Here is a 120,391-nt window from a genome sequence, read left to right as displayed (position 1 = left end):
GCCTTGCACGATCCAAAGGTAAGCCTGGGCCAGAAGCCATTCTTTGGAAGCAGCTGCAGTGCATCATCCTTCTTCTTTGGTGTAAGAGATCATGTATGAGGGAACACAAGACTCAAGGACTGGACTCAAGGCCAAAGAGTGATCCCTGATGGAGATTAATACAACTGGGATCTGTTGAGAAAGAAGCTACACGCAGGTCTCCAAAGTGCTGGGTCATCATGTTGGAACGCCTCAGGCTGTCCCACGGGTGAGCACACCTGCGTGATTCAGGCAGCTGAGCTCTCCAAGGAAATGTGGAGTGCTTGTTTCAAATAATTACCTGTGTGATATGGGATTATGTGCTACTGACCCTGTCCTTGGTTGGTATTTAGCTTGGCTGCAGTGAGTTGTGTTTCCTGCTGCCATGTAGGATGCCCTTAGTCCTGCAATAGGTCTTAGAAACCACAGGAGTGGAAACCTGAATGAGCCAAATAGTTCTATTTTCATCCATGAAATTCAAGCAGAAACTTTTCTTCAGGCTTGGTTGCACAGAACAGACTACACCTCCAGAAGCCACACGCTGCAGGTATGTGCGGAAGCAGCATTTAAACCCCATCTTGTGTTTATCATTCTGGAATTAGTCAATTAATCATTTAAGATTCCTGCTATTATACTAATTTATTATTTTATGTTAGAAGAACAGCAACATTAAACCTAGGAAAAATGCTGGCCCCCTTGAGAAACTGACTCATGAGGTATATTAGCTTCTATTGTCATGAAAAGATCTATTATACAATAATTAAAAAATCCTCAGTTGACCTCTTAGACATGAGGTCTTCCTCAGGGTAGGAACTTTACGTACCAAGTCATCTTCCTCTTTACATGTATGAAAAACATCTCTTTGTGCAGTAGCCAAATAGAAATGACTACTTGAGTAGTATTTTATTTATTTCTGAACAAGCCTAGCTCTACAGTATCAAAACATTCTTAATCCCAGATTTCATGTTTTTCTCTGAACATCCTTTGTCAGATCACAACTTATTACTTCTAAAACAAAGCTATTCCAGAGTAAAATAGGAATTGAAAATTGTACAAAGGTGTAATTCATAGAATCATAGAATGGCTTGGGTTGGAAGAGACCTTAAAGATCATCCACTTCCAAGCCACGTGCTGTGGGCAGGGACACCTTCCACTAGACCAGGTTGCTTCAAGCTCCATCCAAACTGGCCTTGAGCACTTCTAGGGATGGGGCATCCAAAATTGCCAATAAATAGTTTTATGATAAAATTTTATTATAAAGGGCTGTTTCTCTTGGTTCCTTTGCAAGAGCAGTATGAGATTATAAGAAATTAATCGCATTTGCTACGTTTTGATTATTCTTGATGTCAAGGGCATGGATGATCAACTTTATGGTAAAAAGGCTATTTTTAACCTGTTTGCTCCTCATTTTCCCCCTTGGCAAAATAAAGTCTTTGGAAGAGTCTGCACTTCTCAAGAATTCACTTTTGCAAAGTTAAATTACCTAACAACTGTAAAATATGCTGAGATGCTGCTGCAGAAGATGCCATGCCAAGGATGCTACAAAGTGGTATTACAACTGTGGGGAAGATGAATGGGACCAGAAGAGTTTGGGTGACAGGTTATCTGCAAACAGAATGTGAGGCAGAAGGACATCTTTGGGGAGTAATTAAATTCTCTCTCTGAAAATTTATATCTGCTGGGGATGTCAGCTGAATGTTTGTTCCACCCAACAACTTGAGATGTTCAGCTTGAAGGTCTGTATGATGATTTTTAAAACCTTTTTCACATCATTATTTCAGATGGAGACAGGATTTCATTAATGCTGTAGTAGGATGAGAATAAGCAGTTGGAATATGCCAGTGTAGGGAAATTCTGCCATTTTTGTGACAAGCATATTACTGTGGTATCATTGATAATGTTTGTCACCATAATGTGATTTTTATGTGTGAACCTCAGTATCTGAAACCAGCTGTTGTGTGCCAGAGCAGCTATGGAAGACAACAACCCCAATCAGAAGATGTCCTGACAATGCTGCTCCTTGGGGGTTAATGTGTCTGGGAAGAGCTACATTCTTACATTAACTGTCAGGTTTTCACCATCATTCCAATGGTTCTGAAACAATTTTCCAAGTTATCATAATGGTCTGGTGATAACACATTAGAAAAGGATTTTTTTCTCCTCCTATGACACATTTTTCTCCAGCTGTTGGTAACAAGGTAAGGTTGAAGACACAAACCTGGTGTGTCCTTCGTTAAACACATTTCATGCCATGCGTTTCATGGCATGAAATGCTCTCTGGTGGAATCAGGTGCAGAAAAAGTTTCTTCTTATTTATATGAACTCTCTAAAAATGTCTTTAGTGACATTTCACTTGCTGAGCTTAGTTTTCTTTGGAACATCCTGACTTTCTCATAGCAGGAATTTGTGGAACCGAACTTATTATCTGACACTGATCACTGTGGTGATAATCTCAGGAGAGAGGTAGATACCAGTCCCAAATATAAATACTGAATGACAATCTTCAGAAAAAAACATTTTGAATATTACGTAAAAGTGATAGACATAGTTCTGAATCCATTGATTAAAATATCCTGTATTGCATCAAATTCAGGACAGATTTCATATTGCTAAATATTTTTTAATATTTCATTTGTATAGATATTTTAAATCCCTCTCAAATTCTAAGAAAATTCTAAATTAACACCAATGACAAAGATACTGGTTAGTAATTTCTTAAAGTCGTGGAAGAACCTAATTGCCAAAGTGTATTTGGGAATATTTTATGACTCGGATGTCTCTAGGATAGACTATGCCACAAGAACTGGCATAGCACTGAGTTCCTCTGTAATGGAATCTCACTTGCTGACCTTCTGTAGTTATTATTTGAATCCATGTGATTTTTCAAAAGACAATACAATGCAACTATCGTACAGAATTAGAATATAGCCTAGATAAGACACAAAGCCTTAAATTCAATGGCAATTTAATGCCTGTGCCATTGTTTTCTTTTCATCTGCTCTGATTTTTTGAGGCAGGCCTCTCCCAGAAATGTTGATGCATATATATGAAATAAATAAAATTCACATTTTGCAAAGCCAAGTGTGACATCCTTATGCTACTCAGAAATCTGAAATTTCTGAAGATGCTGATTGGTCTTATGAAGAGTAATATAAAAAGACTGTGTTGATAAATACACACCATTCAAAGGTGGTGAAGTAACCTGAGATGCATGGTCAGGGGTAAGACTGGACTGGGCTAAATGGACACACACCTTGTCCCAGTCTTTCAGCTGAGGATATGAGTGCAGAGGAGAGTTTGGCATTCAATTTAAAACTGTCCTTCCTCAGAGCTGAAATCTGATTCAAATCCCACACAGTTAAAGGTCAGGATACTGCTAATAAGTGACACTGATGTGTGATGCATATGGCACCAAAATCACTAAAAATCATAGTTAGATTTAACTGTATGACTTTTCAGAAACCACAAAACCAAGTCATTTCATTACATTTATGTATGACAATTCTGTTTCAACTCCAGCCTGTTTGGTGAAGTTGATGTCTTGTATTTCTGTGGTACCAAGTTGGGGTTTCTCAGTCTTTGTATGATTTATGATCCCATTTTCTAACCAGTATTTTCATATTTAACTATCGTTAGCCTAAATCCCTCAATAGATGTGGAGGACTTAATCAGAGCACATGAAATATTTGATTCAAGTGATGAATTCTAAAGTCTGTTTTTAATGCACACCATTTCAGTGGACCACATCTTTTATGACCCAGAGTACTATTTATATACTTATTTTTGTGGGTTGTGCCAGAGACCATGATTATATTGTATCATGTGTTTTTAAAAGTACAGAATAGGTGGAGAAGTCATTGGAGGTGAGACTCACCTCAACCTCCTTTAGGTAGGTACGATGCAAATTCCTCTTCTCTTCTGGAATCAGGTAAGTCGGAAATCCTAAACCCCACGAGGGACAGGGCCAACTGCCCTAAAGTGACTGGGAGAGTCCGGGCTAGAGCAGTCCCTTCCCCAGCTGTAAATCCCCACGTTTTCTCACATCAGCCTTGACACTTTGGCTCCGCCAAATCCCCCTGGCTCTGCCTCAGTCTCGAGCCCTAGCCCAGAGGGTGCCACTGGATGCCGACTGTCCCGGCGGGGCTGGGGACAGCACGGCTCCTGCCCGTGTCGCCGGTGCGGGGGGAGGGAGAGCGGGGCTCCTGACGGCAGCCCCGGGCTTGCGGGGCGCACCGGGCCGGTGGCTCGGCTCGGCGGGGTGGCCGCGGCGGGGCCGGGGCTCGGATATCCGTCCGTGCCCCCCGTGCCCGCGGGGTGTCCCCGGGGCCGCGGGCAGCGCTGGGATGCGGGACCGGCCCGCGCCCGGCGCCGAGCGCTCGCCGCCGCCGTGAGCGCCGCCGAACATGTTCCTGGCAGGCGAGGCCAGGGGAGATGCAGTGAGGCGCGGGGCACTTTTCCAACAGCTCCTCCGCCGGGAGAGCCAGTGGCACGGCGCGGCGCCGCAGCCCGCCGCTCTCCCCGGCTCCCTGGAGGAGAAGCAGCCCGGGCGCCATGCAGCGAGGCAGGGTAAGGGGCTGCGGGCCGGGGGCTGCGGGGCGCGGGCGGTGGCGGGCGGGCGCGGTGTCCCCGCTGTCCCCATCCCCGCTGACGGCGGCGTCGTTGCAGGTGCGGGCGGCGCTGGCGGCGCTGCTGGCGCTGCTCTGCGCGGCGCTGCTCCCGCTCCGCCCGGAGGCCGCCAGGGCGCCCAAGCAGCGGCCGCCGCGGACCCGGAGCTGCGGCGAGCGGCCCGAGGAGCTGCTGGAGCAGCTGTACGGGCGGCTGGCGGCGGGCATGCTCAGCGCCTTCCACCACACGCTGCAGCCCGAGCCGCCGGGCCGCCAGAACAACGCCAGCTGCCCCGCCGGGGCACGGCCGCCCGCGGACAAGAGGGTCCGGCTCCCCGTCAACCTGCGCAGCGCATCGCCCTGGGCATACAGGTGACTCCGGGCGCCGGGGGAAGGGAAGGGAGGTGCGGCCGCCTCAGGGGGCCCGGCGGGCTGAAGGGAGCCGAGGCGGGGTCCCCGTGCGGGACTGGCAGCGCCGGGCTCCGCCAGCCTTGCCGCGCCGTGCCCGGGGCCGCGAGGGAGGCGAGGGGTGGCCGCGGCACCGGGCAGCAGCCAGGAAAGGTGCTAAAGCACACGTCTAAGTAGGCGATATAAGGTAATCATGTAAAAACAGCTTGTGTGAGAAATATGTCTAATGGGCAAAAAGAGAAATGAATGAGGTGGAGCAAGCTGTGAGATAGAGCTCACACCCACATCCACACCCACCCGGGAGCACAGACCATCCTCAAAAAGTTACTTGGGCAAATTGTCATATGTGGCAATCAGAGGACCCTCAGCCAAGGACCACCACCAAAGAAGCACCTCTTGACTCTGCAGCAGCCACAGAGGGGCCCAGATGCTTTCCCAAAAATGTGACTCCAGACGCTCTGCTGTTTCTAAAATACTTCAGTCTGTGTTCTGGTCACCCACCAACAGAGCCATATCCTCACCTACCAAACAGTCCCAAGGGCTCGATGTCCCCTTTGCTGTAAGACCGTAGGCAAGGAATGAGTAGAGCAGCATTCTACACCTGTGTTTTCAACCTGTGCTTTGCAAACCTCCTTCCTCTGAGGTGGGAACAGGGACTGACAGACTATTTTTAGGGAGCATAAAAACAACTAAGTAAAGTAAATTGTTTGTGAGGCTAGTTAATACACAAAACAAGGGCCTGCACTTCTATGGGAAGCTCTGGAAAAGCTTGGAAACCACTGATCTAGTACACTAAACCCAGTGTGTGATCACATTCTCAGAAGACTATGAAGTCTTCTGGTGGTTTGAATAAGACTGAGTTCTGTTTACAGTTTTCTGTAAAGGACTGCAGACAACAGGAAGCTAAAACGTGCATACTTAAAAGGAACTGACTTTCTTGCTACTTTTTATACATTATCCCTGGTATATACTTTGATGCAGTTCCTGTGTATTCAGCAAACAGTTATCTCCTTGTTAGGCTCTCCAATAAATATTTATTTTATGGCATGGGTTTTGCTCGCTTTTAGTGTAAGAAGTAATCCTGCTGAGAGAAAGATGGTTTATTTGCTCAGTAAGCCTTTCATAAGCAAAATATTTTTAGCAATACATTTTCCTCTAAGAAAACTGGGCTTTTTAAGCTACCTAAGAGTGCACAAAGCAAATACCATCAGCAAAACACCTACGGTGGGGCTCAGGTATTTTTTATAGTGGTTTTACAAAATACTAGTGCTATCAGAAAATTGTTCCTCTGGTTTGAAAACAGTGCCTTCGTCCTTACGTCTTGTTGGGCAGGTATTTATTTTCAGTTGGAGCTCTGTATAGGCTTACTTTTTAACAGAGAACCAGCTGCTCTTTGGGGCTTGGCTTACAAAAGTAAATCCACTGTACTTTTCATCCAAGTGTTTTCAGACAGACCACTAACCATTCACATACAAGTAACTTGATGACATCTCCAAGCTAGGAATTTTTCAAGATAGTGGGGAAGAAGTATTACACCATTAAAAGCAAAATCTAAAATTATATTCAGAGAGGAAAATATTTCTCTAGGGTAAAGAGGCCTGAGCACTCTGTCTAGTAACAGATCTCATTTACATCTTTATTTTTTTGACTTCATTTTTAGTGTATCATTGGCATGCAATGAGACAGCAACAGATATCTCAGGATGTGTAACAAAAGTGTAAAATATAAGGCTGCTAAAGTGCATTAGGTGCTATCTCATAGACTTTGAAGCTAGATATAATATTTGTTTTGTTCTGTGGTCTTCAGCTGGGTACCCTGGAAGCTCCTTAATCCTATTAGAGTTACTCCATATCTTTGAGAGGGACACACATCTCTCCATTAAAGACTGCGAGTAATGTCCCATTTGGCTTTGTCAATGGTTAATCAATTTCACTTACACAATCCCAACAATTTCTTCTCCATGGCTGGAGTGTTAATCTGAAAAACTGCACACAGCTCTCTTCCATACAGCATTTTCTTGACAAGCTTACTTGCATTTAATTCTTTTCCCTTGTAAATTGCTCCCCTTCATAGATTCACTGCTGTCTCCTCAACTGCCTTCTGAATCACCAAAGTTGTTCTAGTGGTGCATGCTCATAAATAGATTCACTGTAGGCAGACCCCTCTTGTATGTCCTGATAGGAAACTGCTCAAAGGCTGAATTTGGCTACTTGAAATTTGCATCAAGGTGCCTGTCCCGTTCCAGCGTCTCACAGACATCCTGCTCTTTTCTGCACCTAAAGACTTGCAGTGCAGTTCATTTCTGCTCTGTGCATAAAGGCTCTTTTTTCTTTTTGACATGCATTTTAATGCCTGAGATACCTCATGCTGTTTCTCTGTCTTCATTGGCGTTGTAGCATTTCCCATTGTTACCATCTGCAGATTTCATTAACATACTGTTTATACTCCCTATTCCAGGTCATTAATAATAAAGATATTAAGTCTGGCTCTACTTACCTTCCCCTGAATATCTCCCCAGGCACCTGCTCCCAGCTGCTTAATGCTGCTGCTTGTAATTCTTCTGTTCACATGACTGTTCAGTCCAAGTCAACTGGAATTTTTTCATATCAGCATTTATGAGAAAGAATCAAATATATTACGTGGAGAACTATGTGTAATGTTGACTCTACTGCATCATCTGTATCCCAAGCCTGTCATTCTGTTTAAGTGTGGAAGAATTAGGTTTGACTGGCTCAAAGCTCAGATAGTCCTTGTGTGGCTTCTTTGCTTATCTTTGCTCTGTGCTTACTGTTTATTTTCCATTACTTGGTCTTTTAATTTGGTTATACAAAAATCAAGACTTATATCACTTTTGGCTTGCTGCAAACCAGAGATACAGGAGCTGTACATGGATTGCACCTCAGATCCATCTGGTCCCCGACCCTGATGCTAGCAGCAACCAACAGGTGGTATTTAAGGCAAAAGTTAGGGGAAAAATACTTGTTCATGTGTCTGATACTGAAATTCCATCCTGGTGGCCACAGGAGATCAGTATATAACTCAGGGCACAGAGTTTAATCACGTGAATCACTCTTTGCTCTGCAGAGCTATAAAGAGACAGCAGAGTTCCCTGAAGTCAGTTGAGCACACTGGATTTGCTCAGCAGCTCAGGAAGTTGGGCTACAAATTACCCAGCTTTTTTTAAAGAAAGAGAGCCAGCAACAGGAGTTGTGCCCTGAAATCATCCTTCCATGAAATCATCAGGCTGTGTGCCAGCTTGTGACATCTATCCAGGGGTTGCTAGTCCATTTTAGCAGTATTACATGGACAGTCAATGAAATCCAGAAAGCCTGCTTGTACAAGGAGGTTCTGGCATGGGCCACTTGGCTACTGCTATGGGTCAGAGCTGCTTAACAAGAATTAATGGTATGGGTGGACCTGCAAACTCTGCTGACAGCACAGGATGGGTGCTCTTGTTAACATTTACAGCAGCCACAATCATGGAGAATCATTAGCAGTGCAAGCACAGCTCCAGACATGCAAAGAAAAGTTGCTCATGAACAAGAGCCATTATAAAAAGGATTAATTTTAAATGTCTGCCTAAACATTTGTGGGGGTCTGATCATAAAGTTCAGAGCAAACCTTGAACAATCTGATCCTGCTGAAGTCAGCAGCACTTTTACAGGTAGTGCTAATTTGTGATTCAATTCATGGTGCTGCAGAGCACAGATGATATTCATTAGCCAGCTGTGTATATCAGCTCTGTTTTTATTTTCTGATGTCTTAAGGCTACAATAACAATCATAACTAATTTGCAAACACACTTCTACGTGAGTTTAGCAAAATTTCTTTATGTGTATTCAAGAAGTCATCCATGTTTCTGAATTTCCAAATCCTGTTGTTTTTGTTTCTGCCTCTGGGATCTAATCCTGCATATACTAATGATTAACTTACAAAGATTTAACTTTTATTGTCAGTATTGCTCCGATGATGTTAGCCAAGTTAGCCAGTCCCTCTCTCAAACATTGCCCAGCTTGTTTTTTTCTGTTTTTCAAAAATCAGTTTAAAAGGATCCTTGGTTTAGTGCTCATTTACATAAATTCTTAATACAAGTAATACAGGCAAGTCATTTTTCACTGGTAAAAGCCAAGCTTGTCTGCAGTGTGTTTGAACAAAGTCATACAGGAGGGCTTTCCTTCAAATAATACTCCAGTGATTTTCTAGAAGCTTATCCAAGGCATTTTCCAGGATTTAACATTACCACATGGCATGGTGTGCCTGTCCCAGAGATGCAGCCGAGGGAAAGAATACAAGGGGGTGCAGAGCTGCCATCCTTTTTAGTTGAGCACATTTGTACAACTCTTCAGAAGATCAGTTAGCACTGGGCTATTTCTGTGCAAGCATTGAGCTACCTACAGCAGTAATACCTATGTTGCTGCCTGTATATAAAATAAAGCATTACATGAACAAAAGAACACCTGCCATAGGGAAATAAATGTCTTGGCAAGGGGGAAAAAAAGCTGTAAGCTCTTAATCCTGTAAGTATTTCAGAGTGTGAAGGAAGGGGATGATGATCTGCTTATTAGACTTTTGATAACATCCAGCTGTTAGCCCAGTGCTAACAGTGATTTTCTGAAGAGTCGGCTCCCTGCCCCAGCACAGCATCTGACCCTGTGGAATCAGAAGCTTGGAAATTACGAAGTGACAATATTATTAAAAATACGACATATAAAAGTAGCAGTACAGGAGAAGGCAGATTAAGTCTCTGCAAGAGTTTTACTTCTTACAGAAAATTTTCTCTTGAGTTTCCAGGCTTAGTACGTAAATGGCAGGAAGTTTGTTTTTCACTGGGAGCTCTCAAAGCGCTCGTAGGGTCATAAGGAAAAGCAGCCGAGTCACACTTCATTAGCAGTTCCAGTTCAGCACAAACCTGCTTCTTGTTCCAGCAGACGGGAACAGAGCAGCCCAGCACAGCTCACTGCTGCTGTCACTTGGGAACCAGCAGCGCTGGCAGGGCAGATTCGGCCTTCCACAGTGGGGACCTGAGTTCACAGGACACGGGCAATCCCCATCAAAGTGTCTGGGCTGTGTTTGCAGCAGTGGCCACAGCAAGTGACACAAGGCTGCAGGGGACATTTCAGTACCAGGGAAAAGTTGCACTTCTGTGGTTCTCCACCATTCCTCCCAGCTCCATCCATCTCTTGGGTGTAAGGAAAGACATATCAGGAACTTGGAGCATGCATTTTTACCTGGTTAATTAATCCAACAAAAAATGTTTACCCTCTTCCAGGAGATGTTAAAACATGACTTATAGTAGTTGGTGTTTTTTAGTGGCTCCAACCCAAGCAGGTCTGGGTTGCCTAGAGAGACACAAATGAGGTTTTATTTATACAGCTTTTCTGAACAGCTTTGAGCTGAAGATGCAGAACCTTGTATATGGCTCCAAATTTTAGTGACATTTGAGTTCTGGTATTAATTTCAGGAGGCATTACTTAGAGGCTTCAGCCTTGAAGTTCTGGTCTGGATGCAAAACCAGATCTATATTTTGAATTTATCACTAAATTTGGATTCTCTCTGATTCCTTCCAGTCCTCTCATGATGTATTAACATCGAACTCAGTAATATAAGAGATTTTTTCCCTTGGAAAGTAGAAAACCATGCCACAACCACACCATCTTTCAAAAAACCCACCTCATTAATACCTGACTTTTTCCACATGGGAATCTGGAGGAGAAAGGTGGTTGTAGACCTTGATTCCAATGACAGTATTACCAGTGAAACCTCTCATGTTTGCATGCAGAAGCATGGTCATGCTTTCCAGTAACATCATAAACCAGGTGCTAGAGATAATACAGCAGAGGAAATACCACTAACTCAACACATGGTGTGTTTAACAATCCACCACTGAAATTACTCACACTTGAGTTTGAAATGGGAATGTATCACAGTAGAAAGGCCTGTGTTCCCCTTTCTTCCCTTCTACCTGGTCTACCAGACCTTTTATTTCACACTGGTATGAGATCCTGTAACATGAAAGTATTTCCTGGGGAAAGTAAGCAAGTATAAATGGGACAGAGAAGCATTGCAAAAAATATCTGCAACATCACAGGTGTCTGGCTATTAGAGAACTGGTCAGATTTGTTTTGTGAGGAAAACAAATTATTTTAATATATATAAATTAAAAAGTCTATTTTCCCCGATGACAGGATAATCCAATTTGTGTTTGGCAAAAGCTATGATTCCAGATTTCCTTTGACCAGATAAACTGGCAATACTTCTGAAAAGGGCAGCTCCCTTCTGTCCCTTCCTAAGCTGCTTGTTCACTCTGGCTTGTTGGTGCAGAGCTCTGTGTATATGTGTGGCAAGACAGCTGACAGACCAAAACCCAGCTTCTGATGGAGTTACTCCTCAGCTGAATGAGTTCCTTGATCAATCCTGTGACCAGAAAAACACCAGTGTCAACTCAGAGGGGGGTGTGACGGGGAGAGCCAGGCTGCCTGTTCTCACAATCACAGATTTTGTTGACTAACAATGACTGCAGTCACAGCCTGAGGCAGACTTAGGGTTCTGTCTCTTCCAAACCTGAAACTTCCTCTCATCTCAGAGACAGCCTGAAGAGATAAAAGGTGAACACTCTGATACCCAAGGAAGTGCTGCCAACCCTGGGAAACACAATTTAGAAATTGCTTTAAATCTATTAAGATTTAAGATCACTGTAAGATCTGTTAAGAGATCCCACCTGGAGGACTGCATCCAGCTCTGGGATCACAACACAAGAAAGACGAGGACCTGTTAGAGTGAGTCCAGAGAGGGCTATGAAAACACTCAAAGAGATGCAGAACCTCTCCTATAAAGAAAGGCTGAGCCTTCAGTATCTAAAGGGGGCCTACAAGAGAGCTGGAGAAGGACGTGGAGTGATAGGACAAGGCATAATGGCTTTAAACTGGAAGACAGCAGGTTTAGATCAGATACTGGTAAGAATTAAGAGGTGAGGGTGGTGAGACACTGGCACGGTTTGCCCAGAGAAGCTGTGTATGCCTCATCCCAGGAAGTTGCAGTTTATCTCAGTGTGGGCATGAAAATGTTTCTCCTCTGTGATTAGAGGAAGATACAGTAGGCATAAATTAGAAAAGCAATAGAGAGTTCTCCTTTCAAGGAGAAGGCACATTTATGATCCCAAACATACTAGGGAGAAAAACCTACAGTACAATTAAATTCTATTTAAATTACTAAATTTTAAAACATCATGTTGTGGCTTTAACAATAATAATGTTAACAAAGATTTGTACCAATTTTTGAAGAACTCAAGGCAGATAAAAAGTTTAGAAATGCCCAAGTATCCTTTTTATTGGTCTGTTTACCCATTTGGCCCAAAATGCAAAACTCACTCTGTTTAAACCCTTGAATCTCACAATTCAGAAAGCCAGACACTTCATACTTCCATGTGCACTAGGACCTAATTTATTCTGTAACCTGTTCATGTTTTTTTCTTTACATCTTACGAATTAGAACACAGACAGCAACAGGTACAGCTGTTTTTCCTGGCAAAGACAACAAAAACATGATATAATCATTATAATAATCTATAAGATTATATAATTCCAGATGAATATACCTGGTTTTAGAGGTACTAATGAATCTGTATTTGCTTCCTCTAGGATCTCCTATGATCCCACGAGGTACCCTAAATACATTCCCGAAGCCTACTGCCTGTGCAAAGGCTGCCTGATGGGCATCTTTGGCGAGGAGAGCTTGCACTTCCGCAGCACGCCGGTGTTCATGCCCACCGTCATCCTGCGCCGCACGCCCGCCTGCGCCGGGGGCCGCTACGTCTACACCGAGGATTACATCACCATCCCCGTGGGCTGCACCTGCGTCCCCGAGCAGGAAAAGGAAGCAGAGAGCGTCAATTCCAGCATAGATAAGCAAGAAGTGAAGTTGCTGGTGGGCCAGAACAAGCCCTCGTCAGAATGAAGAATGTATTAAAAGTCATGTTTCAGTACTGGCCTCACAGCATCACCTCACCACCTCAGGAAACTGCACCGCAGCAGCAAACACACTCACCCTCTTTTTCTGTTTATGGTTATTTCAGATATAAGTCCAGTCACTCAGATCATTAGAGATGCCAATTAGTTCTATTTCTTTAGGTCATGTAAACTTGTTTAGTTCATTATTGCAAACTCCAAAGTAGCCTTTTTTTGTTTTTCCTTAGAGCAGAACATTTTATCTTTGCTTATTCACTGTAAATTTTAGAAGATTATGCAACCGTAAGACATGGTAGCTATTACTATAGCAGGCTACTGGTTGTAGATATTTTTGAGGAATCTCTTATATTCTACTTTTAAGTACACTTGTATAAAAATCACACAGCTGCTGTACATGTGACAAATCAGCAGTTAAAAGGACAATTTCTCAGGCTGGGAGAGCCTCCCTTTATACTGCATAGGCTCCAAGCTTTGCCTCTGAGCTGTTACCTCTTTGGCTGATTTATACACTACAACAAGGAAACCTTTGCGGAATTGGAGTCATTAATGAAGCAATATTCTATGTGCTTGCTATTTTTAAACTTGCCAAATTGCTAAGGATTCAAAGGTGTTGAGAAAAAACATGCTAGAATATTGTAAAAATGCAGCAGACTTTCTTGATGTGGACTATGTCTAATTACACAGAAAATATCAATTAGCAAAAACACAGTTTGGGTCCTAAGAATTCTGTATTTGACCTCATCCATCACTGACTGCTTAACTTCCTTGTGATGAAACTGTGTTCCATGCAGCTGAAAGGCCAAAACCTTTCTCATTTTAGGAGAGGAGATTCCCCATTAAAAAGTAAGTACCAAGGATTGGCTTCAGCTCAGGTGTGCTGCAGGTGAGTAAGCAGACTAGGTCTTAACTTACAGATCCTACAAGAGGTCCTTGAGTTGAGTCCCAGCCAATCCAAACTTGTTAAATCCAGCTGATTTTTACAATTGCTGTTACTCATTTCTCCTTATGCTACATGTAATAGACGATCATCACGAGCAAAAGCTGACACTGCAGATGGGCAGCCTTCCATCTGTGCAGCCTACTGCTGATGGAACTTGATGGCAGGCCCTCAGCAGAAACCCTGCATACACAAAAACTTGCATTTCCAGAACAAGAGACTTAAGTTGACTCAGCTTAGTGAATGAGAATCAGGAACGACCAGGCATGCCTTGCACAAACATAATTCCTGAGAGGGCCACACTCGCCAAAACAGATAAACCTCTGAATGCACAGCAGAGAATCTCTTTTACAGATGAAGGATTATGACTGCAATATCTTTACAGAATAAACATCATATGCAGCAATGTATCTGCTACATCATGAATCTTGAAATTGGCCTTAATTCATAGCAGAGAAAGCCCCTACACTACATAAACACACTCTTCTTTGGAGTGTTGTTGGATGAAGAATGGAAAGACTATGAGCTAATCACAATTAACAAGTTGAAGACAGAATGAAAGTCATATGACAACTCCATGTCTTGGTGCATCCTTATTGATTGTGCTCTCTCAGACTCAGTCTAGCGTAACAGTATTTTTACAGTGCAATCTGTGAAACCTCTTACAAAGCCTAAAATAACTTTAAGAACTCCAGAAATGAATAAAGATTCCCATCACAATGTCAGATTGAAGGTTGTAGCTGTGGTTTTTGTGCAGATGCTTTTTCTCAATTCTCCTTGTCTTTAGATCTGTGTTTCCTCTGATTGTGATGCCTCTATCTCAAGGGGATTCTCAAAGGTGAGTTCAGAGATGGTCATAAAATGTTTATACTACTCAGAGAACAGCTAATTGCCTGGCTGCTGCCAGCAATTATAGGTAGTTACCTTTTCCCCAGAGAATGAAAATACTTGCAGCAGTTACAACCTCTTTTCCTTCCTCCTAATGTGGAGGAACTTCTCACCCTCTGAGCAGAGGGAAATGGTAATCAGAGGGTCTCAAAAGGGAGGCTGACCCACAAAACTGGAGAAACACTGCACTAGGTGATGTTTCAGTAGCTTGATCCCTTCCAGTTTCACCATTAGATTGTGAGGTTTTTTTCCACATGTACACTTAAGGCAGCATGAAGTTGAACCTTCAGACTCCACGGCATAGAAAGCAAAGTCTTCACCCTAACAGGCAATAATATGACCCAAACAATAACAGCAAAATGTCGAACCATGCAGTACTTAACATTTAGTAGATACCCAGAGGGGCTACCAGCTAAGTCTGGCCAAATACTGCCCTCCAGCAGAACTCATTGTCTGCCCATACACTTTTGTTATACAAATTTGTCTGCAACAAATTAGTTATTAGAGCACATGGGTATATATTTGCATGATGTGGAGAAAAAAAAAAAATCTTTTTTTAATTGCAACTGTCTTGGTCTCCAGACATAAATTATGGAGTCATTTTGAGGTTTTCAAATAACTAGAGCATGTTCAGGGAATTCCTGGGAGGTGCAAGCTAAAATCAGGTAAATAAACATAATCAGTTTCTCCACTCCAGAAAAATAGATGCTTTAGCTTATAGAGAGCTTCAGAAAGTGGATGATTGAAAGTACTTGAGAACTGCAAAACCTCCATGGATCAATAGAGCGCTTGTGTTGGTGACCTCCTTCTCATCACACTGAAATAAGTGCAGCAAGCTTCCCATGGTTCAGGCATCTTTATGCTATTTTGTTCAGAAGCCCATTTTTCCATCTTAATCCTCCTTTTCCTCTGTGACAGACTTTTTAGCTGAGCCAATTGGCTTCCTGATTCAGCTTTCCAGTTAGGTGTCTCTTAAAAGCTGTTTATGTTTTAGCACGAGCAACTGTTTGATATTTTGTCAGTGAGCAACTGTTTGTTAATACTTAACATCAAGAGCTATTAGCTAAACAAACACTTTCTGGCCTTCAAAATATCCTTCCATATATCCTTTCTCTCCACATTACTCATGTGGGAAAGGTTGAGTGGTAAATGTAGTTTGCATTTGTTTGGAATTGTTTTTTTTTAACGAGGTCATCACATCATGGATTTATATCAGTTTCACTTCAAATGTGGTGTGACATTTTCCAGCTTCCAGCCCTCTAGTTACAGCTGCCGCAGACTTGCCTTTAATTTGCATGGGGGAGGGAGTGTTCATTGGAGTTGCTTCAAGGCTTCACAAACTGTTGACAGAAGGAAGACATGAAATGCCTCACTGAACCAACTCCAGGCCCAATAAATGCAAACAATTCAAAGCTAGAACTATCTGGCAGCTGCAGCTGATTTGAGAAAATTTTTTGTTGTGCCAGGAAAATCTTTTCCTTCAACAAGGTTGTCCCTGGAATACATTAGGAGACACAAAACACAGAACAATATCCTTGGTAATGAGATTATTTTCTTGTCTGTAGTATCGCTTAAGGTAGTTTGGAAAATTCCTATCATTCAGGAAGGCTGAGGAAAACCTGAGATGCTAGTTTGGGTTTACTTGCTGGTCATCACCTAAAGGTGTCTGTCTGAATAAGTGAAAATCTACAGCTACACATAAACATGGAATTGCATGGGGGAACATGAGTATGAAAGCAGCAGGAGGAAAAGGGAAAAAGGCTGTGATGTGCTCAGAAAGTATAAACACCCATTAATCCTGCTGGGATGAGGGAACAGCCATAACTGCCTGGACTAGGGTAGTTTAAAGAGGCTGTAGCTGCGCAGTCATAAATGCCACTGGAAAAGGAGCACGGTGCTGACACTTCAACACAGTCTGTTCCAACAGTAAGTCCACCCATGAGACACCCCCAGTAGTCAGTCACTACTTGACACTGACATTTTTATTCACAATCCTGTTACAGAAGAAAAGAGGGTTTTGCTGTCACATACTATTTCTTAAAGTTACTATGCTGGCACAAAACACAAATTCACTATGGATTTTTGTGACTTGTACCCTTCTCAGAAACAGCTACTTCCTTGGAATCAAGTAAGACAAAAATAGTTTACCTCCCATCACTGATGAAGGCTGTAAATGCCACTAGTCAGGCTCTGCTTGGACAGCTGCCTGCACTCCCCAGGCCTTTAAGAGGGAGGCTGGTGGACAACGGGCTGCTCTGTTGGGTGCATCTGCACAGATTTTCATGTACCCTCAGTTCCATAACTATGCATCTTCACAGTGCCCCTTTTCAAAGCAGTCTGACCTACATGTGAGAAGCAGCAGTGATTTTCTTGGAAGTGAACTTCTTGGTACAACTGAATGGTGCACTTTCATCTTTTTAAGAAATATCTCTGATGAAGTTAGCAAAGTTGACTTTTAACTCTGCTATGGAGAGCTCAATAAAACACCTTTACCAAAATGAAGCCAACAAAGCAGCAAAATTGGTGAGGCTTCGATTTGAACAGCACATTCTAATTTAGCTGGGTGGCAGGGGAGCAGTTATCATCCTTTCTGGCAATCATACCTGTCCCCCTTGAAGCCTCAATGCAGTTGAAAACAAAGTTTCATGAGTTACTTCATTGTCTCCATCTGCTTGGTGTGCAAGACGCTGAGGTAATGAACCAGTTTAAAGTACAGGTTAGTGCCAACAGCTATGCAGTTACCATTCTGGTTTGCTTTATTTTCAAACTGGCCACATGAAAGTGATGATGTAGCCTCCCAGAAAACAACTAAAGCCAGGTGTATTTCACCTGTGGACAGTCATTTTCAGGGGAATTCTGGCTCAGCAGCAAGGATGGCATCTGGTTTGAAAGGCAAGACTGTATGAGCCCTGGACTCACACAGCAGAGAGGAGAGGCCGGTGCCTGTTCTCCCTGCGAGCGCTTCCTCTGCTGCACTTCTCTTGTTTTAACAACCTGTGACCAGCCTGACAGAAACAAAGGTGTGTGCAAGAGGAAGAAAACTGTTACCACAGAACCCAGGAACACTGCATGCAGGGAGGAGGCGACAGGTATAAAATGTGAGGAGGGAAAAGCCTTAGGAAGCAAACAGATCTCTTGGAAAATGGGGAGGAGAGCTAGAGTGGCTTGGTGGGTATTTATGAACCACTGTTGTGTTCAGCTCAGACAACACCATTCTCTGAGCACTGAGAGAGGATTAGAATCCATCTGTATTATTCCTGCTCAGCTGTTTACTCCATCAGAGGGGAAAATCTGCATCCAAACAGCAGAAATATGAGTATGATCACTGCCTTATAAAAAGTCTTGTCTCACAAGCTAAATTAGGCTTATTCCCACCACAAAATAAATTTAGTACTTGATTTTATGTGATTTGTCCTGTAGATGCAGTATTTCTGTTAACTTTTACACAGTATAACATACAAAGACAAGTGCTTGTGTTTTGTAGAGTGTTTTTAGAGATTATAAAAGTGTTGAGTGCCTTGAAATTTATGAACTAACTTTCACCCAAAAATACTTCAGTAATGTAGTCAAAAGGTTAGTGAAAACTGGCTTTAAAATTCCCAGTTATCAAAAATCTCTACTTATGCAAAGCACAGCTTTCCAATGTATTATCTATTTTGACTGAAATACAGTCTAAACCTTAAATATAAAATCTAACATTTTTCTATTTGAAACAGTGGGAGTTTATCAACATATTATTCCTCAGTGGCCCTGTAAGATTCAATGATTTTTAAGACGCTTCTATTCTACTGCTCTGCTGCTGTCTCTGGAACCGGAAAAAAAAATAAAACCAGGCAGCTGGAAAAAAATCATAACCATTCTTGTAACTTGACATACCTGTAGATCCTCTTTAGTTTGATATTGAAATTATTAAAAAGCAGGCATTATGGTTAATCAGAGCCATTATGATTCAAGATTTAAGGGACATGTGTGGGTCACATTACTACAGAAGTATCACATTCTTTGGCAATGACGATTCTGATGCCTGCAAGGCAAACACCTATGTGTTGTTATAAGCTAAAATCACTTCAAAGAGGTCACTGATGTGTCCTCAAATGGTAAAAGTTACCAGCTAAAATGAAACTCTAACAAAGAAGTTCCCATTATCCAGCACCTGCATTGCTTGGTCTGCATTTACCTAATACGAAACACAGTAGCTGCAAATGCTTACTCATTTAAAAGAGAGAGGCTATCACACCGTGTTGATTCCAGCTATCCCAGAAAACAGTACTCAGAGCTGACTATGTCAGCCCTGAAAAATGTGGCATAACTGACAGTAAACAGAAAGAAGCTTGACTGAAAAAGTTGTAGATATGTAGATGATCTTAGAAGAATCAGTCCAGTCCAGAAGCATAGTTCACATAGCATCGAAATTCATTGGCTAAATTTCGTGAGTGTTTTGGAATAAACGTGCACATCTTCACACCAAGATGATTTGCTGCCTGTTCCTCCATGACTGCACCTGCAGCAAAAAATAACTGGTATTCAATAAAAAAAAATAGTAACAGAATGTTTGAACTTTTTTAATAGCTCCTCCCAAACACATAGAGAGTCTGTTTTTTTTTAAGGAAGACAGGCTTAAAGCAACCACACTCTCGGACTTCCTTTACAACAGACTATGTTGTAAAGGAATCTGGGAAACTTAAAGTAAATCTATAAGAATGGAAGACATCCCAAGGAAATTAATGTCCAAGAAATTTCACAAAAATAAGTAGACGGTATGAGTGCCATTTTTACAGAAACCAAACTTGAACTCAGTCTTCTTGCTACATTCCAAGGAAGTTAAATGGTAGGGAGCTGTGGGAAATGCAAACAGATTACATCTACTCTTTCACTTACATAAACCATGGAGTGATATTTGCAGCTACACGCTGAGAAATCACTGCTTTGAGCAGTAAACTGAAGGACCACCTATCCATTCTAGGGAAAAACTTCTGAGAACCACCCTTGCGTGTCACTGCCATGTGCACTTAAACCAAGGAGCAGGCTTTCCATGGTCACATTATTTTAATTTTTCTTTATTTTGCCTGCTTGGGTGCCTTCCCTCAAATTGTACATACAGAGGGGCTTTTACCTTTGCTTTTTGGAAAGGTTTCCTGGATGTCTTGAGATAACAATACAGTAATAACAATACTTTTTTATTAACAATACAGTTTAAGAAAAGCCATGACTTGGGTAGACACACATCACTTCCCAAAAGAGCAAGTGCACCTTCCTAAAGAAGGACCCACTAGTACAGATATCTAGTTATCTGGTTTCTGCTTTTATCACTGCTTTTTTAATTCCTCCTGCTTTATTTCAGTGCCTAAGACATAACAATAACTTGCCATATGTTTGTCATTCCAGATTTCAATCACTGCAATTATAGAGAATGGCCTTTCTACAAGAAAAATTGTTTTTTTGGAATTTTGCTGGATGATTGTATAATTCCTCAAAAATTTAGTAAAATTCATAATGCCATAGGAAAAAAGTACTGACTTGAACTATTAAAACCCATTGCTGTTTAAAATAAAGGTTGAACTCAAGTACTCAAATAAAAAGCTTAGGATACATATTCCTCCTTAAATTGATGATAATTCAGCATTATTGAGTTAGTATTTGTCTCATGTAAGTTTGTCATTAGAAAGAGAGAAAAAAGCTACTTAAGGGGACCTAATATTTTTGTTAGTTTATACCTGTGCAAAGCAGAATCTTTCCTTTTGTTAGGTATTTGATGGTCTCTGCAGTCTTTTGAAGACATTCCTCAGACAGATAGGGTGGATCTGCTATTACAATGTCAAAACTGTGTGGCATGAGATTTTCAGGTAAGTCCAAAGGGTGGTTGTAATCATAAAAGATAAACTCTTCTCCATACACAGAAAACCTTCTGTCATACTCCAGTATACACACAGAAAAATCCTCACCATCCTGTTCTTTCAGTTTCTGGTACACACTCGGTGCACTAATGCACGCTATCCTGAAAAAACACACAATAACTTAAAATTGCAATTTTCAAAGGCAAACAACAGCAACAAAACTCTACAACAGTCTTCACAGAAGCTTTGGGAAAACATTTTAAACATTAGTCCCAAAAATATAAAGTACTGTTCCTCTATTCTAACAATTAAGTATCTTAGTAACAAAGTTTTAAGTATGAAAGTCATTACCTGTTCAACACCATCCTACATAAAGATCTTAAGCTTAACTACAGAAAAAATCTTGTTTCAGAAAAGCAAGGAAGTACACTCAAAAAATGAAAAATTACTGTTTATAGAAGCAGGAAGAAAACCAAGTTTTTTCCATCTGCTCTACAGAAACATAATATAAAAACTAAGAAAATAATTACAAGTCAATAATGTGCTCTGAAGCACGTTGTATTTCTCAAAAAATTAAAAATATTTACAGTAAACTTTTACAAGGCACAGGCTACAACATTCAACAAAATGACAAAGAGGAAGATCAGTATAAACTATTAACTAAATAATATCAAAGCAGTTCTGCAGTATCTCAGTTGAACAAAACTAAAGTACAATGTAATGAATTAACCTGCATGCTCTTGTCTACATAGCAGAAACAAAATATTTGCAGAGGAGATATGTTAAATCTACAACACAGTTATTAAACCTACCTGCCACCTTTTCCAGCTGCCAGAACTGCTTCCTTAGCCAGGCATGATGCAGTTTCATCACTGTACCAAAACTGGCTCAGTTGCTGAAAAAGATAATGCACAATTACAAACAACATGAAATCTTCTGGCTGTGCTATGCAGAGTTACGTGTGGTGAGTCATAACTGAAGAAGATCACAATCCATAGCACTTCTCAATTCACAACCAACATCTTGAGTGCTCCCCTCTCTAATTTCATTTTATTAACCAGCCGCATAAGAAACTTGGTCAGGGCTACTCTTCTATCTGTGCTTCATTCACTGAAATTTATAGTTTCTTACCCAGTCTTCTTCTATTGAGCCAATGGAATATTGATTAAACCCTTGGGAGGTCTTCATGCCCTCTCTCTGCTGCTGTTCCAAATAGAACTCCTGGAGGGCAGCCAATGTATGGGATGAAAGCTGGGGAACGTCATCATCATCATCCATTTTCTTAGATGTCAACAAGAAAAAAGAAATTAATTAAATTAACCCTTTTCAATTGTGAATGTTTTTTAAAACAGAATAATCTTGAGGTAAAACAACTTCCACCAAGAATGCAGCTAACGAGGAAAACCTCCTAACAAAAGAAAACTTATTCTCTCTACTTAAGCGCTATTAAATCAGTGAGAGGCCAATTGGAAAAAACAAGTCTCCACAGAGAATTCAGGAAGAGCAGCAACACTGTTCCCTTTCTATACAACATGGATTTGGCTTGTGTTCTTACAGGGAAGTTGACATTACAGTTCTTGGTTTCCTGTGGATCTGGAAAACCCTATAGAAATTATTCCCTTCCTTCCTAGAAATAATGATAGCTATTGGTCATTCCTTCCCATGTTCAAAAGCCACATAATTTTGACTCCAAATGAAGTAAACTAGGATTCTAGCTCCGTATCACCTGGTTTTAACTTCCATGCCATAAAAAGATTCCTCTGAATGCCACAAACCTACAAGGAAAAAAAAAACCAGAAAAAAAAGGCAGTTAAGACGCTCCAAAAGGACACGGTATGTACCAATGGAGAAGTACAGCTGTTTTCAGAAAGCTCCTGAAGTGCGTTCTGCCAGGCGGCGTCCATGAGCCGTCCGACCCCAGGCAGCACAGCAGGCTCTCCCCGGGAACGGTGCCACCTCCTGGAACAGAGGGGCCGGAAAGGATTCAGCACGTGAAAAGAACTGGAGAAAACTGAGAAAGATTCTTCTCTCAAGAGACCATTTTCCCTGCATTCAGTCTAAGAACCAGCACATGGGCAACACCTTTAACAGAGCCGAGAGATGCAGACAGGGATACACCTGTATTATGCAAAAGTCACCAAGAACCGCCGGCCACCTGAACAGCAAGTGAACATTTTGAGTAATTTCAAGTGGAGCTGCTCATGATTCTTCTCCTCATTCCCTGAATTACAAGGAGAGCTCCAGAACTGGCAGTCTCCTGCCCTTCCATCCCTCCTTCTGCTCTAAAAGAGCTTTCAATATGAAGTTTCCTTAAAACAGCTTCCTTCTGCTTGCTGGAAAAATAGTACCTTATCCTAGCACTGTGAGATAATTCTGCCAATTCCTCAGACACAGTACACACCTAAGGAAAGCTCTTCTCTGCAAAACTTGGCTTTTCCAGAGTATCATTTATTGACTTGCTGGTTTCTCAGGCCAGGCTGGCCAAACAGGGAATTCCTCACAGCCCAAAGATCCACCTATAGCATCAGCCTCACGCAAGAGAATTCCAGAGTCAAGCTACTTAGCAAAACCAAAATCATTATTTTTCCTCGAGTTTTTCATTGAACAAAACACAAATGCTTTAAGACTATTTACATTATTAAATTATGTATTATTTAAAGTATTTATTATAGACATGACTATATCTCCAGACAGATAACACAGTATCTAGCCACAATGCTCTAACAATACACAATACTATGACCCATTTTAGGTTCTGTACAACAATTTATTTTTGCTAGGACATGGTAGAAATTTACAATTACTCCTTAACTTACAACATTTCTTTCATTAACTGAATGATACATACAGTAATCTGGTCTGCTATTACCCCCTAAGCAAGAACATATCTATGCTTTGACACTAAGAAACTGAAACAGGTGGAAAGCTTCATTTTTTAAGTCAAAAGTTGAAATTTTTTGATTTGCTGTTCAGTGAGCCCATACTGGCATTTGCAAGGACTAAATCCATGCCCATGAATCTAAACCCTCACAGATAAAGTTGCTGATGAAGAATCTGCCATTGTTTCAGAACATAAAAAGGCATACTGCCATAGACATCTTTTATCTAGTAATAATTTTTAGTTGATTTTTCAATACTCTTCCTTCTGGTTTGTAAATTAAAGCCTTAGGAACCAAGAAGTAATTAACCGTGAGGTTTTGCGAGGAGAGGTAACTCAGAACATATGGTAGAAATATTACATACAGCTATTATAAATGCCTCCAAAATTCAATATATTTTTCTGACTCAGGTTATAAGCATGAAGACATTCTCATGCTTAAGAACTACATCAGAAAACCCTTAAAGTGAATTTATGTGTACAAGACTTGTAAATTCCTTCAAGGGAGACAGTTCTACTGTTTGAAATCCCTTCATTATCTCTTCTATTAAGTTCACTGCTCTCAAGTCCAGAAGCAACCAGAAGCAACCAGAAGCAAAGTTCTACGGGACATAGGAAGAAGCACAGAAGCCCACAGTGCCTCTGGCACTTAGGGAATCTTTACCTTCTTAATTCCCAAGGCCGCTGAGGCTCCAGCTGACCAATCCCTGCTTGCCCAGGCCCTGGATCCCTCCACATGCAGACCATGCTCTGTCCTCACACAGGCGCTCTCTGGGAGCCACAGAGGGGGAAATCAGATATACCAGAGCAGCTCAAGAACACTGCGTAAGGTTTGGAAAATAAGTCAAAGTTCACTTAAAGGAAAACACCAGAAAAGGAGGTAAGCTCCCTCAAACAGAGTGGAACAGGAACAGGCAGGGTAAAATGGGAAATTTGTGTTCCTAGGGTAAAATGGCAAACTTGAACGCTACCGGTCCCTAAAGGGCCAGATCTACCCATAAAACAGGAAAAATGAGGTGATGAATTACACCATGTGGCCTGCAGTGCAGCAGGTGGGATGAAGGGGTTGGAGGTCCCTGCAGACTACTTAGTCCCTTCCCCTGTCCACAGCTCAATTTCTCTCTTATTAGCTGATGCACTGCTCAGGCAAATGTCATCACTACAGAATGAAAGCTGTCCAAAGAAAACAAAACCTAAATTAAGAGATAAGAGCAGCACAGGTAACTCCAAGGCCTTATCCACACAAGGATGTTGTACGTATTTAACAATAGTTTCTGGCGGTCATGTATGAAAAGTCTATTTTTATATAGCCAAATTCTGAAACAGAGAAAAAAATACTCAAACACCATGGAAAAATTACTAGTCTTTAGTCCCCAGTACATTTATTTCACCTGTAGTTATGACACATGGAGAACAGGCAACAAAAAACATTAGGAAAGACTGCTAAAAGGCCATGGAATAAAAATGCATCTGGAAAGCCATGCTGTTCATCACTGGGAAGGAGGAAGAAGAGGACAGTGTTAGCCCTTTAGATCTTTTACCAAAAATATAAAAAGCACATGTGCAACTTCAGAAAAGATCTTATTCAAAGAGCAACCTTGATCAAAAGACAGAGAGCATGAAATGGAGCTAAATCTAGTTGTCTGCATTTTTTCCAAGCTGCCCAAGTCAGTCTTTGAGACAAGCAGCTCATCATCCACGGTGTTTGTAGCACACACCGAGAAATGCTGGCCAGTTGTGTGCAACCCTAATGAAAATCACCTGGAAGGGGCTGCAACCACCTGCCTGGAGGTAGAGAAGTCCTGATCTGATAGACTGGAAAGCTACTAAATATCTGGACTTGTGCCCTGATACCTCAAAAGCTGGAATTTCACAATGCGTCAAAGTCACACAGAAACTTCAAAAGAAGCTCTCAGAGGATTACCAAATACGCAGAGGCTGCACTGGATTAACAAAGTAAAGTCAGGAGGCCTGGTGGTCACTTCCACCAAGAGCAAAAGGAAATTGTGATGTGTCTCACGGAGGGCGCGCAGGCAGGGCACGGGATCGCCTGTCCCCCTGCACGTGGCTGAGGGGACACGGACGGTTCCCGGAGAAGGCCCTTTCCTGCTGTCCCCTCCCCCGTGTGTCGCTTCGAGGGCGCTCTGCGGCCACACAGAACCCCTGGGGGTGCACAGCGTGACGCCAGCCAGCCCGTCCGCGCCTCGGCCGCCATTGCCCGCGGGGCGCAGCGGGGTCGGGCGGTGACGGGGCGGTGACGGGCGGGTGAGGGGGCTCCGCGCCGCCCCGGCCCCACCACCCCCGGGCGGGAGCGCCGCCGCCCATCACGGCGGTGCCGGGCGGGCACGCGCGGGGCCCCGGGCCGCGCTCCCGCCCCGCGCGCTGCCCTCGCGCCACTCACCGCCCGCCGGCTCCCTCCGCGCGCGCGCAGCTCGCCCCAGGCCCCGCCCCGCGCCCCGCGCCGGCCGGGGACCGCGCGCCCCCTGCTGCACGCGGCGGGGCCCGGCGGAGCTCCCGGCCCCGCCCCCTCCGGCCCGGCCCCGCCCCCTCCGGCCCGGCCCCGAGCGCGCCGGGAATGGCGGCGGTGCCAGGGTGGGTGACGGCACAGGCACGGGGGGAGCGTGAGCTGGGACCCAGACAGCCTCCGGCACCCGGCCGGTCAGACCCGGAGAGCACAGGCACCCCTCGAGTCACATGGCAAGTGCTCAGGAGCCGCCAGCTTCTGCCTTGCAGCGCAGCCCAGCGCCCCAAACTGGCTCTCCTGTCCAGGCTTCCCATTTCTATTCGGCATTGTCAGGCTGGAACGAGCTCCCTCTCTTGCTTACAAACGGAAATCGAGCCGGTTCTTAGATGCTTTCAGAAGATAGCAAGTTTTAAAGTATCTTCCTTGTTAACGTTATAAAATCCTAGAATGGTGTGTGTTGCAAGGCACCTTAAAGACCACCTAGTTTCAACCCCACTGCCGTGTGCAGGAACACCTTCCACCATCCCAGGTTGCTTCAAGACCCATCCAATCTGGTTTTGAACACTTTCAGGATGATCCACAGCTTCTCTGGGCAACCTGTTCCAGTGCCTCACCACTGTCACAGTAAAGAATTTCTTTCTAATATCTCACCTAAACATACTTGCTTTCAGTTTGAAGTCCTTCCCCCTTGTTCTGTCACTATATACCCATGCAAAAATTTCTCTCAATCATTTTTTGTAGGCTCCCTAGAGGTACTGAAAGACCACAGTCAAGTCACCCCAAATCCTTCTTTTCCAGGCTGAACAATCCCAATTCTCTGAACCTTCCCTCATGTGAGAGGTATTCTCTGCCTCTAATCCTTCTGGTGTCCCTCCCTGGGACTTGCTATGACAGGGTAATGTCCTTGTGCTGGAGACTCCAGAGCTGGAAGCAGCATTCCAGGGGGGATCTTACTAAAGCAGAGGGGGAAAATTTAATTCACTGTATCTTTCCCTTTGGTCATAAAAACTTCCCATTTTCTTGTTTCTCATATGTAGGCACAACATGCTTTTCGGGCATCTTTCATCTGCCCCAAGACAAGCGGCTCACCCATTTTTCTCATTCTTTCTTTATAAAGCCTGATGTTTGTAAAAGTCATGTGCATAGTGTTGTCTCTCTGTTGCTCAATGACTCTCCTAGAATCCAACCAACAGGAGGTTGCCCATCAGATTATTTAACCCAACAGCAGACTCCTCATGTTCTCCAGAGCCAGAAGTTGTATCAGCAGTGAGCTGAGTAAGAAACTGCTGATTTACCTACAACCTGCTCAGTCTTTGTCTGCCACAACATTTCGCTGTGGCTGAACAGAAGGTCACAGGCTCAGCACTGGGCATTAATGAACAGAGCAGAACTATTGCTTTGGAAGACAGAAATACTAAATTAATGATAAAATATTTTTGCAGCACAGCTTACATAAGCAGCAGAGAATCAAATTTTCTTGCCCTCACAGGATGAGGATAGGTTGATTTTTTCAGATCTCCATATTTTTAACCTCCCTCATGTGGTAACAAGGCTTTTCATGACAGTAGAGAACTGTGGGCATTTTCATTTGCTTTAAAAGACTTCTTTGCAGTCTGGACCTGGCATTCAGTGCATTTGTCTTTGAAAGTTCTTGACAAAAAGGTCTTCATCCCAGCACAGAAAACTGTCACATGTGGAGGGCATCCATATCTATTCATGCTACCAGCACTGCTGTGATTTAAAACAAACAAATCAACCCCTTTTCCCTGCACTGTGGAAAGCGACAATTGTCTTGATATTGATATCTGTGTAGCATTACTGAGTGCAGCAAGAAATGGGGTTTAGGTACTACAGTGAAATGACACTTCACTAATTTTCCTATTTCATGCATGTTTGTAAGGTATTTTACATGAAAAACATTCTGCACAGGGCTGATAATGAAAGTAGAAATGAGACAGGGATGACACACACTCTCAGTCCAGATTTCCCAGAGCAGCAGACTGCCCCTTGGCAATTCCTCCTCGCCAGAAAGGTTAGACAGATCACATAAGGGCACATGGCTGTGTGGGGGCTTGGGGGTGGGCTGACAGGGTGACATTATTTAGGTTATGATATCAGATACTACTTGGCAGCAAATACAGTCCTTGCTTGAATCCTATTACAAGACAGTTCTAGAAGCAAAGCTCCAAAGGAGCTCAAGTGACCCTGTAAGAAGGAAAGAAAACAGGTTATGTCTTGCTGCAATTTCTTTGGGATGTGAGGACAAATGAAACACAAACACAGGAATACCTGTAAAGTGCACCCTGAAAGAAATTTCTTAGGAATAATTGGGTTTTATTGTTTCCTGATATTTTTTGCAGATAGGTATTTCCAGTTAGGCTATCTCCCCTGTCCTTTCACTGACAGACCCCTGCTACACAGCAGTGATACTGGTGTCCTTGAGACAAACCTGATGACATAGATCACTGCCTCTTCACTAATGCATATGCTAGATCAGAAAAGTGTTTAAAAACACAGTTCTAGCCTGGAAAGCAACAGCAACTTGTTACTCACAAGGCATTTCTGTTTTGGGGTTTGAGTTTTTATTTTTACTCTGTTGCATTTTTTCTCTTCTAATGAAATTCTAGTTTTGTTCTCACTGTAGCGCAACCCGTAGCTATGGAAAAAGTATAATCAGGTTTAATTAATATGAAAATAGATTATTAAATTCTAATTGTAGAATTCTGTTGCCATTAAGTCTAAAAAATTTCTATTAAATTTTTCAAAAAAATACCCAAAACCCACACAAACAAAAAAACAACCTCGACATGTTAAGGGCTGGCAAACCAACTGCACATTGATTTGGAAGGCAGCAAAGTATGCAATGCTTTACAACCACACAAGGATAATTTCTAGTTATTAATGATGATGGAAACCAGCAAAGTGAAAATATTCTACTTAGAAAACAACCTGCAACACCTTCTCTTTGTAAGCAAAGCTTGCTGCACATTTACTTTCACTCCCAAGCTGTTTTCCCTACAGACGGAGAATCAAATGTGTGTTGGAGCCCCATGGGGTATCTGTGTGGGCCAGGTGCATCACAGCTGGCCAAGACCCTGTGGCACAATGGAAGGACAGACTGCCAGTCAACCTCTGCAAAGCTTGCAGTTGCTCCATGAATTCAAGTACAGAAGTAAACTTTTATCTTTAAGTAGTTCAAGGAGTCCCAACACTTTCTCTATGGAGATAGAAGTCTTAGAAACATGACAGTGATACAGGATCCCTGCAACTTCTTTCTATTTTGCCAGGCTTTGTGCAGTCCTTGGAAGTGATTCAGGATCCACAGAGGGCCACAGCTTTCAGACAGAAAAATGCCCTACATAAGTGACAACTAGTCACTTAATACCACCTAGTGGTATTGACATTTAAAAAAGACTTTACATGCATTTGAAAAAAACCAAACCCACCCAACCCTTCAACAAAATTACCAGTATCTATTCTTCTGTACATTTTCACATCCCCACAGATTTTACCAAGGCTTCTGATTTACACAGTTCTCTCTAAAAATGTCCTGAGATGCATGGTAACATCCAACCTTCATGGCATTGTCTGGCCCCAAAGCCTTGTCATGGTTGTTTTTGCTTTTTCACCCAAAAGATGTAATCACTCTGCCATCACAAGAAGCAGGAAGGAAAATATATAAAATATATTTAGCAAAACCAGTAAAATTAAAGTGGAACAGAAAATGCAGTCAAGTAGCAAACATGTACAGCAGCAGATTTTACAGTTTTTCCTACACATACCTCTGCACTTATTTCACACACACTCTTTAAGGAGAAGGAAGAAAATAGAAATCAGATAGTGTTACGAAAGAAAACATTTCTTTTCCTGAACAGTAAATGGGGTTTATTACTGCTTTCTGCTTTTGAAACTCCAATTCAGACTATATATATACCTCTAAGAAAAATAAGAGAAGGACACCCTTTTCTCTGTCCCTAGAGCAAAATTACACTGTCCTCCTTTTACAGACTATACTGGTATCTTAAATAGTTACACTTGCAGGATCTAGACATTATCTGGCCATCTTAAGATGCAGGTAACAAACATTTTAACCAAGATACAAAACAGGTATCCAATTTTTCCAGCTTTCCTGAGGCTGAGTGAATTGTTTAAATACATGTGCGCTTATCAAAATCCATGTTACAGTACATTTTAACAGTAGTTTGTTAAGAAATCATGAAAGTGCATAACAGCCTAAAAGCAGGCAAAAAGTACTTCAGAAGAACAGTCTTTCCTTAAAGTGGCAGAAGAATATAAGCCTTCCCCAAAGTAGTGTTGATCTTGTGTGAGGACATCAGTGATCTTCCTAGAGATTCCACAGTGTGGTGGTGGCCTTTTGGCTTTGGGGTTTTTTTTTTTGTGAGTTACAACAATAATTTCAATGAACAAAAGACCACTAGTAGTATTGGTGCAGTTCCAAAACTAAAGCAAATGTCCTGACAGCTTATTAAACCAAGTTACCAGTGAGATTTCAAATCAATACTTCTGTTGGAGTCTAGCGATGACTTTCACTCAGGGAACACCAAACACAGAGACAGGAAGCAGCTTGATTATGCCACAAACCTAAACTGCAGCTCCAAGACAGCAACTTAAAGCAAATCAAACATATTTGTCTTTACAACCATTAACAGCAGGCCAGACAGAGAGAGGAAGAAAAAGGGAAGTACATCACACCCACAGCTTTGCTTTACTCTAACTTGTAAAGGCAACAGCGTGTCAGGAAAATCAAATCCGATACCATCTAATAGATGTTAAAGTGAAAACAGCTGTTCCACAAGATTCAAATATAGGCAACAGAAAAACTAGTAATGAATTATGTATCTGTCACAGTGGGTAGCTTCTTTGTTCTCTTTGGAAATATAGATTTGTCTGGAATGTTTTTCAAAATAAAGAGGAATTTATTATTTAATTAACAAAATTTACACGGATAGTATCGCATTTCATTTCAGAATTCCAAAACAGTACTCTTTCCCCCAACAAACTTGTTGATAAAATGGCAGACTTTTACTAATCCCTTTCAAGATGTCATGTTAAACATTATGCAATTATACTTGTAGATTGATCTGTTTTTCTTTTTCTGGGTAAGATTACAAAGTTATCACTTTCTTCTCCTTCTCCTTCCCTCTTCTAGTTCATGTACAACCTGCTCCTTGGCTGGCTGTCCAGACAAATTCCACTTGGAGGGTTGCGCTTTTTTCCTTTTCTGCTTGTAAGACATGGCAAATTACTGAACGAAAAATCCACCACCAATTCCATCACTCACAACTGAAGCCAATCTAAGTTTCAAAAAGGCAAAATTGATGGGGTTTGTGTATACTTAGACAAACAAGTGTGAATAAAGGCTTTGTACCCAAATCGTTCAAGTTTATTCCAGAACTCATATTTAAGGTAAAGCAGAATAGTTCCATTTTCTACATGAAAGGCTCTTGGATACGCTGCTGTTAAGTCTTACCAATTGCATTCAGGAATTTCCTCAAAATTACCTTAAATGTTTCTGTCCCTCCCCAAAATATTCACTGAATGAAACCATGCTAATATAAATATATAACTGCATAATCTTACTTTTGACACCAGTAAAATTCTAGTGATACATACAGCCAAGATATATAGCAAGCTGTCACTACCACAGTTGTTGCGTAGTTTTACTTTCAGGATTTGTGAAGCTTTTTTTTTCCCCCCCTTATCTAAATGATGTGAGTGCATGGAAGTAAGAGGGGGACACTAGAAAATAGCTGTAGTTTATTTAAATGTAATTGCATTATAGCACATTAGGAACTGCTGCCTGTAACTGAACTTTTCTGATACCCATGAAGTAACATGCTGTTGTTAGATGTTCCTTACATAGGAACAGATTATGAGCTTGGAGAACATTTCTGTGCCAGATACCATCATAAAAACTGTTTATATTAAATACACACACACACACACACAAATTAAAGACCCAGAAATCAGTATTCCTTTTGAGTAGACAAATGCCACCAATAATAGTGACCAGAAAAGTTAAAACTTCTCTTGGAAGATGGGGAAAAAGATTAATCTGATTATATATTCACAGTCATTTCTGGTAATTGCAGTTCAGTGTGAGATACTGCTGTTGCACCCCTAATCACACTTTTTCCTATTGATGGACAAACTCATGCCATAAGTGCTGATGTAAATTAAAGTTACTCCACCAACTTTTAACCTAATTACTGTGCATTCACTGTAGCCAAAGAGCAAAAGGTGTAGCCTAAGGTTTCATAATGTTGCTATTTATGTTTCCACTGTAAGGAAGTATAACAAATGCTTTTTCAGGGATTCAACACAGGTGAGATTTTAGAAAAATATTAAACAAGAATACACACAAATCACACGTGGCCAAAACAAAATAAAAAAAGTCTTTAGTGGAAAACAATTTTATCCTCTTCCTGCTTATGGATCTTAAAAATACACAAAGTGATAATTTCAAAATGGAAAATTCAGTCATGATAAGGCTTGATTACACAGCCATTTCCCAAGTCTTATTGCAATAAAACGTGAAATACTTCTATGCAACTTCATATCTTCAACTGTACAGATAAAACAATGCCTGAAATCAACTAGCACTTCAATCCCTGTGTTTTTAATATATAAACTCAACACAGTATTGAATGACACATTTAAAATATTTACACACTTGACCAACAGCAGTACTAGCATTTATTGCCTTAAAACTGCATGTTCACTGCATGGAGGTTTCTTATTTTGCACAAAGAAAACAAATAATATAGGTATTTTTTTTTCCTAATTGAAAATTCCAGAATGGTTTAAGGGGAGATTGAAATGTGTGGTGAATACTATTAGAGAGGTTTTTATCAATTTCAAGTATCAAACTGTAACAGATTGGAAAATTACATGGGTAGTAGTATCTCCCTCTTGAGGTTGGAAGGGCCTTCCAAATTTGCTTAAGAACAGCTTAAAAGGACAGGAAAAGCAGGGTAGGGAACAGGAAGAAATAAAAATCAGAATCAATTTTAATTCACTGAAGAGAAGAAAAAGCCAGAGGTATCTTAATTCTCAGTTTCTAGGGCCCCAGGAAATCTCACACTGAAAAAAGGGCTCTATGATAGCTGGGGATTTGAGGCTCTAGAGCAAAACACACTTCATGATTTGCTTCATGATCAGTGTCAGAAAACATTAATCTATTTTACTGAAAACAGAGCACAAGCTACTCAAATGCAAATTTATGGGGACACGGGAGCAGGGCTAGCTCTTTTAAATTTTAATTGTTATCATTAGGCTTTGGTTATACTTAGTGACTGGAACACACATGGGAGAAACATGTGGCATTTGTTCCTTGCAGAAAAATGTAAAGAAAACCAAAAGTAAACCAAACAAAACCCTATCACCGCAAGCAGCACTTGTCACAAGCAGAGGCACCAAAGCCTGAATAACCAATAACTGTCCTCTCTCTTTGAAGATCAGAACTGAGGCACACTGGTGGGGAATCTCACCTTATATAAGAAGCCACCGCCATTTCAATTGGCTGTAATTGAAATAATGACAATTTTACAGCAAGCATTACTGTACTGCAGTAGATCAGTCCTGGGAATACTGCACCACTGCTGCCTCTACTGGGCTTTACCGTTATGAAAATCTTCTGTTTTCATCACAGTAAATCTTAGACCTCACAAAACTAAAACTAAAGTATATAATATTTACATAGCATCTCAGATCCTCAATGCATTTTATAGGCATAAGCTAATCCTCACAACATCCCTGTGAGGTAGGTAGGTGTTAATGCTATTTTAACAATAACACAGTTCTAGTGACTTGCTAGTGGCCACAGAGGATCCTGTGGATAAACATTACAAAATTTGAGGAGCCTGGCTCCTACTCCTGCGCTTATATTCATCAAGCTACTTCCATAAAAAAACCCACCCCTTATTATGTAATCACTTAACCAAATCTGAAATTACTTGAAGTGTTTTACAAGCAAAATGCTGCAAATTTGTGTTTTTTAATAGTTTTACAGACCGCAAATTAGAATTTGCTTTCCCTTTTAAAGAACTAGATTTTAAATGGACAACTGACTGCTCTGAACAAGCTTATTTTCTAGAACTACATGGCTTAGATATAAAGGGATTTGCCCAGGTAAACACTGGGGCTTTAGTGAGCTCTTCTCACTATGAAAACAATGACTCCAATTCAAACCCCTCTCTTTCAACTAGTAGGATTTGGACATGCTGAGAAAACAAGTTTCTCGTTCCTGAGAAAAAAGGTGAGCCCTTTACCATTAAATAGGGAAACACAAACCTCTGGGCGAAAAGTAGCAGATTCTGGCGGTAATTCAGTGAAGCTAATTAAGGCATAAATGCACATCAAAGTGGAAGTTTCATGCATCCAGTCCATTTCTCCCTGTCCGTATGTATCTGTGCTTTCGACAAGGTCTTGAATTTTATGATTGAAGTTGATGCTTGTCAGTGTTCAAAACTACAGGTTGAACAAAATTATTATGCCAGCATTAGAACTAACTAATACAATGGGGAAGGAGCTGGCCAGAAAAGAAGCTAGTCTCAGAATGAAAACACTGGTCCAATAATCTGTTTCAGCAAGAAAAGTCTGGACAAATATGTTTGTCACAATTATATCATGCAGCATTTATAACTTGGTTTGAATTGCCTTTTTTCTTCCTTCAAAAAACAGGCGCATTTTTAGAACCATTATTCACTCTCCACAGTGAATGGAGAATTAATGCAATGATGCTATGGAACTTTCTGAACACTTATGTTGAGCCATGTCTCAGTGTTCACTACAAACAGTCTGAGCCTTTCCTGTGGACCTCAGTGTGCTTTCACACCCTGATTTACAGCAACTGGATGTGTAGATGATCACAGAAAATTATTTTTTTCTATTTTTTTTTTGGTACAGAAGGGATACAGAAGTCAAATAGCTCAGGTAGAAGCAGTCACCAGGAGGAGTATGAATGAACAGGACTTATTTCCTTTGCAACCATTTCATGGATGCCACTAAGAGACATCTTAGCATTGCTCTAAAAGAAACACAAAATGGCATGGGAAGATCTTTGTTGAATATATGAGAATGAAAGGAAAATTAAAAAACAGGCAAGTGTAACATAAAGCAGGAAATTACAAAAAAAACCCAAGCCCTTACTAGGACAGTTTTCCTTTAACATATAATATTATTTTTAAATGAAGGGCAAAGGAAAATTTTAAACCACCTTTAAAACTAGTATTTGAAAGTGGGTGTTCATACTAAAGTCTTGATACTCAGAAATGCTGTGTGTTTCTGCTTGTTACAACACAATGGGCCTGAAAAGAAAAAAAATGGGTATGCACATTACTTTGCCCAGAATACAAACCCAATTTGTGCTCCCATTCATCACAATATGCAAGAGATTTCAACCCTTTAAAGTTAATAAATATTTTTAAATAGTGAGCCAGTTTTAGGATTAATAAAACAATAGTGACAGAACTAGTTATAAAAGAAAGGATGACTGAGTGCATCAGTTACTCAGATCCAAAACATGGAATATTTGCTATGATCTCTTTGAAGACTTCAGTCTAGATACCTGACATCAGGCACATCATAACAAACCAGCAGCTCCTACTGCTGCTGATGTTCCCCAAGCTTCAGTGCCCTTCATCTGAAAAAAAATGAGGTTTCAGAACTTCTGCCCCTCCAATGTACAAACTCAGAAAAACCCCAAAATCAGTTTCAAAAACAGCAAACCCCAATTTAAAAATAAAAACTCAGCCATCACAACAGTTTGGAACAGAATGATCTGCCAGGATCATTGTATTTTGTGCAAGTGCACAGTCAAGAAATCCTTTAAAGAAAAGCACTAGAGTTTAAAGAAAAAATTGAGAGCAATTCTCCTGTTCTAAAATACTATGCAATTTTCTTAGAAATAAAATACTATCTGGGAAGGTACACTATTATCTAAGAAGTTTTATGGTCACTTTGTAATGTGTAAATCTGCCCTTGCCCAGTTTTCACATAAATTAAAAGAGAAAAGTATAATAAAGAGATGGCATTTTTGGCCTTATGGATCCATGCTTAGACACTTAGGATTTAACTTACCAAAAAGCCCCCACCACCCCCCAAAAAAACCCCACAAAAACAACAAAAAAACCAAAACAAAACACTGCCAAAAAACAATAACAACAACAAACAAAAACAAAACACAACCCCCCAAAAATAAAAACAAACAAACAAAAAACCAAACCAAAACAAAAAACCCAAGAAACCTTAGATCACTTGTAGCACAGTATGAGAGATTTGTGTCTGTTGTGAGATTCTGGCAATTGTGACTAATTTTGAGATGAATAGCTGAAGAATGGCACAGAATTGCAAACACGACTCTATACATAGCCATATAAAGGTGTATACCAGATTTTTTTTATAAACTGTAAAAACACATGGGAAATATTTAACAGCATAATCTAGCAGAGATCTTAAACAGAAGGGCCCACTTCTGCCTCTGTGTATTTCCACAAAAATAATTTTACTAGACATGCAGCATTTGTGTTTGCTTCAGTTTCCTCGGGCTCATAACAGGAGACAAAGCAGGCCTTGCTTTCATGTTCATGTGCTGCTCTCCCTTGTTGGTTCTATATACTCAGGGCACTATATTCTGCTATAATAAAAGCTAAAGTGCTGAATGAAAAACCAAGCAAGAGCAGAGCAGCTGGGAGAGCTCTGCAGAAGTGGGACTAGATTCAGCAAAAATCAAAAATCTCCTGCAGATTTTTGTTTGCAGAGACCTCCCAATTACCCTTCCCCACTGGAATCAAACAGACATGCTTGAGTAAAAGGGTTTGATGCCCCTGTGCTAGCATAATTGTTTTAGCTAATGCCCAACTTTACAAAGTTTGCCATTAATTCACACCTTTTGGGTTGTTATTGCTTAAGCAAACAGTTCAGTGTAGAAACACATTGCAGTTGCATGCAACCCAGGTGAGAATCAAGACAGATACTGAAAGTAAAACTACACATGAACCTTGCATTAGACACTCATTCCAAAACAACACGTCAACATGAAGGGCTGCAACAGGTACACAGCAGCTCAGTGCCAACATCCTAAACCAACTCTCAAGAGTCAAATCTTGCCTTAAAGTTCTTACCTAAAGTATATGAGCTTTTTTTTTTCTTTTAAATTAAGGCAATGAAATGGCTACAGTTCCTAAAGTTCATTTTTGGGCAAAAATATACACCTTTTTTTTTTTCTCTGAACTTTAGGCAGCAGAACATAATGTAAAAACCTGCATTGCATTAAACCTGCAATGTCAGGTTGATGTAGAAAAACAGAACTAAACACAAGTTAAAATACCATTTGGTTTTTCTTCCCCATTGGAACACAAACTTTAAGAGAGGAAAAATAAAGCTTAAAATCAGCTAAACTGTTTAGAGCTTTATATGTATCTGCTTCACACTCTAACATGATTTTGGGTAGAAAAGAAATCTGTAAGTTTACATGACCACTCATATTTTAAACCAGTGCAGGGGGAAAGGCACTGCATTTATTTCATTGTGCCCATATCTGTTTGCGCATAAATGGAAAAAAACTCAATTCAGATTTTCTGTTCATTCTCTTCCACACCCAAGTATGACAGATTGCAGCTAACACATAATAGCAGAAGCTGATTCAAAGTTGACCTCTCCTATTCCGTGGTGTTATGTTCAAACTTCCAGGCTCTCTAGAATCTGAGATGGCTGCAAAGAACCCAGAGACAGGTACAAGATTTAGTCAGCATTCAGCATTTCTCAGTGCATTTTGCAGAAAGGGTCTAAATTAGGCATAGAGTTTTGTTGTTTATTTTACACAGAGAAGTCCACCAACATTTGCCATAAATTCTTCTAAACTCTTTAAGAAGGCCATCTTCTGCTTACGGTCCAGTGTAGGAGGAGTGCTGCTTGCAGTAAGCTTGTTGAAGGCATCTGCTAACCGCTGGTAAATTACTGGATCTTGTTGAGTTGATAGCAATGTTTCAACTAACTCTGAATATTCAGCCTGTTAAACAAACATTAAAAAAAAAAAAAAAAAAGAGAGACACAATATTTACAACTTCTCTCATCAGAACATGATCCAGAATAAAGGCTGTGACAGAAAACCATTAGTACCTCTTCACCTGTCCTCACAGCCTTTCACCTACCTCTAAACCAGATAAAATCCTTCATCCAGGCTAAGTATTTTTTAAGGCTAAAGAAAACTTCAAAGCAAGGCACAATGCTTTGCTGTGCAGAGTAATATCAGAATTTTAAGGCAAAGGGCCTTCTGGCTCTTCCTTAGCATAGACTTATTCCTGCAGACTGGACTGTTTTTTCTTGATGCCTATCCCATATTCCATGCCAGCCATCTCCTCTCACAGATTCTCTGTTTTCTAGGGCTCCTTCCCTGGGACAAAGAGCTTAGATTCCTTTCTAAGAGTATCCTACTTATTTTCATACTTATGTAGACTGAAACAAAAGACAAAGAAACACCTGAAGCAAGTCCAAAGGGACTGAGCTCTGGGACTCCTGTGAAGGACACAGGAGTCACAACAGCAGTTCCCTCCATTCTACCCATGAAGGGTTGGGTGAGGGTAGACACCATAAGAATTTGCCCCCTGTGGGTGGTATCACAGGGTCCTTTTCTTTTACATGTTCACGAGTCCCTCTTTGAGGGATAAGGGCTGCTAACAAGAGCGAGGATCTGTAGGACAAAGTGGCTTAGCAAAGGCTTTGCCAAGCCAGCAGGAAGGGCTTTAAAGGGCTTGTTGAGGGATGGAGGTAACAACTTGCAGATAAGTAAAGAGACAGAGACCGAGAGCATTAAGAGCAAAGAAATGTGATGGGTTTAAAAGTGCTCCTCAAAGGATGAAACAGGCTGAAAGAAGGCCAACCTGAAATGCCTGTGTAGAAGTGTGTTCAACTTTGGAAACAGAAGGAGCTGGAGCTTCACGTGCAGGTTCAGAGCTGCAACATTACTGCAGACACTGATATGTGGTGGGACAGGTGGCATGATTGGAGTGTTCCAAGGGACAGGCGGAAGCTTGTTAGAGCTCTTCAGGGCAGAAGATGACAGAAGACTGACACTTATGTGAAAAGGCAGCTCAAATGAAAGATGGTTCTCTACAGACTGGGCAGCAATCTAGTTGAGTGCTTAGGAATCATGATCAGAGGAGAAGCAGTAAAGATGACATCTTTTGGGGTGAGATCTCATTACAAATCACCAGAACAGGGCTTTTACTCATCTTAAAGCAACTTGAGGAAGTTTCCAGATCAGACTTACAGGAGATGATCTCCCTGACATTTGCTCACATACCAGATGGGCTACCCAGGGGTGTGACTTTGCATCTGCTGTTCACACCTAGTAAGAGCTGGTCACAGATGTGGTAATTAATGCCAGCCTTTCAGTTATCATTAAATAGTGGAGTTAAAGATTCCCAGGAAAGCGAGGAAAGAGGGCAGCCAAGTACAGGAACTGGACAACATGAGAGCAGATGTCACCTTCTTCAAGACTGGTAGGTGGGATCCTGTGGGAGTGAGCTCTGAAGACAAAAAGAGCTCAAGAGAGCTGACAGGTCCTAAGGACAACCTCTTCCAAGCACAAGAATGGCTACAGAGGAAAACAATAAGGACACTGTTGCAGCTAAGCAGGGACTTAATGACTGAACTCCAGCACAAGGGCAACATATGCAGGAAATAGAAGCAGGATGAACTAGAAAGGAGGACAGCAGAAACAGTGTCTGGACAAGAAGAATGACAGAAAAATGAAGTTCAGCTAAAGCTGAATTTAGTAAAGGACATCCAAGACAACAAAAGCAGCTTCTACCAGTACTTTAAGAGTAAAAGAAGGAGCAGGGAAAATATGGGTTCCATTGCTGAATGGAATAGATGATTTAATGATAGCAGACAAAAGGTAAGGCTGAAATAATCAATGCTTTCTTTTGCCTTGGTCTTCACTGACAGGTTTTTCCAGACCTTTTGACTAGAGACAGAGTCCAAGGAGGAGATGAACTACGCATAGTAAAGAGGATCAACCTAGGGATCTCTTGAGAAATCTTGATGCATGCAAGCTCATAAGACCTGACAGAATCTATCCAAGGGATCAGAAAGCTGGCCCATGTAATTCATTACTGGCTGCTCTCTATCATCTACAAATGACTAAGAAAATCATGAAGCGAGGACTCCTGGAAGTTATTTCTGGGCGTGTGAAAGTCAGAGGACCCAAGGGAATGGCCTGAAGTTGTGTTAGGGGAAATTTATGTTGGGTACGAGGGAAAGGTTCTTCACCCAGAGGGTGGCTGGGCACTGGAACAGGCTCCCCAGGGAAGTGATCACAGCACCAGCCTGACAGAGCTCAAGAAGTGTTTGGACAATGCACTCAGGCACATGGCGTGATTCTTTGAGATGGTCCTGTGCAGGGCCAGGAGCTGGACTCAATGATCCTCATGGGTCCCTTCCAACTCAACATATTCTGTGATTCTGAGAACATGTAGTGTGGATTTACCCAGGGCAAACCATGCTTTATGAACCTGTCTTCTTAGACAAAATGACTTACATCTCTGGCTAAGACAAGTGCAGTGGATGCCTAAGGTAAGCAGGTTCTCAACAGCTGTATACTGCACCCTTGCAACCCAGCTAGGATTTTATTGTCTTAATGGGTGAGAGCTCTCATCTGTACCTTGTCCTGTTAAATATTTTAGTCAGTCACCTGGAGGAGGAGGGGAAACACACTCTTCTCCCAGTCTGGGGATGAAACCAAACTGGCGAGTGCAACCAGTGCATTCAAGGGTGGGACTGACATTTAAAGACACTCAGGCTGGAGCAGTGAGCTGACAGTCATGAAACTCAGCAAGGATAAATGCAAAGACCTGCAGCTGAAACAGGCAGATCTCCTGAGGATGCCCCCTTTTAACCCAAATGATTCCATGATTTATCAGATGCACAAGAAATAACCACTCTTCTTTAACAAATGACTTCTTTTCAGGGTGTGTCTGAATACCATACCTGATGCAAACACACTAATGTGTAGAATGCTTCACCTGCTGCAGTTGTCATTTCTGTATTGTGCTTCTGAAGTACCAGCATATCAAAAACCATCTGAAATGGCAAAACAGAAGTAATTGTGTAAGTGTAAACTTAACTTTCCACTTTATCAACATTTGCTGCTGAAGCTCATCTTCACTTTGATAATAACAATGAACATTTATTACAAACATCCAAGGTTGCTGTTTGCTTTGGTGCCCTCATTTTTTATTTTTGGATTTAGGTACCAGAACTTTAGAAGCCAAGTCTCAGCTCAACAGTATAAATTCCCATCTCAAAGCACTAGAACCTGTGCTGATTTATATCAACTGTTCTTTGGACATCACTTGTATTTTTCTCCAAAAGCTTCAGATATACCAGAGAAATAATGAAAAAAGCCTTTGCTCTTCCAGAATAAAATACAGAACTTTTCCTCAAGTTTTGGAGACTCCTATAGCTCACAGAAAGTCGAACAGGGAAGAGATTAGTAAAGAGGATTTTTATAATTTTAAGTGGAAACTCAGAAATAAGGAATGAAACTATGTTAACTTAGGAGATACATAAAGACAAAATTATGCAAGTTTTTCATTCTCTCAGCTTGTCTGATGAAAGCATTTAATGAGCAATCCTCAGAAATCCCAGTCAGTTTGCTAAGATGTCCTAAGTAAAACTGAAACCTATACAAAATCAGAAGACAAGCACACAGATTTCACAATTACTTTCTTGCCACTTAGTAGGAACCTAGTTGCTACCAGGTCGTGGATGGCCCTAAAAGTAAAGTACTGAACGTGACACTGAATTAAGGAAATGCATAATTCATTAGATACACTGAATAAATGACAGCATTTCCTTCCTTGTTCCCAGCTATGCTCTTTTTCATGCCTTTTCTTTTAGTACTCTACCCAGCCTCCAGTTCACAGAATTCTGGAAGCCTTCTGTTCACAGCTTCACCAGTAACTGCTAAAACTGTCAATCTCAAGTGCAGAGCATGGATAGAAAAATTCCTTTCTGAGAGGCTCAGGTCTTTTGTTTACTGGCAATAATAGATTTGTTCCCTCTACACCTCCATCCTCTTTTGTCAAGACTCTAGTCTGGTACCTTCAGTTCTTCCTGCCTTATTTCTTCTTAAACTGATACTTTTATTTTTGGGTAACAGGCTCTGTCTTACTATATGTATTATCCTGATTAATCTGGATATGATCACTGTTTGGCTTCTGGATGCTACTTTTATGCAAAAAACCAAAGTAACAAGAAACATAGATACCTTACCTTAAGAAAGTGCCTTGTTGCTAGAAAAAGAGTTGAATCTGTTTCTTGTGCTTTTGCACACTGTTCTGCTAATGGTGTTACAGCCTCCAGACAGAGCTGGCAAACCTCTGAGCTCATTCTGATAATGGATGTTAAAGAATTGAAGTCAAATTTCAATTAAATGGTGGTCACACTACCTAGCTATGACACTAGAAAATATCTGAAATGTTTCTATGTTTCAAGGCTTCTTTTCACTACAAAGTTGCTAATTAAAAATCAAAATTTAAAAATGCTAGAAAAAGGGGGGAAAAAGGATTCCAACTTCATTACTTTTTTTATTAGCTACATGCCCTAAGGTAACATAACCCTCTCTGACATAACATTTTCAGAAAGAGTCCCTTATGGTCAAGCTCATCTGTTTCTGACACGTGCCACAGATTAGTGAAAATGGTACTCCCATTATGAGAGGGAGAGCCCATTGGCACCCTGACAGGAAATGCTCTGGAGCCAGCCCAGTAGAACAGCAGCAATGTTTTGTATTTCCAGCTGAGACACTAATTCAGGAATGGCTTTGGGATACCAGCTGAAGGCTTATGAAGTTACACACTCTGAAATGAAGTAATGGAGGAGGCAGGAATGGCTGCCAGAAAAAACTTACATGCTAAGCTACTTAAAGGCTGCACCCAAGCACCACAAGTCAGAGGCATATCAGCTAATGCTGGAATCTCAGTGGACACTACAGTGAAACTCTCAATCCCCAGAGAGCAGAGTCAATTACCAATATACAATTATACATGCAGATATTGATAAAAAAAGGAAAAAAACCCCATATTTTTAACAGGTCCCTATAAAAGCAACTTAGATTTTTTCAGAAAAACATTCCCAAGTGCTACAAAGGATACGATGACATCCCTAACTCCAGTGAGTACATTAGGCTCTTAAAAAGGTCCTCTGGAAGTTGTGGAATCTTCTCAGGGAATATCTCACATATGAAAGTGATTAATTTATAATATTGATTACACAGAGATGGAAACTGTCAAAAGAAAAGCATGGTATTTTTAGATTCAATCACATAACTACTTTGGCATAATTTTCAACTGTACAAGACTGACGAAGTGCACTGAAAAAAAGAATTTTAGTAGGAAACTTGAGTCATTAGAATGGCTACAACTTTATAAAAATACAAACTCTGTGGTACAATAAAAGAAGATTCCTAAAGATAAACAGTAGATGGTGGCAGTCTAGTATCTGCTCTACACAAATTAAAGGAGTTTTATTTTAGACACAGACCAATCTAGTCCTGTGGGGTAAAAGCTTTGTGAGCATTTGAAGCACAATCAGGGGGCTCCCAGGGTAGATCCCCACTTTGGTTTGATTTAAAATGGGCGTGGCCCTCGCGCTCAGCAGGCGCTACCGGATGAGAAGGCATGTGGAGAGGGGACAGCTGAGACACCCTCCTGAAGTGTCCCCTGCTTCCAAGTAAAACATGAACACAGTGCAACAATGAAATGCTGCTGTCCTGTCGTTTCATATTTTACTGTTCTACTGACAAGCTGCTCATGCCTATGATCGACAGCCATCTGTATTGAGGAAATAAATAGTTACTTCTAACTCATATCATCATTTATCCTTCTTGTCACATTTCTGACACTATCAGAGAAGGGACTCCATGAGCCACATTTCAGGTTTGGCTGTTGATCTGCACAGACTTGCTTTTAGAAGAAAAGTTTTGTTTAGAACCTTCAGACATACATTTTCTCAGCTTACAGTACTTCTTTTCAAAGAGTATTTAGAACTATGTCACAGTTATTTACATTTATGAAGTCTAGAAAATTCAGCTTATGGAGGTGGAATGCATAGAGGAACAAAGTCTGGGAATTCATTACTATAAAGCTTACATATTCTAGCAGCTCTGTGTAAAAAATACACTTACCTTCAGCAGATCTTGTGACATTAGAGGCAGAACTAGGTTAACCCCATATAAGACAACATCTGCTGCTGATACAGATCTATTTGTAACTTGCCCAGGCTCATGTCCTCTAAATACTTCATCTGCAGAAAAGAAAAAAATATTTTGTACAAAAGGAAGATTAAACATATTGAAGGAACAGTCCCATTTCTTTATAATACAGACATTTTTAAAAATAGGACTAGTCCCCTCTCTCCAAACAAAATTGTGAGGCACAGTATTAAAATAGAAACTTAGTGAGTGGAGGCTGTCACATCACTCTATATTTATATTCATTAGGACTAAGCATTTCATAATCACTTGTACCAGATGGCATGCTAAACCAGAACACTTCAGATACTGAGGGCTCCCTTCCATTACAGAATTTAGCATTTGTTTCTAGTGATAGTTGCTTCATGCCTGTACATAAATACAGAGTGAGTAAAATATTACATATATTTACATATTCTTTAATATCTTTTATTAACAGAAGGAGGAAAAATGGGAGAGCTAACAGACAAAGTTCTGCAGTTTGAATGTTGTCAAGTTTTCTCCAGTTACAGCTTAAGCCCTACATTTCCCATCAACCGGCAATGACCTTTTATAATTCCTGCATTGAGTCAGCAGCAGTATGTAGAAAATTCTCAATAGATTTGATCTCTGGGCACTGCATCTAGGTTTTATTCACATTACTTTTTTTCATGGTAAGTGTTTTCCACACAACTAACATCCAGATCTCAAAGCAAATACTTTACAAAGCACTGGGTTGTCCATTCAATGGACAAAATCTAAATCTGCTTCTGTATTCGTGTTGTGCACACATAATGAAAAAAAAAAATGTACTACATTTCAGAGTACAAGATTCTCTCTTTCAATATGTACCTCAGAAAAGCAATGAATATCAAAATATGCTTGGTGTCAAACTGAATCTGCCTGGACTGTTATCTGTGCAAAGTATATAGAACATGGTGAGATATGACCCATGCAAATGCAATTTGCAACAACTGCAATTTTACATGGCAAATTCACGAAAGAAAGTAACGGGCTGGAATACAAGAAGGAACCCTTAGCTACACCCACAAACCATAAGGCATGTTCTGTGAAAGAGGAATACAGAAGACCCTCACATGATGGAATTTTAATGACTCAACACTTCACAAAAGTTGAATCCTGTACTAAGAAGACCACCCATCTGCTCTCTTGAGCTACTTTACTACTCCAACTTCTCTATGTGCTTTTTGTTATAAAACTGCTGGTACAACATATTCAGACTTGCAACATTCAGATTTCAAGCTGTTTCATATATCCATAATTTATTTTATGGCAGCAATAATAATTTCAGATGTCAGAATATTGTGAAAAGTCCTTCTTTGCTACTTAAAATAGCAATTTCCATATCCTGACCTAGTCAAGCCTAAACTTCAGCTTTTACTTTACATGGACTGAACACAAGCCCCAAAATGGTTCTTACAGTTTAGAAAACAACATGTGGTTCATCAATTACCAATTCCTTAATACCTGTATCACTGAAATCTATGAATTCCTTTGACAGAAGATTAGTGAGAAGCTCCATAATAAGAAGGAGATCCTGGTACTGGTCTTCTTCTGCTGTAACATCTATCCGTTGTCGACCTAGATTATTCTTGGAATATACCTGGAGCAGAGTTAGGCAGGCCTCATACAAGTTCATGGCTTTGGCCTATAAAACAATGTTACATAGTAAGAAAACTTCCACATGCTGAAAGCGAAACACTTTGTTTTAAGATGGCATTACTTGGTAGGCAATAGTTCAAGATTTTCATTTCCGTGCATGATCACTTTTGTACCAACTGTACACAAAATCATCAAGGAAACAGCCACCTTGGACAATAAGAACACTTATAGCCACATAGTGATGTGATACTGATTGAAAGAGCAAAACATTAATTTTCTGGATTCCTCAGTATTAAAAATCCAGAAAAGAGTGGTTTGGGACAGACTGGCATATCTCATAATCTCACAAACTAGATTACTAACAAAATCCCCATGGACACACTTTAATTATAGAAGTTTAGAGCCACAATACACTGTTTGTGCATACCCAGTTTGGAATAGGCAGGAACTCTTCCAGATTTGAAAACAAAGTTAGCCAATAGTGTAAATATGCAAGTGCAATGCACAAACTCAGAATTTTACCTGTTAACTTCTTGGGATCTATTAATGCCTTGCCTAGGACTAAGGCAGTGTCTCTATAGTATGTATTTGCCATGTAGAATACTTCTGCAATTCTCCTAGACTACACTTGAGAGTAGTTTGATATTGTTATAAAAAAGTACACAACATAGTCTGTCCTCTTCTGCCACCCACGCATAAACTAGTGATGAACTGTGGTTAAATTTATGGGTTAAAAAACCCAGTCTAAATGTCCTGCTTTTAATATTTGCAAGCATATGTTTTAAAACAAAGAAATTCCTTAATAGATATGTCCATATAGTCTTTCTTTCTCTCTATAAAAATCACTACATTTTATTTTGTTTAAGGAATAGCACTGTATACACATTTACAAACATGCATGTGCACCCACACACTTGGCCCCTCCTTTCCCTTCTGGTTGTATTTACCTCTCCAAGATAGCAAATTTGTTTATGTGCAACTTCAACAAAGACTTCTATTATGAGATTAACAGTCTCTGGTGTGTTTTTGTATACTTCCATTAATCCAATGCAATTATTAAGGAAGTCCATTAGGAAATTGAAGAGAATTGCTACGTTATCAATCTGGGTAGCCTCAGCAATGCCACAGAGCGCTTCTAACGTAGCAGTGATTTCCTGCTTCACTTCCTCCTCCTGGCAGATCTGCTGAAAGTTTTCTTGGTTTATCACATTCAAGAATCGCTGCTGAAGTGGCTGAAGAACCTTGAAATTTTTCAGAGAAGTCACATTAGGATGAGCATACTATTATATGAGATGTGAGGTTTAAATCACTTAGCAAACTCATTGCTTTTGGCATGGAATCAATCACTTCCAGTTGCCAACAGCTCAGTTATGTCATTATCTGTCACATTAATGCAAGTAGAAGTGGTAGTGAGCAGTGCTTCTCATTGTCCATCATGACCTGCAGGCAGGTGTCAAAATGAGCACCTCCATAAACATTTTAGCTAATTTTGTAGTGTTTAAACAAATGACAATGACTTTCTCTGCCTCAAAGCATTTTATTCCCTCCAAATTCAGCATTAGGGAAAAAAATTGTTACAGCATGTTAATGACACCATTAAGATTAATGCTCACAGTCATCTTTGCCACATTTAGATTCTCAATTGCAAAATCACTTTTGTCATTGTATTTTGAATTTAGAAACTTCCACCAAAATAGTCGATTTTTTTTCCCAATTACTTCCACTGCATTACAGTTTTACCTTAAATCACTAATTTTCTAGCTCTGCCAATAAAAGCATGTTTTTATCAGAAGGTCAATGCTTTACAAAGTCACATGGGTGCTTCCTGATGCCATTTCAGCTACTTTCTAGCATCAGCCTTTCTGGTATTAAATATGTGAACTTTAATGGTGCCAGGGCACAAAGAGGTGGTCAAGACTCTTCATTATGTTCCACATCAACTTTTTAGTTACTGTCATTATCATTAAATGATAACAGAATAAATCATAACACCATTAAATTAAAATGAAAGGAAGAAATGTCCCAGTGCAACGGAAATTTTTAATCTTCCATAATAGTCACTTTCAAACCTATTGCTCTACTGTCTGCTTCACAAATCCTACAATTAATTACTAGTGGTTTCTCTTTAGGTTGACATATTTTAGATACAATTTAGATGCAACATATACAAGTATTGACCATCAAAGAGAATAATTTAAAAAGTCATAAATAGTAAATATCAAAATATGTTATACAAATTGATTTTGTGTCACTATAAAATTCCCTAAACTAACTTGCTTATATGGAGGTAATAGAAGTATCAAAATAGCTTACCTCTGTCCAGTATTGTTGCTTTGTTTCTGTATCCATATGAGCAAAACCTCCTAGAACTAAAGCTTTCATTAGTGTTCTCTGCACAGAACTAGACAAATAGTGAAGAGGAGGGCTTCGCCTTGCAAACTGTTTAGCTAAATTCCACCAGTTTTCACACTGAATAACTAAGTTTGCCCTAAAAGAGGGGAAAAAAAATTATTAAAGACTTCATAAAATTGTATGAACAGAGCACATCAGGTTTCTAGCAATTGCCAGAATTTTTTGTTGCTATATTTTTTTTAATTCCTTTATTCTGAGGCTAAATTGCCCTTTGATTTTCATCTGAGAGCCTCAGCTCTCGGATTTCTAAAGTATATACCCTGAAAATAATTTATACAGGAGAAAAGCAGGGAAGTGCTTTAGTTTTACATACATACACACACAAGAGTTAATGGACATATTGCATGGATTAAAAGCTTAGTCTCATTACTTCATAATAAAATAAGCAATTTATTCCAAAACTAGCCCCTATGTGGTTAAATTTTTTTAAAAAGAAAAATCCTCAAGCATTTTAAATCCTCATACTTCAGAACAGTCTTTCAGTAGACTGTGAATGTATGATTGCATGTATAATTGCATGTCAATTGACATAAATAAAGAATTCAACAACTTCCTCCTTCACAGTTTGCAATATCAAAGAAAACTTATTGAAATTTGACTGAATCCACAAAATCCTGTTTTTTAAAAAAAAAATTAGGTTTACAAAACATATTTCATACTGGCTTAGCCAGTATCTGAACTCCTAATCAATAAAAATTAACAGCAACACAAAAATCCTTGCAATAAGAGTGGAGACCAGTAGAATTTTCCTTTCTCACTGTTTAAGAGTGAGACACAAAAGTAGGGAAGAAGAGTGCACTTCTAAACAGTAATAAAAATTAGGTGATGTTTTGTCAAATACAGGTCTCACTCCTCAGCTTGTCAGACAAGTTTGTGGTGTTTTTTGCAGTTATAGGATGTTACTAAAGTAATTTGACTTACAGAGGCGTGAATATGAAGCACCCTATATCTGGATTACTGTGGCCAAAAAACTTTAAAGGAAGCAAAAGAAACTTTTTGACTTCCAGAGGTATAGCAACTTACCGCTCTCTCCTTTCCACTAATGTTACTAGCAGTTGTACAGTATCATTTGCAAGGTCCTGCTCTGAACTCCACACTGCCAGGTTACTGATCACTTTTTCTAAAAGGTAACCCACAATCCACTGGGAACCCTCTGTATCAGCACCAAATGCTGTACTAAATGGCAGACTTATCTATAAGAAAAGCATTAAAATGAGTGAGTTTTACAGAAGCCAGAACCCAAAAGTGTATGGCAATCATTGTAAGCAAATTCTTTTCAGGCTGTCACTTCTTTCCTACTTAAATTACACAAATGTTACATAGACAAAGGCAAAGAATACCTGTAATAGAAAAATCTTTGCCAAATTTAGCTTGTGATTTTAAGCACAACATCTAAAACAAAGAAAAGTTTCAACGTCCTTACCAAAAAGTCTTGAGTCTAGCTTTTAAGGCCAATGAAATTTCAGAAGCTTTAATTATTAAAAGATACCAAAATCACCTCCCAAAAGTGTTTCCATGAATTTAAGACATAATTCCTCAAAACTCAGTGGTAAAAATTATTAGTAATTCCTGATCTACATAGAAACTTGCAAAAATTAATTTTCACCTCAATTTATCTGCATCTGCTTTCTGCAGATGGCTCCTTCAATCTACACATCTTTTAGGAAACATGTCACGCTCTGGTCCTGGCACATTAAAATATGCTTCCTTGAAATTGACTGTTCTCCTACCTTCAAAGAAAGTTTCTCAAGAGTGAAATCCAAAGACTTTGTAGTAATTGTGCAGGAGCTTCCTGTTAGTACACCACTAACACTTCTACCTTTAACAACTCATATACATGGCTGAGCATAAAGTTTAAATAGAAGTTTCAATCACTTTCAAATGTCAACACAAACTAATGTGTGCATTTCCTAGAACTCTGCTTTGTTTCTTCACATTGTTTTTCACATGGATCTTGCCCAACTGGTACCTTTATGAATTCTTAGCTGTGCTATATGTATGAGCCGAATAATACGACTCCAAATATTTACAAGTCTGTGTGATACCTATTATTGTTAAGGAGAGGCCCCCTGAAGCGTTAGTATTCTTAGTTGCTTCAATAGTGGAAATAAAGGGGAGGAGGAAAAGACTTATCAAAAATTAGAGCCAACAGGACCTCCTCGGGATGGGGGGCCTCTGCGAGCTAGCTGGATTACAGTTAGTTCGATAAGCAAAATCAGGATCAAGTTCTAATCATGATTAGTGCTGTCCAAGCACGGTAAGAAGTTGCCCTTTACAAAGAACACACTGCTGAAATCATGATATATACAATGAGAATGAGGAGAGAAAGTAGCATGACATTAGCTAATGTATAGTACCTTGGGATGGTGTTAAATATCTAACTCAGGATCATGATCAAGAGCAATCACTGTATTAGAGATGAAATGTAAAATCTGATGGACAGTCACGATTTATAACATCACTGCAGTGAGTTTCACTCACTATGCAGCCCAGGAGTACTATGTTATTATGATATGACAATGGCTACCAAAAAAAATCACATTTACAGCAAAATGTGCAAAAGTCCCATAAAAACTTTAATTTCTAATTAGCAAATAAAAGAAAACATCAAATTTCGAACAAGTTCCAAAATAAATCACAACCCATATAGCATTAAAAATAATTTACAATTGCACTTTTAAAAAGCTACACTGACATCTATATTCACAGGATGATATTATTGCTAATACTCACAAATAAATCCAGAAAAGTTATATTCTTACCTGATCATACAACTTTTCATCTACTAGGAGGTAAGTCTTTGCCCAGCGCTTGAGGAACCATACAATATCTTTGCCCATCTGGGGGCTCAGGAGGTGTGTGAGATTTGCCCTTATTGCTCTAGATTCTACTTCTGACACTCTTAAAATAGCAGATAACAACCTGCAGATTTAAAATACAATGCACAGAGCGATTTTTGGAGAAGCAATGCAACTACCAAAACCCCTTTCATTTATCACAAAATATGACAGAAGGATCAGGATGATATAAAGTAAATCAAGTAATCAAGTAAAAAGCAGCTGAATTCATTGTTTTTGAAATGCATGGTAAGAAAGAGACTAGACCACATATCCTCTAAAAAGTTCTTTGCACCATGAAGTTTAATAAAGGGTTCTAATTGTGTAGCATTTGCAGGGTGAAACATACCAAAAAACAAATACAGAAATGACCACTTATTTTTCTCTTGTTCATTACTGCTGGGAAATAGTCTGAAATAGTAAATCACAATGTGATTGCATTAATACAATCAGTCCATAAAATTGCATTAAATACTAGCTCTTGTATCAATTGAATTTTGTAACAATGTGATTGTGCAGAAGAAATTTAGGAGCTGACAGCAGACTATTTCTTGAAGACATTTCAGAGTTATTGCCAAAGGGCTTCAAATCTCTCCTTATTTTGATCTGGTTTTATTCCCACCACTGAGACACTGCATCAAGTAATCCTGTTTGGTGGCCGCTTCTTGAAGTGGCCAATAGTATAAAGTGAGCAGTGTTCAACCTTCTAAACACTAGGCACATACATCATTGCTAATGAAGGTCCACTTTTTCCACCTTCTTCCCAGAAGAAAACATTTAATGAAGGCAACAACTCATTTTAGGTGAAGACTACTCCATGTCAATTTAAGAGTGGAATGCAATCTTCTGAAGTGTGAGGATCCAAATTGAGGAGTCCTTTGTGAGCATCAGCCTTCTTGCAAAAAGAGAAGGGAAATCTCTCCTGCTTCTTTTATAGGCTGACAGTGATGTCTTTACATAACTGACAACAATTCCTCAAGCTCTGAGGATCAGTTTTGCTGCTACTGCCAAGCTTGGGCAGTAACCCATAATCAAAGTAGAGAAGCTCACTGATGTTCTGGAAAGCATTTGCTTAAGCTGTATATATGCTGAATGAATTTTAGAGTATATATTATCTAAAGATTTTGATCTGCCAACTTTTTTTACTTCAGTAATTTTAAGAATTTTCTGTAAAAAATAGATCAAAGATGGGTTTTCAGTAGAAATACAAAAAACATTTCTGTAAATTCCCAAGACTTGGCTTGTGATGACTATAAAGACTATTAGGTCAATCTTTCCTTTTTCTATGTTCAGTGTTTACATATTGCTTACTTTTCACATTCACAGAAGTCTACTCACATTCTAGGGTTTTTTTCCTCTGAAAAAGCATTTAACACACTGAATAGTACAAGATGCACCCTTACCTAATTACAGAATCAGTTCTGTTGTACCCTGGGATGGAAGAGGCCTTTTCTCCCGGAGATCCCAGAATCTGAAGTGTTGTATTGATGTCAACCTCAGCCGAATGTTTAATGGAATATTCCATTACTTCTGGAGGTATTAGCGGAGTCTCTCCCTGAGTATCATTAGCCAAGAGGTAGCCTTACATTAAAAAAGAAAGAGTGATCACAACTTTCTACCCTAGGTTAACTTATGGCTTTCTGATTAAAGAATCCATTGGCCTCACCGCAGACATCACACCATGTTTGTACAGACCCTGACTAACACTGCTTAAATACATACAAGTGATTTAGAATCCTTAAAGCCATTCAGTAGGAAAAAACCTAGTGGCAAGAAACCAGGACTGGAAAAAGAAACCACCAATTTAAAAACCAACAAAAAAGAGAAAAGTTTTGCTTCATGTAAAAGCACTACAGTCAATACATCTACCTGGGGGAGGGACAAAACAACATTTTGTTGTCATTTTTTTTCTTTTGCTGCTATGTGGTAAAAAAAGTCTTGTTTTACAGCTTCCGTGCTGAGTCCATATCATCTGGGACTTCTGTTTTGCTAGCATCTCAAATCTGTGAGAGGCTTTCAGACCTCAAGTACCTGTGCTGTAACACAGTTTTCCTTGTCTAGCAACTGCAGATCAGTTGAAGCATGGGTTTTCATACAGTACTCTGGTATCTAGATAATATTAATTCCAGCTTTAGTTGGAGTTTTCGATATTTGATCTCATAACCATCTGCGAGCTACAAACTCCATCTCACTGTTACAAAAATATTATCAACACATTCATGGCAATATATGAGAGCAACTAAAACACCAGATCTTAAAAAATGTCCCACAAATATTTAATACATTATACATTTCTCCAAGCAAAGTACAGACTTAGTTGTTACTACATTTGCAAACTTAAGTAAAATATCGTCATCTAAAAATCAAACCCAAAAAAGCTCTAAATTCAAGAGGCTCTAAATTTAGAGCACAAAGGCTCTAAATTCCCCAAAATGTAACAAAATAGCAGGTCATGGATCATCAACACTGAGAAAGTCTAGAACATACATGATTCTCTGTCACCATTACCCTCATCTCATGTTGGCTCCCTTATAAAGTCATGTGCACCCAGCCACTGATACCATGAACGGACTAATTTCTTGAATAAGTTGACAGATAACTCAAAAAATCTGTAACAAAATGAGTTGCAGGAATTTCCAACGGACATCGATGAAACCTTTACATAAGGTAATCGTTAGAGATAATATTTCTGTTACTCAAGGCAGATGATAGTAAGACAAGGACTTTGCAAGTCATGTATATGAAATCATTGTAAGGGATTAAACGTATAATCAATTGAGAGTACTTGATATACACGCTTTTTTTTTTTTCCTGAGGTGTTTCAGCTGCAATAAAACTACCAGAATAAGTACTATTTAAAGCTGTTCACCAACCTGTGACTAAAATAAGCCAATGAATATCCTCATACAGGTCGTCAAGCACTTTATTGTCAATTGAACCTGATGCTGGTGAGGCAAGTAACTGCTGCTGATGTCTTTGCAACTGTCCATGGAGCCTTGTCACTCGGTCTTCTAACAAACTGTGGACAAATAACAAAGTAGCTTCACTGTTTTTAAGCTGCTTTGGCAAAGCTAGGCTTTTCCTATGTGACTGTTTTATTGATTTGCATTCGTGACTTTTTTTTGTACTTACCTCGTGAGAAGAGGTATGCAGTGCTCTGCAGCAATCCTCCCCAGCATGCCTACGCTGGCCAACTGGTCACAGAACTGGTCTCTGTCATCTTCCTGCAGCTCACTTATTTCTTCTTCTTCCCGAGAGGCCACACCATTGGCAGTCTTTGGTTATTTCAACAAAATTAGAAGCAGCCAGTTACTTGTTAAATTCAGTGTCACTACAATTTTCTGCATTATTTTGGCTCTTTCTTGCAAGATAATTTGCACTTATGAACAACAGACTTATACTAAATTAGACACAGGAGAGTTAAACAGAGTCAACATGGGTTCATATTGTTTTAAAATTAGCATTTCACAAACTCATTACCAAAATGCCACATTCAGTTAATTTGCTAACATTTCAATACTTCTCAGTTGTCTGATATCTTACATAAATCACATAATAGGCAGTATTTTTCATGATGAAATGAATGTTAGCCTTTTTTTTGAAGTTTTTCTCTAACCTACCATTTGAGGGGAAATAGTAGTTTAAAAAGTACTACTAAATTTTTAAAAAAGTACACTAAAAGTAAATGCTATAAACTCAGAAAACAGCAGACTAATAATCTTGATGATCTCAGTTTTATTTCTTGCTGATGCAGGAGCTGCACTGTTCAATTTCTCAAAGCTTATCTTGGTTGCACTATAAACTATTAAAATTATAATCAGATCTTATTCATTGAAGAGATGAACCATGATATGCAGAAACCAAGTATTAATATTAAAAGTGTTTCTTTCTTATCTATTAATCATAAAATTTATGCAAGTAACAAAGTAAAATACAGGAGGTGGAGAAAGCCATCAGTCTGCTTTGTTTCTATAGAGGCCCTGGAAAACTGAATTCACACACAACTCCTTATGCAAAGTGCTTTTAATTCATCTTTTCTTTATGTAACCCAGCAAATCATTCTCTTTTGGCAACTTCAAAGTTGCAGCTGTTTATTGAAGGGTGAGCCTCTGCTCTCAAAGCAGACACTGAAAGTTCCTGTTGCCGCTTTGATATAGAACAAGAAGCATTCTAAAATGCCAGCTGTGGCTTTCAAAGGTTACCCATGGGATAAATGACTTATCTCACAGAATGACATGAATCAACCTGTGTACACAAGTTATGTCAAGACCGCCTGATATGAATTCAAAGCTCTCTTGTGAAATATTTCTCTCAGTTTTGGCACTGTTATTACCATCTGTTACATATTGAGATAGAATTATGTTTTACACAGTGCTTTTCAGAATGAGGTATCTCTGTGATCTTTGCACAGCATCAAATTAAAGAGAGATTTTGTACAGTTATTGAACTGAATCTGTGCAATAACTAGTTCATCCAACATCCACATCCAACTGTCTGTATAAGAATCTATTTTAGTAAGATCCAGATTCCTGGCAAATAGACAAATCACCTTTCTTTTTCAATGGTTCAAGAGATACTTGATGTACTTGTAAATTTTCTCTAGACAGTCAACTGTTCAAGAACTCAACTGGGAATTTATTTTATCCAAAAAGAACACATATTCCAAATTTCTTCCACTTTGAGCACAGTCAGTCTACATTTTTTCAGGTATTTATGCATGTCAGTTATATTTTGAAGATAGCGTATGGGAGGCAACAATCATAAAAAAGGACCTCAATTTCACTGAGAATTTTAACTAAAATTCTAAACCAGAAGGAAGGTCAAAAGTTTAGTCACTGTGTCTGTGGAAAGAACAAGATATACATTGATTTGAGTTACAGGTTTACTGTTCTTTTTTTTTTTTTTAAATGATTTCCACCTTTACATTCCTTTAGTTTCCCTCCAGAATGAGAGAAATGGACTGAGTAATGAGTAACTGAGTAATGAGTTCAGCATTTTTTTTCATTTCCAAAGTCATAAATGGCAACTCTACACTAGCTGCCTTGAGCTACATAATATACGGACACCAAAAGACATGGGCCAGTTACTGTATGTTATCACCCAAAACTACTACAGTGAAGGCTTACCAAATTCCTTGTGCCATCAGGAGCAGCTAGATGGCACTGAATGTAGGAATTAAAGACTTGAACAGCATGTTGGGTAAAGAAACCTTTATGGAAATGTTTGTCATCTTGGACCAAAGTAAGCCAAGATTCCAGTAACTTATCATATGCCTCCATATATACCATGTCATCTTTGTCAAGCTGCAAGAGATGAAAAATAAACAAATAAAAAATCTTATTACTAAGCTAAACCAGAGGAACATACTTATATTTATCATTATTTTGCAGATGTTCTACTACTGTTGAAACAAACAAAAAAATAGGATCTAAGGATAGCTAAGAAAATATCAGAATGAACTGAAGCAATGCATCAAAAAGGTCACTGCAGCTTTCATGCCTGCTAGGCTTTAAAAACCTGCCAATGTGTTTAGCTATTTCTCTTCATCTGATGTTGCATACAGATTTATAGGTATTCCACTGTCTCTGAATTAAAGAGAGAAAAATAAATGATTCCAGGGGAAATCAATGCAAGATTACAAGTGTTCAAGAAACCTTATTACAGGTAGCCAGTTTTGATGATGAATCCCAATTTCTCATTCTATGAACAAACCAAAAGCCAATGAATTAGAACAGAATATGCCTGCAGCTTTAATTACTTGGTGCATTTCAACTGATGCTTCTTCTTTTTAATTATTCATGTGCTTCTACATCGTACATAAGTAGCCAAAGGAAATAACGTCTCTCAAAAACAAAGTCCAGAATTGCAGCCAAATGAAAGAATCCAAAAAGCAAAATGGCCATTTCTTTTTCAAAGTATTTTTAATGTAACTCTTGACTTTTTGTTTTGATGCAAAAATTGAATGTTTGTAAATACATCCAATTTCAAAAAATGTCAGTGTGACTGTACAGATAAACATCCTACTAAGACGTTGTCTTAAGTTTTAACCAACAGGATGGCTCATAGAAGTTACCCTGAGATAGCAAAGGTTAGTAAAATGGTTCAATTATGAAATAAAGAGATATTAAAGTCTTAATCATGCTCCAGACACAAGAATTCCTGACTTCCAGTGAAGACACAAACACGGCCAGATGAACAGGCAAGGAAAAGAAAACACTAGCTGGATGACTGATTGAGAGGAAAAACTGCTATCACATTGGAAGCATTCCAAGATAGCTTCACAGCATCCTTTTGTAATTCCAAAGTTGTCATATTTTCAGAAGTTAAAATATTGGACATACTGAGGCAATTGTGAAAACAAAACCTGAAGGTGATAAGGAGAGAGGCAAAATTGTATTCAACACTAACATAAGCCATAAATTTAGGGAGGACACCAAAACATGTCTTTTTAAAACTTAGCTAAAGACACATTATTTATTGACAGTCATTCAGTCCTGAAGTATTTTGACATGTATGTCATATATTTACATCTATAACTTACATATATGACTTTTAATTTTTAGTAATTGAGAGCATAAACAGACATGTTTTTATGATGAACAAAATACCCTCAAATATGGCCAATTCATTTATTTGAAAAGGTAATAAAAAATTTAGTGTCATGAAGAAAAATTATTTCAACTCTTAGAGATATTCTCATAAGAAATCTAGGACTAATAAGTGCCTCCATAAAATAAATGCCCAAACAGTACAAAGATTTTATCCATATTGAACCAATCTGGCCCCGAAGAAACCTTACTAAAACATCCCAATCCTTATTTCAGATTAGCTACCACTGGGCTACCAAAGATGTCATACAGGCAAAGTGCCATGCTGTAGACTGGAAGCAGAATCATTCTGATGGATCAAAACTCAGATCTTCAGGAGAAGCCAGACAAACCCAGTAAATGTAAAGCAAAGATGCCTAATTCCTCTTCATTTATTCTCCATGAAACAAAAAGAAATTTGGTCCTTCCTCCTTCCTAGTTTGCTGACCCTTTGAAGAAGAAACACTTTGAAAGTTTGTTCAGCAACAACAAGCTGCAAAGAGCTGGAAGTACAGCAGAGGGGACCAAATTCAGAATGATCTCTGCTATGACATATTTGAAAAAATGTCATGAACCAGGAACAGTACATTAATATTCGTTTTGAGAAAAAGAAGCCTTTGATGTCATGTTTATTGGACTTTTTATCCAACATCCTGTTCATACTCTTCACTAATTCAGGTGGACTATTTGATTCTACTTCTGCATAAGCATTAAGTGTTGAGCAAGGCAGAGCATAGCTGTGGATGAGCATCCTCTCTCACACCCAGTGCTATTAAAGAAGAGCTTACTGGTCCACCTTGTCCCATAAACTAACCCTCAGCACTGCTGATGCTCACAGCCCTCCCTCCACCAGGGTAGCTGGTTCATGCAAATGTTTCAACTTCCTTCAGCCAATCTCCCCAGCTCAAACTAGCAGGTTAACATGAAACAGCATTCAAACATAACACTTTGATTGTGGGATTTTTCCCATGGTTGAAAATCAGTATTAGATGCTTTGAAGTGGTTTGCAGATTTTGATTCAGGATCTCCACATTCTGATAGTTTTCATAGCAGATCTTCAGCTAAGTATATTCCTTGTGTTTGATGGGGTTTCTGCCATGTTCATGTGGTATGTTCTGCTGGCATATGACATAGCAGAAATATGGGGAAAGCAGTTTTACCAATCAGCAAAGCTTAAGAAGCGCACCTGCTTGCATTCTGCTGCATTTTGTATTTCTGAAAAGCTCCAGGAATATTATCTGAGGATTCTACTGAGCCCAACATGCACGGTATTTTATCTGTCAGAAATCTCTTAACTACAGACAGCACATGAGCTCACAGAAAGCATCAGTGCATGTATTCTAAAAGAAACTTGGGGAACACATTAGCCATGGCCTGGACATTCTTAAGCCAAAAGATTGTTTTCAGGGATGCAAAGTAGTATATCTATAGGCACAGCACATGGTGTTATTGCACCAGACAGTGGTACAAGCTAGTGCAAGCTCTTGCTGAGAGATTGTTTTAAATGGCATCATGTTGAGCACTATTTTCATTAAACATGATTGCATATTCCAGTTCTCAAGTAACAAGGGGCTAACTGAGGAAACAACAGCTCCTTTGAATTTAAAGGATAGCTGTGGTGGAATTTAAAGGATAGATGGTTTTGATGAATCTTATAAAGGCTTCAGAAGCATTTCTAAATGTACTGGTGAACACTGGAATAAGTATTCAATATTCTACTAGAAAATCTCAAAAGCACACAAATTTTGACCAGTGAAGTTTGCAAAGGAGCTTTATTTTAGATTCTAAATTTAAACACTGATTAAGAAATGAAAAAAATGGAAAGTTTAAGTGAGCACTAGGCCAAATAGAATACATTTTAACTTTGCAGCAAAGACATGATCTAATGCTCTGCAATGAATGCTAATTAATACACCTGCGCTCTCTGGTAAAGAAACACATCCATCAACTTTGTAATGAAATACTTCTATAATTATTTTCAAACTCATTCTGTCACTACATCAAACTGTTAAAACAAAGAAAATCATCCTTTTTCATGATAGTGGGGAAATCTTGGTTAGTATCTTGATTATCTCATTTTAAATCTATAGCCACTGCACAAAAATAGCTGAAGTGCAAAATTATTCACTTTAATTCTTACATTATTTTCCTTAAACTATGCATCCTTTTATTTTTAATGCAACTTTTAGGAGCAGAACACTTGGGTGATGCCACCTGCTCTCTAATGTTACAATCAAAGTTTGAAAGAAAAAAATCCTCTTAATTCCTGTGCTAGATTTGTACGCACAAACACCATTTGAACTGTGTCAGCAACGAAGGTATGATCTCAACAGCTTAGACGTATGATGTTAACAACAGATCTTAACGGCTACACTCACTTAAAACAGAAACTCCTTACTCAAAACTCTAAGCAGCACTTAAGTTTCAGTCTATCCATATGTTCATGTAGTCACTTTAAACTTTCAGGACTGCAGCTTGTTCATTATCTACAACAGCAAGTCAGCAATACTTTCAGACTTTAAAATATTAATCTGTTCACTTAAAAAATTAAGATGCACTTTAAATCAATATGAAGTTGGAAAGAGGCACACAGTGTGTATTTATGTTCATTACATTGTGTGAAATAAAAAGAAATTCCTCTCGTATGTGATTTCAGAAATATCTAGGACAAAACCACGGAATTGACAACAGTTATTAACAAAATAGCCCAACTCTCATGTCACTTATGCTTATCACAAATAGAAGTGAAAAAGGCTACCCACTTTTTTGAGAGCAGCTACTTACCACTTCTTCCAAGGCAGCACTTCTTCCAAAAGAACAGGTGAGGTGTGCGAGGCAGTTAACAAATGAAGAGAAAAGTTCATTTGGAATGGCCGTTAAAATATTGCGAGGAAATACAGTTATCAGATTGCTGATAATACTGGAAATTCCCACTGCTTCAGAGTCTTCTATTTCAATTCTATAGATAGAAATAGCAGTTTTTTGCCATTAAGAAAATTGCTAAAAGGGAATTGGTTTTGTTGATACATTTTCAATAAATCTATTTCATAATAAGCACCACCTACTTTAATCTGCCCTTTCTCAATTTAAGCAATGCAACAGTAAACACAAATTACATCCAGAAACAAGCAAGCCATTCCACTTCTCCACACAGATATGCTGCAGTCCAAACTAAAGATTAAAAGATGCCATCTAAATTTAGAGAACAGGCATACATACCCATTGATAGTATTCAGTAATCCCTCAATGAAGTGTGCCAGGTAATCAACTTGAGAACCTTCATCAGGAAAGACTGGCCCGTGCAGAGATGCCAGCTGTGCCAGGCACTGTAATGAATCTTGGGCCATATCTGTATCTTCTCTGATTTTTCGATGTACCTTTCAGGAAGTGAGGTAGTTAATAATACATGAAAACAGGGTGTTCTTACCACAGTCACATGGCTCTCAATCCAAAAGAGCACACAACAAAAAAAGCTTACTATAACTTCCACTCAGTCTGAAATACTAGGGTTTCTGCAACTCCCTAAACCATGGCAAACGTCAAGGTCGTGACTCAGCTCACATAATCTCAAGCTTTGAATTAACTCACTGAAACTAACATTTAGTTAAGGCTCACCTACATGTTGAAAATTGAACTGTCTATTGAATGTTATGTCTTAAAGAGCGAAACAGATGCCAGCCAGTCAGACATGCTGCTCCTTCTAAAAACAGCAATAATGACAGTCATCTCTATTATGCTAACTATGCCTAGGCTATAGAGTCTTGCTAAAGTTAGTCAACAAGTTCAATCAAGATTATATAGATGCTTCTTTAGCAGAAGTAAACACTGAAGACATATACAAAAATGAATGCATCACTTCCTTGGCAACATCCTTATATTATACAAGGCCAAGAGTAATCTTCCCGCATTTGTGAAAACTGTTATGTCTTTATTTCTGTTGTTGAGACTTTCTAGATTTGAATCTTACTACTTCAGTAAACATATTCTCACATACTTATTTTAACCAGTCAAGTAGGGATTTAAAGAACTTTTTTTAGGCTCATGCCTATTTTTTCACAGAAGATTTATTGAATAAGTAAACAAAAGAATATAAAGTAGCTTTTTCACACAGAAGTGAAATTTAGCGGAATTATTTCAGCAATATTATGCCAAAAAGTCCAATTAGAACACTAAATACTTTTCTGTGGTGTTATAGTTGCAAATTCACCCAACTCATAACTAGTAAAAGATCAAAGGCAGGAGAAATAAACCCTACAACAGAAATACCCCTCCTAATATATGTCCCACATGAGGCTGAGCTTAGAAATGAAGGCTCTCGCTGAAACACAGCAGTCCTGCCAACTTTTGCAAGGTTATTAAAATTTCTCAGATCCGATAAATGAATAAAAATTACTACAATTTACTTACATTACCTCAAACATGAAACTACCACTGCAAGCCTCAACCACTGCAAATCAGGAATCTAAAACCAGAACTGACAGCATACTTCCCTGGCTAGCATTCATTCAAAAATAATAAATACAGGCAAGCCTTAGTTACTATTAAGTAAAAATACAAATGTATTAAAGCAAATCTGCACATTATTAAATTTTTTTTTAATTACAAATAAGTAATTGTAAATCAATCAAGGAAACAGACATGCAACTCTGACAACTTCATACTATTAAACATAGAAGAAGGGTTAACATGTAAGCCAAAAAGTTATTTGCATGTGGAGGTTCACAGCTGACAGTAGCAACTGTCTGGATAGTCTAGACAGCTGTTCAGATTGTGTGTAGCTGCTGAGAGTTTGCCAGTCATTTTTTTTCACCTTTTCAAAACTGCTGGATAAACTTGCAGTAAAAAAATGAAATAAAAAAATAATAATTTAAATTTATCGAAAATCCTACCAAGTAAGGACATGTATCCCAACACATACTGTTAAGCAGCACTGGATAGTTACATTTACATTGTCTTATAACAATTTTGTCCAAGTTTTGAGCACATTTCTTTGCTTTGCAAAAATGAAAAAAAGCCTGAGAATGCTGAATTCTCAGATCCCAGGAGATGTAACCTAAGTCAAATTGCATAGCAAATGAATTTATAAGCCAATATATGTTGCTGCTACAGTAAGTCTTAGCTGAGCGATGATTACAAACTTCTCCCAACAGTTGTAAAAACAAAACAACACAATTCCATCCATTTTTAACATTGTGGGGCTTTTAAGTTACAGAAATTGAGTACTACATTCCCCTCTCCCAACACTACCTCTTCCTTATTCCTTCTAACTTCTTCTACTTTAACTTTTGTGGATTTCCTTCGTGCTGAGGAAAGAGATGCAGAATTCTGTATGCTGAAAATAGCTAGAAAACTGCAATTACATTACGTATTTTCAGCTGTTCTGTTGAGCAAATGCTTTAATATCAGCAACCACACGCTGCTTGTTTGATATTTTCTGAGAGCCGTTACACCTTATCTGAAACATTCACTACTCTACTACTGCTCATCGCGCTTGCTTTTGTCTTATGAGTACATTTCCAGAAGTATTGAAGGTATAAAAGTTGAGATAACTATAAACTTTTTTCTACTGGTAGTGGTCACCAATTTAAAGCAATTAATAGGCAAAATACAAATTCAGTGCCCTAGGAAAAAGACAATACTTCTGTCTGCTTAGATAAGCAAGCTGAAGTGAACAGAATCAATCCTACCTGATGCAAAAGGAAGAGTCCGACAACACAGTTTTAGAACAGGAAGGAGCTGCTTTCCCTGTGGTCTGGACTATGAAAGTTGAAGAAAGAAACTTACTGTAAAGAAAAGCTCCATAACTCTGCTGTCCAGGAGGGTCTCGCGCCAGGATTCTGTTGGCTTTAGCATCACATTTTGTGAGGATTCAAACATAGCTATATAATGTCTGCCCAGTTATCTGGTGTCAAGGTCAACAATAACATTCCTACTTGGCTTTAAAAAAATCCTAGATACAACAGGATCCATTCAGAAAGAATGTAATGGAAACAAACTTTAAGCCTCTTCACATACACAGCATAATTCATGCATGAGGCCAAGGAATAAAAGGTATTAAGTATTGAAAAAAAGAATGCTCCAGGAATGTTAGATAACAGTTTGATCATAATTATGAGACATACCATAGCGATATGATCACTTTGATAAGCAGGGTGTCTAATGTGACACAGCGAGAAGGGAAAAAAGCAACCGCAATTAACAGGTGTTAAAATTTATGCAAAATAGGAAATCATTTTCTAAAAAATTTTCCTGGCAGCTTTTAAAAAGGTCTTACCATAGCTAAAGATAGCTCATTGAAATCTATATCCTATTTTTCTAAATAGCCAGATATGTGTCACAGAATGCAGATATGTTAGCCCTGCATGAATCTACATTTTCTAATCACACTGAGAAGAACAAAAGCACAAGTCAGCACAAGGCATTGTCGTATTCAACACATTTGTAAGAGACGCTCATGAAAAATGTACATGCTGTAAAGACACAATTTTGCTGCACCCATTCCAGCTCTCACCATGTATTTTGGCATAACTGAATTTACAAAATTCTGCCAATATTCTAGTACAGAAAAAACAGACATGAGAAAAAACATTTAAACAAACAGGTTCAATTATTTGTCAGTCTGATCACACAACAATTTTAATCAAAAAATTTTTGAAGTACTTCTCTTTGTGACACCATCCATTTCAAGCAGTAGTTGCTAGGTTAAAGCAGTTTTACTAATGTTTTATTTGTCTTTCTTAAACCCTACATTATCCTCTTTGATCCCTTTCTAACCCAACCGTCAGAGTAAGTAACAGCATGTTCAGCTGTACATAATTTACTTACTGGTGATGAACAGCATTACCTTCTGTAGTGCGAGTAATCCGGTACTATAAATTGTGTATAAGAAACGATTTCTATGTCTAGAATGAAATAAATTTTACAATGGTATCGTTAAAAACAGTAGACCCCTTAACTTTTGATGGGTTTTGTTTAAGGGAAAGAATATTTAAAGCAAACAAGTAGTTTAATATGAAAAATTGTGTCACAAAGCAGGATGCACAATTTCAGTTTATTTATACTTGTCTTCTGAGCTCTGCCACAAAACAAAATTCCTAATGACACTGTGCAAAACCACATTGCAAAGAAAGGGACTTTTCCAACAGAACAGTACCAACCAGACCTTCACCAGTGGTATGTGTCCAGGACTGCTGTCAGCATATTTTACTGCATAAGAACAATCAGGGGTTTTCACATTAGTGCAAAAAATGTGCAGTTTCACAATTTTCAAGACTATCAATGTATGTTGAACTAACCAGATCTGCATTATTTCAGATGGGGAAAAACTAAAAGTCACAAAATTTTCTACTTCCATCTGAAACACTGATGTAGTTTAATTGATCAAACATGCTTTTGGTTCTGCCCACTAAAAAAAAAAAATTATATGTGCATGAAATTATCACATGCAAGCATCCTTTTTCAGGAGTAATATTCTAAATTAAAACTAATTTTATCAGGCAAATAAGGCAATGCCTTTTTTCCTTTCCATTTAGAATGTCTTAGTCAAAATGGTATTTTGAAATTGCTTACTGACAAGAATGTCCTTTGCTGTAACTCTCCAATAAGCTATTGGCTTGGATGTTTTATCAGAAGACAACTATAAACACATTACCAATCTGTGAAAAATTTACTCTTTGCTGGGTTGTGTCTACAGAGGGGACCAGCAACAAAATGCTTTTCACATGGAATGAAAGAAGCACGAGTTTGCTGTCACTATTTTAACAAGACTCACTATTTAGAGGCCTTATCCTGTTATTTTTAGTCTTGTTTCTCATGCTAATGGACTGATGACACATCTGACAATAGGAGATTTGGGGGTAAAATATCTGTTCACTGAACATTACAAATTATGACTCCATCTATCATGGAGATCTTGCAGCCATTTTCCAGCATGTATCACATGTATGCAAGCATTAGCAGAAAGTGGCTGTGGAGGTGCTTACTGCCACAAAGTACTCCAGCTTAAGTTGTGCCACAGTTGGGTCTTAGTAACAGCAGTCTAGTTATGCCAAACCTAAAAAAAATGGCAGTACATCAGTGTACACAGGACAAATGCATTCATTATCCAAAATTACCTTACTTGTCAAGACTTACAAAAAACCAAAAAGTACAGAATGAGCAAAACACTTTTTTTTTCTAAGCACTCAAGCTTATGATTCAGACTTACAACATAGATAAATGATAAGCATAGATTAGTCTACTATGACATCCTGGAGATTTTGGGGATTTTTTTTTTTGTTTCCAGAATGAAAAACAATTGTAAACCACTTCTGGTAATAACACAAATGTTTCTAACATTGCCAGGTCTACTGAGGAATAATAAACTTTTAATAATATTTACTTTGAATTATATGGAAATCCAGGCTAACAAACAGCTACCAGAAGCATGTCAATGTTTCAACCATTTTGCAAGGCTTAGGACACTGATTCCTTCAGAAACTTGAATATTCTGCATGAATCAGATTATTCAGTGATGTGAACTGAACTCTATTAAAAATCATAAAAACATAATTAGACACCTTAATGTATGATAAGGCCAATATGCTGGCTATTACTGCCTAGAGAGGAAGACAAGAAGACCATAATGTTAAAATATATTTTCTTTTATCTTTGACTCAATTTATGCATGTAGACATTAGCTCTATGCTTCGCTTTGTTTCATGAGATGGAGAAATAACAGTAGTTTTTTTCAAAGCAATAATTTTTACTGTAAAAACTAATTTAGAAAAAAAAAGTTTGAGGTTTCATGTGCTTTTTGGAGGAACATGAAAACCATGGAAAAAAAACCCCAATGTGTAGTTTTCCTCTCACTCACTAGCCTCTGTCTCATGAAGGGAATGATAGGTGAAGATGAATATTAAAATATTTCATATCCTAAGGTAGTCATGAGGGATTATAATATTTTACTTTAGTACTTCAACAAATTCCAGTATCTGAGAATGAATCCCACAATCTTTTTCCCAAGAGAGGCAAGACTTGTTCTTCCACAAAATAGTATGTTGGAACTCAAAAAACAAAGCTGAGATTTCTTCTACTAGAGCCCTATTCATAAGTTAGGGCACAAAAGTGAAACATCTCAGAAATGGAGGGAAAACTCCTGGAGTGTTAAGGTCTGAATATCTTTCTTAAAAGTCATTTTAATCACTTTACTTTTGTTGTTTGAAATACCTCTAAACTTTGTGCCAGTCATAGACTTGCATTATAAAAATAAAAAACTGCATTAGAAAAGTACCTGCCCTCCAGCGTTATGCTAAATACTGATTTTATCTGAATTTTTAAGACCTTCTCTGGCTTTCTAGCTAGTGAACCAAGCTCATGGGATGAGTCTAAGGAGCCTAAAACTGCTGCAGAGGCTTGCTGCCCCCTATGGAGAAATCCTTCACAGACCTTTCCATACCTTACACTCTCGGAAAATACATCCAGCAACCAGGACAAGGAACATATGCTTAAATATTAAACACAAGTATTCTTAACAGTCACGAGAATAAAACAATACTTTGTGTTGGAGACACTGGACTCAGATTGCAGGAACAGGAGTAGGAAGTGCAGGAACACCCAAGCTAATTTTAAACCTGGCTGATTCCAGAGCCATGCCAGTTCCAAGGCTCATGACCACCCATGTGGATTCTGCAATTCTTGGTACATTCTGCTGTTATAGTTGTGCAGCTTATGATATGCAAGCTGATCACTTCCAGCCTAATTGGCACTTAGAGCACCCATGCACATGTGGCTGCCACACAGATGTGGCTCAGGAGTCACACCTTTCCACCACACACCAGCTGCCATCCAGGGTGCCATAACCATCACTGCAAAACTGGAAACTTATAAACCACTGAGGCAAGAAAACAGAACATCAGCTCCCCTTCCCAAAGGGTCATTCCTGGTCTCTTCTCCTCTTCTGATATTAATGCTGTAAAGATGTTCCTATATTGTGAACTGATTACAGAATTCATTCAGGAAAATGGAAATGATGAAAGATTGTTAAAAAGTTCAGCATCAATACAGATATGTTTAGTGCAATTATGATAGGATTCAGGGGATCTTCCAATCTTCTTGGGTTTGCACAATGTTGTCTTAAAAAGTTGCTAGAAAGGATTGACAAGAAAACAGTGTCCTAGAAATCATTTCTAACCATCAGGGATTTCAAAAGCCAGGTCAGTTTCCACCTAGAAGCAGTAGGTGATAAAAGTCTGATAAAAGTCTAATAAAAGTAAAATGCATCTCTCTTAAATACAGCTGATTCAGTTACATTGAGTTTTGCTCTATATCCCAATAAATAGACAGGATAGTGCCCCTGTGCTTCATTTTTCTGATAAGAACAGACTGCTACAGTAAATTCAGGATAATTCCAGGCTGCTAAGAAACACAAGGCCTATGGAAAGCAGCCATGGTGCTGAAGAAATCAATGTTGTCACTCCTTGGTACAGGTGGAATCATTTCTGCAGCTGCGCAACAAATCAAACCTGGGGCCAAAACCTGCTAACAAAACCCCACCACATTTATAGCCAGGTGGTTCTCTGCTCAGCATCATGCTCATGGGAGGTGATAAGGCAGGATGCTTTTTCAGCAGCAATGCCAACTTGAACCATTCCTCAAAATCAACCTTGAGTTTTCTGTGTCATTTTCATGCACTTCCATTATGCACAACAGACGCTACCAATCTGGGTTGGACTGAGTTCAAATCTTGGAAGTCTGCAGAACTATATGGTTCACAGAAACTCCCAGACAGGTGTCTCATTCTGGCTTGAAGTTTAAAATACATTTTCAAAACAGAGATATTAACTGTGTGGCCAAGGAACACAAAAATGTTCAGATCAGACAAAAGCTTCAGTCAGTTCATACAATTGCCATGGCACCAACAATTTCAATGGAAGAGCAATGATGTATATCAGTAGAGTGCAAACCACTAGGTCTACATAACCTACATTTTAAATCCCCTATTCTACAATCACTTGAGAATTTGCAGCTTGCCTCCAAGCAAGTACAGGCACTAAATCCAAAACAAGAACTAAAGCTCAAGTATCTCTTTATTCATGTACTCTAATCCACACATTGAAGAATAAAGGATAAGTACTTTTATGACAGCTCCTAATGACAGATAATAGATACCTTTCTGTAGATGGGAGACAGCTGCACACAATTCTTATGTTCTGTTCAAGAACTTTTACATTTGAGGACATTCAGCCAAAGTCCATTAGAATATGGCTGCCAGGAACAGAAAAGTCTCAAAGTCAACAAGAGAAATAACTCTGGAAACAAAATGATAGAAATTATCATTACATCCTGACTTCACAGGATGTGTATGTCCATGCCAAGGCGTATTAAAGCCCAACAACACTCAGCTTCTTAAATGGAGACCTTGGGTACTCACAATGTACTAAAAGTCACATTCTTGAAGGAAATTTTGTAAAGGAGAGGGTGGTACTTTTTAGTACTGATCATCTGTACTTCCTTAATTAGTTGAAACATTCATTTAAGAAAAGATGCAGTTAAAACTAGTTCCATACAAGTAAATAATATTTAACAATACTGTAACACTACTGAAAAAAGAAACTGTGCAGAAGCCAACATGCCACAAGATACTATCTCTGAAGCCTCCACAAACACCGGGTAAACTAATATCTCAAGGTGGCAGATAAAAATAACAATAGATGATTGCTGGAAAATGAAATAGGAGAAACTGGACATGACTGAAGGGAGGCCTCCTAGGTCACTGTGCCTTGTCCTTCCTACTGCCGGCACTACATCCCAAGGTAATTTAAAAATACTGAGTTCCAACTTGAAATTAGGTAGAGTTTCTTCCTTTGTTGCTCTAATGAAGTGGGTATTCCAGAATGCATCTTTCATGGTAGCAACAGACAATGCAGACTTACCATAACTTTTCTTACAATTGGTGTAAACGCTGTCCGAAACGGCATTTAACAATACAACATTTATAAAGTTGTCCTACAACAGCACAGAATTCTTGAGAAATGGTATGTTTTGATTCAATTCTAACAACCTGGGGATTTGAATAACGTGCCACTTTGCAAGAGCCACCATACAGTTGATGCACAATTATGCTATTTCCCGTTTTTGGAGAAACAAGAATCTTGCTAAATATTACATAAATGTACTGCAGATTACTGTGATGCTGCAGGAAGTACTGAGAATCAATCCTGTCTTGACAGGGGAAATACCAACTCAAGGAAAAAAGATATACCTGAGAATACAACGGATCATTTTACTCCATGCTTCAGGTATTAAATTTATGCCCATTGCTTCAGCATATGTACTGTCAAGATTTGGAAAGAGGACACCAAAAGGACTCTAATCAATCAATCAACACAGCAATTCTTACATACTTATGTAATGTGCTATCTATTTAGAAACTACAGCCAAGCTAAGTTTCACTGCCCATGAGCTAACAATGAACAGTTAAAGAGGTCATCTTAAGGAAAAGAGATTTATGCCACAATACAATCAACATGGCACTGTAAACCCCAAGAGTTACTGTATCTTTGGCAGCTAATACCAACTTTTCTAAGAGATGACTGAAGATGTTCCAACTTCTGTGAACACAGGTTGATATATAAATAAAGACGACCCAAACTGGTGCTGTAATTCTTTCAGCAACATGAAGCATCCAATAGTAGAAAACAAAAAGAAGGTATCAGTGGATCAGAAGCTACAAAAATATTTGGAATTGATCCATTAAGACCATTTAGGTCCATCTGATACCCAGAAATGGCCAGAACTTGTTTAAGAGCCGTAGTATCTAAAGTAGGCCAAATAGCAGAAAATATGATTAATCGTAGCAGTAGTATGGCTTGCTTTGGTATTTCTAGTAACATTTATTTACTAGCACTTAAATTGCTTGATATTATATAGATGTATAAAGGAAAGCTGGAATTCCAAGGCTCCACATGTTGTATGTGTCTATCTCTCTATCTGGCTCCACCAGTGCAATCCTTAGTCAAGGACAAAGGAGCTCATGAAGAACTACAGCCTTCACTTTTGAACTATACCAAGATCCCAGACACACCAAGGGGTTAGAAGTGATTAAGAGCAGTACTGCAGAGAAGGAGCTAGCGGTGATGGCTGATGAAAAGCTCAACATGAGCCAACAATGTGCTTGGACAACTGCATCCTGCGCTGCATCAAAAGGTTGAAGGAGGAAATTTCTCCCTCTACTCTTTTCCTGTGAGACCCCACCTGGAGTACTGACTACAGTTCTGGTGTCCCCAACATAAGGAGGACATGGAATTGATGGAGTAAGTCCAGAGGAGGCCATGCAGTTGACAGGAGACTGGAGCACCTGCCCTATGGAGACAGGCTGAGAAAGTTGGGGCTGTTGAGCCCACAGAAGAGAAGGTTGTGTGGAGATCTTGTAGCAACCTTCCAATGTCTGAAGGGGGCATACAGGGAAGCTGGAGAAGAGATTCCTTCTCAGGAACTGCAGTGATAGCACAAGGAGTAATGGGCACAGACTGAGAGGAAATTCAGGTTAGATATTAGGAAAAAATTCCTTCCTGTGAGGATGGTGAGGCACTCGAACAGGTTGCCCAGAGAAGCTGTAGATATCCCAACCCTGGTAGTGTTCAAGGCCAGGTTGGATGGGGCTCTGAGCAGCCTGGTCTAGTGGAAGGTGTGCCTACCCATGGCAGTGGGGTTGGAAATGGATAATATTTAAGATCCCTTCCAACCCGTTATCATTCTATGATTCTGTATTTAGGACTACATTGGAAGTTTGCACAGAGCTAGACTAAAATTCAGAGGGAACCACCACTGCACAATACAAGAGCATTTCCTTTCTATTTAAAATCCCAAATCCACTTCCAAAGACTTTTATAAGGTGCAATAATTTGACTACAGTCTCCATTTTATAGGCACATGTGCTAAATTCCTCTCTGAACCCCTGCCAAATCACTTCAGGGATGAATAGAAGTGGGATATTTACTTTTAATCCATGGAACCTTTCTTAAAGCCAGTATAACTGGCATTCTGCTTTACAGATGTGAACCAAGGAATATCCAGTTTCCAATAAATTTACTTTTGCTGCCTGCTGCATAATGAACAGACTAAAAGAAAACAAAACCACACAGGTATCACCTTCTGACTGCCACACCAGGAAAATAAATAAAATCCTTCACAGTGGATTTGAGAGCAACATCAAGATTCCTGCAGTATGTATAACTTGGTAGCAACTTCAGAAGTTTTAAGAAAAAAGTTTATAAACCAGCTTAAAAGTTTGCTGACCTTCTTAAAAGTAGTCTGGCTATTAAAACAGGTGCTATAATGATTTACTACACATGCTGTCTAAAACCTCTATTAAATACAGAGTGTGATTGAGTATTTCTACAATATTTGTCTAGCCCATTTTTTTAAACATTTTTATATCTTTTTTTCTTCTCTCCTTCACTAAGACCCTTTCTCTTTCTTATTCCCATTTCTTCCTCTAGTTTCCAACTCCACCTTTCTCTGGACTAATGAACAGCAGATACCACAAAAATATTGAAATAGAAGCAATGGCACCTGTGTAAAATGAAGTTGACATTTTTTTTCTCAGCTACCAAATACTTTTTTTCAGGCTGAAGATATTCCATGTTCTAGTATATACTATGTTCTTTTATGGGGCGTTGGTTCACCTGCATGAACATGTATATTCCTGCATGATGGAGCATTTGCCTGTCTGTTTATTCCTGCATGATGGAGCATCTGCCTGTCCATACCTCTTCTCTAAGAGAGTAAAGTAGGACAAATAAGATCTCTGCATAAAAATTGAACAGGGCTTAGACTCTTCACCATATGGTTCTACACTGAAGCAGCTTATTGTACATTTCCCATTCCCTGCACCAATCAGACTGACCATAAACCTATAAAAGGTGGGTGCTCTGTATGCTTTCTCTTCTATGTAAAACACTTTTAAACTTTAATGAAGACCAACAGCAGCTTCTGTATGTAAGCATCTCTTAGCAAGCGTGGTGGAGACAAAAAGCACTAACATAAGAAAATACCAATCAATGACTAAACACAAAGCTTCTAAGTTCTATGTTTTACTCTCCTTGCAAAGACTTTACTCCTTACCCAAGAAGTGACCCAAGTCAAGGGAAACAAAAGGCCTGACATGAAAAGGATATAATTTGGAGGAAGGAAGTTCCAGCTTAAGACCTGATTGGCTAGTGCAAGATAACGCTGAAACACTGAAGACATCTGAGCATTGAGGTTTTCACGTCTGCTGAATTCCTGAAGTACCTCTACTGTGAGCATGAAGATCTGCCGCAGATCATCCTCCTACAGTAAGGACGAACACAATACATTCAGTATCTCAGTCATTAATGAAATGTTGATCAACAAGAAATACTTTTCCAGAGAGACTAAAAATTTCCAATTTCACCCTATTTTCATTAAAATACAGGAAATGCTCTGAAATTGCCAGTGAGAATCCCCTCTTTCGTCAAAATTAATTGATTACATTTGCAAAAACTATGGAAAAAATCCTCACATAAATACTAGTCGTTAAAAGACAAAAAGCCATTATGTTTTTAATAAGTGGTGGAGAAAAGAGTTGGTCTTTGGCATGAAAAAAAGTTGGTAAGTTGTTCCACAACAGTCAGTTTAAAGCAATGCCTTCACATAAACATTTCTGACTGGCCAAACAATACATCTGAGACAACCAGACTACACCATCTGCAATAATATTTTTAAATACATACATAGCTCTCCTTGGCTTTAAACCAAAGCTATATTTAAGACTATCATTGTTCCACAGAGTATTCGTTTTGTTTGCAATTGGTAGCCAAGGAATTAAAGAGTCCAACGGCATAAAGATCTGTAGCTCTACATTCATAAAATGGGCACAAAGGGGTTGCACCTTTTTGATACAAGTTTTTAAAAAATACCTTATCAATTTTCCTGAAGCAGCCAGTATCTGCATTATTTGCAGTATTTTCCCTATTAAATGCTTTTTGGCACACAGTGGACCTGAATGCACTTGGCACAACAAAGTATTTTTGCTTCCACATGTTTAAATTTTAGAAAGAGAGGTAGCATATATCAATACAGAACTAGTTTACCTGAAATATACGTTTACAGTTACCATGGAACTCCATGCTTAGTCCAATGTTGCTGGTTTTACTTGAACTTGAGAACTCGCTCAACAACGCCGTTAGAATGGAACAGGCCAAAGTTTGCTATAAAAAACATAAGGGGGAATAACATAACTAAAAGATGTCCAGTAATGCAATAGCACCTATAGTGTCCTTCTTTTTCTATTAGCATTTTAATACAACTACTACTTCAGTTCTTTCTAACACAAACTAGAACAAGTCAAATCTTCAGGAAAATAGATCCTTGGATGAACCATTTCTGGAATCATCAGGGCTCCATCCTTAAAAAAGAAATTTGAGTATTCGAGCAATATAAAGGCTGGCATCTGTGCGATCATCATTACAAATGAAATCAACTTATTGCAAACCATTTCCCAGCCTTGCCATTTACTTTGTCTCCCTGTGCACAGACCTTTACAGGGATTAGTTTCAGGGAAGACTCACTGTTCACTTATTTCTACTGATGTAAGAGTTCAGGTCCCTCTGAATTTTGTTTCCTTTGCATTTGCTACACTTACCATGCTGGTATTTGATCATGATTAACTTTATAGCACCAAAAGTGATACAAGTTTGTCAAAAACAACACCTGCAATGACACTGTCTACTACATCTTTTCCCTCTCTCCCCATAAACAAAATAAGAGAGGAATTCACAGAAAGCTCTGATACTTGAAAGGTCTTGGATACCTCCCTCCAAAGCACCACATTGACAAGCCTCAGAAAAAACCCTTAAAACTACTCTATTAAAATTATGTCTCTGAAGTGATATAAAAATTGGTAAGAAAAAGGCATGCTAATTTCAGAGAGACAGATTTGTGAAGAATAAAGGTTTTAAGTATTTTTTTCATTCTCAAAATTTAATATAAGGTAAATGAAATGTTTATCTAAAACGCTACTTAAAAGCCAACTTTCTGTATGAAACACATGGCTCCAGCCTTTGTTGCTGTTTTCTGAAATATATAAATAAGCTTTTTTTCCTGATGCCAAAGTCCAGAAACCATCATCACCAGCTTTAATATCTTTTAACTGATCCTTGCACACAAAGGGGAGCAAGTACTGCACAGCGGAGATGCAAGTAGTACTTCAGACTTGTGCCCAACACTGCTGTAACAAGCACAATAGAAAGTGTATACTGCTGAAAAGAAAAGACTTTTTGTTAAGGAGATGTTCTTTACAAAATGCTCCAAAATTACTGGCTATCCTCCCAGACTGTTTGGAGCCAAGGTGCCAGGGATGGACAGAGAGATAGGAATTGTTAAAGGGTCATGCATGCCAGCAAGTGTCCAGGGGTTAAACAGAAATATGCACACTACCTCTGAACACCCGAAAGATTAAAGTGGAGATGATACTATTTATGCAGGCTCATACAACAGCTGAGACCAGTGCCATCCACCCACCAACTGCAACATCTTTGTTCAGAAATGCCTCTGAAGTCAGTACCTTGACCCCCCCAGACAACTAGTTATCTTAGTCAGTAAACACTAAATTAACATTCTTACTTGCTAAATAAGTTCCAGACAGATCAAACATAGTGGCTTTGTGATAATACACAGGTTTTCTCTTCTACTATGCAATAAAGCTGCATAAGCACAGCAGACCAGCATATTGCTGATCAGTTGCTAAGTAAAACATTCCCATTTTAAAGAAATTATTTATTTCAAGTGGAATATTTCTCATTTACAGACAGCTCTGTCAAACAACACATATGATCAAAAGCATTTAGACACTGAAAACCAGCACCACGATTTAAACTACTCCAGTGAAAGTGCAACTTGGTCACTTATATACTAGAAGTATTTCTAATTAGCTCAAATATTTCACAATTCAAATTTCTGTGCAAGGTATTCACACAAATAATTTTTTTAAGTTAAAGGAAATAAAGATTTGATCCCATATTAAAAAACCAAAACAGTATAGACTAGTATTGAGTATTAAATCCAACATTAAAAGTTTCATATAAAAATAATTAAGCTGGTTAAAAAAAAAAAGAAGTACTAAGAAAAATCCCTCAACTCTGACTTTAGAACAATGCTTCAGAACAGAATACATGTTTTTAAAGAAATAATGCCAAGTTTTTTCACATAGACTCTCTAAATAGCTTAAAATACAAGTTTTTATTTGATGCTTAAATGTGACTCACTCACATTTTTCAGCTCAAAGCAGCCACGACATAAGGACATCACAAGGTGGAATTGCAAATCTGTACACTTTGATGCTCTGCGACATACCCTGATTACCCAGTGCTATCAGTGGCTCCAAAACTACAACAGCCAGGCAAAAACTGAACTGCTTCTGCTTTAGCATGCTAACACCTTGACACCAAGCCACCACAAGACCACCACAGGACAAGCAGGGCAGCGATGCAGACTACCCATCATTTGCAGCTGGTTGCCAATTACTGGAAAATCAATCACCAAGTTCAAACAGGCAGGAACAATAGGGAAAAAAGTTTGCTCCCACTGTGATTACAAATACTTAATATTAGCTGAAATAGCACCTTCCTTTTTCTCCAGTTTGTTTATATGTACTTAATAATTTATCCTTTCACTTTGCAGAGTAATGTGCTAGTGCATGGTAATAGTGTGTTACAGATTTTTTTTGTGGCTTTTCTCCTGATTTCAAAGAAAAAATTAAAAGGAAGGTTAAATTTCATCACTGATGGTAAAGACATCTCTTTGAAAGTGTAAAAAGCAATGGGTACAGGTAGGCTGACTGAATCTGCTAAGCAGCTTGAACAGTGGCCTATCCCCCTAATTTCAAGGAGAGCAAGTTCAGATAGTTCTGGGACATCAGTACCTGCTTTGAGCATGACAGCAGAAAAATTATGTTACTAGATTCACACACCTTATTCCATCCAGCAGGCTAGCCCACAGCAAACACCAGGGCACACTGCACCCCTCTGCTCTACTCCCTCCTACTGAATTCCCAGCATCCCCTCAACTTCCTTAACTTGGTATTTCAATACCTGGAGTGCAAATCCTGCTCCATTCCCTCACCATCTCTAGGGCCTCATGTGCAATATTTGCACATCCATAAGCTTCTGCTGCCATCTGCACCTGTGCTTACCCCTTGCATCCATAAGGAATTGTAAGCACTCCTGTATATCCCAGTCACCAGGGCAGGAGAAGACCAAAGAGAAGATACTGGCCAGGAATTTCAAATTTACTGCACCAACAGGCTGAAGTGAGATGGCTCGAGACTGGTTTCCTAGAAGGCAGGAGCAAGCCCCCATGAGTTTAGCTTCTAGACAAGAGCAGAGGAACAGATCCAGACCATAACCTGTCCTTGCAATGTCAAGGATTTGCACACAGCTTTGCAAAGCCACCACTGCTTCCCAAAACTGCCATAAGGCTACAGGAATTTATTGTCCACAGCAGTAAGATGGCCATTTTCATGAGTATTAACAAATTATTAGCTTAAAAGAATATTTGCCCTGCCATCTATTAAACTTTCCTGAATACTCAATAATATTTCAGAAACTCTGGAATAAAGATCAAGTAAATTTTACTAGAAATAAAATTTGATTTTCATAAAGTAATTTTACTGAAGGTTAACTATTAATATTTTGAATTACAAATTTTTAATATACAGATACGTTTAGTGTGAAGACACTAAGTACCTCAACATAAATATTATCAGAAGAAAGATTTCAAAAATCTGAAAACCAACAGTTTCAGAGAAACCAATCCTGGTGCGCTATGTGAACTAAAATGTCTTCCTCTTACACATAAGAAAATTGAATTCACCTAACACAAGATTCTAGGGTGGAGGGTTCTGGGGGTTTTTGTGTTTTGTTTTTGGGTTTTTTTTGGTTGGTTGGTTGGTTGGTTGGTTGGTTGGTTGTTTTTTGTTGTTGGTTTTGGTGTGGTTTTGGCTTTGTGGTTTGTTCATTTGTTTTCTGGTGGGGATTTGTTGCTTCTTTTTTAAAGGTTTTTTTTTTAAGGTTTTTACCACACCACAGAAGAGATTAACAATGCAAGCTAGTAATACCACACTGTAATAAGTAGAAAATGCACGTGACTCTGGGCATCATATTAAAAGCCAGATCTGAATGTCTATTGTGCAGCAATGCCATTAACATCATACCAGTAAGAGTACACCTCTGAACCTAGTTTGACTCACTCCCTAGCAATTTCACTAGTTCTGCCACAAGTACATACCCAAACAATAAGCCCATCTAACAAAATAAAATCCTTCTCTTGTAGAGAGAGAGCATTGCCTCTGAGAATAGCTTGGCACTCACCCCAGTTAGCTTTATTACCAGGAATAAACTTTATGAAAGATCGCTATACATAAAATAGACTCTCAGCTGCTCAAACAGAAGATCAATGGGACTTGTGATAAGAGATTAACTCGGCAATCAGACACCCAGTAGTAACATCGTTTTAGTGGTTTTCTTTTTAAATGACTTTAATAAAACACAGATGCTACAGAAAGACCATGTGTCATTTGAACAATAAACAACATTCATATATCATTCATAAAACTCAGATGCAAAAGGTAAATACAACTTATTCCTCCAAATGGAATGTCCCCTATAAAAGAAGCTAAAGCCATAATGTTTGAAGGGATTTCACACTTGTGCCTGGGCTGCCCATGGAATAAACGAAGTGCTTAATTTGAGGGTAGTTAGGTTACAGAGCATCTGAAAGGAAGAAGAGTTCAAATGCAGCCTAGGAAAAAATGGACATCTGGTACATCAGCTCTGCAGCAATAAAGCCAACAGACAAAGCACAATGAACTCCAATACCAAAATTGTTTCCTTGTTTTGAATTCAGAGCAGAGATACAGTTAGGTTGTCAGAGATTTGATTAAAGAATTCATTTTACTACAAAACCTAAACTATCATGCAGTGCCTTCTGCAAGTATCATTTACACCTGCAGAAAAAGCAGTAAGCATATGTAAAAGAAGGAAGATTTTGCCTAAATAGAGCAAATCATAACATCTACCCTTTACATTAGATCACTGCCAGCCTGAATATGCATTTAAAAGGACTTTTTGTCTCCACATGTATAATGCAAACTCTGTTACTGAAACCAAAGGGAACGCACATGAAGATTTAATAGTATTCCTAAATAATCAAAATTTAAATTGCACAAGAGCAGGAAGAATAAAAGAATAAATGTATCAGAAGCAGAATTTGCTGTGTTGCTCCTAAGTGACAGAATTCTGTAATGAGAATGTAACAAAAGCAATTTTACTAAGTTGTTTAAAGCAAGGCTTTCTTTATAAAGGTAATAGTCTTCTTCTCTAGTTTCCTTGAATAAGCACAGCTGTTTTTGCTAACATTTTCAGAGTATCTAAATCTCCAGAACATAAGCTACAACTCCAAATCGGAAGGTTAAAAGGATGGCTGGAGGGCCAAAAGAAATATCTTTAAGTACACAGAATAACTGGGGCCACTCCAACTTTTCAACTTGGGAGTATTTCAAGATGGGTGGGGGACCCAGGAGCTGAAGTAGTGGCTCCCAACCAAAGAAAACCAGAGCATATTTTGAAGAAATATAAGCAAGCACCAGGAAGAACCCACTGATTTTCATCTGTTCCTTCCCAAATGAGCCAACTGGTGGAAAAAAGCTATAGGGCAGGGATATGGTGTTAGGAATAGGACCCACAGCTGCAGTTCTGTTCTGTCAGCAGTAAGGGACTGGCTGGGCAGTGCACTCCTTTCCTCTCATTCCCTTTCTGCCACTGTGCAAAGACAGATGAGCAGCAGCAGGTTAGCACATCAGAGCTACAGTGGAACAATAAGCGAGACCTTGCTTCCCTTCCTTGGGAGGAACCAGCCAAACCAAGGGAAACCCCCAGCGGTGAGCTGAGAAAGGAAAAGTCAATTCCCCTGTAAATCACCATGGCCTAGAGGAAGACGATCTTGTGGCATGTGAAGTATGCAGCCTTTGGACAAAGAGAGAAGGGAAGTAGCAGCCTCTACTAATAATGGAAGAGGTCCAGGCAGAGTTTGCTGGAGCACAGGGTGCAAAATATGCTTTTCTTTGTTTCTCTGGAGACAGGCAAAGTTGCAAAGCAGAAATCAGAGGAGGGAAAAAAAAGTAATCTCATAAAAGAAGTTGAAGGCCTAAAAACCATTTATAAAGGTAACATATCCTCCAGGTTCTTTCCTGAATGCCACCAGTTGATCTTCACTCCTACCACAGCTGCAGGAACAAATACAGGACTTACAATCAAACTCAAAATAATGAATAATTAGACTAGCCATGCAGCTCACCATCAGCAGCGCCCAGCTTTAAATATACACTATCCCAACAAGTGCTCTTTGGAGGGTAGGAGTCCTCCCTCCCCCCATTTTTCCCAGTACTCATTCCTGGTCTTTCTTGCCTGGCTCTGCCTGCCATACTGCCAGCTATGTCAAATGAGCTGCATTACACGGCTGTGTTCCACAGCAGATCTGCCCAAAGAAAAAAATGAGAGGCTGTGAGGGAGAAGAGGCTGTTTCTAAGCAGACTAACACAAAGATCTAGTGTGTTACTGAACACATTTATTCTGAAGGGTGGTACCTTTGAGAGGAAGAATGACTAAACACCAAGCAGCTAAGGTCAACAAATGTTTTAAAGAGGCTTTTCCCCTCAAGCCTGTTTACCTGTGCGACACCATTGCAACAATAAAAATTACATGGCGTAACACATGGAAAGGCTTAATTTCTTCTTTCCCAGTAAGTCTGTGGAGTCACAGGTGAGGGACTCCACAGGTGCAGATCTCATGAGATGGCAAAATTGCAGAAAGAAAGGGTTTGGGATGCCATACATAGAACAGGAGACACACATCTCACCACCTGGAACACATGTCCTCACCTCCCAGCCCTGTCGTTAAAACTGTGGCTCTAGTGTAAATGTAACTGGGGAGTTATCAATTTCCAGTAGTTAGGCAGCTAAGCTGGAGACTCGCACCTCTGGTAAAGCCAGCTCCCATTCAACAGAAAAATCTGAAAACTGCAAAAGCACCCTGATTAATTCTACTACTAAAAAAGCCACTACTAAAACGCCATTTTAAAGTTCTCTTACATTTCTATCACTGAGTTTTAACTTCACATGTGGAGTAGTTTCTGGATCTTTAAAATTCCCAAACCAATCTTTAACACACTAACTTAGGCCTTTATAGAGAATTTATCAGCTTAAATATCCTGCTTCACCCTCAACGTTTTAGACTCAACATGTCTCAAGGGCAATGAGGTACACAGAACAAGGTAACAATTTTATTAGACCAGAAGACACAACTTGGGGTGGATAATACATATGTTTTTGTCAAAATGTGAAAGTCAGAACAGCCTCTCCAACTCTACCCTACCACATGAAGCAGTATCAGCTAGACAGGCGTCCAGAAATAAAAATCCCTTCAAAGAATAGAAACAAGAATTGTAAATGTTAAATAAATATAACTAGTTATCCAGGCAGCCATTATAATGGATAGATTAACCTCAATGAAGATGAATGCCTAGAGTTTTACTTATTAATATTTCCCACCGCTCACATGAAATCCATTCACAGCACATCCCTCAGAAGCTTTAGGAAATCTGAAGCAGCTGGATCTTCTCTCTAGCCCAGCTAGGAACACTGAGAAACAGAAAAACATTTACAAATATTGCAAGAAAAGGAACTGTTAGGATTCCAGAGCTTTTCCAGTGAGTCTTGACAAGTCTTTTTCCATATTTAAAAAAAAAAAAAAAAAAAAGTAGGCTTCAGATATGGAGCTTTATATTAAAATACATTCAAAAAAACACAGCCTCTGTTGCTTCCTAGTCCCATGTCAAGTCTCTAGCAGCTGGATCCCTCTGCATCTGCCTACACATATACTGGAAGAAATTGAGGTGTGATCCATATCTCTGTCTGGTTTTAAACAAAATCTGATTGTGTTCACATGCAGACCAGATCCTCCTCCTGGGAGTCAGTCACTTAGCTGCCAGGATTCCTGTCCTTCTGGCAGGGATGAAGGACAAATGAAATCCTTCAGCTATGCAAAAGCAGAATATTTAAACACAAGAAGAAAAGGCCAAGAAATTAAAGGCATTTATTGTTGAGAAGACCTTGGCCCATGCAATTCTCCAAAATCTTGAAATCTGTGATAGAAAACATGTATTTAGAATTGTAAGATTAGCTCATGATACTGAGTCTGCTGCCAGAAACTCCATCCCCCAGAGAAATGAAGATTTTGAAAAGAGATCCTGAAATTGCTGGAGGGAGATTACAGATTCTCCTTCATGAACAGAGGGATGGCTTGCATTGATAATATAGGAGAAGCCAGAAAAAACAAAACCAAGAACTCCAAAGCTAGTCTTTGTCCTCCTAGAGGATTACTACCTAAACTCAGTTACAAATAAATAGGCAGCCAGACTAAAAGTTTGCTTTCTCTTCTCATACAAAGGTTTATTCAGTGAGATTCATAAAGCATCAAATGGCAGAGAAGCAGCAGCAGAAGCCAACACTCCAATTCTAAACCTGGCTCTAACCATGCATCCTTCCCATCCCTGAAGTATTAACTCTCCTTAGCGTCCTGTAATTTCCTTAACACGTACACTGTGTTCCACTATTAAAAGATTACTCAATACTTCAGTAATTTTATTACTCTCATCACAATTCCTCTCCTTATCTCCCTTCCAACCTCCTTATTTTTTCAGTCTCAACAGTTCATCCATCAGTCTTGCTCATATGTCAGTTTGCCACTACATGCCTTCATGTCCTAGCCTCAAAATACATCCACCTCTGGAGATCTTTTTAACTAGTACTCAAGAAGTTGAGGTACTAAGCACATCAAATCCTGCAGAAGGACACAAACAACAGACACTACCATCTACATTCACTGCCCTCCTTACTACCCCAACTATCAAGACTTGATCCTGATAAGATATTACTCAAAAGTCCCAAAGATTTCATGGAGCAGGACTGGCTGATGATCACAAAGTTAGTACAGATGCCTGACAGAAACTGGGTGGAGGACTGCAGGGAATGGAATAGATTCAGCATCTACATTATTCTTGTAAGGTAAAGATGGATCAAGAAGCTTTACAGCCAACAGGGAGGAAAAGAAGCAGACAAGAGAATGTTTTGCTTTTTTAAAATGGACCTTCTTTCAATTACAAACTGCTGTAGAAAGCCATTACCTCAGAACACTAGGCTGGAAGAGACCCACAAGGATCAAGTCCAACTCTTAAATGAATGGCCCATATGGGGACCTACCTACAACCTTGGTGTAATTACTACCATGCTCTAACCAATTATCAGCAGCTAAGAGCTACTGATAGCTCTTGTTTGAGAGCTTTAAACATTTCTAGATATGAAGTGACCCTGCTGCTGTGTAGGGAACCTCAGGCAGGACAACACAAATGGGTAAGTAGAAGGTCAGAGCAGAGAGCTGAGAAGGATACAGAAAGGACAAAGAGACTGGAAAGAGAATTAGGAGTCACAAAGGTATGATAGACTTCTGCAACTTGAGTGTACAAGGAGGCAAGAGTGCATATCACGCCATAGGAAAGATGTCAAAAAATTGAATGATTCCTTCCACAGAGAAGCAGAGAGGATTGGAAAACATCTGCTGACCTCTTTCAATACCTACATCCTAGCCTCTTCCATGATTTGAATGGAGGCCTGCATTTACAAGTAACTAATATAAATGAATCTCCAGAAGCACCTGTGACAGTGCGTGGCACTGTCCTGACAGCACATCTCGGATCTTGAAAGCACCACTCCTTTCAGGATGTGGGCTTCACACCATACCCTGAAGTACCCTTGGCTGAGACTCCCCACAGCAGCAAGGCAACTGCACCACTGGGGTCCCACACGGCCCCTTCAAGCATGGCTGAATGTTACAGGGACACTAGTAAGGAAACAAAGCCACCCAACCATATTTGAAAAGATAACTAAAATAATTAAAAATTCATTGTGTGAGTTATTTCATACAACCTTTCAAAACTGTTACATATTTATACAAGAGGCATGCCTTGACTCCCTTCAGAAAGCAGATTGGGCAGGTAGCATGCTGAAACACCATTTTATTACTGCTTATTATTGTAGATGCTAGTCCTGGGTGCCAGTACCAGAGTCTCTCCTGCAGCTAAGTCTCAGAAGATTACAAGAACATTTTCATGAATGAGAACTGGTTTATAATATAAACCATGACATATACATGGGAGCATGTGCTTATAACCAGTTTGCCAAAGACTACCAACCATATACTGTGCCATACAGAAAAGATGTTTCAGCAGCATCACGTGTCTTTTTTTTTGTTATTAAGTCTTACTAGCACACCAGAATAGAAAACATCATTATATATTCTAGACATTTTCAATACCATTCTCAAAACTTGAGCACAAATATTTTGGAAAAACCGTGGAGAAATTCATACTCATAAAGAGGGGGAAATAAAAGGAAAATTAAACAAAGGGAAATGAAAAACTGAGCTCAATTTGGCAGTGAGCTGAACTTGAAGAGTACCCCAGCCAGAGCTCCTCTGCAATGTGCTCTGCTCTGCAGCATGCCCAGGATGATATGCTTGGAGCAGGCAGTCTTAGCTTGCTGTATGCTGTGGTCAGTGCAGTGTGTCTGTGGACAGTGCATGCACAGGATACAACTGCACAAGCTGGACTGTGCATTCCTTAGTTCAAAGTCCACGTTTCTATTTATGTCACTTTTGTAGCTTTATGCAAAGATCCTACAAACTACATGAGCATACACAGTGTTGTGCATAAAAGTTGAAAATCTCAGCTGTAGCTCCATTGTAATAACCAAGCTATGTTTCCTGGAAAAAAGCATTAACTCAGTTCTTCTTAACAAATACCCATTTCTATCCAAATTATGCAGAATCAAAAGGCTAAAACGGTTTTCTTAAGGTAAATCACTGTGAAATTAAGTTTTACAAGACTAAATGAAATTTCCATACCCTGGAGCGATATTATTTGTTGCTCAGAGGTGACACACTATTTTTAGGACCATGACACGAGCTGGATTACTTCTAGTACACTTTGATTGAATTTTCAGAGTTAAATATTTGCCACTCCCATCTATCTAGTACAACTGCTGCTCTAAATGCTTAGCAGTGTCATGAGCCAGTTCTCTCAAAGGTTTTTTTTTTGGAGAAAAGCTTCAGTTAAAGTTTCAGCATGGAATCTATATATACTCTTTGATTTTCATCTGGTAGGAGAAAAAAAATCACCTCTCTTTAAGCTCTAGTTACATGCCTCTATTATGACCTATTCTAAACTTATCCCCTGGCATAGCAAACGGAATTTCACTAAATGCATAGATAGATATTGGACACCTTGTTTCCACTTTGAGCTCAGTATCGAAGGTAACACTTACCCCTAGTAGTATGACATTAAATCAAGAATAAGTTTTGTATTTCCATTCCACGTTCTACTTCCTCGCACCCCTTTCTCTCCACCTACTGCCTCCCAAAGAACAGCCGAGGCCTATGCCTCCTGCTCACAGTCCATTTCGACAGCTGAGCCGCAGCAGAGTGCAGCGCTGCACAGATGGAAGGGGAACAGAGTGTGCAAAGAACCTCCCAGCTAATGGAAGATCTGTTTTAGATCTTGCTATTAGATTAAAGAAAACTAGAGGAAAAAAGAAAACAAACAAATAATTTTTAAAAAACACACCAAAAAACTCCCAAAACAAACCATCAACCCACAACTATGGCACTTAAAGCAACTACTCAGAAAAACATTCCCTAAAAATATGATCTTCTTGTATATCAAAGTATGTATACACATACTACCCCTTGTCACAAAACATTAAAAAAATCTCCAACTTGGTAAATGATTGGATAGTTACCAACTTAATGACTAATTGTATAAGCAAAATATAAAAAACTTTATAGCCACTAAGAATATAATGTAAGCTGCTGATACAGACTGCTTAACTTTTGAAGAAAAAAAGCTAAGTACTTACCACAGTGGGGTTACCACTGCTGATCAGCTGGCTGACTTCATGAAAAATGCTTTTGCAGTCGATTGATTTGTCTAATGATCCCCGTTTCACTATCACTGCTACCGCTAATAAAATCTGCTCCCGAACATACTTTTGGAGGCTGTAAACAACATTGCAGAAATATAATTGCAGGTAATTCTGGACATCAAAGCTCAATAAAATTTTAAACACATTTCTTTTTCAAATATCTTGTGTGAATTCATAAGGGAAAGCTAACAGAAGTTAACTGCTAAGACGAGAAGCCAAATTATTCTTAAAATTATCTTGCACTGCTACCAGGGAAACCATAAATGATAGCCCAGGGAAACGAAAAATGATAGCCCAGATTTTATGCAGAATCCTAGATGTTCAGAGGTGTATTTTCTATACTTACTTAGGCCTTTGTAAGACATAGGTTAGAAGGAATGTTCGCAGTGACTCAATGCTAGCTTTTTCCAAGAGAATCCATTCTCTTACAACTGCTTCCATTATCGCTGTGGCAGCTTGAAAAAGGACATAGTCCACTTTACTAGTTTCTGTGGGAAAAAACAAAGGCAACTTGAGTATTAAAAGACATGTATTCAGCTTGAATGTGCATCCAACAACAACAAAAAAATGGAACTTACTATAATTTATTATTAAATAGAATATTGTTGCTATGAAAACAGAGAAGAAATTTACAACTCAAAGGGGGGAGAAATAATCAATAACCCAATTATCAAATTGTCTGGTATTATTCAAGTCAATGACCTAGGAGAAAAGTGGTCTGTGCTAGCAGGCTGGTTCAAAGAACTGGAATAAGAATGCTAACACAATGGGTGAATAAAACAAGCATGATGACAGATTTAGTTCCAATAGACTAATTAATAAAGGTGATTAATATTACAGACATGAGAAAACTGGAAGTTTCTGTGTTTGCCTTTGAAACAAATAGTACATAAAAGTACATGTATTTCAAGGGTAATAAAAAGAAGCAAATCCACTTACACTCAAAAGTAACACTTCCAAGAAAAAAATTTACACCATGGTGTACTTAAAGTGTTCTACATCATGTTCAAGTTTCCAGATTTATTTTGAGTTAACCAAACTGTAATTTCTGACCACAGTGTAGGAATCATTTGCCATTATTATCTAAATATGGGGTTGCTATGTATACAGATCCACTAAGGAAAGTATAAAAGTATATTACAGAGAAAGGTTAACAGTTTGGGTGATTACAAAATACATTTTAAAGAGAAATGCCAGAATATGAATATAATTTCTATGACGTTAGAAAGCTACAGAGACATTTTTTGTTATTGTTCCTTTGCTTTAAAAATTTTTAACTTGGAAATTGCAGATAGTATCTCAGAAGTATCTTCAAAACATTCTGAGCTCTGCAGAAAGAATTTTCAGAAAGCGTGCAGCCACCAGGTGGCAAAAGCATAAAATATGAAATAAAATTCCCAAACAAGAAGCAGAGTTTGAGCTATAGTGGTTGACCTGCCAGGACTAGAAAAACTGTGTTTAAAAAAAATCTCAATTGTGAGATGAAGGGCTTTAAATTACTACAAAACAAACTTTCTTGCCCCCATTACATACACACAAGTTTATAATATAAATTTCCTTTATATGCAAGTTCTAGCTAATGTGCTAAAATATTTAAAAGTAATTTAATCAGGCTCCAAATCTAAACCCACAGAGGTAAACATGCTTAAATAAAAATAAACCACATTTAAATCTACTTAGCTTAATTTGGAAAACTAAGTAACCACTTAAGTAAAAGATTAATGTGTATGTCTAACACACATAAAACCAAATTGAATTATTCCTGCATGGGAATTTTAATTCTGGCACTTGCTGCCTTGGGCCTTCAGCTTTTCTAGCTGTACAAAACTCATACACACACACACAAAGAAAGAGAATGTAATTAAAAAAGGACGGCGTTTCCCCTTTGCGCCAAGCCCCGCAGCCGCACAACTGCGATCGCTGCCACACAGAGCTGCAGCCCCCGGTGTGAGCCTGCAATCAGCCAGAGCAGCACGATCCTCCATGGAACTTACCAAAGAAAGGAAGGACAAGTTTTGCCAGAGCACTGAACAGCTATAAGATTACAGCAGAATGCAGTGCCTTGTGCTTCCTGGCTTCAACCCCAGGTTTCTAAAGAACAACATAGTAATGGCTGTTCCCCTTTTCCATATGCTCACCTTCTCCATTATTCTCCCTGTTTCATTCCCACGCTCTTCTTTCCGCAAATTACATCATCCTTCTTATCTCGCTCTACCTCCATTGCATCTTCTCTCTTGACCTTTTTTTTCCCTGTTTCTATTAAAACCCATATGTTTGGTCCTCTGGTTCCAGCATATCTTCCCTGCATACATCCCTTCAAGTACACCTCAAGTCTTTTATTTTTCATCATGAACAGCTTGTTTCCCTTCCTGGTTCGTGATTTCAGGATCCCTGCCTCTTCTTCCTCAACTCCCAAATCTTAACTACCTGTTCTTTCTGTCCATACTGTACAGTTACTTACTGAGGAAGCAGAAAGTTTTGAAAAAGTCTCAAAGTTCCAGGTCTCAGCATCATAACTGCCTACATTCCCATGAAAAACCTGCCCCATGTGGAAACATGCTGGATTTTCAATGGTGGTAGCATATGAACAGTTTAAGGATGTAATATATCTAAACATCCAAAAAATATTAAAAGCAGTGTCATATTCCATTCGACCAGCCACCTTTAAGATTTCATGAGATTTCATTCTTTATTTCTGATTGATGATGAATGCATCCTTAGATCCAAATGGTCTGCAAACAAAGTCACCTAAGGATGTTTTCACCCACCTTATTTTCTCTAAAAATCAACATGAAAACAAGAAGCATCAATTTTGCTGACCCATCACGCAAAAAGTGTGACTGCAGTTTTCCAAACCAGATGGAGTACTTCTACAATATAAAAAACCCAGAAGAACCTCATTTTTAGAGAAATATTTTGGTGTGTAGTGGGTGTAAGAAAGGAAGCACACCCTGATCTATATATCACAGTGTAACATAGCAGTAGGTCTGCAATACTGACATCATAATATTAATGAAATCTAAGTCTCTAATCCAATAAATTTATAAATAACTATTAAAAAATACTGCAGAATTAATTAAGTATGAAAAGAATATTTCAACATAATTATAATATTTCTCTGTTCATTCTGGTAAATTCTTGAAAAGAAAAGTTGCTTTTTGTGGTTTTGGCATGTGTTCTTTTGTGCAAACTTTGAGGTTTTCCCCGTCAGGTCTCAGAGTCAGTTTTCATTGAAATTCCCCCTCACCTGTCCCCAGCACTCACATCTGGTCAATACTACAGTGCTGAGCAGCAATCACATCTTTACTGCCCCTGTCATTTTCAGATCTAGCTGCCAAACTCTAACAAGTCTCTATAGCACCTGTAAAAACATTTCTCTTTTATAAATAGTTACCCAACCACATTTAGAGCATTTAGAGCGCCAAAATCAAAGAAATTTCTGATGAAGGGTGAAATCTCCCTCTTTCCTTTCTCCACAGGTATAATCACACAAAATTTCAAACCAATACTGTCTTGCTTGTACCAGGTGGACAGATACTTTTCTAGCTTTTTCCTCTTTTCCTCCAGCTGGGCTGTCAACAGCAACTAAGTTGTTCAACTAGAAATAAAATCTCATTTCAGCACTAATGCAAATCTGTTAGAAGTGCATAAAATTGCATCATTGGCTGATTTAATGGGAAGCAAGCACAAAGCCAAGCAACCACACTACTGGCAGCTGCACAAGCTGCACAGATTAGACAGTATTACAATAATCATGTAGCAGAGAAAATCTATTAAATCACTTTAGGAACTTAGCTACATTAAGTTAGACCTTACAGCTTTGAAACTCACAGAAAAAAAACAAAAAAGGACAGTAATGGGCTTCACCCTCCATCAAAAAGTCCCCATAATTAAAAGCAAAACTGATGTTCATAGTCCCAGCTGCAAAAGAACAGCACAATTCGAGTTATAAAAGAATGTACACACTTAAATTCATTTATTGAAACTTACCCAAAATATGTTTGCAAACAGCAAATGGTGATTTTGATTTTCTAAATGATAAGAATATGTGCTCAGCATGTTGGCGTTGTTCATTGTTGACCATGGAAGGTGGTGCCTGAAAGAAAAAGAAAAAGTTATTCAAACACTGATCAAAAATATACTAAAAGCAATGTTGTGTCAATGTCATGAATGCCAAACACATAAATGTCTGCCTTGTTAAACACAAAAACCCAGTATCTCTTGGCAAAACTGCTTGCTCTCAGGCATTGCCTCTTCTTATATAGCACTCTGCATTTACATTGCATGCACAAAGGTATGAATATTGAGGTATCAGGCAGAGAGTGAATAATTTAAGTATAGTTTCCTAACAATGTTTCTGAAGAAAGAAGTCAGCTCTAAAATTCAAACCAAGTCTTTTTCTACTCAGACCAAAACTACTACTGCACATCATTAAATGCTGCTAAGCATGCTCACAGTCCTATTTTTTTTTTAGTTCTACATTTGTTTTAAAATATGTAGTTTTATAATAAATTCAGGAGATTTAAAAATTACCACAGATATGTTCTAAAATAAAGTATATACCAGGAAGATACTACCCTCTAGTGTTTAATATTAAAATTGACCCTCTAGTGTTTAATATTAAAATTGATCCTGAGGACTGGCACGATTGAAGAGACAAGCTGGGAATGGCTATGGTGGTTCCTCAGCTTACACCCATCCCTACATACACCCACACCATTACATCCTGGGCACCTTGGCTGCTCAGGTAACACCTGCTGCTCTTCTGTTGAAAGCCAGCTCCAGGGAGGTTTCCACCCAAAAATCAGCTCGAGGTAAAGCATGAAACCATGCAATAACCTGGACTCCTGTGAGGTGCCTATGGAGAACAGAGGAGCTGCCTGCACTGCAGCCTCACCTCACTGCACAACCCCAACACCCCACACTGCCCTACAGGGTAAAAACAGCCATGCATCAGCAGCTCACAGCACCACACTGCTCTCCATTTCTGCCACTAATATTCTCTGACTTCTGCTTTTTGGGATTTATCTGAACTGCACAGGCTGCAAATACAAGATATAATAAGCTTAGCATGAGATACTCTTGCAGGGCATTGATACCACAAACAGGGTAAGCAAAACTGATGCCAACCTTTGAAAAAGAAACATGCACACATGTAGGAAGACCACATCCAAACTGCAGAGCAGGATCAAGGTGACAGCATAGGTTACTGAACTTCAGTTGAACTTCCAAACTCCACATTCCAGCCCTCTCCCTAGCAGTTTGAAAAGACCATGTGTGCCACCTATCTTTCAGTCATGGTTTATATTCACTACTTTGGGAATAAAAGCATCAAGATTAATGATTTAATGGAAGTGAAATATTTTCCAGTAAAAAAACCACAAGAAATCTGATTTAACAGGTATTTCTGTGAGGTAACATCAACTCTCCTGCATGCCGCAGGAGCTGTTCCTAATGGGAAAAGCTGTTTGTGTTTTCTGCAGTGTGAAGGACCATCCTCCTCTGCATGGACTCTAGCTACATTCACTGCAACAGAACCAGCTGTGCAGAGTGCCAGAAGAAAATCTGTAGCAGGTTATCAAACATGCAGGACTGACCTACACAGCAACAACTTGATACACACTTTAGTCAGAGCTGTGGCAAATAACTCAAACCAACTGAAAAAAAGGCAGTTCCCACATTCTTTCCCCCCACTGTATGGGCAAGCATTTGTGCAAATGCACAGAGAACCAGACTGAGGAAGTGATTACCAAAACTCATCCCAAATTTTTTCATCTAATCAGTTCCCCAAGCTGGTTCACCATAACCCAACAAAAAAGCCTAAACCAGCACCATATGGTGCTGGTTTCCCATATGGCCTGGGAATAGTGTTAAGTCTCAAGGAACACGCAGCTCTGCCCAATGATATTTCACGAGAACTAAGAATCAAATTTCTTGAGACAAGTGACTTGTTAAAATAACTTTCTGCTACCAAAAGGAGAGGTCCTCCTACTCCTTTCTTGGTCCCACCTGCATGGTCTTGTTACCTCTTTACATGACACTTTCTATCAATTGGTCCACAAAAGAAAAAGAGGATCGAGGGGAAATCCAGGGGCAAGGGGAATGAACATTTGTTACTCTAATAAGCATCAAAAAGCCAGACAAGTGCCAGAGCCAGTGCAATGATGGGAAGAAAAGGAGTGGAGTGACATTTCCCTTTCAACACTACTGACCTTGCAGCTCACAGCTCTGCAGTCTCATGAAGCCCCACTAATTATAGCCATGTTAGAAAGAATCCTTTGGGTGTGACGAAGCATAACATTTTGCAAGCCCGGGGTCATTCATAGTCACATCCTTAGAGCAAGAAGACCAAATCAGGGCTACCTGATCCAAACTAATTTTGCATTAGCACATTATATTAAAGTTTGCCAAACAGAGATCCTATCTATTTTCACGGTCCTGTAATACTTAAGGGCACTTTCAGGGATATTAGTTGCAAACTATGGCACTACTAAAAAAACAACCAGAGAAGTTTTATGGGAAATACTTCCTTTATGCTTATAAGAACTAGAAAGTACTTGTTTTATATTATTTTAGCTCTTCTACTTCTCTGACATCCAGTTACAGAAGACATTTGACACCTTGGAAAGGCATACAAGACATCATATTCCTTTATTAATTTTTAAAATGACAATAACTTAATAATACATTGCAAACTTCAACTCTCAAAACCATCCAGAGCAGACAAGTGGTTTGAACTGTACTGTAAAGCCACCAGAGGGAGCTTAAAGCTCACAGTCCACTGCCTTCACTGCATTCAGACAATATTTATCTGTACAATGAAAGTCAAATCCAGTTAGTTTTTTCTTTAAAGAAAAGGTCAGTATATACATATTCTGTGCATATTTCACATTATAAGAACACTGGCTCACTGAACCCAAGTGCCCTGCAGTCTGGTGCCCAGCACCTCCTTGGCACAATAGGGTTAGAAACATACCCTCATATTCATCATGTTTGGAGTGTCCCCTAGAGCACACACACCCATTCACTGTGTTCTTTCTAACTGTCTCCTTCAAATTCTTCTCTACTATTCAACTTACAAGGAATTAAAACAGTAAGGTAATGAGTAGGTTCTTTTGGCATACTGAAATCATTTGCAGCTATATCACTTTCCTTTCTGTATTGTCTGACATTAGCTCTAACCATCTGTTCTCTCTTTTGTCCTGCAAGTTACCTATAAAAACTTCTCCTGGACACTGATCATCTTTCTGATTTTAGCATAACAAGCTACTGCCCCATAAGAAGAGAGTTCCTATGTGACATAGCATTATAAATAAAATTACAGCCTTTCAACTACCAAAGCTGTCTGGATACAGAAAAGGACCAGAAGCAGCGGTGCCCACAAAAAGGATCCAGCAGGACTACTGTTTCAAATGGCAGCTATTCACTCAAAGGAAAGGGAAACTGAAAAAAGACCAGAGTAGAAACACTGTAGCAGACTACACAAAAACTTGCCTGAAAGCCTGGACAACTAAGAAAGTAATGTAACTGCAGAAGATGGGAGACCAACTGCCATGGAAAGTACACACAGGACTAGGAAACATCTGTTGATATACATGTGGAAAGAATAAGGGCTTTAGGATTTTCTCTTATTTTCAATAGGAGTAGTTAGATGCATACAGAGGAACTGAACCGACACACATGTATTCAGAAACACCTGCTTTATACAAGCACTTCCTACCTCAGTAACACACATTTTAAAAATATAGTGTAATTATGACTTACTTGCCAGGATGGAAAGCACCAAGAAGTTAAAGTAAGAGATACAAAGAATAGATACAAATAGAAAGGAAGCAAACAGGTTGCAAATGCAAGATATTAAGACTAAAGCTGAAGTCACCCTGCATTTGCCACTAACTAGCTGAAGAAGCAACACCACATCCACATTAGAAGTCTGCTTTTTTAGCTCCTTCCTCTTATCTGAAAACACCTTTTGCTTTAAAAAAACAAATGCATCAAATTCCACACTCCCAAGTGATTCTATTCTGGCAGTTTTGTGTCAATCATCACAGATACACAAAATACAACTTTTTTTGATCATATATTAGAAGTTGCATTATTTTCTTAGTGGTTTTAGATCACAGAATAGAATTACAGAATCACACAATAGTTGGAAGGGACCTTTAAAGGCCATCTAGTCCAACCCCCCACCATGGGCAGAGACACTTTCACCTTCCACCCAACCAGGGTACTCAGAGGGCCCCATCCAATTTGGCCTTCAACATTTCCAGGGATGGAGCATCCACAACTTCTCTGGGTAACAAGTGCCAGTGCTTCACCAACCCCACTGTAAAAAATTACTATCTTCTTACAAGGCCAATAAAAAAGACTGAATTGGCTTCTGACTATGAATTTGACCTCCTCAATACCTTCAACACCTTGTTGAAGTTGATTGTTTAGTAGTTTCTTCTAATATCAATGCAGATTCCAGAGAATATTTTACTTATTGCTTACTTAAGACGCTGATAGTATCTTAGAAGTAACAACTTCTAAGTGACAACATTATTATGAAAATCAATAAATGGAGTAGTTTTTTATTTAAATATTAGTTAACCAGCTTGCATTGGTACTTATGCATCAAAATTTTGCTGAGAAAAGTCCTGGCCACAATCAAATATAAACATAACTAAGGATGGGGTGAGCAGCGTTCATTTCTTGCAGGGAAAAAAAAAAACTTGCTAAGACAAAATTTGCTTTTTCACTTTTGCTATGGCAAGACAGCACTGAATACAACCAAAGTCAGCATCTTCCTACAGTTACACTGGGGGAAATCTGCAAACTAGCATGTCACAAAGAACACTCACGCACTCCTCCAGACTTCACTGCTTGGGAGAACACAGAGAGAGTACACTGGAGTGTTTTAAGCTGACACCCACAGTATTCCCACCTACCAAAAAGGTCCCCTATGAACAGCACAGCCTAAACACTAGGAGGATTATGGAAAGGCAAACATGCCTACTAAGAGAATTTTCTTGGTTTAAAAAAAAATATATATCAAATTGCTTGTACCTGCTAGTACTAAAGCCAAGTAGGAGCCATTCTTGCCAAAGGCAATGTTTATGTCTGCAAGTGAAGTACATTACAAACTTGACAAGAGCAGAAACAAAAACCTGATACTTCGACTAAAGTGTGACTTCATAAAATTCACCACAGACTCTCCAATATGTAGGGGAATTATGCCTTTCTTGCAGTCAAAAGGCACATTAAACTGTTCCCAAACTCTGGTCTGTGGGCCTCTCTTGGCTTATGAAAACCCAGTTCAAGACAATCTTGTTCTTCAGAATAGTGTCTAGACTCTGTGCTGCAGAGAGCCTGGGAAACCCAGGGGGAAGAGCTTAGGAAACAGATCTCTGTCAATATACAAGGATAAGGAAAAGCTACCACAGATGGCAACGGCACTGCTGGGTCTGGACTTTGCTGACAGCCACCATCAGGCAAGACATGCTCAGAAAAGCAGGGAATAAAGGAAGCCCAGATGGTTTGCCAACATGTCCCAGCAGGCAGGGAAGCCAAGTAATAGTGAGGCATATGCAAAGGAGAAAGATCATGAGTGAACTTGAGAACCATGTGCAGGGGAACACCATGTGATGGTGATAACATAGCTGAGGAGTACAGGCAAAAAATAGGAGGAGAAAGAGAAAAAAAGGGAGAAAACAACAAGGGGACAAGCAATAATTTTTAACTAGTACACATGCTGCATTTAGGACAGCTAAATATATTACTCTACCCATGTAAGCAATTGTTACAGCTGCAACATAACTAGATAATCAAAAGCCATTCAATTTTAAATTAATGTGCTCCTCTACCAAGATGACCAAAACCCACTAAAACCAGATTTCTATATCTTAAATAACAAAAATACCTTGAAATAATTACTCCCAAAAATAGTTCTGCTGCATAAGCAATTTATACAAAAGAATCAGACTCAGAATAAGGTGATTTCCAAGTTTGACTCTACCAAAGTAATATCAAGCAACATGCCCCAAGACTGAATTACCCTGACTTCTGTGAAGTCAAGCCATGACAAGTTTCCATTCCAGTTTTAGCAGTAACACTTTTCAAGTGTTTCAAATAAGCTTTTTTCCCTACAATATTTCACAGCACACTCAAAAACTGTCACTTGTCTTATTAAAGTAGCTAATTGAAAAGATTAAATGTAGAGGTCAGGCACAGAGAACTGGACAATTAGCCACACTTTCGTTTTTAGATAGTCACCCTACTTCTCTAGCAGACACTGATACCTAATGATGCAAGGATGTCTTGTTCTCTCATGAAGCAGATGCCACAAGCTAACAATTCAGGCTAGATGAAGATGCTCAGCTCTGCAACTGCTTTACAAGTACATCAGTCGTTCCAGCTTTGGGCACAAGGCCAGAAGGAATTTAAGACAACTGATAACAACAACCACTTTTGCTGTCCCAGTCAGATCAGTCAGGCCATGACTGCCTAGTTTTGAGTAACAGGCACTACAGAAAACTCAGCTGACACAAAAAAAAATCTCCAACTACGTTCCAATGACTCCCTTTACACTTACTATTTTGAATAAGTATTTAAATTACAGCAGTGAGTCAGCCTCCAATTCAAAGGATACTCAAGATTATTTTGAAGATTGTAAGAAAGACGCAATAAATAACTTCTAACCAGACCTGCACTAGAGACAACATGGTGAAGATTTAAGACTTTCTGAAGAAAAACTTCCTTTGACTAAAAAAAAAAGTCTTCTCCAAAAGTAATTATGACTTGAATTATTTAAACCCCAGAGTGCCCAGTATATATTTGGAACAAATGTAACTGCTGGAGGAATTGCCTCCTACACACCTACTCACTCACATCTTGCTTTCATGCAGAAACTTAACAATAGGGAAAAAAGACTATTTTTTCCTCATCAACTTTTGCTTTATATTTTGAAGCTGAAATATGTTATTAAGTTCTTTGTAAGTAAATCAGGAGACAAATTGTGGTTTGTAATAAAAGCTATTCTCAGTTTAGTAATGTTCTTGTATAAGATACTATATATATATATACATACTAATTGACTAAAGAGGCAAAGTAAATCATTACCATCAATAACAAAACATTTTCTAAAATAACACTTTTCTCCAAGGCAAGCAACAAGCACTACTGAGATTTTACTTCTCTGCTAACAACTTGATCCACAAATATAGACTATTAAAGGCTCTCCACTGAAATTACCCTTCATTTATGCGCACAACACAGCTAAATCTGAGAAATATCCCATAATGGATATTTAGCCTACAGTAGTCTGGCTGTTGACAGTGAGAAGATGTATGCTGACATGAGGCTACAGTTCAGACCCTTAAATTAAATGGTATTTATTTTCTAATCGCTACATTCACTGTTCTAACATTTCAAAGCACAAATGAGGACTGACCTACAGTTCTGTTTGGCAAAATAATTTTTCTAAAACATCTGACTGACTGATGGCAATGCGAAAATCCACATGTTCCCTTGAAGTCATTAAGATCGAACAAAGCAATAAGAAGTCAATCCATGTATGACAGAGAAAGCGCAATCAAGATAGAAAGTGTGACTCACTATGTAAGAGGACAAAGATAAGAAAAACACTGTAACTACACAGAACAGTTACAGAAACCCTCATTGTTCCAAATCCAAACCTTTGCAAAGCATTTAATGTTAATAAATAATATCAACCCACTTTGACTTCAGTAAAAATGGCACATCATGACTGTAGTAGCACAGGAACCCTAAAAAGATGTTACTAAAGGATACAAAAAGTCAAAGTGCCCTTACAACAACTGCATTCAAGTCTCAATACCTGCTCTTCTGTCCTTTCATTGTGTAAAAGCAAAATCTTCCTATTAAGAGATGGGAGATTCAGCAGAAAATAACTCCCCATGCATTCTAGCTACTCCTCAGGTATTGCAAGGCTGGTGGTGGCTGGCCTTAAATTCTGAATGATAGCAAATTTGACAATCTGACCATCTCCTGGAGCTGGAGTGACTCTGACCTCCTTATCCTGAAGAAAGAAAGAGAAGAGTTGGCGGAAATGAACCAAATTTCTCCCTCAGCTCCCACCAACTCCAGCTGTTTCTCTCTTTCCCCACAAGGAGGAATGGAAGATACATGGGTAATAGCTGGAAAGGAGTCCCACCACCAATGCACACCACAATCCTCACTGCAGGATGACTATCCCCATGACAGGTCCTGGTTCTCCAGCAAGAGATAGGATCCTGGCCTATCCACAGCCTCTGAAACCCCAATTGCAACTCGATCATAAGATTCAAGTGGCTCACCTCTGTATTGCTTTTCTGTGCCTATGGGACAGCACAGACACCACTTAAAAAATGTGTCAGGATAGTACAGAGCGAATTTCAATAGAAAGTTTGAAGAAAAGAAAGAACGATTGTGATCACTCTTCTACTAGACAGGAGATCATAATAGTACTGGTAATGGCAATACTCGTTTTCCAAAGTTCATAACTTGAGATGTACACAATATACCCATTTATGAGGCTCACTATACATCAAATACAGTCAGCATCTGCTCCCCTTCTGCAAAAGAAACTTTCATACTGTGTGTGAAGAAGTGTTTTATACTATCTTTTTTCCCCCCTATTGTCCAATTTCAAATTATATTTTCTGAAAGAACAGCTAAAACCACCCATTGCTGAAAGGGTGGCATTACTTTTACTTCCATGTAGCCTTCTACAGTGAGCACATGCAGTGGAGTGAGACATCACAGAGATAAGCCCCATGCACCCCAGACCCCAAAACACAAGACAAAAGCCATTACTACATGAAATATTTCAACTGCGATAGTGATAGATTTTGATTTCTGAGCAGTCTGGGCTTTGATTCCTATCAAAAAGGCATTTCTTCCCACCAAGCTAATGAAGAAAGGCAGGCGCACAGGGCAGCCAGTTTCCCTGCCAAAATTCAGTTTAGGACTTCCTCCACCATCAATCTTGTTAAAATGTCAGAACCATTTTGTCCTATCTTAGTTATTTAGTAGGAGTTGATTAAAAGCAAGATAAGGAAGTTTTTAATTTTTATCTAAATTTGATGTGGAAAACTCCTTTGGTTTACTGTACTTTCAAAATGGCATGGCCTAAAATGCCTGCCTTTATTAATGGCTTTTAACTGTTAGGGCACTAATGAAAACTTAATGAAACAAGTCAAACACACAAAGTACAGCATTTGAACCATGTAAGAAAACAGAATAAGATATGGAAAAATACAAGGTACAGACAAATCAAGGTTTAGCATAAAAGAGGAGCAGAATAGAGGCCAGAGGAGGAAGTTCATAATCTGCATTAGGTGGAAGATAAGAAAGCCAAGAGAATTTGTGAAATTAAAATTAATTTTGTGAAGAGAAAAACATCTTTCACTCAAACCCAGGAAAAATTATGAATTTTCACTGAAAACACCTCGAAAAATATTCTTCCCAAGTTTGCCCATACTGGGAAACAGCAAAAATCCATCTAGAATTGTACATACTTGAGACAGTGTCTTCTACTTTTACCTTGTTTTACCACTTTGTTCCACTCTTGCAAATACAGCCTGAATCATGATACTGAAGAAGTTACGCATGTCTGTATTCATCCTTTGATATACAGGAGCAGACACGTGACACGTATTTTGAGAAAACGTCTTCTAAACATGAGTTTTCTATAATAAAGTTGGGGGCTTTTTAATCCCTACAGAAATGTTTTGGGATTTCATTTAGAAGATGCAATTTTTAGGGCTCCCTTAAAGTGAGTGCCTGAGCTCACACTAAGAAACCTGCACAAATTAGCCAAGTCCCAAGTTCTGAACAGTCAAAGGGCTCCACATATTCAGGCTCCACTGAAAAAATGATCACGAAGAAATGTGGTCATAATCATATATTTTATTCTCAGCCCTCTTAGAGGGAATATTACTGTAAAATGAACAGAAGACTAGCTCCAGAAACAATATTGTTATTTCTCTTGATATTAGAATTTAACATTTATATATTCCCCACTAAACAATTCATTATTCTGAAGCTACCCAACATCTGTTCCTAATCCCACTTAAAACAACCTCACAAAATAAAGGGTTTGCAGCTTACCCTCCCTAATTCTCTCAGGAAGAAGTACATTTGTTTTTGTGCTTGGGCTTTTGTGCTTGCTTTTGACAGGTGAGGAAAGCACTATTCATACTCTTGTCACCAGAAAGGAGTGTGCCTGTTTTGTAAACTTTTTTGAGCATTTCCTCAATAACAATGCAAGATGTAGTCATCTGGGAAACTACCAAGACCATGGTTGAAAGAGAAGTCAAATAGCAGCAACATTAGTAGCAAAATAAACAGTAGATGCCAGTGGCCCAAGAGATGAAAAAGCAAAACAAAATGTGAACAGTTAAGACCTTGATGAAAAACAAAACAAAAAGCAAAACAAAATGATGATGTAGAAAAAATGCAAAGCTCTCTTTGCGCCTAAGATGAGTGAAGGTTAACGTACTTCTTTTCAGCCACGGCTTCAACAACACACAGTTCATCCTTAAGGCACCTAGAATCAAACCAGCAGCCAGCTGCACAGGGGGAACATATTCCTTCTCCCCCACAGGGCTGCAGTCCTGCACAACAGAGATACAGGCTGCCACTTGGGGATCTCCAGTTCCTGCATGCACATATACATAGAGATGCTGTGGAGATGTCCTCACGAAATCTACCAGTGACAAATGTGTAAAATGTGGCTTTTAGATGAGGGGTGTAACATAAGAGGAAACCAACTGAGCTGTTAAGGTGAAACCCAGAGCAGGCAGGCAGGGTCTACCAGCACCAACAGCAACTGTGTGAAGTCACGGCAAGATGAGTGAGCAACTGACTTCAGGGACCATGTGAATGCCCAGACCACCAATACAAGACCAAGCTGTGGCAGATCAGTTTTGGGGAAGTTCACAACAAAACTTTGAAGACCACCTATTTGCAGAACCAAACAAAATAATCAAAAGGAGAACTTTTGCTGCTTGCCCAAGGCAGAGAAGTGACACATGCAGATGATGACACTAGTGAGAGGATGACACTTCACCCCACATCACCAGCTTGAACACCTTCCACTTGTCCCCAGACAGGCAGTGCACAGAGATATGACTTCTCTTGTGCTGCCACAAGACACAGGTGGCAGTTCTGCTGTAACTCATCAATCAGACAGCGTGGTTTGTGCTTGTACAATTGTTTCTGCTGCTTATTAGCTCTGATACTGCTTGGATGCCATTCCTAATGCCACAATTAATGATAGCTGGAACATTGTTTCACAGTAATAAAGTTTTACAGTCATACAATTGTACCACTGATCTTCATACAGACCAATGCTTAAGTCCCAGAGCCACAGATACTCTGTGGTACAAGTAAATGCACCAGCCTCTGGAGTACACACAGCTACTGGATTTGCACACTCTGTGTTAATGATGCTGCAACACATTTTTTGAATTCTACAAACTGCCCCTGCCCTCCTTTACACACTGTTGGAGCAAAAACCTATGCAGCCAGCATATTTACTTGTGATGTCAAAGAGTAAAATTCAAGGTCCTTCCAAAGCAGCTTGAAGAAGGGACAGAACATGGCTCAATCACTTCTTTGTGTCTTAAAAACTATCAAATTCGCATTTCCAAAAAACTTGAAATGCAAAGTTGAGGAACATACCACTCACTCCAATGCTATACCGTGTGGCCTTTCTGCAGCTCTTCAAATTAACAGATTTCAAAATACATTTGTGAAGGATGCTGGTATTATTATTTTTCATCATTACAACAGGATCCTAGTCTAAGCTGACAGTAATGAAGAGGGGCTGCCTCTCCAGAACTCCAAGGTTGTGGCGCTTGGAGATCTTCCATTCCTTCCAGCCATGTTAATTCCTCTCCACTCCTAGACACACATTACTATCCTGTGCTAGCTTTGGCAACTGGCAAGTCCTTCTGACATCCAGTCCAGCGCACTAACCTAGCAGATAATCAATCCAGCAAAAAGACAAGTAATGTTTTTTCTCTGCCACTCAGTGTTATGCTGGTTTAAGCTCCTGTGAAAATACAGCCTATGTCACACTTAGAAGGCTGGAACTGCAGATGTTCTTCACCCTAGCCAAGGCTTTTGAAATCCCAGAGACCACCATGATAAACTGTAAAATTCCATGGCAAAACACCTTTCTGCACTTCACTGATTGCACAGCCACAGATTAATTATACAAAGCCTTCAAGAGACCCTGGCATAAGGCATATTTCCAACACTACCACAGCTGTGCCTCTGGCATTTTGCACAGCTGCACATAACACAGCTGGCCTGAATGACAACAAAGAGTGAAATTCATAATTTCAGCACAAATCATGATATATCTTTAGCCTTTCTTCATATTCACTTTTGTAGTTCTGTAAATTTTGAATTTGGTAGGCACCACTAAACCAACTTATCTGACTTCCAAAGTAACAAAAGCCAAACCCATTATTCACTTGCTCCTACATTAACTTAAATGACTTTTTAATGTACTTTTTACTAAAAAAAAAAAATCGGTCTTGATTTGAAAAGAAAGAGAATTGTACATGCTACTTCCTAACTGGTTTAACAACATAATTTGACCAAATTTCCTCCAGGAGCATAGGCAAGCTCTCTCAACTCAGTCAAGATAGTAGAATTGTCTCTAATGCAACACTGAAAATTACCTTAATTAAAAGACATTTTTCTCCCTGAATTCACTACCCAATCTAGCTCACTACGCAACCACTCAGGGGGGTGTACTATTATCCTACGTTTTGGCAGAGCCAAAGACAGCACTGTACAGAAGCCACTCATTATGTCTCTGAAGTAGGAAAGTTTGGGGTTTTCCTTTTTGGAAGATGGGAAAGAGGAAGTAGAGGGACTATTTGAAGTATATCCTCTTGTCAGTTTTCCTTCATTCCCTAAAATCCCTATCTTAACAACTACTCTCTGTTCAACAAGATGTTTTGGACTTCAAAGTCCAAAGGACCAACATCTCCAGCAGCTCAGATCTGACACTTCCCCTGTATGCCACATCTCCCAGCACATATGTGGAGTTTTGGCACTCATACACCCCACTACACATCAAAATTGCAGAGATCTTATGTACACCTATTTCAGTCAGACTTTTTAGAATCAAAACACTGTCAGAAACAGATGAAAAGGAGTATTTTACTTATCTGCTTGTGACAGGATCAGCTCAACTTAATAATCAGGAGGATTTCTTCCACCTCTCCATAGGGAAAGCTGTTAATTAACTAATGAACACAGATTAGCATAACAACGATAAGACTCTTAGGAAGCAGGTTAAAGGGAAAACAGCAGTAGGTAGTGCCTGAAGAAGAATAATCCAGATGGAGTTATGGACTAATGAAGCTCTCCAACAGATGAATGTAGAAGCAAGCACACAGTATTTACATTGATTACTCAGAACAAAATATACAAATATGCCAATGCAATGGTGACATGTCAAATGGGTGCGAAACATATTGATTCAAAAAGACAAATACTCCCTCTGTGAAACAGTCAGGGAAAATAAACTCTAAGCATGCATAATCCCATTTCCCTAGATTTTAATTTCATCAAACACAATGTTTACTTTTCAAAGATAAAAGAATATCAGTTCTCACTTCTCTAATCTCAACTTTTCACTTTAGTACAATAAACCCCATGCACATTTGTTCTCGGCTCCCATTTAAGAGCTTCACTAGCATGGTGTACACTACATGCACACTTATCTCCCAGGCTGTAATCTGAACTGTGTGCCTGTAAAATGCACCAACCATACCAGCTCTTAAGCAAAACAAAAAAAAACTATACATATATATGATGGACTCTCAAGTTACTTAGTACTGTTCCAAAAAATTATCTGAACGGCTTGGGTATGGTTCTCTGAAAATATCACCTTGCTGCTCTGAAGCAATTAAGAAAAGTACAATGTTAAGTACTATTAGGAAAGGAATACAGAAGAATATAAAAAATTTACAACCATCTAAAATCCTCAAGTATCTACATCACAGAATTCTGGTCAGTTCATTCAAAAACAGTATCATAAATCTAAAACAATACAGAGGGATGATCCGATGTATGGGGGAACATCCCAAATGTGAAAATGACAAGACCCTTCAGTTTAGCTAAGAGATGACTGGAGGATGCAATATGATAGAGAATTATAGAAAATCCCAATGGATACTGTGGAAGAAAAATCAGAACACTTTATAGTTATTTCTCATAATTTAAGAATGATTTAAATTATGAACCAGCAGGCTTCACTTAAAGAACTATATTGTTTTTTTCCAAAAACACTTGTAAACCCCATTACACTCAGAAAAGCATGTAATATATATGTGTGTATATATATGTTTGTATATACATATATGTATGTATAAAGACTAAATAATATATATAAAAACTAGAAGGAAAAAAAAGCATTCCAAAAGCAACTGGACCTATTTGTGGGCAAAAACAATGACAACACCTCAAGCTTTTGAAATTGCTAATTCAAATAATGTAAAGTGCCCACTAGTAAAAGAATCATCCTTACTTTTCAGACCTCTCTAAATCAGCAGCTATAGGCACCCACCAGAAAAAACCCTTCTGAGAAGAAATTATCTCAATTCTAGCCATAATATAGCACACATCTTGCTTGTTTCATGGGTGACAACTTGCAGGACTTTCACAAATCTTCTCAGCATTGGAATGATTCATTTGTCTGATTTCTTCCAACAGGCAACCTGCCATAACAAAAGCAGAGCTGCTCCACCTCTCCCTTTCACCCTTACTATGGGCCACGCTTCACATGAAGACATATTGCAACAAGAAACTGAACTTCCTTGTGGAATAAGGATTGTCATGGCCTTTGTGGAGAACAGGCTGGCTGGTTATGACAAGATGTGAGACAGTGGGGAATTGATGAGGCTGATTGAGCCACAAGCTAGGCCACTTGCTCCTCTTGCGCCTGGGCTTGAGCAAGGCTTAACAACTGAATGTTGCCTGGGCTGAGGCAGAGGTCCCAGAGCCCAGTGTTGTCTCAGTGAAGTGCAGAAGCACCCACATCGCTGTGCCAGCCCTCAGCCTCACTGCCCCTCCACTGTGCACAAGCCTTGGTTTAGATCTGTTCCTCTGAGGAGACAATGATGGGAGTAAAGACCTGGAGAAGGTCAGAGGGCCACCACTGCTGCCTCAGCCATGTGCAGGAGCACGCTGAAGTACCACACTTCTGTGCTGTCTTTTGCAGCCACAAGATAGGTAACTCAGTCTGATGAAGGTAACCAAAGACCCTCATTCACCCCTTGTTTATATATTAAAAGCCACACCTACCAATATGAAAATAAGAAAACAGATGTTCCCCCACCCTACACCTCTGATGGCAGCAACAGGCAACCAATGATTTTTAACTGCAGTCATTCATCCATTTGTCCAAGAAGTACAAATTGATATTTGAAATCCTTCACTATGGAAGGACAAGAATACAACCCCATTCTACAGACAAGTCAATGGATTTGCTACTCTCCCCTCCCCAAGGCAGGCACAACGCTGTGGTAAGATTTGCTTCTCTAACTGCCTTAGAGCTTACCTGGGAATACCTGTGCACAGAGCTATGCACTTATATTTTGTAGGTCTAGTGCAGTTATCAGCAATCTAACAAGAACCTATAATCTGCTGCTTCAATAAAACAGACTATTCACGACTCCACAACCAAGAAAGGCACTAAAGTCCAGTCACGTTGAATAAGAACTAAGTGGTTACAAATGAGAAATTAAGCCTATCTGTACCCAGCCCCTCTGATCTCTGAGGGCTAGCTAGAAGGCAAGGAGGTTATTTTCTGACAATTTCCTACACTTACCACAACAGGCCTGATCTCCACAAAAGGTAGGTCAAAAGGAGCCAACCATATAATCTGTTTATACCACGGTTGATGGTATAAACAAGCTGATTCTACTAACATGCTCCCCTATGCTCTTCTTCTGTAAGCTTATTTGAACATCTGAAAGTGAAGTTTCTAGGACCGCTGTCAGACCACCCAACTTTAGCCTGAAATCTGCCTTAGAATAGCAGGATAAGTCACAAACTAAGTGGTGCCCTGAGAAGATGGTGATGTGAGAATCCACATCACCCCACATACACACCCAACACCCACCCTTTGAAACAGACCACAGTCAAAACAGAATATTTACAAACTTTTGAAGAATGGAATTCTTCTGCAAAATCACAGAATCACAAGGTTGGAAGAGACCTTCAAGATCATTGAGTCCAATCCAAGCCCTAAAACCTCAAATAAACCATGGCACCGAGTGCCACATCCAGTCTTTTTATAAAACACATCCAGGGATGGTGACTCCACCACCTTCCCAGGCAGACAATTCCAGTCTTCCAGATCCAATTGATCACTCTTTCTGTAAAAATATTTTTCCTAATATCCAACCTATATTTCCCTTGGTGCAGCTTAAGACTGTGTCCTCTCCTTCTGTCAGTTGCTGCCTTTACCCAAATGTTCTTTGAGCTTTCCAAGAGCCACACCACACAGAATAGCCTAACACAGACCTTTGGACCTACTTCTCTCAATCCCCTGCCCAAAAAAGAACTCATTTCAAAGTTAGATCAGTTTGGTCAGGGACTTGTTCAGTCAAGTATTAAATATCTCCAAAGATAGGAGATCCCACAGCCTCCCTATACAGTCTGCTCCACTGCCTTCAACAACCACACTTAATGTGATTTTTTGGTCTTCTCTTCAGCTGGAATGTTCCCTTCTGAAACTTATAACCTCTTCTCTTTTCAGTGTGCAGCTCTAAGTGAAGTCTGGCATTTCTAATATCAGGAGAGTCAGAGCTGGCAAATAAATTGTACAGTGGAGGTATATTATACACTTGAGCCAACCTGACAACTCACCGCTAGCAGGGGCAGACCAGCTCTGTACGCGTCCAACAATCTAATTTCAGTGCCCCTGTGCTAGCTCTGCAACCTAAATAGCTGCACAGATAGCCAATACATCTTGCTAACCTGACAGAAATCCATTCCCTTGTTTAATTCCTATGTCATCTCAGCAATATTAATATCTTCTGCGCAGGGTAACAAGGGAGAAAGCAGAGCTGCAGGTAAGAACAGAGCACCTCTTTTTGGAGGGAGGTGGGGTGAACGAGCAACAACCTGTGAATTTACATGTAGGTGTCAGAGAATATCATATTCTAAAAAATTTCAACCTGCTTTAATAAACTCTCAGCAATAACTAAGTGGTGTTAGGCATGTTTCCTACATCATCCTCTCACTTCTGGGATGAAATTTACATTTCTTTCCTTAATAATACAACCAGTGTCTTCTCTAATCCATGAAGGCAGCTACTAAAACAGTGCTTAACCTAACCAGTACTAATTACATCTGGCATTAATTACCACCTGAGCTAAACAGAACATAGGAGATACATGGTCAGGGGACACCATGCCAGTAGGAAATAGAGGAGGAATAAATTAAATCAGTTCATACAGGTGTTGGTGTATAGTCTTTACCAAGCCAAAGTCACACAGGCCAAACATGGATACCAGCCTGTGGCACTGAGAAACTTTACAGCAAAGCATTAATGGGAACCTTACTTCAAGTGAACACCATGCACCTTTACTAGAAAGGAATTACATACTCAATTTTTATACCGCAAATACTTTTACGCATATTAAAGAAAACAGTCGCAGCACCAGCCTTCAAAACCATATTTGGCAGCTAATGACAAGATAAGCTTCATCTTTTATTTCAATTTGTCAATTTATACCAAATTCCAAACCCTTCTCAAATTAAGCCTTTTGAATGTGAGCTACCTAGAACCTGTTGAAAGGCATTACTGGTAACAAGGGAAAAGCATTTCCATGCAGCTGTAGAAGAGCTTGGTGAGAGAAAAGATTGAACATTTCCAGTTTTTAAACATGGCACACCATGGTTTGTAAAGTCCATAAAGATCAGCAATTTAGATCAGATTTGGGCGTTCCTTATCTGATATCTAAAAATAAATTTTTCATAGGAAAACTCAACTAACCCAGAGCGATGAAAAAAAATTATGAAAATATTTCTCAAAGATTTAGAGAGCTCACAGTAATCCATGCTTATCCTCAAGGTAAGTTAATTAAACACATTCAGGTCTTTTTATTAGCATGCCATTATTTTCCTCAAGGCTTAGTATTTCTATTTGAAATCTAGGCAAGTATCAAGTAAACCGCCACCACTCCCTGCTCTGTATTTTGAAATGCTGAAAAACCTTTGATGCATCCCATCCGTATTTCGCAAGGATTGCCACTGTCTCAGCTCTGACAGACTATCACAAGAAAACCTTGCTGAATCCCTCCACAGCTCCCTGCCCAGTTAAAACCTTCTGCCATCTATTGTCAGACCATTCACAGCTCTGCCCTTTCCCATTGCTTCAGGTAAAGCTCCACTGCAAGGTGGCTGACTCGTGACCTCCAACACAAGCAGCAAGTTCATCACCCTTCACCCCACAAGTCCTCAGATTTTTACATAAACACCTTTCTAATGATCCCAGCAGGTTGCTTGATCAGTTCAGCCCTTCCATCTGCCACACAGAGATAACTTCCCACCCTCATCCCTAAGAGGACCTTTAAACAAATAGTGCAGCCCTCTGGCTAAATGAAATTCACATCATCACTGTCCAGGTGCAGTCCTGAAACACAATCAGGCCCCTCTTCTTGCACAGTTGCTAGTGAGACAGAACAGGAGCAGAGCCTATAACTCAGTCTCTGGGGTCTCAAATCCACCTTCATGAAGGACCTGCTGAGCTGCACTCCACTCCTGCATCCCTCCAAAGACTCAGTGATTTCTGAGAAGGAACACAGGGCAATAACCCTAAACAGTTCTCACAGCTCTTCCAGTCAACCCTGCTTAAAGCCTGATTCTGAGTCCTCACCCTCACGGATAGCTCTAGTGAATATCTCTGTTTCATGCATCTTCCTCGGTAAGAGCCATCTAACTAGTTCTGAGGTTAATGTTGTCTATGAAACTTCCAAAATCAGCTGTGGAAAAGAAATAAAAGAAAAAGCTAAATATCACAACAAGTCAGATTTCATACTGTCAGAGGCTGTAGGGAGGAAGGTAGAAATTCAACAAGGATCCTAACATCCATGTGCTTGCAGACCCAAGGTGTATTTTTACCCGTAAGTTCAGCAACTATTCTTCAACAGAATTACAAACATTACCATAAGAGGCCTGCACCTTTTCACTGTATTAAAGTTTTTATTTAATTCAACTCCACAGTAAGTTGCTTTTCCCTCTCTGTGCTAGCAGGCTATGCTAGAGAAATAACGCCCACAACAGGTTACCTTTAGCCTTCAAGCACAGATGCAAGACTTTGGAGATGCCAATGCACATGCTAGCGGTTTAATACTGAACATGACTTAACCACCAGCTTCGTTCCACACCCCTGTTCTGTTACACAGTAATACTTACTACCGATTTTCCTTACCAAGTAATTACTGCATTTGTGTTATTTTTAAAACTGAGATACACAGACATTACCAGAACATCTAACAATCTACACAGACATGTTTTGTAGAGCATGCACAAATCAAACACACCTCAAAGCTTGAAGTACATCACAGGTGGCATTCTTTGTGAAGCATTTTTCTAAAACGACTAGTGCTTGCTGGCCACGACTAAAGCTGATCACCTCTCACTTTACAGTCAGGCTACTTCAGTGAGACATTAAAACACAATCGTTCAGGCTCTGGCCATTGATTAATTATTGATACCAGAAAAACTTTGCTAGTATTTATTTGGTTCTCTTGAAATCCCATTAACAGCCACACCTTACAAACTTTATTTCTGTTAGAACCACTTTTTGGTAAGATAAATTCCGTGGGGAAGGCTTTCAGCTAGACATGTACAGAAGATCTGCTATAAAGACCTGTAAACTATACCAGCCAACACAGAGCTTTTCATTCAAACAAGTCTTTTACAAGGACGCAAACCTAGGATGTTTTAATACCAATGGTCACTATCGGTATCCAGCTCCATCGCATTTCTGATCTGTGCCATATGGGCGTTCTTCTCCACGCGGTTATGAAAACAACACACAGATATCAGGGACTGTTATTTGAGAATTAAACAGATCAAGTGCGAAGACCACTCTAATGGCTTTGCTTCAAGGCGGCAGCACCGTGAGCCTCTGGCTCCTCGGTGCCCCTCCACTTAAAGGAAGACTCTGGAGCCGGATCACGCCACTCCCGAGGCCGCTTCCACGCTGCCCAGGGTGCCTCGCTGTCCCCGCTGGGCTGGGGACGGGCGCGACCTCCCGCCGTTCCTCCGCCGCCGCGGGAGGTGCCCCGGGCCCCGGCCGAGAGGGAGGGGGAGTTGCTCACTGGCAACTTCGGCGAGGGTCTGGACGGTGGCGGTGCGGGGGCTTAGGGACGGACCCCCCGCAGGCGGGGCGGGCAGCGCGGGACGCGGCAGCCGGCACAGCCTGCCGGGGGCGACGGGGAGCGGGCGGCACATGGAGGAGCGGCGCGGCGTGCGCGGCGGGGCCGGCCCCGGCTGCGGAGCCACACGGACGAGTCGGCGCGGCGGCGGAGGGACAGGAAGGAAGGGAGAGAGCCCGCTCGAAAGGAGAGCGGGACGGGGCGGCGAAAGCGGCGCGCCCCGGCGGGCTGCGCCCCGAGCCCCGCGCCCGAGGGGCGAGGGCAGCGGGAACGGAGGCGGGGAGGGGAGTCCGGTGCGGCCGCCCCTTCGGGGGCGACGCGGCGCTTCGGGCGCGGCGGTGCCGCCGCCCGCCTCACCATGAGCACTTTGGCCGCGTTCTCCAGCTGGGCGATCACCTCGGGGGCGCCCCCCGCCGCCGCGGCCGCCGCCGCCATCATGGTCTCTCTTCAATGACGCGCCATGCGCTGCATTCTGGGGCGAGGCGGCCGCGCGGCCAATCCCGGCCCGGCCCGGCCCCGCCGCGGAAGCGAAGCGGCGGCGCCGCCGCAGCACCGCGAGCGCCGGGCGGGGACAGCGCCCGCCCCGCGCGCCTCCCTCCGCCCGCCCGGCCCGGCCCGGCCCGGCCCCGCCCCGCCCCTCAGGCCCCTCCCGGCCGCCTCCGGGGCGGGCCCGGCCCGGCCCGGCCCGGTCCGCAGCACGCCGCCGGACCTCCCGAGCTGCGGGGCGGGGCCGCCGCCGCTCCCCGCCGGGCCCAGGTCGCCGCGCTTGCCCGGCCCGCAGTTTGCTAGGGGTGGAAGGGGCCGCTGGAGATCATCCGGTTCCACCCCCTGCCAAGCCAGGGGCCGCTAGAGCAGGTTGCACAGGAACGCGTCCAGGTGGATTTGGAATGTCGCCAGAGAGGGAGGCTCCACAACCACCCTGGGCAGCCTGTTCCTGTGCTCTACCACCTTCCGTGGAAAGAAGTTCTTCCTCATATTGAGGTGGAACTCGTGTTCAAGTGTGGCCATTGCTCCTCGTCCTGTCGCTGGGCACCACTGAAGAGAGCCTGGCACCATCCCCTTGGCACTTTCCCTGGAGACTTACACGAACTTCTTGTGCTTCCCAATGAGCTCTGGTGCCAGCGCGGCCACAGGCGCTGGTTGCTGGCAGTCTCTTACACACTGCAGTGCTTGCACATCTGTGGTGGGATGAGAAGCTGAGTTTATAAAATATAGCTTACAGTCTGTACAAACAAACTGGTTTACAGCAGACAAAACAAACCAAAACAAACAAACAAAAAACCCCATATGAAAACAACAACAAAAAAACCCAACAATGTTCAAAACTGTTCTAAAATGCACCTTTTTTCCACATAAATCCACCTGGAGCTCCTTTCATGTTATTGGTTGTGAGTTACAAGACAATGTCAACTCTAAAAGATGTGCTGAAGAGAACACTGTTGTGCAGTCACAGGAGCAAAAGGCCTCTCCGATTATGCCTTCAGTGGCATTTCATTTTGGTTAAAAAGCTGGCCTTTTAAACAAATCTGATGGTTTCCACTTCAGTTTGCACACTGAGCACACTTGGAGCTTTGATACCTTCAGATGAAGCCAAAATGGAAGATCTGCAATTGCCAAGGAGCACTCAGTGCACAGGTCCAGATCAGAGCACGTCCCTCGCGGTGCAGAGCGCTGAGCACCATCAGCTGTTGTGCTCCCCTGAGCCGGCCGCACCACTCTGCTCTTGGCAGAGTCAGGTGTTTCCAGCCACAGTTCTCTCAGCCTTGGGGAGGCATTAGCTGACCTCAAGTGCTGAATTTATGCAAGGTTTGGAATTTATCAGCTAACTGAGCCGGCTGATAGCAGTGTTGAGTGCTTGTAGACTGTTCACATAATCTGAGCGCCAATGGACAATGTTTCCATGCAGATGATACAATGTAATAGCCAAAGTGGAAGAAAGAATCGAGGAAACGCTAATGACAACAAGAAATCCATCTTTCCCGTTCCAAAGAAAAATGCAAGGATTTTTCTCCTAAGAAATGACAGCTTTCAATGCTGAAGAGGGCCTGGCAGTGCTTATTACTAATCAAGTTTAAAAGTACCAATAGAACAATGTAAATTATTGATTTTGGGGTTTATCTAGGAGGTAGAACTAGAACATGCATTTCAGGGTAATGTTAATCTTCAAAGCTGAAGAATGTGGGGACATCAGCAGGGCTGCACTGAAAGGAGGGCTCAACATACAGAAAACTGAACAGCAGTCAATGGAGCAGTCAGACAGACATGGAGCAGTTTGAAGGTAGTGAGAGTGTGACAACACACTTTAGTCCTGGAGTGTGTTTGTTGGGCAAACAGCACGATGTACAATAAGTCTCACTCTAAAGAACAGAATCCAGAGCTGAAGACTTAGAAGTTTGTGTACAAAGAGGTAAAATGTCAAAAAAAAAAAAAAAATCCCTGAAAGGTATGAAAAACCCCTATTTTAAAGAATTCTCTGTTCAATAAAGGACTACTTCAGTTGAGTACTTCTGTACTTGTAATCAAAATGAGATTCTTCAACAACTTTTTCAGCATGCTCAAAGGTCCTTCACTCTCCTGTGGCCTTGTGTGTTTGGCAGCACACTTGAATAGCCATGAAAGCAATAGAAATAGAATAGTATTCTTCAGGTGGTTGGGAGGACTCAAAAGGTCTCTACACACACCTTCTGTTTCTTCAGCCTTCTGATCAAGTTGCTTAGGACTTTGTTCAGCAGGGTCTTGAAAACCTCAGAGGACAGAGAGTGCACAACTCTCTGGGCAACCTTGTCAATGCTTGATTGGTGTCACAGGGACCTCTTTTCCCCCTTAAATCAGAATTTCCTCGTGTGTCTGCTACTTTTCACCTTGCTGCTATGCACTGGAGTAGAGACTGCTGACACATTTTCTTGACAGTCTCAGGTACTGAAAGAAAACTCTCGGGTTCCCTTTCAAGCTTTCTGACTGAATGCAATTCCCCCAGCCTTTCCTTACAGGTGCTCCCACCCCCACACCACGCTGACTGCCCTCAGCTGTACTCTCTGCAATTTGTCAACTTCTTTCTCATAGTGCGGGCCCCAGAGTGCAATGTGGTTTTCCAGACGTGATGTAACAAGCGCTGAGTAAAAAGGACTGGTAGTTCTTTTGCTCTATTGGCTGCATGCCTGTACAAACAACCTAATATGTCTCTATAGAGGTAGCCTTACTCACCACTGTGATGTTCTGCTCACTTACGTTTAGCTTGGTTCCTGTCAGGCCAAGTAAAGTACGTGGCTGGGCCTTAACTGCCCTGACGCCCTCGCCTGGGACTTCAGCATGTGCAGGGCTGTAGGTTTGCCTGTGCCAAGCCTGGTCTCCTCCCATCATGGCTCATCAGTTGTCCTTCTTCAATGTGTCATATATAGCCTTGTCTCCAACCCTTCCTCCTGCATGGATCTTTACTCTTTCTGGCTTCATTTTCTGTCTGGACTCTGGACATGACTCATTATCTTGCCTTCTCTTGGACTCTCAAAAAGACCTACCCAAATCCTTTGGAACTGCACCCTGATTGGTGAGAGCACTGCCCTGCCTGTCCTGAGGTCAACCTCAGCTTATTCATCCTCATGGGTTGGCCCTGCTCATGCTGTCCTTGCCACAGGCCACCAGGACCTCCAGATTCCTACTTTGGTCAGACTTCAGTCTATACTGCTGTGGTGGTGGTTATTGCATTTTAGGTAAGGTGTGACACCACAGGATCCATCTGCCAGTTCCCTGAATAGGCACAGTGGTTTGATCAATCTGCCCTGAAGTTTGCCTATTTGGGCACACTTTCGCATGTTCATTAAATCCAGTCCTCTTTCACAAGATTTCACATGTTTTGTGCAGACAAAATAATGCATTTTACCATATCATCATCAGGTATATCTTGTCCTCATTTTGAGTGGGAGGACTGAGTGGAGTAATGTTCAGTAAAAATTACATGTTCAAGTAGTCACATTTTCTCTCAGCTATATTACAATCTTAATGTTCTCTTGGCTAGTCTTAGAAAAGCTGATTGTTCATTTATCTTGTCAGAGTGAATGCTGAAGCTATTTCTGCTGTTGGCTAAAAAAGATGCATCACATTGTTCCTTCAGGCTTTCCTCTTTTGTGCTGCTAATCCTCTTAAAATAGTTCAAAGTTTTGGAGTCATTGCCAGAAAGAGTGTTGTTGGTAGTGGAGCCTGGGCTTCCTGCTCTAGCAGTCCTTTTCTGCCTTGTTTTCTGCCACAACTGAAACCAGCCAGCTACTGCCAATTTGGGCTAAACATTAAAACATTAAGGAAAATGAAACAACAGTTGGTTGTTCAAACCAGTCATGAATTTGGGTTTGTTTTGAATGTGTTAATCAGTCCTATGCACACATACAATAAAACTAGCAAAGATCTGCTGTAGTCAGGAGCATCTGACAAAGTGCAGTGCAAGGAAATAGAAGTGGCTGAGCTGTGAGTTACACGAGGTAAGGAAATCACAGTCAGTAGGGAAGTGGATGACTAGTACAAAAGCACAATGACAACTGCAAGCATGCAAGTGGCAAGCTTGGTGTGGAATTAATCTTTCATCATTGGTTAGGTAGAAGCTTTCAAAACCATCCTCTCCTACCAGGACATACATCTTGATTTATTTTCTGTGCTTGATTTCCTAAGATGTTGCTAAGGTTGATTCCCAGCAATGTTCAAGAGATCTCAGCCTACATAGCCTGCACATTTTTTTCTCAGTAGACCTCACTTCTCTGGCTGGAACATGCAATTTGCTCCCTCTCCCAGGCTCATTTTTCCTAACACTTACCTTGACTGCATGGGTTTCTGCAGCAATTCCTGCAATAAATTCTGTAAATAAATTGCAAATAGGTTCTGCAATTAATTCCTGCAATACTTCATGACTTATCACTCTTTTTTCATCAGTGCCTAGCAGAAGTCTGTTCAGAGTAGTGGTTCCAGTACTAACTATTCCACTTGTGGCAGTCTGTGATGCTCATCACCAGTGACACAGAAAATCTCTCACCAGACACTTCAAAACAATTCAGAGTAAGTCCTTTAGACAACCTGGCTAGACTTCCATAGAAATGGCCTCAGTCAAGTTACCTGGGCACACTAAGTCACTATTCCCCTCTGGAGGAAAAGCTTTTACCAAAATTACTGTAAGCAAGTTTGATAGCACTGCCCAGTGCTGTTGGTCACTCTCACTTTATTTCTTACAACACAACAGTAAGCAGTGCTGCAAAGTTGGATTATTCATTCAAGTAATTAATTTCAAGTTCTCAGTTTTGTTAAGAATGGCATTTGACAAGGAATGCAATGTGTCATACATGAGTTTAACAAGGAAGAGGCAAAATATTAGGTCTGTATGTGAGCAACCACCATGTTGCAAGGCCAGGTCTTACTGGAAGCAAGATTCAACCCAATTATTAACCATATTACACAGAAAAAGTTACAGGGGCTAAGAATGAGGTTATAGAGAATTGGTGTGTAGTGTAGTTATGTGTGCACAGAGCTTGTGACGCTGTCAGAGCAGTGAAGAGTCACAGTGGCCAGGAGCAGCCACAGCACACACCAAGCATCAGTTACAACCACAGCAACAGCCTGCAGAAGGGGAATTCAGGAGAATGTCAGACACGGAAATGACTGAGTCACACTCAGTATGTTAAACTAATATTCTGCCCAAGAAGTGAGGCACACACCTTGCACTTGAACTGGCTTTTCACAGGCAAGGCCTTGCATTGCAATAGATTGACACTGGATGGCTAAATGTCAGTAGAGTTTAAAAATGTAAGCTAGGTGGGCAGTTCTACTACATACAGACTTCTGACATCTTGTGATACTCATTCCTGTATTTGAAGCTGCAACAGTAAGAGCTAAAGCATTGGTTAAAGCAAGTGAGTGCATTAATTGTTTTACAGGAAACCTGCTATATTTTGGTTTGTATCTGCTTATGTTCTGTTTCTTCCTGACTCCACTTGTCTGGCAACCACCGTGTCGGGGTTAGCACTGCAGTATGCCAAGAAGGGGGGAGCTCAACAGAACAGTCACCAAGTTTAGCTATTTTGACCTTCAGAGTTATCTTTAGGATTTATGACTGGTTAATCAGAATATGTTGCTTATGATTCACACTTGGAAGTTTTTCAGTGAGAGCTTGCACTAAGTATTTGGAAAATATGTACACTTTCCTCCACACAGCCTCTGTGCTGCCACTGCCATGGACTTGTGGAGTATTTGGGAACACTTTCCTAGTATACTAAATGGTAGGATGACAGCTTAAGCTAGTCTGTTTCAACTTGGCTGTAACAAACACTTAAAAATCTTCATGCAGCAGGTATCTATGTTGAAGGACACAAATACCAGCTCAGACTGACAGCTTACTGCCTCTTTCATCTCAAGGCTGTTGTCAAGCCAAACTTACCAACCCAAAAGGGATCAATGTAGCACCAGTGTATTTTAGGCTACTGCCTCTAGACACTTGTTTCATGTAAGTATCATTCACTTAAGATTGACTCGTTTTTGATTAGCATAGGCTAGAGTACTGATGCTTTAGTCTCTCCTCTGAAACTGTTCTGTTTTGACCTTCCTCTAAAGATGCCTGCTTCCTACTCCTATTAGTTTATTCCTAAGGTCATCTGCTTAAGAGGGGACTTTTCCTTCCTTTCAGTAACTTACAAATCACAGTCAAATTGTCACAGATCCTGCATAAAAAGCAAGGACATAAGTGGAAATACTCAGCAAGACCCTTAGGTAAGGCTTACCACCTTAGTACCAGGGGATTCATGGGCCCAGTTTGGATGTGTGACTCTCCCTTGTGTGTCGTGTAGGTACAAAACAGTGGGGAAGCTGACAGGTGAAATATCTGTGGTAGTTCACAGAAGGTCTCAATGAAGCCATTATAGCTTAACACACACACACGTGCACACCCACAGGCTTGTTTTACTTGTGTTTGGAAATGCTGCCATACTACTTTGGAGGTTTTCCCTTAAAGAGGTCTGACACAAAGTTTTGCCCAAAAATGTTCCTCCTGAAAGCAGAAATCCCATAAAGTACCCACAAGCTGGGTCATCATCTAGCCATTTCCTATTTTGAAGACAGTCCATGGAAAGCAAGCTAACTGCTCAGCTGACCAATCCTCTGTACAACCACCATAAGGATGTGCCATGTAATGAATCAACTGCAATAGAGTAAGCAAGGTCCAGGAAGGGGAAGCTTACTGCCTAAAACAATCATGTAATTCTGATAAATCAGATAGTGATAAATCAGAAGAGATAAGGCTTCCAAATTGAAGCCTCTTACTTTGCAGAGTCATGTGTAGCCATGCATAAGATGATAGTGTCTAACGTGAGTTAATTTTCTTCTCCTCACATCTGTTGTTCAACAGCTGTTGTAGAGTTTGACTTGGAGAGTTATTTATTTTCACTATTTTTGCTGGAACATGAATAGATATTATTCTTTATCCCAATTAGATTTTTTTCCTTGCTTCCTCATGTTTATCCTAGGTCTATTTAGAATATTATGTTGCCCTTATACTTCATTTTTTAAGTTCATATAGAAGAGATTTTTCCCATAAATAAGTTTCTTTCCATAAATAATGCTTCTTCTATTCTGACATGTATTGATCTTTCTCAAAAAGTGACCACCAGAATGGTGATACTACAGATGATATTTTACAAGGGCGTTGCTTTTCCTGTAGCTGTTGGAAATGCATAGAACAAGGTGGTAAAATTGTCTCCACTAGTTTCACATTTGTATCATTTTAGTGGTTCAGTCATCCCCCAGTCAGCTGATGCACGTACGCACATAGGAATACATATATGGCAGGAATTTTAGAGGGCTAATCTCAGAAATCATACAGTAAAAAACTTCATGGCATTTTTAGTATTCCATGTATCACCATTTATTTTTCTCTTTTACAGTGCTGTTAATAATCTTCTACTGAATGTGCCTGAATACTATTTGCAGATTTCATTAGTGTGAAAGTTTACTATTTGTTCTCAAGCCATTTATAAAAATATTAAAATTGGACCTATTTATAGGCTCTCCAGCCCTTGACATATCCATTTGCAATGCAGGCTGTATGGCAGAAATACCAGCTCTGTTCTTCAGCAGCAGCCCCTCAGGGACTTCACCATGGATTTTCTTAGGACTAGAAACAACTCTGCACAGGGCAATTAATTTAAACAACAATAAAGAAATTCCTAATCCTTATCATAAATAAGGAACAGGAATTCTCCATCTTGCAGGTGGACCCTCATGCTATGTATGTGCCCACCTCCTACTTATTTAGCCAGCCCTTCCTAGCTGGAGTTCTAGAGAGGCCCAGCCAGTCCCTCTGTCAGCAGCTGAGACCCCTGACCTTACTTTGTCTTCTCTGTTTTGAGGTTTGATATGGTGGCAAATGGGTACCTTGGTGGCCAACCCTGTAACCTTAGCTGAAGAAAGTGGTCAGCAAATCCTTTTACTGCCACTCAATTTTTAGTATGAGCATAGGGGAACTAGGGGATAATTATTTGAAGCTAGTTTCCCTGGTTTAGGTTTCCCTTTGGTCCACAGACATGGTGTTCTAGGAGGCTGATGGACGAGTCTCTCAGCTTGTCCCTTGTTTTCAAGGAGGGGTTTAGCAAGATCACCACTGTTCCCATAGATATCTCACCTTAGTTAAAAGATTTTTTGCCTGGAAGTGGCCAGAGAAGCTCAGGTGTCTGCTGCTGCTTGCTTGCCAGTTGTGTGCTGTGCACCCAGTTTTGATCTGTCCAGCTGGGGTTCCCTGACTGCACTGCTGTAAGCTGCCACTGACAGGAACTGTGAGGAAAGTTGTCAATGGATTGATCTTCATGGCTCCAGATGCTCTTCTAGACAATCCTCTCATCTCATTTTCCTTCCAATACAATCCATTTTAGTTCTCTCTTCGATAATTTCTATTCTAATAAACTCAAGCATCTTTAGTTTAACTAATAATTTCTGTGTGACAACGGATCAACTGCTTTTGAACTCCAGAAAATTTAATCTGGAATAAAATAATGGTTTCACTCTGCAGTTTTTTGTTTCTGTAAATCAAATGAATAGCTATGTAGGTTTTCCCATTCTGGATCAGCCCTTATATAGATCTAATGACTATCTCTTCTTGTACAGAAAGCATATCAGTTAAACATTAGCAAAGCATTGCACAATTTTCTATGCATTTTTGTGTCTCTTTTTAAGTATCAACCCAACAAATCTGTCAGATGCACATAAAAGTTTTAGTGGCCTATGCATTTCAGCATAGTTATTCTACAAAGCAAGAACAATCATGGCCAGCCCCTTAACCCTGCAGCTGATTTAGGAGATGGAGTCACATAATGGCTGGGTTTGAAAACGAGTACTTTAAGCAGTATGGATATGAAGATTTTATGAGCCAATGCACTGTCAGAATGTGCTTCAACTCCTTGAAGCCATCACAGCTTTCTCGTGTCACGACTTCCCTGTCTTCTTTCCCACTTAGCAGAGTATTTAAGGAATGCATAGCAAAAAGGATTTCAACAATAATTTCATTATCAGTTGTCCATGTGTAATGTTGTCAGTGAAGTTACATTCACACGATTATACAGATAAATTCAGGTGAAGTTGCATTTGTTTCTTCAGATAAAGGTTTTGATTTATTTAACCACACAGCAGTTTTATTTTGTAATTGCATTTGCATTGACCAGAAAAGCAAATACGTAATAATCTGGTTAGCCATAAAGAAACTGAAATATTACATTATCATATAAAGTATTACATCTCATAGATAAGCAGCCTTGACTTGTCAAGGCATATTTGTAGTAAACAGATGAAACTTCCTGGAAACACAGCTTCCCAAACTAGGTCTGTTAAAATTGCCGTTGCTTGCAAATATTTTTGTGAATAAAGGAAAACATAGTGTTGAATTGATTAATAATCTTTTTTTCTTGATGAGCTCCTGGTGTCATAGGTGCAAAACCTTGAGACCTATTCCAGGTGTAATTCCCACGGAAGCCTGTGCACAGGGCAACATTAGAAGTGAAAGCTGATGCCCAGTAATCAATGTGTGATCTGTTCCAAAAGAAAAACAGTAATGTGGAGACTGATGACTCTTGACAGGCCAGACTGTACTAATGGATTTTCCTGCAGTGGCTGAGCTACTTTCAGTAGGATTACACTGACATTTTTCAGCAAGAGTAACA

The 120,391-nt window shown here is 39.8% G+C and overlaps 3 protein-coding genes across 6 annotated transcripts; 1 reads left to right on the top strand and 2 right to left on the bottom strand.

Annotated features, from left to right (window-relative positions):
• Positions 1 to 4,569: 4,569 nt before the first annotated feature.
• IL17D (interleukin 17D) lies at positions 4,570 to 12,983 on the top strand (the record flags this gene model as incomplete). The annotated part of the gene is made up of 3 exons (XM_084226298.1): positions 4,570 to 4,584; positions 4,684 to 4,994; positions 12,668 to 12,983. The coding sequence occupies 3 exons, from the start codon at positions 4,570 to 4,572 to the stop codon at positions 12,981 to 12,983; spliced, it is 642 nt and encodes a 213-aa protein (XP_084082424.1).
• A 3,482-nt stretch (positions 12,984 to 16,465) lies between these two features.
• On the bottom strand, positions 16,466 to 25,976 carry EEF1AKMT1 (EEF1A lysine methyltransferase 1). Of its 4 annotated transcripts, XR_014617046.1 has the most exons (6): positions 22,495 to 22,727; positions 21,785 to 21,934; positions 21,466 to 21,548; positions 20,534 to 20,814; positions 19,030 to 19,320; positions 16,466 to 17,161 (listed from the first exon to the last, which is right to left on the bottom strand). XR_014617046.1 is itself a non-coding variant. In XM_084227099.1 (5 exons), exons 2-5 carry the CDS (start codon positions 21,929 to 21,931, stop codon positions 19,193 to 19,195), a joined length of 639 nt encoding a protein of 212 aa, XP_084083225.1. In that variant the 5' UTR covers positions 21,932 to 21,934; positions 25,933 to 25,976; the 3' UTR covers positions 16,466 to 19,192. The 4 variants fall into 4 exon arrangements, 3 of the variants coding, with proteins under 3 accessions (XP_084083225.1, XP_084083226.1, XP_084083224.1); XM_084227099.1 differs by lacking the exon at positions 22,495 to 22,727 and adding an exon at positions 25,933 to 25,976 and having other exon boundaries at positions 16,466 to 19,320; XM_084227100.1 differs by lacking the exon at positions 22,495 to 22,727 and adding an exon at positions 24,196 to 24,293 and having other exon boundaries at positions 16,466 to 19,320.
• A 10,416-nt stretch (positions 25,977 to 36,392) lies between these two features.
• Positions 36,393 to 110,705, bottom strand: XPO4 (exportin 4). Its single transcript, XM_084226686.1, has 23 exons — positions 110,577 to 110,705; positions 89,791 to 89,896; positions 86,147 to 86,288; positions 85,735 to 85,873; positions 73,805 to 73,921; positions 72,856 to 73,022; positions 63,495 to 63,600; positions 60,930 to 61,087; positions 60,495 to 60,669; positions 56,250 to 56,426; positions 54,256 to 54,398; positions 53,997 to 54,142; positions 52,527 to 52,704; positions 51,049 to 51,208; positions 49,310 to 49,479; positions 48,188 to 48,362; positions 46,822 to 47,115; positions 45,740 to 45,920; positions 44,207 to 44,325; positions 43,176 to 43,306; positions 42,295 to 42,412; positions 41,008 to 41,100; positions 36,393 to 38,026 (listed from the first exon to the last, which is right to left on the bottom strand). Exons 1-23 carry the CDS (start codon positions 110,655 to 110,657, stop codon positions 37,829 to 37,831), a joined length of 3,474 nt encoding a protein of 1,157 aa, XP_084082812.1. The 5' UTR covers positions 110,658 to 110,705; the 3' UTR covers positions 36,393 to 37,828.
• Between the last annotated feature and the right edge of the window lie 9,686 nt (positions 110,706 to 120,391).

Source organism: Fringilla coelebs, assembly GCF_963513975.1.
Source record: "Fringilla coelebs genome assembly, chromosome: 2".
Classification (NCBI taxonomy): Eukaryota; Metazoa; Chordata; class Aves; order Passeriformes; family Fringillidae; genus Fringilla; species Fringilla coelebs.
The sequence above is the reverse complement of the archived record's forward strand: the minus strand, read 5'-3'. Positions and strand labels throughout refer to the sequence as shown.

Excerpts from the sequence above, each read along its gene's own strand:
- EEF1AKMT1 (XM_084227098.1), bottom strand. The coding sequence starts at position 22,557 with ATGGACGCCGCCTGGCAGAACGCACTTCAGGAGCTTTCTGAAAACAGC. Across the intron at positions 21,935-22,494 it reads ACAGCTGTACTTCTCCATTG|AAAATGGATGATGATGATGA; the intron begins GTACATACCGTG and ends TTGACATCTAAG. Across the intron at positions 21,549-21,784 it reads GCTCAATAGAAGAAGACTGG|CAACTGAGCCAGTTTTGGTA; the intron begins GTAAGAAACTAT and ends TATCTTTTTCAG.
- XPO4 (XM_084226686.1), bottom strand. The coding sequence starts at position 110,657 with ATGATGGCGGCGGCGGCCGCGGCGGCGGGGGGCGCCCCCGAGGTGATC. Across the intron at positions 86,289-89,790 it reads TGTTTGCAAACATATTTTGG|AAACTAGTAAAGTGGACTAT; the intron begins GTAAGTTTCAAT and ends TTTTTCCCACAG. Across the intron at positions 42,413-43,175 it reads CTGGAGTTAGGGATGTCATC|AATGAGCTCAGAGGTTTGCC; the intron begins GTATCCTTTGTA and ends ATCCATTATCAG.